The 122,429-nt window shown below is 45.6% G+C and overlaps 1 protein-coding gene and 1 long non-coding RNA gene across 2 annotated transcripts; both read right to left on the reverse strand.

The window, feature by feature from the left end:
• Positions 1 to 45,062: 45,062 nt before the first annotated feature.
• Positions 45,063 to 107,532, reverse strand: IDO2 (indoleamine 2,3-dioxygenase 2). The gene is made up of 10 exons (XM_073653738.1): positions 107,334 to 107,532; positions 99,606 to 99,701; positions 88,086 to 88,205; positions 81,370 to 81,488; positions 80,011 to 80,025; positions 76,865 to 76,964; positions 70,626 to 70,743; positions 69,865 to 69,916; positions 46,058 to 46,206; positions 45,063 to 45,811 (listed from the first exon to the last, which is right to left on the reverse strand). Exons 1-10 carry the CDS (start codon positions 107,442 to 107,444, stop codon positions 45,447 to 45,449), a joined length of 1,245 nt encoding a protein of 414 aa, XP_073509839.1. The 5' UTR covers positions 107,445 to 107,532; the 3' UTR covers positions 45,063 to 45,446.
• Positions 101,834 to 107,213, reverse strand: LOC141165278 (uncharacterized). The gene is made up of 3 exons (XR_012251135.1): positions 107,182 to 107,213; positions 102,274 to 102,478; positions 101,834 to 101,918 (listed from the first exon to the last, which is right to left on the reverse strand). It is a non-coding gene; the product is annotated as an uncharacterized lncRNA (long non-coding RNA).
• Positions 107,533 to 122,429: the final 14,897 nt, after the last annotated feature.

Below are 122,429 nucleotides of genomic sequence, written 5' to 3' on the forward strand. Positions count from 1 at the left end.
TTTATGTTCTTTGTTGTGCGTTTGTCTTTTACTGCTACAAATTCTGCTAGGAGGTGTCCAACTTTATCCCAGTCCCTAGTTCTTGTAGGGATCCCTCCCTTGCATCTATAGGTCTTCGTACAGACTAGCCGAGGACTTTAGCGGGTCTGATCGCAGGATCAGGTTCCCCGTTACATCGTAGGGATCTAGCTTAGTTCTATTGTAGGGACAGATCTCCTTTCTTTCCTTAGTGCTTGTAGCAGATCATAACAGGCACGGGGAGGGGTAAGTATTGTGCCGGGGCCCTGAGCAAGCGGGGGGTAGCGGGCGCTGACACCGGCACCACACCGCTCACGGGTCCCATAGCGCCGATGGTGAGTGGGCCCTCCCACCTGCTCAGGGCCCTGGCACCTGCACGGGTGCACCGGGTGCTGACGCCGGACCTGATTACACCTACTACATATTGGGATAGGGTCTTGGAGATGGGAATACCCCTTTAAGTTCTGACTTTGCATGCGCCGCTCCTTGCTGCTATAACTACACTGCTGAAGAATTGGAAATATTTCCATCTTTCTTTCCATTGACTCCCATTATATACCATAACATGTTTATGAGTACAGCGTGTTACACATGTCATGGAGACAGTACAAATCTACACGTCCTTCCGCTCAGACCCTCAGGTAATTCTTTGAATGAAAAGAACAAGAACAATTTGATAGACAGGAATTCGGTCCCGCGTGGTAGCTCTGGTAATGAAAGCCTTGCTCAGATCACAGTGCCGTGTGGCTGGGGAATGCACATCACCGGGAGATTATAGGGACGAGCTGAATGGGAAGTTTCTACTCACCCGGAATCCTGATTTGAATGCAGGTTTGTATCTGAATCCAGCTGAACACAGGATATTACTTGTAGTTTATTGCATATTTTGTTACATGAGGTAAGCCTGGAAAATACCAGTGGTAATGTCTTCTGGGACTATCTCCACAACACAGGTTTTATATTCAATATCGCTAGAATTATTCTTTTTAGAATTTGGAGAATAAGGATATGTTCACATGTAGCGAAAACGCTGAAGAATTTTTGTCTCCAGATTGGAAAATCCAATACACTTTACATTACTCGTAATGTGCAGATGTTTAGAAATCTCATGAAAGTGCCTAAACTCAGGACGCTATACAAACAGTTACAAAACAAAGCCAAAACCTGACAATTTGGACAACCACTCCATTCCAGACACAGAAGCATCTAACTGTGTCATCAATCTCTCAGATTATACACCAAACAAAGCGGAGCTGACCGTGCTTTCTAGAGGATTCTCATTTTGTCCTACTAAGGCCCTAGATAAAACGGAACTCTGTAGTGATATGGAAAATTATTTCAGGAGACTGCGCCTGAGGGAATACTTCAATGCTACAGAAGATTCAGAACCCACCCTAACTGAAGGAAAAGGGATTTTGACAACCAAGAAGAGGTCAGATTGGACACCTCCACCTGGACGAAACCCTCATTTGGATACATATATAGACTCCTTCAGACATGTGATAAAATCCACCATCTTAGACACAAACAGGAGACAAACATCAGTGCCCAGGAGAGAAAGGCCATACAATCTTTGAAAACCAACAAAGAAATCATCATTAAACCTGCTGACAAGGGTGGTGCAATAGTGATGATGAACACATCAGACTACATGAAGGAAGCAAACAGACAACTGGTGGACATGCGCTACTACAAAAAACTGGAGTCTGACCCTACACAGGACTATTACAAGGAACTAAACAAGTTGGTATCGTGTCTGCCTGATGAATCCATAAGAGCCGATGACCTGATACCAGAGAGTCCAAGAATAGGGACATTCTATATGCTCCCCAAAATCCACAAATCTGGAAATCCAGGAAGACCAATTATTTCATGTGTGGGCACCCTTACTGAGCAAGTTTCTGGATGGGTAGAGTGTGTTCTTAAACCCCTGGTAAAAGAGTACACCCAGCTACATTCAGGACACGACAGACCTACTGAATAAACTAGCAGCAGTAGGTCCTCTACCAGAAGGAACCATCCTGGCCACCATGGATGTGGAATCTTTGTATTCTAATATCCCACACAAGGATGGATTAAATGCCTGCAAAATCTTCATGGAAAATACAGGAATTGATGCTGATTCTGTGGTCAAACTTACAGAATTCATCCTCCCCCACAATTACTTTGAATTTGATAACAACATTTATCTACAGGAAACTGGTACAGCGATGGGAAGTAAAATGGCTCCACAGTACGCAAATCTTTTCATGGCCAAGCTTGAAAGTGACTTTTTGTCCTCATGCCCCATCAGGCCTCTGGCCTACTATCGTTTCATTGACAATATTTTAATCATCTGGACGGGGTCTGAGCAACAGCTGAAGACGTTCCATGAACACTCTAATCAATTTCATCCCACCATCAACCTAACACTCAACTACTCCTGTACTGAAATTAACTTTTTGGACACCATCATCAAGCTACAGAGCAATGAAATAGAGACATCCTTGTACCGGAAACCAATCGACTGTCCTACATACCTTAAATGGGACAGTTTCCATCCAAAACACATAAAAAACTCTATTGTTTACAGCCAAGCCATCAGATACAATCAGATATGTTCCAACCAGATGGATAGAGACAAACACCTTGATGGCCTCAGAAAGACTTTTTTGAAACAAGGCTACCATCCAAGCACAATTGAGAACCAGATTACAAGAGCCACCAGAATTTCGAGGAATCATCTCCTACATTACAAAACTAAACAAGAAAGCAACCGGGTGCCTCTAGTAGTCACCTACAATCCAAATCTGGAGGCGCTAGGAAGAGCTGCACGGAAACTACAACCCTTACTACAAAAAGATGCCCGATTACAATCCATATTTCCAGACCCCCCACTTCTGTGTTTCAGGCAGCCCCCAAATCTAAGAAGCATCATTGTCAGAAGCTCCCTGTCATCTCCACCAGCTACAGGTACCTTTCCTTGCAACCAGAAAAAATGTAAAACCTGTCCATGTATAACGACTAGTGTTGAGCGATACCTTCCGATATCGGGAAATATCGGATCGGATTGGATCGGACCAATACCGAAAAATTATCGGATATCGCCGATTCCGATACCGGAAACCAATGCAAGTCAATGGGACAGAAATATCGGAATGAAAATAAACCCTTTCTTTCCTTGTAGGTTAATTCTACATGAAGGAAAACAACTAAGAATAATGTAGAATGTATTGGGGGAGGTGGGGGAGACAATAAAGGCATAGAGGTTTAGCCCAATCAAATGGAATAGCAGGAATTAATATTTTTTTTAAGACGTTCTGAGTTACGGAAATATTGACTATGTTAAGTATTTTTATATTTTGTCAGATATTTATGTTTCACTACTTCCATGCTCTTCACCTTCTTTTTTACTTCTCCCACACTTTGTCCTTCATCATCCTCAGCATCTTTTTCATCCTCTTCTTCTTCACCTTCTTCATCTTCGTATTATTCTTTTTTTTTACATTCTTCATATTCTACTTCTTCATCTTCTTCATATTCTTCTTCTTCATCATATTCTTATTTGTGACAGGCATTCCTGTAGTTGTTATCTAGTTGGACATTACACCTTTCGTTCTGCCCGTCACAAAAGATTTACAACAGGATTTGTCCGCGTTCAGTTTGGCCTGCAGCAGCAGGTCTTTTCCAGGGGCACCACGAGGAGGAACGGACTCACCCCCATACACTGCTTAGTCATCTTCTGCTTATAATTTAGATATTATCTTTTGCTCTGATTTTTAGTCTTATGCTTAATGTTCTTCCGCTTTTTGTTCTGCAGCTTCTTGTATTTCTGCTTCTTGGTTTTCTGTCTCTTGTTCTTCTGTATCTTGGTGCTTGTCTTCTCTTCTTTGTCCTCGTGGTCAACTTCTTCAGGGTCATCTTCTTGGTCTTCTTCGGGGTGGTCTTCAGGGTCGTCGTCTTCGGGGGTCCTCGTCTTCGGGGTCTTCGTCTTCTTCGGGTTGGTCTTCTGGGTCCTCGTCTTCGGGGTCCTCGTCTTCTTCGGGGTGGTCTTCAGGGTCCTCGTCTTCTTCGGGGTGGTCTTCAGGGTCCTCGTCTTCAGGGTCGTTGTCTTCGGGGTCCTCGTCTTCTTAGGGTTGGTCTTCAGGGTCCTCGTCTTCAGGGTCCTCGTCAGGGAGATCCAGAGTGATTACCAAGAACCATTTCAAAAAGCTTGAACTTGGAAATGTAGCAGAAGGTACAAGAAAGCTGAGGAACTACCGAGAACCAGCTGACGGTACTGGAACCCAGATGGGTAGCAGAAGGTACAAGAGCCAATGGAACTGCCGAAGACCAGCTGACGGTACTGGAACTCGGTTACTAAGCAGGAGGTACCTGTGCCAGAAAGCACTACCAAGGACCAGCAGACGTTGGTGGAACTTGGATACCGAGAAGGAGGCACCTAATCCAAAGGCACTGCCGAGAACCAGCTGACGGTACTGGAACCCGGATGGGTAACAGAAGGTCCCCATGTAAAAAAAAGTTCAAGGCCGCGAGCCGGCCGCAGTTACCAAAACCCACAGTCCTACAGGGGGTGCTTGTCCTATTGGCACTATGGAACCAGCCTTCATTGCCAGATCCCACAGCCCACATAGGAGTCACCTAAACTGCAGGCACCATAGAGTCGGCTAACCCGACCGCAACACGACAGGACAACGCATTGGAGGCAAAGTGTCGTTGACACTACCCGGAAACAGCTGGCGTGCTGGAACCAGGCTGGGCAGGAGGGAGTACCCGTGCCAAAGACACTGCCGAGAACCAGCTGACGGTACTGGAACCTGGATGGGTAGTAGAAGGTACAAGAGCCAATGGAACTGCCGAAGACCAGCTGACGGTACTGGAACTCGGTTACTAAGCAGGAGGTACCTGTGCCAGAAAGCACTACCAAGGACCAGCAGACGTTGGTGGAACTTGGATACCGAGAAGGAGGCACCTAATCCAAAGGCACTGCCGAGAACCAGCTGACGGTACTGGAACCCGGATGGGTAGCAGAAGGTACCCATGTAAAAAAAAGTTCAAGGCCGCGAGCCGGCCGCAGTTACCAAAACCCACAGTCCTACAGGGGGTGCTTGTCCTATTGGCACTATGGAACCAGCCTTCATTGCCTGATCCCGCAGCCCACATAGGAGTCACCTAAACTGCAGGCACCATAGAGTCGGCTAACCCGACCGCAACACGACAGGACAACGCATTGGAGGCAAAGTGACGTTGACACTACCCGGAAACAGCTGGCGTGCTGGAACCAGGCTGGGCAGGAGGGAGTACCCGTGCCAAAGTCACTGCCGAGAACCAGCTGACGGTACTGGAACCCGGATGGGTAGTAGAAGGTACAAGAGCAAATGGAACTACCGAGGACCAGCTGACGGTACTGGAACCCGGATGGGTAGCAGAAGGTACAAGAGCCAATGGAACTGCCGAAGACCAGCTGACGGTACTGGAACTCGGTTACTAAGCAGGAGGTACCTGTGCCAGAAAGCACTACCAAGGACCAGCAGACGTTGGTGGAACTTGGATACCGAGAAGGAGGCACCTAATCCAAAGGCACTGCCGAGAACCAGCTGACGGTACTGGAACCCGGATGGGTAGCAGAAGGTACCCATGTAAAAAAAAGTTCAAGGCCGCGAGCCGGCCGCAGTTACCAAAACCCACAGTCCTACAGGGGGTGCTTGTCCTATAGGCACTATGGAACCAGCCTTCATTGCCAGATCCCACAGCCCACATAGGAGTCACCTAAACTGCAGGCACCATAGAGTCGGCTAACCCGACCGCAACACGACAGGACAACGCATTGGAGGCAAAGTGACGTTGACACTACCCGGAAACAGCTGGCGTGCTGGAACCAGGCTGGGCAGGAGGGAGTACCCGTACCAAAGACACTGACGAGAACCAGCTGACGGTACTGGAACCCGGATGGGTAGTAGAAGGTACAAGAGCCAATGGAACTGCCGAAGACCAGCTGACGGTACTGGAACTCGGTTACTAAGCAGGAGGTACCTGTGCCAGAAAGCACTACCAAGGACCAGCAGACGTTGGTGGAACTTGGATACCGAGAAGGAGGCACCTAATCCAAAGGCACTGCCGAGAACCAGCTGACGGTACTGGAACCCGGATGGGTAGCAGAAGGTACCCATGTAAAAAAAAGTTCAAGGCCACGAGCCGGCCGCAGTTACCAAAACCAACAGTCCTACAGGGGGTGCTTGTCCTATTGGCACTATGGAACCAGCCTTCATTGCCAGATCCCGCAGCCCACATAGGAGTCACCTAAACTGCAGGCACCATAGAGTCGGCTAACCCGACCGCAACACGACAGGACAACGCATTGGAGGCAAAGTGACGTTGACACTACCCGGAAACAGCTGGCGTGCTGGAACCAGGCTGGGCAGGAGGGAGTACCCGTGCCAAAGTCACTGCCGAGAACCAGCTGACGGTACTGGAACCCGGATGGGTAGTAGAAGGTACAAGAGCAAATTGAACTACCGAGGACCAGCTGACGGTATTGGAACCCGGATGGGTAGCAGAAGGTACAAGAGCCAATGGAACTGCCGAAGACCAGCTGACGGTACTGGAACTCGGTTACTAAGCAGGAGGTACCTGTGCCAGAAAGCACTACCAAGAACCAGCAGACGTTGGTGGAACTTGGATACCGAGAAGGAGGCACCTAATCCAAAGGCACTGCCGAGAGCCAGCTGACGGTACTGGAACCCGGATGGGTAGTAGAAGGTACAAGAGCAAATGGAACTACCGAGAGCCAGCTGGCGGTGCTGGAACCCAGGGTAAATACTAAAAACAGAGTGGAGCCAGAGGTGTAATTGGAGCAAGTTTTAAATCAGTAGTACAGTGGATGTGGACAAAGCAGGAGAATTTGCCGGACACACAGCAGGGGAACAGCTGACGTTACTGAACCCCAATAACACTGGAGCAAGCGTTGACTGTGCAGACGGCACTTCTGAGCAGCAACTAGCGGTATTGGAGCCCAGGGTAAATACTAAAAACAGAGGAGCCAGAGGTGTATTTGGAGGAGGTTTTAAATCAGTAGTACAGTGGATGTGGACAGAGCAGGAGAAATTGCCGTCCGCACAGCAGGGGAACAGCTGACGTTACTGAACCCCAATAGCACGGCAGCAAGTGTTGACTGTGCAGACGGCACTTCCGAGCGCCAACTGGCGGTGTTGGAGCTCAGGGATAATACTGAAAACAGAGGAGCCAGAGGTGTAATTGGAGCAACTTTAAAATCTGTAGTAGTGAGAATGTGGACAGAGCAGGAGAAATTGCCGTCCGCACAGCAGGGGAACAGCTGACGTTACCGAACCCCAATGACATGGCAGCAAGTGTTGACTGTGCAGACGGCACTTCCGAGCGCCAACTGGCGGTGTTGGAGCTCAGGGATAATACTGAAAACAGAGGAGCCAGAGGTGTAATTGGAGCAACTTTAAAATCTGTAGTAGTGAGAATGTGGACAGAGCAGGAGAAATTGCCGTCCGCACAGCCGGGGAACAGCTGACGTTACTGAACCCCAATGACACGGCAGCAAGTGTTGACTGTGCAGACGGCACTTCCGAGCGCCAACTGGCGGTGTTGGAGCTCAGGGATTACAGTTCAGGTGGTAGAAACATGAACAGAACAGGAGACCTGGATACTTTTGGCAACAATTATTTATTCTGGAAGAGGACTGGCAAATTCATGAGAGATCCAGGCCTTGTTCATTTTGAGAAAAGTAAGCCGGTCAACGTTATCGGAGGATAGTCGCATGCGACGGTCTGTTAGTACACCACCTGCGGCACTAAAGACGCGTTCCGATAATACACTAGCAGCAGGGCAAGCTAGCACCTCCAATGCATACTGACTTAGCTCTGGCCATGTATCTAGCTTACAGACCCAAAACTTGAAGGGAGAAGAGCCGTCTGGGAGTACACTAAGAGGGCAAGACATGTAGTCTGTCACCATCTGACGGAAACGTTGCCTCCTGCTGACTGGAGCCGTCTGTGATGGTGTAGACATTTGTGGCGGCGGGGACACAAAACTTTGCCACATTTCGGCCATACTGGTCTTGCCTTGTGCTGAGGCGCTGCTTCTGCTCCCTCTTTGTGCAGAGCTTCCTCCACTGCCTCGACGCACTGAGCTGCTTTGTAAAGCACTAGCAGCACTGCTCTCGGTTGGAATGGAGAACATGATGGAATGCACTAGTGCGTCTTGGTACTCCCGCATTTTACGCTCCCGGTTCAACGGTGTTATGAGGCTTTGTAAGTTGTCCCGGTAGCGAGGATCTAGGAGGGTGGACACCCAATAATCAGCCGTGTTGAGAATGTGGGCGATGCGGCGGTCGTTTCTCAGGCACTGCAGCATGAAATCAACCATGTGCTGCAGACTGCCAACTGGCCAAGAAACGCTGTCCCCTGCTTGAGGCGTGATCTCTGCCTGCTCTGCATCACCCCACCCTCGCTCTAGATACTGACTACTAGAGCATTGTGTACCTCCCTCCTCTGGACAGATGTCTTCCTCATCCATTGACTCCTCCTCATCCTCCTCACAAAGTGTCCCCTGCCTAGGCCTTTGTGAGGAACCACGTTGCGCAGACTGTAGAGAAGCAGATGGCATTTGTGACTCCTCATCCTGCACCTCTTCCAAAACCTCGTCCCTTAGTGCTTGCAGTGTTTTTTCAAGCAGGCAGATAAGGGGGATAGTCATGCTGACTAGTGCATCATCTGCACTCGCCATCCGCGTGGAATAATCGAAGGCACGCAAAACGTGGCAAATGTCCTTCATAGAGGCCCACTCAGTGGTGGTGAAGTGTGAACGGCGCGCACTGCGACTTGTTTGCCCCTGCTGCAGCTGGTACTCCATTACTGCTGCCTGCTGCTCACACAACCTCTCCAACATATGTAACGTTGAATTCCACCTGGTGGGTAGGTCACATATGATGCGATGTTCCGGAAGACGTAATCGGCGCTGCAGAGCTGCAATGCGTGATCTTGCATTGCTGGAACGCCGCAAGTGAGCGCACTCTATTCGGACCTTGTGAAGCAGTGCATCAAGATCCGGATAGTCCCTCAAAAAACTCTGCACGACCAAGTTGAGCACATGTGCCAGACATGGGATGTGAGTGAGGTTGCCTAGGCCCAGAGCTGCCACCAGATTTCGGCCATTGTCACACACTACCATGCCTGGCTGGAGATTCGCTGGCACAAACCACACGTCGCTCTGCTGCTTGATGGCATTCCTGAGCTCCTGCGCTGTGTGGCTTCGATTCCCCAAAGAAATTAATTTTAATACGGCCTGTTGACGTTTGGCCACGGCTGTGCTCATATCGGTCATCATAACAGGTAACCGTTCACGGGTCGATGTGGAGGTAGACCGTGACGGCTCCTGCAGCGCTGATTCAGAGGAACTGGAGTATGAGGAGGAGTCAATGTGTACAGACTGGATTCCTGCAATCCTTGGAGTTGGCAGAACACGTACAGCGCCACTCTCAAGATCTGTACCCGGCTCCTCAACATTTACCCAATGGGCAGTGAGGGAAAGGTATCGTCCCTGTCCATGCTTACTGGTCCACGCATCGGTGGTCAGGTGGACCTTGCCACTGACGGCGTTTTGTAGCGCATGTTTAATTTTTCCCTCCACATGATGTTGCAGGGCAGGGATGGCTTGCGTGCTGAAATAAAATCGGCTGGGCACGTTGTATTGTGGGACTGCCAATGCCATAAAGTTACGGAATGTGTCAGTCTCCACCAGCCTGAATGATAGCATTTCAAGGGCCAGTAGTTTAGCAATGCCAGCATTCAGAGCCTGTGCTCGGGGGTGGTTTGCCGAGTATGGGCGCCTTTTCTCCCATGCCTGTGCTAACGATGGCTGTAGACTGGCCTGGGAGTGTGAGGATGACTGGGAAAGTGGTGCTGTGGGTGGAATTACACTGTGTCTCTGTACAACAGTGCCAGAGATTCTTCCATGGCGATCCTGTGAGGAAGCCGAACCAGCTGTGTGTGAGCTGGAGGAAGAGGCTACAACACGAGCTGAAGAGGTGGTAGGTGGCGCTGTAGGTTGGCCTAGGTCTTCAGTGTGTTTTTGTAACTCCACCACGTGCTTGGTCCGCACATGTTTCCCCATATTTGTGGTATTGAGGTTGCTGACACTTTTCCCTCTTTTCACCTTCTGATTACACAGCTTGCATTTGACAAAGCAAACGTCATCTGCAACTGTGTCAAAAAAGGACCAGGCACTGCAAGTCTTGGGAGCGCCCGCTTTGGATTTTGGAAGAGCCATGCTCCTAATGGGTGCCGAAGTGGAGGCTACAGGCAACCAAGTCTGCCCCCTCCCTCTCCCTCCTTTTTGGGCTGTTCGGGGAATCTCTTCCTCAGAGCTGCTCCCACCACCTTCCTGTCCCTCACGCCATGATGGGTCAAGGACCTCATCATCTACACCACCCTCTTCAAACAACTGCTTCTCCTGGGTAGTCTCGACAGCACAGTACGCACCAGAAAGTGGCACCTGAGTCTCATCATCAGATGCGTACTGAGGTGTGCTGCTGACCATAGGCACTGGCCCACCCGCCTCTTCAGATTCAGAGAGACAAAACGGTTGCGCATCACTGCATACTACCTCTTCTTCAAATTCTCGAATTCTGCTTGGCTGGCCCCCTCTTTCCAAGCCAAGAGATTCAGAGAACAGAAGTAGAGATGGCTCCTGTCCAGGGCTCTCTGACTGCCTGGGAAATTTGGCAGGTGGTGAAGAGACAGATGGGTGCTCTTCAGTGCTCAGGACCTGAGAGGATCTGGAACTAATTGAAGTCGATGCGTTAGCTGCCATCCATCCGACAACGGCTTCAATTTGGTCCTCCCGCAGCAGTGGGGTACGGCTAGCTCCTACAAAGCTGCGCATAAAGGACTGTTCCCTGGTAAAACTGGGGGATGCTGAGTCACTGGTGCCCGCAGCAGGCACAGAATCCCCACGTCCTCTCCCTGCAGGCACAGAATCCTCATGTCCTCTCCCTGCAGAAACTCCACGCCCACGCCCACGCCCACGACCACATGCCTTACTCCCTGCCTTCTTCATCTTGGTAGACTGATAAAGATAGGCAGAAAAGTACTAAGGGCTTAGTGTGCTTATTCCTGAACAGCTGCTAACAGGTATAAGAAACACTAATTTTATAAAGTGTGGACTAGACTTTAATATGGGCTAATGTGGCCTACACAACTGTAAAGTGGAGTGTTTGGTGAACTTTATTTAGGTTTTTTTTGTCACAAAAAGACACTGGATGTGCCTAAAGATGTAATAACGATAGTATCACAAACTTTTTGTAGCTATTACAATGTAGGAAGGTAACCTACAATGCAATAGATGAGGCTGCAAAAAATAGGCTAATACTAATCTGGCTGGGGCTGCAGGGCCCAATGCTGCAGAAAGGCTCCTCTAACTACTCCTATATAGTGTGTTTGGAACCAATTTAGCTGAATACGGATGGAACCACCACACTAATAGGAGATATCAGGAAAAATTATGAATTGGCAAAAAAGGACAATGTATGAGGCAGTGACACACACTGAGTGCACTACAACCAGACGTGGTTGAAGCACACACTGCAGGGTGAGCTGCACTCACACACCAGACCTTGCAGACAGCGGTGAACAGTACAGATGCAGAGCACTGTGCACTAGCGCTGCAAGACCAAAAAAATTTCTCTATCTACTCCTATATAGTGTGTTTGGAACAAATTTAGCTGAATACGGATGGAACCACCACACTAATAGGAGATATCAGGAAAAATTATGAATTGGCAAAAAAGGACAATGTATGAGGCAGTGACACACACTGAGTGCACTACAACAAGACGTGGTTGAAGCACACACTACAGGGTGAGCTGCACTCACACACACAGACCTTGCAGACAGCGGTGAACAGTACAGATGCAGAGCACTGTGCACTAGCACTGCAAGACCAAAAAAATTTCTCTATCTACTCCTATATAGTGTGTTTGGAACAAATTTAGCTGAATACGGATGGAACCACCACACTAATAGGAGATATCAGGAAAAATTATGAATTGGCAAAAAAGGACAATGTATGAGGCAGTGACACACACTGAGTGCACTATAACCAGACGTGGCTGAAGCACACACTACAGGGTGAGCTGCACTCACACACAGAGACCTTGCAGAAAGCGGTGAACAGCACAGAGAACTGTGCACTAGCGCTGCAAGACCAAAAAAATTTCTCTATCTACTCCTATATAGTGTGTTTGGAACAAATTTAGCTGAATACGGATGGAACCACCACACTAATAGGAGATATCAGGAAAAATTATGAATTGGCAAAAAAGGACAATGTATGAGGCAGTGACGCACACTGAGTGCACTACAACCAGACGTGGTTGAAGCACACACTACAGGGTGAGCTGCACTCACACACAGAGACCTCGCAGAAAGCGGTGAACAGCACAGAGAACTGTGCACTAGCGCTGCAAGACCAAAAAAATTTCTCTATCTACTCCTATATAGTGTGTTTGGAACAAATTTAGCTGAATACGGATGGAACCACCACACTAATAGGAGATATCAGGAAAAATTATGAATTGGCAAAAAAGGACAATGTATGAGGCAGTGACGCACACTGAGTGCACTACAACCAGACGTGGTTGAAGCACACACTACAGGGTGAGCTGCACTCACACACAGAGACCTCGCAGAAAGCGGTGAACAGCACAGAGAACTGTGCACTAGCACTGCAAGGCACAGCGATTTATGAAGTAGCTTGGGTAAAGCAGAATAGACCAAATAGGTAGCTAAAACTGTCCCTCAGAACAACAGCGTCCTATCCCTAACTGAATTCACAGCAGAGTGAGCTCAAAATGGCGGCGGCGGCTTTTATAGTGCATCATGACATCATTTCAGCAGTCAATCACAGCCATGCCATTAGTTAAGATGCCTACATGCCTAACAGGATGTGCCCACACTTCTTAGGATCCTCATTGGCTGAATAAAATGAAAATGGCTCATTGCATTATGGGAACTTCCGATTCCGGTATACAATATTGCAAAAGTATCGGAATTAAGTATCGGAATTCCGATACCGCGAATATCGGCTGATACCCAATATTTCAGTATCGGAATGCTCAACACTAATAACGACCACAGACAAGATAAAGATCCCCAATTCACATCAGGACGTATAAGGTACGTTCAGCTGTATCACATCTAATGTAGTGTACTTAATTACATGTACCAAATGTCCAGCTGGGGGTCTTTATGTAGGGGAGACAGGGCAAAAACTTAGAACAAGGATGAATCATCATCGCCACACAATAAAAGAAAAAAGAATAGATCTACCTGTAGCCAAACATTTTTGTTCCCCTGATCACAGCATAAAAGATATGAAATTACTAGTATTAAAAGGTAACTTCAAATCTCAGAGAGAAAGGAGAATCTCAGAATATAAACTGATGATGACCTTTAACACTTTCAGAGCAGGAATGCATGTGTTGCATGGATTTATGTCATTCTACATCAACTAAGGAATGTGCTCCTCAGACTCTCAGACCTGTGAGGTCATCACAACACTGGACACAGGACAATAAAACCTTCACACTCCTTATCTATTAACTGCTAAAATATTTATAGCCAGAACTGTTTATTTCTTCCATAAAAACTCTGCTTTTCATCACCTGTCTTACCTATTGCATTTTTTTTTCTTGTGTCTTATTGTGTATAAATATGTGACTCTTCAGATTTTGTGTTATACTATGCCTGACGAAGAGACCTGAGTAGTCTCGAAAGCTTGCAACTTGTTACCATCTTTTCAGTTAGCCATTAAAAGGTATCAACCACTGAGGACTCTCAAATCTAAATATTTTTCTATCTACTGGCTAACACGGTACAAGAATATATATTTTCCCTATATAAAAAAAAAAGGTATATTTCTCCCTATTTGCACTGCGAATTTGAGGCTCACTTGTCTTATCTGCCACCTATCTGCACAAAAATCTGCAGCAAAATCAGCCTGCGTTATTTTGCAACAGATTTGACCCTTTGCCTTGCCAAAAAGTTAACAGAATCAATCAGTGAGCTTTTCTGACGGGTGAGTTTTAACTGTCTTTTTCTGATCTTCCCTCAGCCGATTTATGATCACAGACTACATCAAAGTTAAATGTACAGGGGAAAAAAAAGGCTGAAAAAAGCCAAACGGTGCAACATTTTTATTGAAACTCAATTGCAAAAATCATTTCTCACCCCAAATACTTGCGATTAAGTAAAAAGAAAAATAGTTCCCCAACAGGACCCAAATCATTCTGATGTACGCCATTTTTTCACGTGAGGATTCCCATCTCCAAGATCCTATTCCAACATGTAGTAGGTGTAACAATAATAATGTTATCAAATACCTCCAATTAGAAATGTAGTATAGTTCTTGTGATTCGCTACCCCATGTGCAGGGCATTGCAGTAGCTTAAGTATTCATGGTTACGACCACTGATATAGCGATAGTTAGTTGTTAGTGGTCGTAACCTAAGCTACTGCAATGCCCTGCAGATGGGGTAAGCGACATAGCGAATCAGAAGAACTATACTACATTTCTAATTAGAGGTATTTGATAATATTATTATTATTATACCTACTACATATTGGGATAGGATCTTGGAGATGGGAATACCAATTTAAGGGCAGGTGCAGATGACCGATTTCTCTCCATCCGAGAAAATCTGTCCAATTATGCTAATCACACTCTAAGCAGAGTTTCATCAAAGTTTGATCAGAGAGGGATCCAATTTATTTTGGAGGTGGAGAGAAAAAAAAAATCTCCATTATGTCAGTCTGTGAAAATCGTGCAGGGCACTCGGACCCATATACATGAATGGTGACAATTGCAACTAGGGCATGCTGCGATTTTTTTCCTTGGACCACTTGGTCCTAGTTAAAAATCGGACATGTGCGCAGCCCCATAGAATAACATGGGTATGAGTGCGGTCCATCAAAACCACGGATAGCACATGTCCGATTAAAACAGTCATGAGCACGAGAACAGGACGTCTTGTCCTCAGAACGGTCTGTCCCCCTGCGTCACTAGAAACCTGTGTTATACCTTATATATACTGTAGCTTCATTCTGAGCATTAGTTGTGTACGTGCATATATACTCCTATGCATTCAGCAGTACGTTGCTCATTGTTGAGTGGGTCACTCTGGGTACTGTTGAGTGACAGGCGTCTACTGGCAGCTGCGTGCTCAGGAAGGGCAGACCGGGGCTCCAGCAGACAGACCTTGGACAGATCAAGCTTCCTGTATTGTAGTCGGAGACTCCAAGCCTTGAAGAAGAAGGAGGTGGTGGGGAGTAGACTGTAAACAGATACTTCTGCATTTATCGCCTTTAGTACTGTGTGTTCCAAAATACAGATAATAGTGCGCTGAATGGCGGGTCAAAGGGGACAGCCGGCTCATTGTTGTACATCTATATGGAGACAGTTCACTTAAATATTAGAAGTCTTGTGGAGGCAGGATGCCCTGATGGACAGAAGGTCACTTATTACAAGACTGCGATTATCCTTAGGAAAGAGTTTTTTACTCGTTGATCCATGCAAAGATTTCTAACTAGAACCGAGCAGAAATAGCTGACATTTTAAGTCCAAGGAAATACAGAAATATATTGATCCCAATTCAACAAAAGCTTTTACGACAGAATTCTGGCATAAAAAGCTTCAAAAAATGTTGTAACTTTTGGCATTCTCACGCCATTTTCGTCCAGATCCAACAAAGTAGGTGTAGCTGGGACAGGATGTGTCATTGGTCATGGTGAACATGGTGGCATTCGCTATGCCACAAATCTTACTCCAGCAGGCACTGAAGTAAGATTTGTGGCAAGCTGCACACACCACTCCACCACTCGTTAGACGCTCCAATCCTTGGACTGGCCATCGACTACCCTGACCTGAGCACAGGGCTGCCACCAGGAATTTTAGGGCTCCATACTGACAACAATAGCTGACAACTTCCTTGTAATAGCTCCAAAGATGTCAGATTGTGAGGACAGCGCCTGTGTATGGCGCCCTCTTCAGGTCACCCACAGACTTTTAATTGGATACAGTTCTGGGCACTGCCTTGGCCATTCCGAAACCATTCTTTTGTTGATTTGGAGGTATGCTTAGGGTCGTTATGCTGAAATGTAAAATTCCTTTTCATCTTCATTTTTTTAACAGAGGCCTGAAGATTTTCTTGCAAAATTCACTGATATTTTGAACTGTAATAAGTTCCAAATATGCTCTGGATGCAGAGCTATGTAGAGTAACAGTGGAGCTGGATATATGTTGGAAAGCATATGGAACAGTGGAGCCGGATATATGCTGGACAGGACATGGAACAATTGTGACATGCAGAAGTAGCGCTGTTGCTTTAAAAGCATCCAGCAACTATTAGTGTTATGGATCCGGGTGGTGGAACCTCTGTGCTGCGGTGCAAGGAGGGACCAGAGGGGCGTAACTAGGTACCAACTCGGACTGACCAAGGTCGCACGGCGACTCAATCGACTCTGTGAACCAGGGAAGGACCGAGCAGAGGGACCAGGTGCTACTCTGGACCAGTCCTTGTATGAGAGCAGGTGACTCCCACGGGTCAGAAGGCAGGGACTGACCGGTATAGCAGATGAGCACGGCAGGCAGGCTGACGGGTGATCCGGGAAGACGGACTAGTAGACACCACGGGTAGCTGGCAGAAGCCTCCAGGTAGGCTGGCTGGTAGGCACGGCAGGTAACTGGTACGTTCTCTGGGGAGGCAGGCAAGCCTGGCCCATAGACAGACTGGCGGGTTAGGACCGTAGGCAGACCTTCGGGCTGGAGAGTGTACTTGGCAGGCGGACACAGGTAGACAGGCTGGCGGACTGGACTGGTAGTCAGGCTGGCGGACTGGACTGGTAGTCAGGCTGGCAGCGGGACCTGAGGGCTGAAGCAGAGTTTAGCACACAGAGCTACAACCTTGCACGGGCACCTCCATTTTGGAGGAGGTACCTTTTATATGAGAGGTCCTCCGGCCATTGGCTGGGGACTCCTTAGGATGGCGCGCACGGCCCCTTTAAGAGGGGGGGAACGCGCGCGCAACCTAAGCACAGTGCTCGTGAAGCTGTGGGGCCCGGAGCACGGCGGTAAGTGCGACGGCATCTCTGCTTGTCAGGGGGCAGAGACGCCGATGCTACAGTACCCCCCCCCCTTTACGCCCCCTCTTCTTTAGGTCCGAAAAAAAATTTTTAAGAAGAAGCGGGGCGTGGATGTTCTCCCTGGGTTCCCAAGTTCTCTCCTCTGGGCCAAACCCCTTCCAATCCACCAGAAAAAAGGTTTTTCCTCTTACCCTCTTGGTGGCCACAATGTTCTCTACCTCATAGACGTCCTCAGCGGAGACCGGAGCTGGGGTGGTACCAGGATCGTCGGAAAAAGAATTAAGAACAACTGGTTTGAGGAGAGATACGTGGAAGGAGTTGGGAATCCGTAAGGTGGCCGGGAGTTTGAACTTGTAGGCCACTGAATTGATTTGCTTGAGGACTTCAAATGGACCGATGAACCGTGGACCCAACTTATAGGAGGGTATTTTGAGACGAACATGTTTGGAAGAGAGCCAAACCTTGTCTCCCGGACGGAATTGAGGCGGATCCAGACGTCTCTTATCAGCATGTCTCTTCATCCGCTCGGAGGATTGAAGAAGTGCGGATCTAGTGTCCTCCCAAATGGTGGAAAAGTCGCTGACCTGAGACTCCGCGGCAGCATTGTCCACTGAAGCGGAGGCGGGAAACGGAATCCGGGGTTGTTGACTGTGGACCACAAAGAACAGGGACTTGGAAGAAGATTCGCTCTCATGGTTATTATAGGAGAACTCAGCCCATGGTAGGAGCTCTACCCAATCGGTGTGGTGAGTGTTGAGGAAGTGCCGGAGGAAGCTGGTAAGGATCTGGTTGATACGTTCCACTTGGCCATTGGACTGAGGATGATAATCAGAGGAGAAATCCAGAGAGACATCCAGCAGCTTACACGTAGCTCTCCAGAAGCGCGAAGTGAACTGGACCCCTCGATCAGACACAATGTGAAGGGGTGGGCCGTGGGCACGAAAGATGTGATGGATGAAGTCCTTAGCCAGCACAGATGCAGACGGGAGACCAGGCAGAGGGATAAAGTGGGCCATTTTAGAAAAGCGATCAGCGACCACCCAAATGACAGTACAACTGGCAGAAACAGGGAGATCAGTAATAAAGTCCATAGCAATGTGTTGCCACGGGGCAGCGGGTACGGGAAGAGGCAGGAGACGGCCGGCTGGAAGACGTCTGGGAACCTTGTTGCGGGCACAGGATGAACAGGCCGAGACGAAGTCTACAACATCCTTGCGCAGGGCAGGCCACCAGTAGTCCCGGGTAATGAGCAGGAAGGTCCTCCGCTGGCCAGCATGGTTGGCTAGTTTAGATAAATGACCCCAGTGAAGAACCTTCCTACAATCCGGAACCGCTACAAACGTCTTACCGGGTGGGAGACGAGACAGGTCCAAGGGAGCCACATTCATCACTTTGGAGGGATGGATGACATGCATAGGCTCCTCCTCTTGATCGGAAGACAGGAAGGATCGGAACAAAGCGTCGGCCTTAACGTTCTTGTCCGCAGGGCGCTAATGTAGGGTAAAGTTGAAACGGGCGAAGAACAAAGACCACCGGGCCTGACGCGGATTGAGTCTTTGGGCATTTTGTAGATATGCCAGGTTTTTGTGGTCAGTATAGATGACCACCAGGTGCAGAGCCCCCTCTAGTAGGTAACGCCACTCCTCCAGCGCCAATTTGATGGCTAGCAGTTCACGGTCTCCTATGGAATAGTTGCGCTCGGACGAGGAGAAGAGCTTGGAGAAGAAGCCGCAGGTTACCATTCTCCCGGACGGAGACTTCTGGGTGAGCACCGCTCCGGCTCCGGAAGAGGAAGCATCAACCTCCAGAAAGAACTGTTTGTTGCAATCCGGACAGTGCTGCATCGGGGCAGAAGAGAAGGCTTGTTTTAAGGAGAGGAAGGCCTCCTCCGCTTCGGACGTCCATTCCTTAGGATTAGCACCCTTATGGGTGAGCGCAGAGATGGGTGCAGTCAGGGAAGAGAAATGCGGGATGAAGAGGCAGTAATCGTTAGCGAAGCCCAGGAATCGTTAAATTGCCTTCAACCCCTCTGGTCGGGGCCACTTTAAGATCGCAGAGACCTTCTCGGGGTCCATCCGTAGACCAGTCTTAGAGATAATATAGCCCAGGAACGGAAGAGAGGTCTGCTCGAAGAGGCATTTCTCAAATTTTGCGTATACGTGATTCTGCCTGGGCCTAAGCAGGACCTGACGAACATCCCTTCGGTGTGTGGGTAGATCCAGAGAGAAGACAAAGATTTCGTCCAGGTACACCACCACGCATGAATATAAGAGGTCACGGAAGATGTCGTTAACTAGTTCTTGGAAGATGGCTGGAGCATTACAGAGGCCGAAGGGCATCACACGGTATTCATAGTGGCTGTCCCGGGTATTGATTGCTGTCTTCCACTGCTCTCCTTGGCGGATCCGGACCAAGTTATACGCCCCACGAAGATCGAGCTGGAGAAGATCTTCGCGCCTTTAAGGCGGTCGAACAGCTCTGAGATGAGTGGCAGGGGGTATTTATTTTTGATAGTAATCTAGTTAAGTCCCCTTTAATCGATACAGGGGCGTAGTGAGCCGTCTTTCTTTTTTACGAAGAAGAATCCAGCTCCAGCCGTGGAGGTAGATTTCTGGATGAATCCCCTAGCCAGATTTTCTTCAATGTACTCCGACATGGCCCGGGTTTCGGCCAGCGACAAGGGGTAGATACGCCCACGGGGTGGAGTGGCACCGGGTACCAGGTCGATAGGGCAATCATATGGCCTATGAGGTGGCAGTGTCTCTGCCTCCTTATTGTCGAAGACATCTGCATAGGACCAGTAAGGTGCCGGTAGACTAGGTAAATTAGCCGGAGTAGACGGAGGTCGAACCGGGCGAACCGGAACCAGGCAGGTCTCATGGCAATCCTGCCCCCAACGGAGCACCTCACCGGATCGCCAATTCAGAACGGGTTCATGTCTCTGTAGCCAGGGTAGACCAAGCAAAAGGGGGTGAGAGAATCCGAATAGCACATGGAAGGAGATCCGCTCCGAGTGCAGCATTCCCACCTGAAGGGTTACAGGCTCTGTGATGAGCAAGATGATCACCGGAAGGAGTCTTCCATCCACGGAAGCGACTGCCAATCAGGGGTGGATTAAGAGTAGCAAGGGCCCCGGGCAGTTTAGAAGGCGCGGGCCTCCCCCCACCCACACACACACACACACACACACACACCTGATGTATCACATGTCACATGATCCCCTGTGATAGATCATGTGATAGTTCACGTGAAATTAATTTGGCACAATATTAATTATAATATTTTTTTTTAGGCTGTGTGCCCACTATGCGTTTTTTAAGCGTTTCCGCAACGGCAATTCCGCTGCAGAAACGTTTAAAAAACACTTGGTAGAAAGTCTGCCATGTTCTCCAATGATAATCCGCATGTGCTGTGCGCATGCTGCGGAAATTTCCGCTGCAGATTATCATTGCGGAAAAATGCGCAGCATTACCAATTATTTTGCGGAAGTGCGGCGTTTTCGCCGCCATTGACTTGCATTGGAACGCATGGAATCCGCATCACTGCATCTGTACATGCGGATTCCATGCATTTCAATGTGCGGATGGTACCCGGGTCTGGGGGAGAGGAGACTCTCCTCCGGACCCGGGTACCATAGAATCTGTAAAAAAAGAATAAAATAATAAATAAATATTATATTTACCTTCTGATGGCCCCCGGTGTCTTTATCCGATGCGTCCTGGCTTGCCGGCAGCTCGCGATGGTCTGAAAAGGAGGTAATTATATATTTATTTTTTATTTTTTACCCTTCTTTTACGGTCACACTATATAAATCCATGCCGGTTGCATGGATTTATATAGTGTGACCAAGTTGTCAAGCACTTTTCCAAGTGATGCTAAAATCGCTTGGAAAGCGCTTGTCAACCCGCATGCAGAAATGCATGTGAAGAACGCTTCACTTCTGCTTGTCCCTGGCAGGAAAAACACATGTAAAATCCGCAAGCGTTTTTTCTGCCAGGGAGATGCAGAAATGCTCAAAAAAAATCCGGAGCATTTCTGCATCGTGGGCACATAGCCTTACATTAATTGTATGACTCAATATTGAGCACACGTAGCCATCTATACACAGCGGGAGGCTGCACGTAGCCATCTATACACAGCAGGAGGCCGCAGGTAGCCATCTATACACAGCAGGAGGCCGCACGTAGCCATCTATACACAGCGGGAGGCCGCACGTAGCCATCTACACACAGCAGGAGGCCGCACGTAGCCATCTATACACAGCAGGAGGCCGCACGTAGCCATCTATACACAGCGGAAGGGCGCATGTAGCCATCCATACACAGCAGGAGGCTGCATGGCGCCATCTATACACAGCGGGAGGCCGCACGTAGCCATCTATACACAGCGGGAGGCCGCACGGCGCCATCTACACACAGCAGGAGGCCACATGTAGCCATCTATACACAGCAGGAGGCCGCACGTAGCCATCTATATATAGCGGGAGGCCGCACGGCGCCGTCTATACACAGCGGGAGGCCGCACGTAGCCATCTATATACAGCGGGAGGCCGCACGTAGCCATCAATATAAAGCAGGAGGCCGCACGTAGCCATCTATACACAGCAGGAGGCTGCACTTAGCCATCTATACACAGCAGGAGGCCGCACGGTGCCATCTATACACAGCGGGAGGCCGCACAGTGCCATTTATACACAGCGGGAGGCCGCACGCAGCCATGTATACACAGCGGGAGGCCGCACGTAGCTATCTATACACATCGGGAGGCCACACGTAGCCATCTATACACAGCGGGAGGCGGCACGGCGCCATCTACACACAGAAGTAGGCCACATGTAGCCATCTATACACAGCAGGAGGCCGCACGTAGCCATCTATATATAGCGGGAGGCCGCACGGCGCCATCTATACATAGCAGGAGGCCGCACGTAGCCATCTGTATACAGCGGGAGGCCGCACATAGCCATCAATATAAAGGGGGAGGCCGCATGTAGCCATCTATACACAGCAGGAGGCCGCACGGCACCATCTATACACAGCAGGAGGCTGCATGTAGCCATCTATACACAGCAGGAGGCCGCACGGCACCATCTATACACAGCGGGAGGCCGCACGGTGCCATCTATACACAGCGGGAGGCCGCACGGTGCCCCCCCAGAGTCAGCGGGAGGCCGCACGCAGTCACGCACACACAAACATATACAGACATATACATACACGCATAAACACATTTGAAACACAAAAATACATATAAACAGACATCACACAATGATATCTGCCTGCACACACACACACACACACACTCAATCACGCACACACACACTCAATCACGCACACACACACTCACACACACACTCACCATCCCCGGGCTCCAGCCCTCCTGCTTCTCTCCGGTGCAGCAGTGCAGGCCCGGATGCGCACTGCGTAACGTCACAGCTAGGAGACACAGCCGCGCACAGGGCCGTGTCTCCTAGCAGTGATGCGGCTGGGCCAGCACAGGGAAGTTAACAGCTGCAGTGCTGGCACGGCCGAAGAAGAAGTAGCGGCCGTGCGCTGCTGCTGGGGGAGCGGTCCGGGGGGCCCCCCGCCACTGTCTGCCGGTATGTGCCGCGGCGCCGCACATATAATGAGGGCAATCTGGCCATAGATACCCTGGAGCCTCAGGCCCCATGGAGGCCCGGGCAGTAGCCCAGATTGCCCTCATTATAATCCGCCTATGCTGCCAATGGTTCAGCCAAAGGTTTGGTGGGAATCTGATACTTCTCTGCAAGGGACAGAGAAATGAGATTCCCAGCGGCTCTGGAATCCAGGTGAGCGGTTTCGAAGAAACGGTTCTCTCCACAGGAAATAGAAACGGATAGAGTCAAGAATGGAGAGGATTTACTCTTGCCTAGGACGACCTCTCCGAGCGGTCCTAGACACTGGAGTTTCCCGGCTTCACCGGGCAGGAACGGATCAGATGCTCCTTACTACCACAGTAGAAACAGTTCCCCTCGGCACGGCGAGTTTCTTGGCGAGACTTGACCATCTTGGTCTGGTCGATCTGCATAGGTTCGGGCGAGCGTGCCCCCGGGGAGTTGCAGGTTGGGAGGCAGGTTTCTGGAGAACAGGAGCAAGACGAGGAAATCTTCTCTCTCGGGTAGTCTCCTTAGCTCGTTCCAGGAAACGGATGTCAATCCGGGTAGCTAGTGACACCAGGTCATCCAGGGTGGTAGGAATGTCCCGTCCGGCAAGCTTGTCCTTGATCGGTCCAGAAAGACCCTCCCAGAAGGTGGACACCAGGGCCTCGTTGTTCCAGGCAAGCTCAGAAGCGAGGGTACGGAACTGTATGGCATACTGGCCCACGGTGAGACTCCCTTGGCGGAGTCGGAGCAAAGAGGAGGCAGTAGAAGTCCTTCGTCCGGGCTCATCGAAGACCTTCCGGAAGGCAGTGAGGAAAGCCGGAAGGTCAGACACCAGGGAATCCCCTCTCTCCCATAGAGGGTTTAGCCATGCCAATGCTTCCCCAGAGAGGTGAGACATGATGAACGCCACCTTGGCCCGGTCAGAGGGAATTTGATGTGCCAGTAGTTCAAAGTGCAGCATGCACTGGTTCAGAAAACCCCGACATAAGACGGGGTCCCCCCCAAAACGAGGAGGCGCAGAGAGCCGGGGTCCTGAGCTGGATGCCGTGGCACTGGTAGGCAGAGGCGCCGCCGGAGCGGGTGTCGCTTGGCTCGAGGCGGACAGCGTGTCCGGGCGAGAGTTGACAGACCGCAGGTAGGTCAGGATGGTTTCCTGTTGGGATCTCTGATGAGAAACCTCCTGGTACAGGTCAGCAAGCGAAGGAGCCTGGGGGCCACTGCGTTCCATGGCCCGTGCAAACTATTAAGGATCCGGGTGGTGGAACCTCTGTGCTGCGGTGCAAGGAGGGACCAGAGGGGCGTAACTAGGTATCAACTCGGACTGACGAAGGTCGCACGGCGGCTCAATCGACTCTGTGAACCAGGGAAGGACCAAGCAGAGGGACCAGGTGCTACTCTGGACCAGTCCTTGTATGAGAGCAGGTGACTCCCATGGGTCAGAAGGCAGGGACTGACCGGTATAGCAGATGAGCACGGCAGGCAGGCTGACGGGTGATCCGGGAAGACGGACTAGTAGACACCACGGGTAGCTGGCAGAAGCCTCCGGGTAGGCTGGCTGGTAGGCACGGCAGGTAACTGGTACGTCCTCCGGGTAGGCAGGCAAGCCTGGCCCATAGACAGACTGGCGGGTTAGGACCGTAGGCAGACCGTCGGGCTGGAGAGTGTACTTGGCAGGCGGACACAGGTAGACAGGCTAGCGGACTGAACTGGTAGTCAGGCTGGCGGACTCGACTGGTAGTCAGGCTGGCGGAATGGACTGGTAGTCAGGCTGGCGGACTGGACTGGTAGTCAGGCTGGCAGTGGGATCTGAGGGCTGAAGCAGAGTTTAGCACACAGAGCTACAACCTTGCGCGGGCACCTCCATTTTGGAGGAGGTGCCTTTTATATGAGAGGTCCTCCGGCCATTGGCCGGGGACTCCTTAGCACGGTGCACGCGGCCCCTTTAAGAGGGAGGGAGCGCGCGCGCGCCCTAAGCACAGTGCTCATGAAGCTGCGCGCGCCGGCAGCAGCAGGAGGGCAGGAGGACACGGGGCTCGGAGCGCAGCGGTAAGGGGGACAGCGTCTCTGCCTGTCAGGGGGCAGAGACGCCGATGCTAGAATTAGAAGTAACACAAGCACAGTAGACAGGAAGTGTTGTGCTCCAGAAGCATCCAGCAACTAGAGGGGTTAACACAGTCACAGGAGACAGGGAGTGTTTTAGTAGAGCCCCAGGGGGATTGTGGGAAAGTTGTTTACTGTCTGGCTGGAGCCGAAGAGAAAGGTGGTGTGTGATCAGTATCTCACAGAAGCGCCCCTGCAAGTGAAAAGGATTCAAGTCAAGAGTGAAGCTAAGCACAGGTCAGGTAGAGTTCCTGAACTAGCAGTGCAGAGTTTTGTCAGGCAGAAAAATAAGTACTGGAAGAAATGGTGCCACAGGGATCATCTCCCTCAGGAAACCCCCCCCCCCCCTCCATCTCACTGTGCTGTAAAGAATGCTGTGTTCATTAATGTGCCTTTGCATTAGAACTGTGCTGTCCTGTACTACTGGGAAGACTGTGAACTGCTGTGCTGCTAAGGAAACTGTACTGTTTGTCACTAGAGCCTGTTGCTTATAACTTGCACTGGCTGTGCGGCTTCTTATTAAATGCTACTGTTCTACCGTTTATGAGGACTCTTGTCAAGTGTGTCTGGTCAGCAAGTGAAACAATCTACGTGTCTGTGCCTGAGGGTCAATACCCCTGTGTGCCTGAGAGAAGCAGCAGCACATGGTCTATGGTCACCCTGAGTGACGGTTCCACCAGGATTCCAAAGAATTCATGTAACCTGTCTCGCCTCTATCTGAACCTAGCGGCGTGCGTGTAACACAATGGAGCCGAATATATGCTGGACGGCATATGGAACATTGGAGCCAGATATATTCTGGACGGCACATGGAACAGTAGAGCCGGATATATGCTGGACGGCACATGGAACAGTGGAGCCAGATATATGCTGGATGGCACATGGAACAGTGGAGCCGGATATATGCTGGACGGCACATGGAATAGTAGAGCAGGATATATGCTGAACAGCACATGTAACAGTGGAGCCGGATATATGCTGGATAGCACATGGAACAGTGGAGCCAGATATATGTTCCAGAACTAAACACTTCAAATAGATCACTCTGTTTGTAATGACTCTATATAATATATGACTTCCACTTTTTTTTGTATTGAAGAACTGAAATTAACTTTTTGATGATATTCTAATTTAGTGAGATGCATCTGTAGTATGATGGCCCCATACTACATTCCCCCCGCCCTGAATGATGCCCAAGAGTTCCACCACCAAACAGATCATGATGTCCCGACAAAATAATGTTGCCCACACTGTACATTCCCCTCACACACTATGATGCCCCACAGTTTCCACCCACAGTATTGTGACGCTGAGTCACTACTCACAGACAAGCCATAAGGCAGTATAGTCAGGAGGTCCGAGCCCCGATATAAGGAGGGCTCGTAGTACAGAAGGGCAATACAAAAGCGTAGTCAAGTAACAGTCCGGTGGTTTACAGTAGCCAGATGGACCCCTAACCCTTAGAAATAACATGCTGAAAATGACTCAATTAGTTCTATGGATGAGTTTTCTGGGCATGCTCTGTGATTTGTGCAGAGGTTGCTGTGCTGGGTGGGGGAACGTGACCATCATCTGTGATTACAGATGAGCAGATCGCTTCACATGACTTCAATCCATGGTCTAGGTCAGTAATCTCTGACTGTCGACAGGAGCTGCGCAATTTTCCTTACCCAATGGGATCTCAGGCTCAGCTTATGATTAGCCGGTCTGGCAGATGTCAAGTGAGCACCGCATGCCATAAAGATGATGTCTGCTAACCCAGCTAATCATAAGATAAACCTTGGATCCAAGAGGGTAAAGAAATCCGCACAGCTTCTGTTTACAGTCAGAGATTGCTGACCTGAACCATGGACCAGGGACACGCTAAGTAATCTGCTCGTCTATACCTGCGATATCTGTACCTAGGCAATACCCTTCATTGAAATCATGCTTATGATAAAAAAGAGATAAATGAGATAACTATAAACAAGTATAATAAGTAATCACTGAAAAATGATCTCTTCAGAACAGGAAGTGTCAGCCTAATATTAGTCTTAATGGCCAGAGTTCAAATTGCAAGATTTTAGGGTATTTTTATTAATATACAGTACAGACCAAAAGTTTGGTCACACCTTCTCATTTAAAGATTTTTCTGTATTTTCATGACTATGAAAATTGTACATTCACACTGAAGGCATCAAAACTATGAATTAACACATGTGGAATTATATACTTAACAAAAAAGTGTGAAACAACTGAAAATATGTCTTATATTCTAGGTTCTTCAAAGTAGCCACCTTTTGCTTTGATGACTGCTTTGCACACTCTTGGCATTCTCTTGATGAGCATCAAGAGGTAGTCACCGGAAATGGTCTTCCAACAATCTTGAAGGAGTTCCCAGAGATGCTTAGCACTTGTTGGCCCTTTTGCCTTCACTCTGCGGTCCAGCTCACCCCAAACCATCTCGATTGGGTTCAGGTCTGGTGACTATGGAGGCCAGGTCATCTGGCGTAGCACCCCATCACTCTCCTTCTTGGTCAAATAGCCCTTACACAGCCTGGAGGTGTGTTTGGGGTCATTATCCTGTTGAAAAATAAATGATGGTCCAACTAAACGCAAACCGGATGGAATAGCATGCCTCTGCAAGATGCTGTGGTATCCATGCTGGTTCAGTATGCCTTCAATTTTGAATAAATCCCCAACAGTGTCACCAGCAAAGCACCCCCACACCATCACACCTCCTCCTTCATGCTGCACGGTGGGAACTAGGCATGTAGAGTCCATCCGTTCACCTTTTCTGTGTCGCACAAAGACACGGTGGTTGGAACCAAAGATCTCAAATTTGGACTCATCAGACCAAAGCACAGATTTCCACTGGTCTAATGTCCATTCCTTGTGTTCTTTAGCCCAAACAAGTCTCTTCTGCTTGTTGCCTGTCCTTAGCAGTGGTTTCCTAGCAGTTATTTTACCATTAAGGCCGGCTGCACAAAGTCTCCTCTTAACAGTTGTTGTAGAGATGTGTCTGCTGCTAGAACTCTGTGTGGCATTGATCTGGTCTCTAATCTGAGCTGCTGTTAACCTGCGATTTCTGAGGCTGGTGACTCGGATAAACTTATCCTCAGAAGCAGAGGTGACTCTTGGTCTTCCTTTCCTGGGGCGGTCCTCATGTGAGCCAGTTTCTTTGTAGCGCTTGGTGGTTTTTGCAACTGCACTTGGGGACACTTTCAAAGTTTGCCCAATTTTTCGGACTGATTGACCTTCATTTCTTAAAGTAATGATGGCCACTCGTTTTTCTTTTTTTCTTGCCATAATACAAATTCTAACAGTCTATTCAAAAGAACTATCAGTTGTGTATCCACCAGACTTCTGCACAACACAACTGATGGTCCCAGCCCCATTTATAAGGCAAGAAATCCCACTTATTAAACCTGACAGGGCACACCTGTGAAGTGAAAACCATTTCCGGTGACTACCTCTTGAAGCTCATCAAGAGAATGCCAAGAGTGTGCAAAGCAGTCATCAAAGCAAAAGGTGGCTACTTTGAAGAACCTAGAATATAAGACATATTTTCAGTTGTTTCACACTTTTTTGTTAAGTATATAATTCCACATGTGTTAATTCATAGTTTTGATGCCCTCAGTGTGAATGTACAATTTTCAAAGTAATGAAAATACAGAAAAATCTTTAAATGAGAAGGTGTGTCCAAACTTTTGGTCTGTACTGTATATAGAGACATGGAAAATGGAAAAAAAAAGTCATTTTCTCTCCACATTCTCTTTAAATACTAGACGTTGCCTTCTGCACACCAGAGAATATAAAAATGTGTGTGATTGTATTTTACGACATACAGCATGAAGGACCCTATAAAGCACGTAGCTCAGTCTCCACAATAAAGTGATAGCTTGCATGTCCCATTGTCACTCTCCATTCACTGCCCTCGATTTCTTAGAATTAGTCCCCCCATCGGGACTTTGTATCTGTCTCTGTCACGTAGTTTGTGTCCTATTCTGACTATTCAGGGATCTCTACTATCCTGGGTTGACTTGTAGGGAAATAACAATCAGAAGATGGTGACGATAGACTTGGCGGGGGTACGTCTAACACAACAGAACTGTTTTGAGCAGCACTGGCAATCACAGGCACTGCCAGCTATGTTTCAGTGAAGAACATCATTTCTATTACGTGCCATGCTTATAAACATTTTCCTTCACATAATAACAAACTATTAGCTAGAAGACACGTTTCCAACCCGTCTGTTATCTGGAGCACCTGATCCCGTCATATAACGCTGGTGTGGATGGGTTGGGTGCCAATGTAAAATCCCCAAAAGGTCCCCCAACTATGATAGGTCTTTAATAGTATTGGTCTTTTCATAGGGGCCAAAGAGATACTAAGCTCCATCAACTGTGTAGTGGCTGCTGCTGAGCACTATAGATACCCTCCTCTTCTCGCTATACAATGCCACTACTGGACAAACCATCTGCAGATTTAGTCTCCAGTATTATCTCTATGCTGACATCCAATTATACAAATCTTCTCCTGACATCACCTCCGCATTACTACAAAATACCAGTGATTGTCCGCTGTCTCTAACATTATGTCCTCCCTGTATCTAAATCTGAATCTTTCCAAAACTGAGCTTCTTGTGTTTCCACCCTCTACTAGACTAGCTAAGTTCAATATTGCAATTTCTGTTTGTTGTACTATGGTAACTTCAAGCAGCATGTCCGTGGTGTTGGGGTTATACTTGAATCAGATCTTTTCTTCACTTCGTATATTGGATCACTCGCTCATTCATGTCACCTGCACCTTAAAACATCTCAAGAATTCGACTTTTTCTTACATTTGACTCTCCAAAAACTCTTACTATTGCTCTGATTCATTCTCATCTGGACTACTGCAACTCTCTACTAATTGTTCTCACTAAACTCTCCACTCTCCAATCTATCCTGAATGCAGTATTTCAGTCCAGCTGCTACATCGATGCCTCCATCCTGTGCCAGTCATTGCACTAGTTGCCCATCCGCTGCAGAGTAGAATATAAACTTATCACTCTCACTCACAAAGCTCTCCACAGTTTTGCACCACCCTACATTTCCTCCCTCTTCTTTGTCTACCCACTCCAGTCTCCAAGACTTCTCTTGTGCTGCACCAGTTGTCTGGAATGCACTTCCCAAGACAATCGAGTTAATTCCCGATATCACCATAGTAATTAACTATTCCCTGTTCTCCCTTCCTAACTTTTCCTCAGAATATGGTCCCTCCTGTTATCTGTTTCCTCATCCTCCATGCACTCAATATAATTTTGAACCTATACCTATACAGATACTATCTGATAACCAGTTCATGCAGCATTATTTGAATGCCCCCTTTATTATAATCATGGCTGGACCAGTCATTACAAGAACATTTTTACATTTTGTCTACCCCATTTCCTCATAGATTGTAAGCTTGGGAACAAGGCAATCATTCATCTTGGTATTTGTTGAATTATGTGTTACTCTGCAATGTCTTATATTGTCTGTTGTCATGTTCCCTTTGATTTGTAAAGTGTTGTGGAATATGTTGATGTCGCTATAGAAATACTTTTTTATTATCAACTCCTATTCATTTGAATAGGGGCGGATTGGTAGTACCCACCGCAGCCACTACACAGTTGACAGAACTGTGCTGTTCAGCTCCGCAACTGCTAACATCTGACCTCTAACAGCACTGTAAATAGCCGATCACGGGGGTGTTGGGCCCTCACCAATCTGATATTGATGACTTATCTTGAGGATAGATCATCAATATAAAAGTGTTGGAACAATCATTTAGCTGTAATAGGACCAATGAGACTAAATAGCATGGAAATGTGCTAGTATGCCTGGCAATTTGTTTTATGAATTGATAGAGGTTATGGTAGTGTGATACCAGTGCCTATCCAGAGACAATGTGACAAGTAGTGCTGTTGCTTCAAAAGCATCCTGCAACTGTTACAAATAACACAAGCACAGGAGACAGGAAGTGTTGTGCTTCAGAAGCATCCTGCAACTAGAGGGGTTAACACAGTCACAGGAAAAGGGGAGTGTTTTAGCAGAGCCCCAGGGGGATTGTGGGGAACTTGTTATTGTAGTCTGGCTGAAGCTGAAGAGAAAGGTGGTGTGTTACCTGTATCTGACAGAAAGCAACTTAACAGGATTCAGATCAGGAGAGAAACTAAACACAGGTCAGATAAACTCCCGGAACTAACCTTCAGAATTGTTCCACCGACTCATTAACCTCTCACAGAAAAATAATGAATCACCCCAAAGTTTCTTGTTCAGAGCAATTGAACTGAAGGATAGACTGTTGTTTGCATCCAGAGATGTAGAAGCGAGAGAGAAATTTGATGCTGGACTAGTCCAGAAGAAGTTCTTGATATCATTGGGAACAGGGTTTAATCAGCAAAGACATCAAGTTGCAGCTGAAACAGTACCTAGAAGATCCTGTCATTCAGGACGAAGTTCTAATTGGAAAAATGAATGAGGCAGCAAGTTTATAGTCAGAGAACTCTGCTCCTAAAATCACCAAAATGAGTCAGCTGAAGTTGGAGACCCCTGGTGGCCAGTCCGAAGATTATCATGGAGACCCTCCAGTGCCACCTCTGAGAGGGAACCTTAAATCACCAACAAAAGAGAGGACCGCCAGCGCTGACTGGGAGGAAGTAATAGGAGAACTGCGAGCCGAGTTGATTGAGGTGAAAAGTTGATTTGCTCCAGGCCAGAACCTGTATCCCTCAGACCCAGGACTGGATTCCAAAACAGAAGATATCCAGCTTGTGAAGCGTGCCGTTCATCAAATCAGAGTACGGTGTGTGTCCACTGTCTAAGATGTGGTGAGGAAGCACATTATGCCAAGGAATGGCAATAGTCAAAGTCGATTGGGGTTGAAAGAAAGTAGGTTACCAGTGTGGGGCTACGGGTAACCGCGACATGGAGGAGGCCCCAGAAGCAAATCCAAATCTCACCAAACCCCAGAACGGCGCATGAGGTAAAACGGCTGCGTCAGTACTATCCCCAAGTGCGTTCCCGTCTACAACAGCTGCAAGAGAGACAAGGGCATCAGTTACTTAATGCCCGGTGCGGAGGTCAAACTATGTACTCCTGGAAGGAGGATTCCTCGGTCAGTAAAGATAGCCTCATCAGCCTCAATCAATCGGTGAAGGTGCTTTATACAGTGCCAGCTAGATGGACTCCTGGTAAAAGAACTGTGGAACACAGGAGCCCAAGTGAGCCTTTTAAATGGAGAATAGAGAAGGCGCTAGCTGCCACATACCTGCCTTCGGTAGCTAAAAGAACTCTTAGGACCAGTGGAATTCCACGGCAAAGCTGTCAACCAGACCGAAATCCCTTTCATAGGCTGGGTAGAAGTGACTTTCCAACTGAGGGCCACAAAGAACAGCAACACCATTGAGCTTTTGGTACCTTTTCTCGTGACCAGTGATCAGAACGTGGCAGAGGATCCTATCGCGGTATATCCAGCCAGTGTGAGACCAGCCCAGGGGTCTACCGTGAATTCAGTCTCCCCATCAAGGAACAGGAGTTACCCAAGGGAGGAAATTGCACGATCCACCTCGGGGTCCTGGGATCCCCCAGAACCCCTGGAACACTTGTGTGCTGAAGATCTAGCGATAGCAAAACAGATGCTGAGAGAAGAATGTCGTGCATTCTCCAAAGTTGACTCTGATATAGGCTGTATCCCATCGTTGCATTTGAAAATCAATTTGAAAGACACGACCCCAGTAACCAGAAGTTACATGTCTGTGCCGAAACCATTCCACGTGAAGTGAAAGAGTATTTACAAGATCTAATCAACAGAGGTTGGGTCCAAAAGTAGAAGTCATCTTATTCCTCTCCTATTGTCTGTGTTAGGAAGAAAGACGGTACGTTGAGACTCTGCTGTGATTCGTCCCTCACAAAAGTTCAGGCAAGTGAACCATAGTGGAACAGAATTCCAGTAAAGAGTGAAGCTGGGCAAAGGTCAGAACCCTCTTGTACTGCCAGTTGAGAAAGTCTATCATCGGGCAAGAAGATAAGGACTGGAAGGAATTGTGTCACAGGCATCATCTCCCTCAGCAACCCCCCCCCATCCATCTCACTGTGCTATAAAGAAATAAAGAATGCTGTGTACTACTGTGCCTTTGTGAAGAAGCTGTTTGATGTTGAATAAGGGAAAGCCTGTTGCTGTACAGGATTTGATCAGTACTGACCGTGCTTCTACATTAAATTCTACTGTTCACCTTTTCATGAGGGCTCTGTCAAGTGTGTCTGTCCAGTAAGTAAATACATCTTATGCCTCAGAAAGCTGCAATGTATGGTGGCCCTGAGTAACGGTTCTACCAGGATTCCAAGAAGTCATGAGACCTGTCTCACCCCTATCTAAACCTAGCGGCATGCACATAACATATGTTAATAGATATGTACAAATAGACACATGCATACATACAGGATAACATATCTCATCCGATGAAATCTGGATGTCCCCAGCAAAATATAGTTTGCTAAAGGCTTTGGTAATTCCTGTTTTTTTGGCCTGTATTATAATGCAATGATAGCCAGGCTTGATAGCAAGGCCTGTAATTCCCTTCTAGGCCTGTTTTTTTCTGTTGCCATCAGTCCTGATGTTGGGCTGATTTGTTTCTGGTTTTAAAAAGCAGATAATTTGGAGGAAAACTGTCTGAAGAGCTGGAAGTGGTCTGTCTAAGGCTGTGTGCCCACGATGCGTTTTTTAAGCGTTTCCGCAGCGGCAAAAACGCTGCAGAAACGCTTAAAAAACGCATGGTAGAAGGCCTGCCATGTTCCCCAATGATAATCCGCATGTGCTGTGCACATGCTGCGGAAATTTCCGCTGCGGATTATCATTGCGGAAAAAACGCAGCACTACCAATTATTTTGCGGAAGTACTGCGTTTTCGCCGCCATTGACTTGCATTAGATCGCATGTATTCCGCTTCACTAGATAAGCACATGCGGAATACATGTGTTCAATGTGCGGTTAAAAAAAAAGAATAAAATAAAAAATTAATATGATACTTACCTTCTGGCGGCCCACGGTGTGCTCGTCCTCCCTTGCCGGCAAATCGCGATGGACTGAAGGACCTGCGCTGACGTCATAGTCATGTGACGGGTCACGCGACGCTGACGTCGGCAGGTTCTTCAGTGTAGTGTACCACGATCTGCCGGCAGTCAGCACCGAGCGAAGCAAGACTGCGGGGGCCATCGGAAGGTAAGTATAGATTTATTTTTTGACATTCTCTCGGTCACAGTATATAAATCCATGCCGGTTGCATGGATTTATATAGTGTGACCAAGTTGACAAGCACTTTCCAAGTGATGCTAAAATCGCTTGGAAAGCGCTGGTCAACCCGCATGCGGAAATGCATGTGAAGAACGCTTCACATCCGCATGTCCCTGGCAGGAAAAACGCATGTACAATTCGCATGTAAAATCCGCATGCGTTTTTTCTGCCAGGGAGATGCAGAAACGCTCAGAAAAAATCCGGAGCATTTCGGCATCGTGGGCACATAGCCTAAGAGAGTCTGTGCCTGTGGATTGATAGTCTCCAGTTAGTACTGACGTTAGGTAACACATATTTTTTGTTTCTTTTAGAGTGGTAGGTAGTAAGCCACGTGTTCAGTCCGGGAAGCTGAAGTCTAGTTAGTGCTCAGCCGAGTAGGGGTAAAATGGGTTGTCCACTACTCAGACAACCTCTTCTCAATCCTAATGTTTTCCCCCAGTAAAATAATAGCACCTACACTGCCCCCCGGTGTCCGCGCCGTTCCAGCAGTGTCAACTTTAGCTCTCCCAGGGTTCACATGACATTGTCACGCAATCCCTGTAGACTATCAGTGCTTGCTTCATTCTTCTCTCCTTCAGACAAATCAAGACATCTGGTAGAAGTGAGAGCAGCCGCAGTTCTCACTTCCTCTGGATGTCAATTATATCTGTAGCAGAGGAGTGAAGCCAGCGCTGATTGGCCGCAGGGATCGCGTGACATTATTATGGGAGAGCCAGTGTCGACACCGCTGGAACAGCGTCGTCACCGGAGGTGAGTATAGGTGTTATTATTCTACTGGGGGAAACAGTGTTTCAGAAGGGGTTTTCTGAGTGTGGACAACCCCTTAATTTATGTTTTGTGCCTGAATGTAAAGACATTTACATTTGTTTAGTAAACCAACAATAAAGAACAGGAGAAGCCATGTTTGAACCGAACTTCTGTGTCTTGATCCCATTTTGCTTACCGCCTGAATACTTGGCATTCATTGGGCACAGCCTTCATATCCTGCTTTACTGTAAAGATCAAACAGAAAAATAAACTTTCTACTGTAGCCTGAGGAGAAACATAAAAGCGACATCAATGAGCAAAAGCAAATGCCCAGTCTTTCCTAATGCCACACAAATTACATTCTAGTTGGATTCTTTTTTCTTTTTTTTGGGTCACAGACAAATATGTGGCAATGTCTGGATGCCTGACGCTTTCCCTTACTGTAAACCAAGGATCGAAGGTTTGAAGTCTGTCTTCTAAGGATTATGTAACAGCCATGTTGCAAAAAAGACAGGATATGTTTGTGGGTTTTCCTCGTTTGTAGAGGTGATCGTTGAGTTTCATTAGTATAGTGCGAAATTCCATGTATGGGAGAAAAGATCTGCTTCCCACCTGGCAAAAAAATAAATGTCAAACCTGGGATTTGCACCAAGATTGGAAGCCAGATCAGCTGTGATATCTTTTAAAAGATAGAGATCTGACAGACGGACCTGGAATAAAGCCCCTCTAATCAATAAATATCAGTCAATCATCTCTCCTGACTCCCCCATAAACATGATTGTTTAGGGGAGTCAGGAAAGATAGCAGATTATCTCCTGAATAACCCAACTCTTATCTCCCCAGACATCATCAGTCGGGAGAGAGCCGAGAGGCCTCCATAAACATGAAACTGGGCCAATCATGCCACTATCAGTGGGTTCAGACGAATTTAGTGTAATGTGTATACGGGCCTTCAATAGGACCGGTCATCAGATTTTGCTTTTATTTTATTCCCTCTGCTCCCCTTAGTACAGTCATGGACGAAAGTGTTGGCGCCCTTGAAACTGTTCCTGAAAATGAAGTATTTCTCCCAGAAAATGATTGCAATTACACATGTTTTGTTATACACATTTCCTTCTTTTGTGTGTATTGGAACAACACAAAAAAACAGAGGAAAAAAAGGCAAATTGAACATAATTTCACACAAAACTCAAAAAAATAGGCTAGACAAAATTGTTGACACCCTGCACTTAATATTTGGTAGCACACCCTTTGGAATAAATAATTGAATCAATTACTTCTATGAAGCATGGGATTTTCACAGAAGGATGTGAACTAGCTTTTAAGCAGCTCGCAGCTGTCTGCTTAACCTGTGCTGGCTATCAAAAATAGAGGGGACTCCATGTCTTTTTTTTTATTATTATTTTTTTTACATGGTTCACCAGCCAATCACACCCATGCCAATACTTGACATGGTTGTGATGGGGCTGGAAGTGCCCACACAGGAAAAGCTTGTTGATTGGCTGCACTGTAGCCTTTCAACAAGCTTTATTTGGGCTCTTGAACCCAAAGAGTAACACATACTTGTGACTAGATAAGGAGTTTCAGCAGAAATACATTACATAATCAGTAAGAAATAGAAATGGGACATAGAGGCAGAAAGTCTTCTATTCTTCTAGACAAATTGATGGATGGACATTAGCTCTGGGATAAGAAGACCTGTTTGTCGTCGCGTGATGGCTGCTGATAGGTCGCTTACTGTGAAGAGTATTCATTTTGGGATGAGGAGAAGTCACGTAACCCAGGCCAGGATTTGAAATGGGAGTTAGGCTGGGATTTGTACCAGGCCATAAGCATTATTCCACGGATGACTTGGAAAAGCTGCATCACCCAATAATTTCTAGATTTTGTGGATAGTTTCGTAGGTTTTAAGTTTGAAGGTAGACTTAAGTTAATCGAGTTCAACCTATAGCCTCACATGTTGATCCAGAGGAAGGCAAAAACCTCATGAGGCAGACACTAATAGCTCCATATTAGAGGAAAAATTCCTTCCCGACTCCACATACGGCAGTCAGACTAGTTCCCTGGATCAACGCCCCATCACAGAATCTAGTACCCATACCCAGGGCTGCCACTAGAAATTTCAGGGCCCCATACTGGCAAAATTTTTGGGCCCCCTTGAGACTCCACCCATGCTCCACCCCAGCTTCTCACCCATCCCTCGAACCTTCCACAGTCCCACCGCCAACTCTTGGAAAACTCCACTTCTGCACCACGTCCTCACCAATCACACATTAACAGTTCATATTGAACACCAGATCACATACATAGCCAGCAGCTTTTTTTTTGGCCAAAAGATTTTTTAAGCCGTCATCACAACAAGGAGACTCTTCTGGCCGGGCCCTACTCTATTCTAACCTATTAAACATTTCTTAAAATATCCAGTACTCTTTTTAGGTATATTTTTATTTATTTTTCTTTAATGGAATGTGTCACATACAATTTTTAAAATGGCCAATAATGCCACATACAGTGGTGGCCAAAAGTATTGGCACCCCTGCAATTCTGTCAGATAATACTCAGTTTCTTCCTGAAAATGATTCCAATCACAAATTCTTTGGTATTATTATCTTCATTTAATTTGCTTGCAAGGAAAAAACACAAAAGAGAATGAAGCAAAAATCAAATCATTGATCATTTCACACAAAACTCCAAAAATGGGCCAGACAAAAGTATTGGCACCCTCAGCCTAATACTTGGTTGCACAACCTTTAGCCAAAATAACTGCGAACAACCGCTTCCGGTAACCATCAATGAGTTTCTTACAATGCTCTGCTGGAATTGTAGACCATTCTTCTTTGGCAAACTGCTCCAGGTCCCTGATATTTGAAGGGTGCCTTCTCCAAACTGCCATTTTGAGATCTCTCCACAGGTGTTCTATGGGATTCAGGTCTGGACTCATTGCTGGCCACCTTAGAAGTCTCCAGTGCTTTCTCTCAAACCATTTTATAGTGCTTTTGGAAGTGTGTTTTGGGTCATTGTCCTGCTGGAAGACCCATGACCTCTGAGGGAGACCCAGCTTTCTCACACTGCGCCCTACATTATGCTGCAAAATTTGTTGGTAGTCTTCAGACTTCATAATGCCATACACACGGTCAAGCAGTCCAGTGCCAGAGGCAGCAAAGCAACCCCAAAACATCAGGGAACCTCCGCCATGTTTGAATGTAGGGACCGTGTTCTTTTCTTTGAATGCCTCTTTTTTTTTTCCTGTACACTCTATGTTGATGCTTTTTGCCAAAAAGCTCTACTTTTGTCTCATCTGACCAGAGAAGATTCTTCAAAAACATTTTAGGTTTTCTCAGGTAAGTTTTGGCAAACTCCAGCCTGGCTTTTTTATGTCTCGGGGTAAGAAGTGGGGTCTTCCTGGGTATCCTACCATACAATCCCTTTTCATTCAGACGCCGACGGATAGTACGGGTTGACACTGTTGTACCCTCGGACTGCAGGGCAGCTTGAACTTGTTTGGATGTTAGTCGAGGTTCTTTATCCACCATCCGCACAATCTTGCGTTGAAATCTCTCGTCAATTTTTCTTTTCCATCCACATCTAGGGAGGTTAGCCACAGTGCCATGGGCTTTAAACTTCTTGATGACACTGCGCACGGAAGACACAGGAACATTCAGGTCTTTGGAGATGGACTTGTAGCCTTGCGATTGCTCATGCTTCCTCACAATTTGGTTTCTCAAGTCCTCGGACAGTTCTTTGGTCTTCTATCTTTTCTCCATGCTCAATGTGGTACACACAAGGACACAGGACAGAGGTTGAGTCAACTTTAATCCATGTTAACTGGCTGCAAGTGTGATTTAGTTATTGCCAACACCTGTTAGGTGCCACAGGTAAGTTACAGGTGCTGTTAATTACACGAATTAGAGAAGCATCACATGATTTTTCAAACAGTGCCAATACTTTTGTCCACCCCTTTTTTTAGGTTTGGTGTGGAATTATATCCAATTTGGCTTTAGGACAATTTTTTTTGTGTTTTTTCATTGAAGACAAATTAAATGAAGAGAATAAGACCAAAGAATTTGTGATTGCAATCATTTTCAGGAAGAAACTGAGTATTATCTGACAGAATTGCAGGGGTGCCAATACTTTTGGCCACCACTGTACAAGGAACAAATACCGTCACTCCATGACCAGACCACATATTGCCACCACATAGTGATCGAATAATACCACCTACAAGGAATAAAGACTAGACCACATATTACCACCAGTGACTGAATAATACCACATAAAAGAAACAAATACCTCCACACTGTGACTAGACCACATATTGCCACCACATTGTGACCGAATACTACAATACTCATCATTAATAAAAAAAACACAATACTAATATTACCATAAGTGCCATTATTCACAGGAGCTCTGTACATAGCATACAGTCTATAGTGTCAGTGTACAGGTAATACAGTGATCACCAGTGACATTATACACAAGAGCTCTGTATATAGTATATAGGGTATAGTATCAGAGTACAGGTAACACACTGACTTACCAGTGACGTCTCTAATTGAAGTCCTTCATCTTCGCTTTTCTCCTTCATCCAGCGCAGACCGCCATCACTTCTTCCAGCCAGAACTCGTCTCTGCATAAAATAGCACAGTTATCTAGCGCACATTCCCCAACTTCTACACTACGCAGATGAATACAGATGTGCACCCACCATTAATATATAATTAGTTATTATACAACACACCATTACAAATATAAATTGTAATCCACCACTGTGCCCCCACTAACTGTAAAAAGCCACTTTCCCCACCTAATATATAAATTAATTAGAACCTGCACTCTTTTCCCCAATTCATTACCAGTCACACTCCTGCATCCTCAATGCCCCCCATTCTCCCGATTCATTATATTTACATGCCCCCTCCACCCCAATTCATTTTGTCATGTCCTCTCTCTCTCCCACCCCAAGTTCATCATCATTTAATCTCCCAACCCCCAATTCATCATCATTTGTTGTCCCCCACCCTCAATTCATTATCATTTGCTCTCCCCCTACACCGTAAAGTCATCATTTGCTCTTCCCACCCCACCTTCAATTCATCATTTGCTGTCCCCCATCCCCCACCCTCAAGTCATCATTATTTGCGCTCCCCCACCCTCAATTAATTATTTGCTCTCCCCACTCCCACTTCATCATGTGCTCTCTCCACCCCCCACTCTCAATTCCTCATTAGCTCTCCTTACCTCCACTCCCAATTCATCATTAGCTCTCCCTTCCCCCACTCCCAATTCATTATTTGTTCTCCCCACGCCCCACTCCCAATTCATCATGTTTTCTTCCCACCCCCCACTCCCAGTTCATCATGTGCTCTCCCCACCCCCTATTCCCAGTTCATCATAAGCTCTCCCCACCTCCCCACTCCCAGTTCATCATTAGCTCCCCCCCACTCCCAAGTTCATCATTAGCTCCCCCACACTCCCAGTTCATCATTAGCTCTCCCCCCTTCTTCCAGTTCATCATTAGCTCTCCCCCACTCCCATTTTATCAAGTACTGTCCCCCAAGACCATTTAATTCTATAAAAAAATTAGGTTTTCATACTTACCTCTTATACGTTCCCTGTATGTCCACTTCTGACCTGGCAGCATTCTTGCGCTGGATGCCGGTGAGCACGTGATGACGTCATCGCGTATGGCCATCTCCAGTGTGTCACTGAAGGGGAGGAGGGACTCCCCTGGAGCTGCACGGCCGTTCAGTTTTGACAGCCGTGCAGCTCCAAGGCTTCCTGCGTGGAGGAGGCAGCTGCGGCACGCAGGCAGACAGCGGCGGCACGCAGGCAGACAACGGCGGCACGCAGGCACACGGCAGCAGCACGCAGGCACACAGTGGTGGCACATGATACCCCGGAGCCTGGTAAGCAGAATCACAAGAGCAAGGGGGCCCCGGACCGGGCCCTTGTTCTTTATCGCTGTTCTCAGGGCCCCATACAACAGTAAGGGCAGTAATGCCCTGATGGCGGCCCTGCCCATACCCTGTAATATTATATTTTTGGACGTCATCCAGACCTTTCTTGAATTTTATTAGTGAATAAACCATTACAACATCATGTGGCAAAGAGTTCCATAGTCTCACTGCTCTTATAGTAGAGAACCCATAGTCTCACTGCTCTTACGGTAAATAATCTGCCTCTGTGATTATTATGAAACCTTCTTTCCTCAAGACGTAGAAGATGCCCCCTTGTCCCTGTCGCAGACCTAAGTGTTAAAAAAATCATTAGAAAGATCTCTGTACTGTCCCCTCGTACATTTGTCCATTGTAATAAGACCAGCTCTAAGCCTTCGTTTTTTCCAAACTGAATAAACCCAGTGATAACCTGTCTTGGTATTGCAGTTCACCAATTCCCTTAGTCACTTTGGTTGCTCTTCTCTGCACCCGCTCTAGAAATGTAATTGACATGTATATTTCATTTGTTTTAGATGTAGACTATGTTTTTAATTTATAATAATAAAATGAAGTCTGGTGTAATCGTAGTAATCTCTTTAGTAATCTTGGAACCTTTGCAAATTAGGATAAATTATTCTGCACAACATCCAGAATGAGGAAACCAAGAACAGCCTGAAGCTACAAGACATCGCTGCACCAATGAGACATGCCATTCATGCTTCCTGGAAAGACACACAAACATCAGCGCATTTCATGATCACTTCCACATGGTGACATTCACAATAAACTGGCTATGGTGACCTATGATGTACACAGATCTATTGGAAATTGCAGTTATTTCTTCTAAAACACCCCCGCTTATGGGAAGGAGACATTCCAACGCTCAACTATTATTAGCGCAAACACCTAAAACTTTACCAAAATCCGGAATTGACGTGGAAAGAAAGCATATTATCTCTCATAATCGCATGGGACAGAAATAGCTGCAGGTTACACAAAGTATATACATAAACTACAGGCCTGAAAAATGATGTTAATAGACAGAGGTGTAAACTATGGACGTGTATATACAACCTGTCAGGAGGGGACACGAAACGCCATTCCTAATCCAAAGTCGTCCAAACTATTGAATTCTGTGAAATGTCACCTCATATTGTCCCATGCTGGGTGTATGACACTGGAGGACTAGATTAGAGGGATAAAATTAAAGGACTTGTCTCATGTCCATTTGGTTGCCCCAATTTTGAAATTGAGCCAGCCTGGCGATCAGTTGATCACAATCCTTCTAATGCCCCAACCATCTGAAAAAGGTGCAGCCATCTACACATTTTCCCCACAATAGGCACTAAAGGAGAAATATTATTTGAACGAATGACCAATCATGTAATGTGTTAACAGTTCATATCTGCCAGAGCACAGACAACTGATACTTATCAGCACTTCAGTCACAAGAAGAGGTCCTGAGTATGGGGTCCCTATTGGGAGGATCCAACAGCTGCAGGCTTGTGCAGTTGGAAACCATGTTGAGCAATTGGCACTACAGTATGTCTTTTATTAAAGATTGGTAAAACTGCATTGTGTGACCTTTTTAATTAGCATGCGTCAGGTGTCTGTCTTTCTGTAATCCTCCAGGTTGTGATGATGCAAATAATGATTTTTGTAAGTCTCAAGTAAAACAATGCATTCTCCCCAAATGTCTGAGTGATTCTGCTGAAAGTTGAGATTTGCAACAGTCCCAAATATGAAATAATGTATAGAATGAATTACTCCAAAGGTTCTTTCCACCCGTTATCATAAAAAATGCACTCAAGTTGGTATGGGCCCAATTGCACAAGGGGCCCCATGATCTACCTCTATGGTATACTGTATATACCTCCTTGTGCCAGTAAATTACTCTGCAACCAATGTCACTACTGTATATGACACAGCTGTAGCTATAGTCTATGCCAGTGTCATAATCGCTACCATGTGACATTGTTTTTTTTTTTTTTACACAATATCACCCCAACATGTTATATTTATCCTGGACCAAGTGATATTATATGGCCTCATGCTCAAAGTTATTGAAGTGGAACAAAACGTTCAGCTCTTTATTAGCATATGCAAAAAGTTTGTCTTGCAGAGCTCAGTTATTTCTTTGTTATAATTGTACCACTGAGACACCGTGGGAGCCGGCTGGGAACATTTTCTACATTGGGCCTCAGGCTACAATCCAAATGCTCCTACTTCACAAACTGTGTGGTCAACAATCTCTTTATCATCTTACATATTCAACTCATTCACAGATATTGTATTAGGGCCCAGGAGCTACCTTACCTTCATTTTGTATTAGAATGCTTACAAGAAATGGAAAAATTGTCTTTCTAGCAGGTGTAGACCTACATTTGTAAGGTTAGAACTACAAAGTTCCCCACTAGATTGAAAACAGTCTTCAAAGGCCAAAAGTGGCAAAGGAGGCCAAAATGTTGCCCTTTGCAAAGAGCAACATAGACGTCAAAGTCCAAAAATGGAGCAATGACCCTAGAGTTGATCACATCACATCCGCCTGTGATAATGAGCCTGTCCGGGATAAGTAAAACATGGCTATTTTCTCAGAGAAGCAGAACCTCGCCGGCAGATTATTGCAGCCTGGCATGAGCGGCCTACAACAAGCAAACTGTAGACAACTTGTGTTTTTTGGAAAGCAAGAGCCATGTTTTTATCAAACCTGGTAACTTTTAGTGATGCCTCTTTGAGAGTAGCGTAAATTTCATTCCATAGCCCCACTTTCCAGGCCGCTCCCCATCCACACTCCACATCCCACCCCCTGAATATGCTTTTGGACGCTAGGGCTCTATCTGATGACAGAGAATTCCCACGTTTTGTTCAAAAGCTCTAGCTTCCTGGAGGCTTAGTTCCATGCACAGAAGATTTGCCAACTCTTCTAGGGGTCTCGGAAATCTTCTCTCAGCCTGGCTTAAGAATTGTGAGAATTGGCATTTATGATTTTTCTGATTCAGGAAAACACTGTTGTAACCAAGTCCTGGACTCACAATTCTCCTTAATAGTATGCATTATGTGAATTTTTCTCCAAGTCAATCTATACTTGCACGATGCGTACTAGACCACAATATAAATATCATGCATGAAAATGATCTTGCTGCGGAATGCACGGTTCTTCTTCTTGAAACATGGAAGGAAATGCTGTTTGAGAAACTCAACATACATTATGGAGTTCATCTTTACCCCTTCAGGGATCCTAAAAGGGCCGACAATCTCTCTCCCCATGATTCCAGCCCAAAACATTACTCCACCTCCTCCTTGTTAGCGCCGTAGCCGTGTTTGCATGGGTTGTCCATCAACCAGCCATCCTCCACTCCATCCATCTGGACCATCGAGATCATTTCATGCATGATAATGCCCCGTCTCATGCTGCACACAACACATCTGCATCTCTGGCTGCTATGGGCATAAAAGGGGACAAACTTATGGTGTGGCACCCATGCTCCCCTGACCTCAACCCCATTGAGAACCTCTGGAGCATCATCAAAAGGAGTGTCTATGATGGCGGGAGGCAGTTCACATCTAAGCAACAGCTCTGGGAGGGTATTCTGTCCTCATGCAAAACAATTGAAGCAGAAACCATCCAAAACCTGACAAATTCAATTTACGAGAGAGTTCAGAAGCTCCTTTCGAACAAGCGGTCCTATGTGAAAATGTAACATCACCTAGAATAAAGTTTTGAGTTGAAAACTGTTTGATTTCAGTTTGTAATAACCTGCTAATGCTTATAATTTCAAAAATGACCATTTTTTTGTTCTTTATTAAAATGAAAAGGTTGAAAACTCTGCTGTGCATAATAATTTGGAACATGCATTTTGAGTGCAGTTTGAGTTTTTTATTTTTTAATAAAATATACTGTTATCATAGGCAGTTTGTACAAAAACCTTTCAATTGTACTCTAATAGTTATTTGACTGGAAAATTACAATGACTGCAATTCATATAGGTAATTTGGGAAAATCTGAGAAAATATTATTTGCATAATAATTTGGAACACAGTGTAATGTGGCTCAGCTCTACTGCCTTTCATCATTAGCCTCCAAACATTATGGAGCTCTTGGACTGCAGGTTCCCCATATATAGCCTTCATTGCTTGTTGGTCTTTACATATACTCTAGCAAAATGGCAAAAAAGAAACAAACAATAGCCAGAAAGAAAAGAGAAATGTAAATTTATTATATTACAAGGATTATACTAAAAGACTGATAATTTAAAGGTAATTGTGTATGGCAGTTTTTCATTGGACAACTAATATGGATGTATGTAGCGTTTGATCTATAGAGATGATGAACACTTGTTAAAAAAAAAAGACGTTCCTCTTGGAACAGACAGGAGACTTAAGATCATGGTGCACCGTTAAACCTGTAAAACCCTGGTCTCCTAGTAATGAAAGACCCTGAAGGTGGAGCTCTAATCATAATCCAACCAAGAGTGGAGTTATCCTTTAATGTTTCTAGATATTGTGAGATGTCTGAAAAACAGATCTTTCATGGTTTGTGAGCACCTCTGAAGGAAGAGAATCATGGAGGAGAATGACATCAATGGTCCCCTGAAGTACAGTGCCTGAGCAGTCCCTCCTTGCAGGTGTCGCGAACACTCTTTAAAAAGGTCATAGCTTGTGACCCACCAGTGCCCCTCTCCTGCTGGTCTTGCCCCTGATTCTCCTCCTCATTCTTCTTCATCCTGGCCCGGACACCGGCTGCACTGACATATTTAGAGACAATGCGGATATGCAGGGAGCGGTGCTCTGTGAGTGCAGAGATACACTGATTGAAAGTTGACAGCAGAGTTGGGTCTTCAGATCTGATAATGAACTCGGACAACATGGGGGCCTCTCGAACCCAATTAATAAAATTATTGTGAGCAGGAGGCATATAACTGCGCATCTTTAGGAGAAAATCAGCTGCAGGAGAAAAAGAACATAAGACAATATTGGTCAGTACAAGCGCTGCATGTTGCCCACTACTTTAGAAATAAGAAATATTTTTCTCATTTTTTGCAAGTGTCCCTCTATTTCACCCAATATCAAATTAAGAGAAAAAAATGAATAAAAATTAAATATGCATTCAAGGCAAATAGTGCCCTTCCTAGTGTCTTATTCTAAAACATCAGCCTCCAAAGTAGATGCTATACCGGGCCTCTGACTTACCACTTTGAGGTTGGTGCTGAATTCCTAAAAGTTCATCAAAGGCATGGTACACCGAGCTCTGAGCAGCACTTCCCCCTGAGAAATAGAGGGGTTCATCTGATACACCTTCATAAAGCAGACCCTCCGGCATGTTCGGGTTATCCTTCCAGCTGCAAGTAAATGCAAAATATAAACCCAATGTCATAAATCTCATTTACGTGAAAAACTGTGTTAAAACTGCGCTGCCATCGGAAGGATAAGGAGGAGACAGGAGTCCGAGTACGCGTTTCGAAGTTTCAAGCGTCTTCATCAGGACAAACCACTATGGTGAAGAACTTTGAAAAGCGTTGACTAATAAACCGAATACTTGGATTCCTGTCTCCTCATCATCCTTCAGATGGCAGCACAGCTGTAACCCATTTGATTCCAGTTATTCATGTTTCCAACACTATGGGTCTGCAGCAGTCTAAGCTTTTTCAGTGGTTGTGAGCACACAACCCGACCAGGTGAGCATGATTGTCCATATTTTCCCTACTTAATATCCGGATAAGACCACATTGTGCTTTTTGTCCTTCCAGTTTTTTCCACTATAAATCCCATTTAAAAATATTACATGTCTACAATATGGCACACTGACAGAATTGGAGAATTGGGACTTTTTTCTCTTAGTTTAACCTTACCCTTAGTTTTAACTCTAACACTACTGGTAATCTGGAATTCCTCCATTGCTGCTTCAGTGCTAGCTATGGATGGTAATGGACTCAAGAAGTCAAAGCGGAGGAACACAACTGCTTCAATCAAATCCCAAGATATGCACTACATTTTAAAGTGTTATTGGGACAAAAAAAAAGTAGAAAAACGAAAACATTGTAGGAAAATGAAACACTATCAAAAGTTCAAGAATATTACAATCCTGCTTACTTTTTGTAGTTTTGCCAATATCTGTTTGCTTTTTGGTCTTTGAAAATCCCTTTAAAATGATTTAGTATAGGAAGCCCCCTTTCAAGAAATTTCTGAAGGTCTCAATATATTTACCTTACAGAATTCTCTATATCCCCACCCTGGTCTTTGCATATTTAGACTATGCTCACATTTTCATTTGTATTTCAGTTTTTCTGTTCAGGAAATAAAATGTTCAGTTACAGGACCCATTAGCTTTAATTTTTCTTTTCTAAAATTTTCTTTTTCATTTCTAAATTTTTAGTTTTCTTTTCTAAAATGTCTCCTGTTCGCATCTGTTCCACTGTTCCATCTTCTATCCATTTTTTAGATGATCAAGAAAATTTGGTCTGGGCGATTTTTGTTTTTTTTGTCCAAAAAAAAAGATGGATAGCCGACAGATTAGGCACTTTTGTTTTTATTTAAAATGATAATCTAAGGAAAATGGATCATAACAAATGGTCATCCGCTATTCTTTCTGTGTAACTGATCAATTTTTAAGCATTGCACATAGAACAAAAGAGGTGGTCAGATGCAAACAAATATCAAAGCAGATACCAAAATTTAAGGTTTTTAACAGATTTGCTCAGAAACAGAAATTTTGGTTTCCGTTTGCATCCATATTTGTTCCTATCTATTTTTATATTCAGCTGGATCCCATGCAAATGGATGTCAAACGCTACTGCGAACATAGTCTGATTCATGTCCGCAACAATTGAAGAAGTGACATCGCTATGGACAGAATACCTCTGCTGCAGCCATTATTGGCGAAACACATGGACAAAATAAGAGGATGGACATTGGAAATCAGTTGTAGGAGTGAAATTAAGGTATGTATATTTTAATTTTTTTTAATTTTTTTTGTCCCCATGATGATTTTAAATTTTCACAACCACCCCTTCAAATTTGAAACGGAGTAAATTATTGCATTAGCAATGTGTTTAGGAGTGAAATCATGGCATGCCCATCTCAGCCGACATTATTGATCAATTTTTTTTAGTTGAAAAACCTCCTTAAACTCCAGCTCACAGCATGCAAAAATTCATCTCAAATTCCTTTTAAACGTTATATGAGCCCATCCAACCCGTGTCTGATAAACTTCCCAATACGTTCACAAGTTGAACTCTGACCATTGTGCAATATCATATGAGTCTGAGTTCTAGGAAAACATAATATACTAAGCTAAAGTGAAAAAACACAACTATTCTAGGAAATGGAAACAATGGTGAACAATTGCCCTAAAAATCACAGATTGGACTCTAATGGGGCTTGGTTTTCATTTATGGCCTTCTACATACCGCTAGAGTTTCTTTTGAGGTTACATTTTTTTTTAGGTCCCCTGGGAACATTTAGGAAGTTTCTAAAGATAATATTTTCCGGGGAGCTTGGGAGTTAGAGGAGGTAGCTAAAAATATCTTGACAAACAAAAGTCATTAAACTGAAGCCAAGGGCAAAGAGGCCGGATAGAGCAACAGAAAGGGGATGGGGCTGAATAATAAAGGGATAGACATGTTAGAAGGAGGACTGGATCCATCCTGGACAGGTACTGAGTAGCTCATGAAGCTCAGTTACTGTTACATATCACAATCCATTTTTACCCCTTCTCTACACTCAGTTCAGTGCGCATCACCACTGTAGCTAATCGCTGAGGTCAACAGCTTTTGCCGTCCACCTCAGGACAGCCGCTGAGCTCAGTGATTAGTTACAGCAGCAGGGGCATAGCTATAAAAAGTGAAGGGTTTTCAATTACACCTGGGCCATGGAGCTTAAGGGGGCCCAAAGGGTGCTTTTGACCCATATCAAAAGACTATTACTATTAAACACTTCCATTAGTGGGTGTCCCTGTTTAAGCTTTTGTATTGGGCCCCATGAACCTCAAATTACGCCACTGTACAGAAGTGCTGCGCACTGTCGATGTGACGTCACCACTGCAGCCAAAGCACAGAGACTTGATGGCGGCAGGTAGCTGGCCAATCACCCCAGAAGGGCGAGAACCTGCTATGTTTGTTATTTTAGGTAATTTAGAGCATTTGGGGTTCACTTTCTTTAAATTAAGACCTGACTTATCTGATACTGGCTGGTGGCTAAGGACTTAATGCTTGACAACCCCATAGAAACAGTTATGTCTATTGTAAATGTGTACCCCCAGCACCCAGTCTGCCTGATGTAATTAGATTGGCACTGTGGGGATATAGGAAAAGCCATTTGGCAGTGATAATGCCAGACTATTTCCCGCTATTAATCAGATTTTTCTAGAAATTATTTTAGTTGTAAAGCATCTTTTATTACAGCTCTTAGAAAACTCTACCAATCAACGACAATACTTATATGTACTGTGAGACAATGAAGGGAATCATATGAAAGGGCCGGTATGTATCCCCAAGAATGTGCTTAGAAGCATACTGAACCACCTGAGTGCATTGTAATCACAGCCACGACTGTGGTTACCATGAAAAATAATAGTAAGTTTGCACTGGGTAAAGTTATTTGACCAAGTCAGTTTTGGAACACCTGTCTTGGGCTTTTCATTTTTGGAGAGATCTGTAGGATGGTAGTGGGACAGATCTGTCCCTCCAATCTGGGTCTTACATCTGGCCCATGGCCACGGTTTTCATTTAAACCTGCAGTTAAGGTTTGTGTGTGTCAGTTTATGTTTGAGATTTCACATTCAGCAGAGCTGAAGGTGCTGTGGACGTATGCCGGACTGTATGAAGCTAATACAGGCCAGAGCCAGTGACGTGGGCAACCACAATAGCACCCGACAACCTTACAGGGGTGCAAGTGGCAGCGGCACTGGACTTTATTTACCTGTTTCCGGCTGCGATTCAGAGGTGAGCAAATTTCATGTGTGTAGTATTGGACAATAATGGACGTTTTTGTTTAACTTGCCTGGGTCACTGACTGACTAAATTCACTGGCGGAAACGCCGCTGCCTTACAGTACATATATTATTTACCATGGTTAATAGAACCGACCGGGAGCATCCTGGTCATTACTGAAGGAGCAGGTGATCTAGAGCATGAACCCCAAACCTACACTTAATTCCTGAACTTATGGAAAGGCAACTGCACCCTGATTTATTTTTTTCAGTATTGGAGCATCAGTGCCATAAAAGACTATGGAGTATTTTGGCATTAAAAGGTTTGAGAATTTAAAAAAAAGGCTTATATAAGCTACAATTAGCAACTATTTACTCTCTTTTAGGGCTCATTCAGACCTCTGATTTTCACTTCCATGAAAAACATGGATAGCACTCGTACCTGTGATAGTCTATGGCGCCACTCACATGTTCGTGATTTATGGGGCCCTCTCAAAAAATTGCAGAGACATGTCCAATTTTGATCAGAGGGTCGGATCAAAATAGTCAGTACAAGTCAATGGGTCCATGAACAAAATCAGACCATACTCGGATGACATCCAGATGTGGTCTGATTTTCATGGACTGTCAGAATGGAGAAGGTAGAGGAACTCTTTTTTTATTTTTATTTCTCCACATATGAGAAAAAAGGATGACACTTGGACTACAATGAAAGTCTGATTGGAATAATCAGTTCATTTTTCTCGTACGTGGAAAATACAGACATCTGAATGAGCCCTTAGGAGGTGGCAGGAATTTGGTGGATGGCAGCATGACCAACAATGGTCAAGATGAAGTAAAGTATATTATATTTAAAGAAATGGCCCAAAAGGCAACTCAAAGTTACACATACAGTAGCATGGGGGTTACCTGATTCAAATTTTTTTATTCTTCTTGTCTTATTGAGATGAAACAAGCATTTTCCCAATTTACATTTATTAAAAAATTTTTTTTACCCAGGCCGAGTACAACTGTAGATTAGAACAGCCCCTAAATGTGACGTCAGTAATGACATTCTGTTCGAGACGGCACAAGACATAGTGAGTGATTCTAACAGAACATCATCAGAAGTAGGACACATCTGAGGGCAAGAATGAGAAAAGGAAGGATAGTGACAGAGGAAAAAGTAATTTAAGAATTGTTTATCTGTCAGGATGGATTATCTTTGCTATTGAAAACCCCTAAAAGTCAACTGAAGAAGCACCAAATTAATTAAAAGGCGTAGACATCTTGGTAAATTTGTTGTGTCTCACTCTGGTGACCTTTTGGTTACGAAACACCAGTATCAGTAAATCTCTATGTGGGAAATCATAATGCTATTCTGGATCTGTAATACAATTGATCCAAATCCGACACATAATTTAGTAGAGAACACATTATAGGTCACGGCCCCAGTATCAGTATTTGGTCAGCATTCGGTCAGTATTATTTCTCAGGAGTGGGAGCCAAAACCAGGAGTGGGTGATAAATGTAGAATTGGTGACTTGTTTCTATTATACCTTTTCTCTGATTGTTCCTCACCTGGTTTTGTCTCCTGAGGAAAAAATACTGACCGAATACTGATAGTGGTGCCGTGGCCATAAAGTTTATTCTGCGTATATGACACGTCTCCGCTTTCACCCAAGATGAGTAATGGGAATCCTGCTCTGGGAACCTATGATTATGTAATGCATGCATTGTATTTTTCCAACCACCAGGGTAACTTTATGGATTTTTTTATAATTCGATAAAGAAAAACAGCTACGTTTTTTACAGCTAGTGAAAGCGAAGGATTGTTCTGAACGTCTGAATATTTTTAACATCCAATTAAAATTCAGGATATATATTAGTCCGGAGTTCATGACATGAAGCTGGCCCAATCATTAAATGTCTATTTTAGTCTCTAGATCCTGAAAATCCAGATGTACTATCCGGAGCTTAAGACTCGATACAGGTGCTATGGAGAGCACCTCAACCCCTTCTGTAGAGAGGAAGATGGATTTGGAACCACGAGTGGGAAAGGTAATGGATCTTGGCAATACTGCGGGACGGGAAATCCCTGGGGCTGAAGGAACATTAAGCTTAGGGATAGTCCAGGCAGAGCAGAAAGTAAAGCAGGAAATGTACTGTATTACTGAAACAAGAAATGGAGGGTGCTGTGCCCGATAATGCGTGTTACAAACGGTTGTACTTGAACTGTCCAGTAAACCGGGTGTCCCCTGATCTGTGTCCAGCTGTTCCTGAACATGGAGAACTGAAGACAGCGGAGGCCTTCGGCTTACAAGGGAGTGTAACGCACCCTACACGCACACTGGGGCTGGGACACGATTTTTCTTGCAAAGTGCCAGGGAGTCATGGAGCAGCAACTTGACCGTGGCTACCGCCATCTGGCACCTTACAGCTGCAGAAAATAAGAGGCATCAACAGCAGCGGCAGAGACTGGAGCACTGGACCCGAGGAAGGTTAGTAAAGCACAGACACAAATTTAAAAAAAAAAACTACGCCTGGGGACAAGGGTTTTCTGAAATCAGAAAATTTCTTTACATCTTGACACAATTTAGGTCGCTCCTTTGTTCCTTAAGTAATCGCCTAAAACTGTCCAAATTGTTCTAATGCAAGTTAGCACAAGCCATATGGAAAATGAGAATACAGATACATTTGTAAAAAAAAAAGCCAAAAGAACATTACTTGCATTTCGAAAAGTTATGAAAGCAGAATAAGGTAGAAAAGAAGTGACAACTGTTAGAACATTAGATTTAGTGGAGGGAGTAGATGACCACATACTCAAAGAAATTCTGAGGCCTCACAACCCCGAGGACTTTACTATGCAATACGCAACCTTAAAAGAATCTATTAAAATTTTATAAAATCTAAATTAAATAAAGGACGAAATAAAACCAGACATTGGCGTCCAGATGCAGCTAATTCCTGGGAACTAAAATGCATGTTGTAAACCAAAACCACAACTTCAAAAGCTTCTAATTAACAATGAATGAAAATCTTAACCTTTCTGAATATGTGAACCCTGGAAAAAATCTAACCAACATGTTTATTTATTTGTGGTCAAACGAGAATGAAAAAATTAAAATTAAAATAATCACATTACCCTGCACAATAGGGATCATACAAGACACTGAGTATTGTGCCAGAAAGTAACTGTGCCAGCCACACACACTTAGTATGGACGACCAAGGAAAGGCTCCAACCGAGGGCTTAGAGTAAGGAAGGCTTTGGGGTGAAGGAGCAACCAACATAATGGTGCCTTGGTGGCCACGGAAAGTCAAACTCATTAGGTAACTGTTGGCCAAACTCATTCACATAAAATTTGGGTGAACCCCCCACTTTTGTCAGGGTCGTCCAACCAACTGATGTGTATGGGGTCACCTGTGCCCTGTGGCTGCCATATTTGGGGTGTGTAAGTGTCGTGGTCTGACACTTACACAACAGCAAATAAAAATGGCTTCCCCTAGTAGTTCAGTTAAAAAGTCATAAAAAAAACTTACAGCATTTAGTTTTTTACATTTTGAAATTAACTTTTTAACAATAAGTCCAAGCATTTACAAAAACTAAAATTTGGTGACATATTCCCTTTAAGTATGAGAGGAAGCAGGCTGGGTATGAAATGGAGCAGAACAGTGGAAAATTGAAGACTTTAGGGTGTGAGGGGAGAAGGTAGAAATGGGGTTTAGGTAAGGATGATCGGGCAAGAAGGACACCAATCTTTTGGGACTTTCAGCAGAAACTTTACCTACTAGCCATAGGCTGTGTGAAGTAATGACCAAAGCGAGAGTCTCGCCATCTACACAGCAGGGTACCCCATAAATAGAGGGGTAGTACCTCTTGGTTTAAATTGGTTAACTGGAGAGGGGGAATTCACAATGTTTAGCAAGTGCACATCTAATTACATCATTGGCACGTTGGTGGCACCATTCTGCTCAATATATACGTATACCATGAACTACGGTGCGTTTATACAAAGCAGGCAGAACTTTGTAAGCCGGGCATCTTGCAGGGGTTAGAAGAGGGTGATTCAGCAATGAAGCTTTGAAGATTTCTGATCTGATTATCATGATGATGCATGCGTAGGGTAATTTATAGAAATATGTTATTTGGATACAAATAATTCACAAAAACTTTGATGCCAATCATTCCTATGCCAACCACTGTAGACCAATCTTTACACCCAACCATGACCACAATTTAGTGTTTTAAAGCACGCACCATGATCTACCCTCCAAGTATATTAATATTGGTGGCATAGTACGTGTATTTTTTTGCATCTATACTGTCAAAAATTCAGGTAAATATCTACTGTATTTTTATTTTTAGTGCACCTCAAATAATCCACTTATTGTAATAAAAAAACAAAACCAGTTAGTGCATTTATTGTGCAGGATGTTGTGGGCAAGCTGGGCTCTGGGGGACATTTGTGGTTGTCATTGGGGCACCTGTTGCAGGAATTGTAACTGATATGAGGCATCTCAAGAGCGGACACAGACAGAAAAGGGCCCCTGGGTGAGAACAATATATGGGCACTTTGCAACCCAATAACTCATCATAATGCACAATTCCACCTGCTTTGGAGGTAGATGTGGCCCCAATAATAATAATAATACCTCTTGGGCCCCTGTGCAGTTGCACTGGTTGCACCAATGATATGTCCACCCCTGGGGAATCTGATACAGGCTCTCTGAATGTTAGAGAGGGGTAGCAGGCATTCCAAGGGGAAATATGTGGTAGGTGCTACATGGTGACAACTGAGAGAGTAACAGGGGTATTTGGACAGGTGCTTGGGAAATTTATGGCATCTACCTGAAAATGTTGGAGCAAAGAATGTCAAAGGAAACATGCAAACTGGCCTGGGCATGCGCATACAAAAGTGTTTCCCACTGTTATTTTGGTCCATTATACAGTATGTGGTTGGAATAGACTTCATCGCATAAAAGATTGTAACATCAGAATCCAATAAAACTAAAAAGTTGAAATCCCATTGCAAATCTGGAGTTTGGTGTGAAGACTACTAAACTTTTAATTTTTCATTGAAATAAACTAAATACAAACTAAAAATAAAGCAGAGATAATCCTCAAATTACCATGAAGACAATTTGTGGGAATTACAAGGCTTATTATATAATGTAACCACAGCCCCTATCACGTCTTACGACTAATGAATACATGTGAGTGGAAGGATTTGGAAGCCTCATACATAGAGCCTGATATGGATAATCCCCATTATCTATCATTGTGCAACGTAGTGCACTATTCTTATTTTTTGTTTATTGGAGTTTAACCACAGAAAGACAAACGAGTATTCAGTGGAACCAAGAAAATCTCTTGAATGGAATATGGACGTGTTTGATCAAGTGCCAGTAGATCCCACAGGCGGCTCCTTATGGTGGGAACATTAATTTAATGAAGAATTACACAGATCCCACAAAAATTAAACACGTGCCTGTGCAAAGTCAGGTTCTCCACTGCGGGAGGCGCTCTTTGAAGAAAATCTAATTTCACTTTTATATATTACTGTAATGCAACACCAAGAGGGAAAAGTCGTGAAATTATAGACATCACAGGACAGATAAACATGTTATTGATATGCAAATCATGAAGAAATGGAAACCAAATTTTTGAAATATTTCAATTTATTCAGTATCAAGTATGAGTGCCACGTGCAGAAATACATGTACTTACATGCCTTGGCTGCTGTTAATGAGGTCTACAAACTCATCTCTGGCTGTCAGAGAAAAATTACAATCCATAAAACAGCTCCAGGTGTGGCGCCCTGCTGCGCATTGGTGCCACAGATCCCAGAGGGGTGCATGGACGGACTCTCCACAAGAGGACCTCATAGCATTCATACACCTCCACCCTACCCACCTCAGACCACCAGAGGGAGCCTGGATAGGGATATATATACTGGAGGGTGGAGTTAGGCAGCTCAGTCTAGAGTCTGGAGTCTGTGAGAAGGTCAGTCTGTTGAGAGGAGCTCCTGTAGAAGCTAGCCTGCAGTGGAGCTCAGTCAGTTCAGTCCAGATTCAGAGAGCTCGAGTTAGTGAGCCTAGGGCGTGCCGACGCCAAAAGAGTGGTGAAGAGTAGCGAGGCCTACTGCCCGTGTGAAGCCTAGGGGGCAGAGGAGCATTACCCGCTCACCCCAAGAACATAAACCGGACACCGGGTCCGCGTCTACAGGGATTCCTTACACCCAGCAGAAACAACCGGAACCCCTGGCGAACTATATATCCCAGGAACACCAAAAGCTGATTACGTACCAGGGTCAGGAGTCACGGAGGCCCCAGAGACCAGGGAGTGTGAACTCCAACAGAAGGCCCTACCACCAGGTCAGCAGGTGCAAGACAGAGACCAAGTTAGGCCTAGCTCCAGGCAGGTCAGAAACTTATCAAGGAAAGGCAAGGAACAGGAGGCCCCACACCCGCTCACTGGGGAGAGTCCTGATATGCACCCTTCACCATAAAGTGCTCTGGATCGTGCCAGAAACACCACCAGTAAAGGTACTGAAGTGAACTCCCGTGTGCGTGCCTGTTCTTCCTCTGACCCGGCTGGGTCCCCTCCGTCCTGCATCCCTAAACTTACGCTGCCCTGAGGCCCCGCTCCACCTGTGGGGAGCCGCACCAACTAAGCTGCCTAAACACCGGCCTCAGAGGACTGTCGCAGCGCTGGTGATCCTCACCAGACACCACAGGTGGCGTCACGAACATCCCTATCCCATACAACTTTCCCCCTTCTTTTAAGAGTGACCCCAGGGTACGGGCCTGGGAGCCGACCACCGCGACATCCCCCCAGACCCAGGCAACAAGGCCCGGGCGCCGAGTCGTCTCCATCCCCTGGGCGCGTCATCTCTTCCTGGCGTCACGAACCCGTTGCCACCGGGTACTGTGCGCCTTTAATCAGAACTGTGTATTTAACTGTGGCGAAGATCGCCGCCATTGTTCTGCCGCCGAGCGGGAAGAAGGGCGTAACTGCGGAAAACTGAGAGGCGTACCTGCTGAAGCGTGCGAAGCCCTGGACACGCCCCACGCCTCGACGTCAAACCAGGAAGCGCCAGGTCCTGGAAGGAGCCCCGGTGAGCGCTCTGACGTAGGACGCAAGTGACGCAAGGTCCTGAAGGAAGACCGTCACCTGCGGAGCTGCGGCCTACCGGAAGAAAAGAAGGTAGGCCACGGTTCGCTAGGGGGCGCCAGAATGTCCGAAGAACAGCACAATGCCGGAGTACCGGTTAACAACCCCGATGATCAAACCGCGCCCGGCGCCGAGCAGGCCGGAGGAGCCGCTCCACCAGCAGGGCATGTAACCCCTGTCATACCGATGGCCCTACCGTACATCCCTGGAGCGAAGTGGCTCCCCCAGTACAGCGGCAAACCAGATACCCTGTCTGGATTCAAAAGGATAATATGCGGTATACTGGACATGTACTCTATGACAGGCAAGCAAAGAGCCGCTGTTGTATTGGGACAATTGACTGGTGCTGCGGAGCGAGAAGTAGAAACCTGGTCGGCCGCAGACCAGGAGTCAGTGTCCGCAATCTTTAAAAAGTTACAGACTGTCTTTGAGAATCGTACTGAGACAGACCTCCGGATGAGGTTCTACAACTGCTCTCAGCAACCAGAGGACAGTGTTCGGGACTATGCCTGGCGTTTACAAGGGGCCCTGCGAGCTCTGAAACAGGTTAGTCCAACCAGCATCAATGATGAAATTAGAATGCTGAAGGAACAGTTTATCCGGGGACTGAGGTCTCAAGAGGAGAGCAGGACTGTGTGTTGGTGGTCCCTGGATCATCCAGATGCCACCTTTGACACCCTTAAGGACATGGCTATAAAAGGGCTGCAGCCCCTGGAAACAACTGCTATCCAATGTTACCAGGGTGGGGCCACCCCAGTGCCCGCAGCGTCTACCTTTTCCCCGGTGGCTGCTGAAGCCAAGGTGCAAGCAAAGTCCCCTAGGGAGCTGGACAGCCTGCGCTCTGAAGTGCGTCAGTTAAGCAAAGCCCTGACTACTGTACTGAGTGCCCTGCAGCTGCGGACGGAGCCCAAGGAGGAAGGAAGGATCCTGCTAGCTGACAGCCCTGAGGATGTCCCCTGGATGAGAAGGAGGAGGAGGACAACGCCACCCCCTGGGAGGACCAGCGACCAACGCCGCCCGCCGAAGGACCCTGTCTGCCAACGCTGCCACAAGACAGGTCACGCCGTCCGGAGCTGTCCTTTAAACGAACAAACCCTGGGGCCGAGGGCCGACACCCAGGAGTAGACCACTCAGGCCCATCAAACTGGTACCGCAGGTTCGTGGGAGGAAGACCTTTCCTGTCCATCGTGCTGGACGGCATCGCGACACCTGCTCTGCTGGACACAGGATCTCAGGTAACCATCATGTCTGATGTCCTCTACAAAAGGTTCTGGTCCATAGACGAACTTCACCCACCAGATCCAAATCTTTCCGTGTATGCCTCAAACGGCCTCCCCCTTAACCTAGTCAGGGTTAAGGATGTGGCAGTAAAGGTGGGAAGAGTGGAACTGAAGGACCAGGGACTAATTGTAGTAGAGACTAATCCTGATGATACAGACTTGTATATGGTACTTGGCACAAATATTGTTAGTAACTGTTTGGGAGAAGTGTTGTTCTTGCTCCAACAGATAGCTGACACTGCCAGACCAGGGCAGAGGAGGGAACTCGAGAAAGAGATCCGAGCCCTTATGTACCAGCAATAGGTAATGCTAACAGGCGGTGAAATTGGTAATGTACGGGTGACAGACCCAGTACCCATTGTGATTCCCCCGATGAGTGAAATGCTGACTTGGTGTAGAGCAGCAATAGGTCTCAAAGGACGGAGCTACCAGGCGGTAGTAGAGCCCCTTAGCTCGGAGCATAGACCTACACTCTTAACTGCCAGAGGGGTAGTGGATGTACGCAATGGGAGGGTGCCCGTCCATCTTCTGAACTATGGGGAGGACGAGGTTAGATTACCATGCTACGCCACTGTTGCCAAATTGTACACAGTAAATAACAACTCCATACACACGGCGGAGTCCTTAACCTCACCAGACGAAATAGAGGATAATGACCCGGCAACCCAGGTGGAGAATTGGTGTCAACAGCTCCATGTTGGGACAGACACCACCCCTGTCCATCAAAAACAGGGGGTACACTGGGTGGTTCAGGAATACGCGCAGGTATTCAGTAATTACCCACTTGACTTTGGGAGGATTAAAGGGGTACAACACCATATCCCCACAGGTGACCATCCACCCATCAAAGAAAGTTACAGGTCTATACCACCAGCACACTACCAGAAGGCGAAGGAGATGTTGCACGACATGAAGAAGGCAGGGGTAGTAAGGGATAGTTGTAGTCCCTGGGCACCTCCCCTAGTTCTAGTCAGGAAAAATGACGGAAGCATGAGAATGTGTGAAGATTACAGACAAGTAAATCGCATTACACATAAAGATGCATACCCTTTACCACGTATAGAGGAATCCCTGGCTGCCTTAAAGTCTGCAAATTACTTCTCCACCCTTGACCTCACTAGTGGGTACTGGCAAGTAGCTGTTGCTGAGGAGGATCGGGAGAAGACGGCCTTCACTACCCCGATGGGACTCTGCGAGTTCAACAGTATGCCGTTAGGACTCTGCAACGCCCCCAGAATGTTCCAGAGATTGATGGAGTGCGGCCTGGGACACCGCAACTTCGAGACTGTACTACTATACCTGGACGACGTGATAGGGTACTCCAAAACGTATGAGGACCACATGAAGCATCTGGCGGAGGTTTTTGAGTCGCTGTCCCGGTATGGGATGAAGCTGAAGCCCTCAAAGTGCCACCTGCTCAAGCGAAAGGTACAGTACCTGGGGCACATCGTTAATCCAGAGGGAGTAGCACCAGACCCGGAGAAGGTCACTGCCAACCAGAAATGGCCGGAGCCGAAGAGCCTCAAGAAGGTACGTCAGTTCCTGGGACTAGTCGGGTATTACCGGAGGTTTGTGAAGGACTATACCAAGAAAGCGGCGCCTCTGCAAGACCTCCTGGTAGGACAGTCCCCCAGAGGCAGAAATCCCCCGTTCCAGTGGGGTAAGGAGCAAGCTGAATCCTTTAAGGTAATGAAGGAGATCCTGACCAGCGAAGAGATCCTAGCCTACCCTGACTACAGCCAACCGTTCCTGCTGTACACTGATGCCAGCAACGAAGGATTAGGAGCTGTACTGAGTCAGAAGCAGGATGGCCGACAGAAGGTGATCGCCTATGCAAGCAGGAAGCTCCGCCCGACCGAGAGGAACCCAGAGAAATATAGCAGCTTCAAGTTGGAGTTCCTGGCCCTGGTCTGGGCCATCACCGAGTGGTTCAAGCACTACCTAGCCTCCAGTAAGTTCACTGCCTTCACTGATAATAACCCCTTGACTCATCTGGAAACAGCCAAGTTAGAAGCCATGGAACAACGATGGATGGCTCAGCTGTCAAACTACCAGTTCACCATTAAGTACCGGGCAGGCCGCAAGAACGGCAATGCAAATGCCCTGTCCAGGATGCCTCACCAGTCGGACACGGAAGAAGAAGTGGATGATCTGGAGGAGATTGAACTACCTGCCTTTCATCGGAATGGAATGGTCCACGAGCAACGAGCCTCCAGGAAGCATCGCGGTAAGACGTTAAACCCCCTGCCTCAACACAGCTGGAAGGAGACCCAGGACAGCGACCCGGTTGTCAGCCATATCAAAGAGCTGATAACCCAAGAAGGTTCCTCCCTGGAGAAGGACGCGTCTCTACAAGTCAAGCAGCTGTGGAATGAGAAGAGCCGGCTGTTCATCTATAGAGAGAAGCTGTGCCGAAGGTACGTCAACCCCAAAACCCATGAGATGGTATGGCAGATAGTGGTGCCCAAGACAGACATCCAGATAGTGTTGGAAGCCTACCACGATCAGGCGGGGCACTTTGGCTGGAAGAAGCTAGAAACCCTGCTGAAGTGTTGGTTTTATTGGATAGGAATGCGCAGTTCCATTGAGAGGTGGTGCTGGAATTGTGGACCCTGTAGCCTCAGAAGAAGACTACAGCAGCCAGAAGGTACCCCTGCAACCCATCAAGACAACTCGACCTTTGGAGATCGTGACCCTGGATCATGTCAAGCTGTCACCCAGCAGGTCAGGATATTCCTATGCCCCGACCATGGTGGATCACTACTCCCGGTTCCTGGTGGTCGCCCCCGTCAAGGATCTGACGGCAGAGACAGCAGCGAGGACATTTCAGGCGTACTTCTGCAGGCCCCATGGATACCCGGAGCAGGTGCTGACGGATCAAGGCCCAGCCTTTGAAGCCGAACTGTTCAAGGAGTTCTGCCATATGTACGGGTGTAAAAAGATCCGGACTACACCGTACCACCCCCAAACCAACGGTCTCTGTGAAAAGATGAATAACATCGTCATCGACCTGCTGAAGACCTTACCACTAGAGGAGAGAAATCAGTGGCCAGACCTACTACCTAACCTGGTAGATCTGTACAACCACATACCTGTGAGTCCCACCAATTGTACTCCAGCATATCTCATGCGAGCAAGACCCGGGAAGTTGCCCATGGACCTGGAGCTTGGTGTAGTAGAACCAGAAGCAGATGTGTCCACTGAGGACTGGGACACGACCAGACAGGAGCAGTACAGAAGAGTACAGGCCTGTCTCGAAGACAGTCTCACTCAGGTAAGGGACAAGCAGGAAGCCCACTACAATAAAAGTGCGCCCGCAGAACCCTTCACACCAGGAGAAGTGGTGTTAAAGAGGAAAAGGAGAAACCACAAACTTGATGACCAGTGGGAGAGAGAACCCTACACTGTGTTAAATTCAAGATTTGAAAATAAGAAGACCTGTTTGATTAGCAAAGATGGAGAAATAACGACTGCAACGGTATCTAGAGACCATCTGAAGTTGTGTCCAGACCTGATAAAGCCCCAAGAAGAAGTGCCTCTCACCGAACCGGAGGAGCCTAAAGAAGCAGTACTCCATACTGACTTAGGAGATTTCCCGGCAGATTGGCCTCAACTAGGAGGAGCAGTAATAATACCTGTGATCCACTTCATTCAACAGCCAGAAGACCCTCCACAGCAAGTAGAATCTGTAAGTGCTTCAGAAGAGCCTGCTCAAGAAGAATCCCCGGAAGAAGGATCCCCAGTTGGAGCAGAGCAAGAGGGCCCAGCCAATGGTATACTTGCCAGTCCTGTAGAGAGGTTAAGGCAACCCTGCAGTCCCCCAACACTTAGAACTGACAGAATGGGGGGTAGTGCAAACACTAGTGCCTCACGCATCCCAGTACCACGTAGGTCGACACGTAGCACACGAGGTCAGACCCTGTCAGATACAGAGAATAGAGAAGGAAACTCTGACAATGTAGATAGTTGCCCCTGGGGTATTGTCTTGTGTATTTTCATGTATGTGTATCTTGATATGTGCTTTGCCTTACTAATGGACAATTTAAGTGATATGGACACTTCCCTTGTTATCTCTAGTTACCCGTAAGGGTACATAAAGAACTTTGTGGCTGAGGACTGTGTGCAGCCCAAAAACTGTTTGCTGTAAATAATTGCACTCCCTGGAGTGCCCCTTTAGGTGACCTCAGAACAAAAACCTGTCTGGCGTGGCAGAAGTGGAGGTCCAACTCAGGATCCCCATGCCCTGCAGCCACCCCAGGGCCTACGTTGAGGGTTTGCTTTGGACAGATCCCTCAAGCTACCTTATACTTTACCTGTGAGATGGACACCCTGTCAGGGGACCTCACCGGAACAGACTTAAATTCTGAGGTTGCTTATTGTATGTATGTATATATTTATTATTTATAATGTTTTATTATGCAACGTTCAAGCAAAGTGCCTCCCATAAAGGGAAGAGTTATTGTTGTTACCTGTTATAAAAATTACTTCAGTCCGGGAGTACTGAGCTTTGCTAGGGGGGAATGTGGCGCCCTGCTGCGCATTGGTGCCACAGATCCCAGAGGGGTGCATGGACGGACTTCTCCACAAGAGGCCCTCATAGCATTCACACACCTCCACCCTACCACCTCAGACCACCAGAGGGAGCCCGGATAGGAATATATATACTGGAGGGTGGAGTTAGGCAGCTCAGTGTAGAGTCTGGAGTCTGTGAGAAGGTCAGTCTGTTGAGAGGAGCTCCTGCAGAAGCTAGCCTGCAGTGGAGCTCAGTCAGTTCAGTCCAGATTCAGAGAGCTCGAGTTAGTGAGCCTAGGGCGTGCCGATGCCAAAAGAGCGGTGAAGAGTAGCGAGGCCTACTGCCCGTGTGAAGCCTAGTGAGGGCCCCGAGTGTGGCCAAAGGCGAGTGGAAAGAGAGTAACATAGGGGGCAGAGGAGCTTTACCCGCTCACCCCAAGAACATAAATCGGACACCGGGTCCGCGTCTGCAGGGATTCCTTACACCCAGCAGAAACAACCGGAACCCCTGGCGAACTATATATCCCAGGAACACCAAAAGCTGATCACGTACCAGGGTCAGGAGTCACGGAGGCCCCAGAGACCAGGGAGTGTGAACTCCAACAGAAGGCCCTACCACCAGGTCAGCAGGTGCAAGACAGAGACCAAGTTAGGCCTAGCTCCAGGCAGGTCAGAAACTTATCAAGGAAAGGCAAGGAACAGGAGGCCCCACACCCGCTCACTGGGGAGAGTCCTGATATGCACCCTTCACCATAAAGTGCCCTGGATCGTGCCAGAAACACCACCAGTAAAGGTACTGAAGTGAACTCCCGTGTGCGTGCCTGTTCTTCCTCTGACCCGGCTGGGTCCCCTCCGTCCTGCATCCCTAAACTTACGCTGCCCTGAGGCCCCGCTCCACCTGTGGGGAGCCGCACCAACTAAGCTGCCTAAACACCGGCCTCAGAGGACTGTCGCAGCGCTGGTGATCCTCACCAGACACCACAGGTGGCATCACGAACATCCCTATCCCATACAACTTTCCCCCTTCTTTTAAGAGTGACCCCAGGGTACTGGCCCGGGAGCCGACCACCGCGACATCCCCCCAGACCTAGGCAACAAGGCCCGGGCGCCGAGTCGTTCCCATCCCCTGGGCTCGTCACAGGGAGGGGACATATATCCCCCTCACATTCAACATATGGGATTAATTATAGCTGGGGAAGAGAGAAATAATTAACACTTCAACCACCATTGAAGTTGGACTCCACATTGAACATATAGGATTAATCATACCTGAGGAAGAAAGAAACTAATTATAACTGGGGAAGTGAGAGAGAGCAGACACGTCAACTTCAATTTAAGTAGGAGTCTCCTGCAGTGACCAAGTAATTACAACTGGAGATTTCCTCTGGGAAAAAAAACACCAAGACTGAGATCTCTTTATACAGAGGCGGGTACTCTTCCCAGGCATAAGCTTCCTCTTATCAAAGCACGGCTCCCAGACCCTTTGGAGCCAGTGGTCAGTGATGAATATTGGGGATTGCATTGTTCCGATATTTATGGGAAATATATTTTCAGCGTCAAAGCAAAGGGACAAATATAACGCAAACTCATTCACTCACATCACCGTTAGGCCATTCTAACCTGGCCAACTTAATAACGGCCCGATGGATGACGCTGTCCAGGCCATGTTTCATATCTACCGCCTGGGACCTCCAGTGGCGAAGATATCCTTTAAGTTGGGGATCTCATAAAATTCTGAAAGACCAAGCACATTTCACAACCAGCCCCCCCATGAGCTCAACAAGGGGAGCAATGTGGGCGTAACCTTGATCTAATAAAAAGCAGAATTTAGGTTTGGCCAATTATCAGTCCTGAAAGGTACAGCTTGCTGTAGTTCTGTTTGTTTTCCTAAGGAGTACATCCCTCGCTAAACATTTCCGTGACACAGGTTTAGTAATCTTCTTTTGTTATCCCTTTTACACTGACGAACAAAAGGGTAAAAATGTTTTGAACTTTTGACTTCCAGGCTCCATATCTCACCATCAACTACTGCTTCAAACGTCAGACTAACATCATTTTATAGACAATCATCTTGGCTATCTCATACATAAATTAGTCTTTCAACTATTTAGCATATGATTAGTAATTGAGATTCTTGTCATGTCACTGCATTGTTACTGTTTTGCTCCTAAAAATCTAAATATAATTTTTTGTTATTTTGGAAATCCATCTTTGGCTTTCAACACTGCCTGAATCCTTCTGGGCAAGCTCTCGATCAGATACAAATATGTCTCAACCAAACTCTGCTCTCAGCTCTCTCCTACACATTCCCAAAATTGGTGCATACTTGTCGACTCACTTGGGTATGTATACAGCTTTTTCTTCAACTCTACCCACAGGTGTTTGATTGGGTTGAGGTGTGGGGACTGTGGGGGCCAATCCTGCACCTCTACTTCATGGTCATTAAACCATTTCTTCACCAATATCGACGTATGCTTTGGGTCGTTGTCCTGCTGGAAACGATGTCATCCTTTTCATACCGATTGTACTCAAGTGTACGATACTTGATGTAAGATACTCACATTTAGCCTTTGGCTGTGAAACAACCCCATATCATCAGGCTTTCTCCACCAACTTGACAGTTCCTTCAATTTCTCGATCTGTTAGTACCTTTTTTCATTGTTTCTTCTAGACAAATTTGCACCCATCAGAGCCTAGTCTCTTGACTTTCATCTCATCGCTCCAACTTACCCATTTTTAATCTTCTACTGTCCACTTTTCGTACTTTTTGCAAACTCGAGCCGATGCTATTGACGATATTGAAGTCGAAGCTTCTTCACCTTTTTTCGCGCCACCATTCCAGACTTGTGTAACGTGCGTCACACAGTCCTTGCATGGACATATATGATCTCACTATTACGAAGCATACGAGCCACCTTCACTGTCATGTTTGTCACGCCAGAACTGATGGACCTTGTGATGAGCTGACTTGTTGACTCCGATGTTTTGCCTAGACGTCCAACTCTTGGCTTATGAATTGATGGACGGACTTCATTTCATATTCTTCCAACAGTCATGGCGCTCACATGATGCAGTTTTCACAATTTTCTTGGCTGAGAGACCGCTATCAAAGAGCTGGATGATGCTGTTTCTCTTCTCAGGAAATCTTCTTCATGGCTGCTCCTCAATTTGAACCAGTGACCTTTCGCTTGGGAATCAACCTAATAACACACTGAGCTATTAGGGAATGTGAGAACAGGTTGAAATTTGTAATATACAGGAACAAAAAGATTTTTCCACCTCCAGGAGTAAAACAGTAACAATGCAGTGACATTACAAGAATCTGCATAACTAATTATATGCTAAATAGTTGTAAGTCAAATTTATGTATGATATAGCCAAGATGGAAGTCTATAAAATAATGGTAGTCTCACATTCGAAGCAGTTGCGGATGGTGAGATATGGAGCCTGAAAATCAAAAGTTCAAACTTTTGTTACCCTTTTGCTTGTCAGTGTAAAAGCGGAATTCATCACTGATGAACAGAATCCTCCATTCCAGCCTTCATTGCTCCCTTCAAGCCTCTAGTTTACATCTGGAAATCACATGGGCAATATCATGAAGATGTCTTGAAGAGGGAATGTGACATCAGTCGTACGCCAGGGATTATGGTTTGGGGTAGCATAATGTACGGTAGCCGGACCCTCTATTCTTTATTCCAGGAACATTAAGAGCTCGGCATTACATTGATTTGGTCATGGGACCAGTGGTACTGCCATTTCTCTAAAGTGTCCCAGGAGCTGTTTTTCAACACGAAAATTCCAGGCCGCATATCGCTCATGCTACGGTGAACAACCTGCATGGCCTAAACGTGCGACCATGCCCTACAGTGTCTCCCATCGAGAACATCTGTGACGTCACTGGTCGGCTATTGCAAAGGGAGCTGCCAGCAGTGGATCTTGATGATTTCCCTAAGAGCATTCAGCGTGGCAGAACATTCCCCAGACAACCATTAATAACCTCATTGATAGCAGCCAAGATGTGTAAGTGTGGAGATTTCTGCATCTGGTGCTCATACTCGATATTGAATAAATTGAGATGTTAAGAATTTTTTTCACCATTTGTACATAATTACCATGTCTGTCCATCCTGCGATTTCCATAATTTCATGACCTTTCCTTCTTGGTGTTACAGTTACAATGTTGAGGAGTATAGTACTATGGACATGTTTTTACTGTAAGAGTTTATAATAGATCAAACTTTTTTTTAAACTTGGGCCATACAGCAATGTAAAAGCAAGAACCTACAGTTAACTAATCCCATGATAGAAACCCGTACTAATTGTTTAACCTAAGGTTTAACATGAGAATGAAGAAGTAGGACCAGTGCAGAACATTAGATTTACTGTAATTCTGAGATGTCATTACTTTCTTAGTAACTGATAATAAAGGATGAGTAACTCAGGAACCCAGAGGTCTTCAGAATGGATTCCCAATATCTAAATAAAACATTTAAGATGCTGACCTATAATCTCTGGCTGTCCCATGGAGTGATTTGTCTATGAGTAACTATAATGGGGAATATTCCACATTTTACCAGGAAGTAGAGAAATTCCATATATAGAACTGGAGGGGATAGAGTTCAATACTCGGACAGTAAATAGTTGAAATTCTAAGAAACAATGGATGGCATTCTTGCGTATTCTCACAGATGAAAACTATGTAAAAAAAGATAAAGGAAGTAATAAAAACAGAAAAAAAGGATAAAACAAAAACTGCCGTCTATATATTTCCCTCTATTATTTCCAAATATATGAATAGTGAAAAGTAAGGGCCATAATGGATCAAGTCTGGACAGGGCTTGGTAATTAAGGAAAGGGTAATCAGTTGGGGTGGAGGGCTAGAAGTATGAGAATAGTTATGGGAGAATTTTAGTGGAGCAGAAGAGGGGATTAAAGGGAACCTGTCATTAGATTCATGCTGCGCAAACCACTGGCAGTATCAAGCAGAGCTTGCCTGCACAATAGGGAGAGACCTGTCAATCATCTGGAGCAAGAGCGGGGAGAAGCCGTGCCTGCACTGTACTAGTCAGGTCTCTCCCTTTAGTCATTGATTGTTTTTTCAAACTATGTTTTAGATCAGATTCATGCTTTCTGTGGTTCGGACAGCTTGAATCTATTTTCAGGTTCCCTTTAATAGAAGGGAGTATTACAGTGAAGAGGTGGAGCTCGCTTACTCCTGCCATTTAGGCCTCAACCTGTAAAAGGCATGACTTTCCTTGATTTTGGTTGATGGTGTGAGGGCTTTAGGTACTGATCATCAGATATGACAGATGGTGATGAAGAGGTCATGTATGGCTCTTATTGAGGTGGTTGAGGTCCATCAAAAGCATGGTCACACCTCTTCTGTAGGTGCTATGACAAATGGATGTGTCATTCCCTCCAGATATTGCAGCTTCCACCACTACTCAATGACTAGACTTATTCCCTTAGGGTAGTGCTGGAGAACAAGTTCGGAAATGTATCCAGTACCTTGGGATAGACTTGACATTCCAGCGTAAACCAACTGGAGGGGTCAGTTATTTTGGTTTTGAGGTATGAGGACATCCAAGATCTCCTCAGCTCAACAGAACTTCTCGATTGTTTGGAATGTTATTTATGTTCGTTATGATAATGATTTTCTGTTATTCATTTTAAAGAGGCTGTGGCCATTAAATTTCCCAATGTCACACATTTTGTGTTTTATATATGGTATGGTCAATGTAAGATGGTGTACAGCAGGCCTGGTACATCTGCCCTGCCTAGTCATATATTTTCCAGTCAAAAACATTAGTAATAAAATTTTTGTAAAATATAAGGCTGTATTTCTCATGCCTCTAAGGCTGTGTGCCCACGATGCGTTTTTGGTGCGTATTTTGGTGCGTATTTGCAGCGCGTAAACGCTCCAGAAACGCATTGCATACGTTATCCCATGACTTCCTATGACATTCTGCAAGTTCTGTGCACATGGTCAGGATTTTTTCTGCGCAGATTTTACTCGCAGAAAAAATACGGACATGACCAATTCTTGTGCGTTTCTGCATGCGTATTTGCCTATACAATGCATTGGAAAAACGCATGCAAATACGCGTCAAAAACGCATGCGTTTTTCTGCCAAGGAGATGCAGAAATGCTCAGGAAAATTTCTGCTTCATTTCTGCATCGTGGGCACTAAGCCTAAAAAGATAGAAATAATTGGCCGACTTTGGTTTTAGCTAGTGGACAAACGACAATTGCCCAGGGACTTAACATTATCAAGTGGTCTTCACTACTTATGCCTGTCTGACTTTCCCAAATTCTATTGTTCACCTTTTCCTCTGTTTGGCTTGAAAAATGCCCCAAGTGGCCAAAAAGTCGGCCTTTCTTGATTTTTAATGATCTGGCAATATTGTGGAGACTTGCATCAAGATTCTACAGACCATGGAGAGGTGCATGGGAGTAGACATCTCTCCCAGATTCTCCATTCTCAAAACAAGAGTTTCGTAGATTTTAGTAACTTTGGGAGAATAACTTGACTCGGGTGGAATTGGTAGTTAGTTTAAAGTTGCTACTACCAAGCGGTATGAATACAATGGAAGTGACCAACAGACCTCCATTAGTCTTGGTATGAAAAACAGTAAATCACAATATTCCCATTGACAAAAGAACTGAGTTGCTCTCGATGGTGATGTCATTGGTGGACCAGCCTAAATCAAACTATTAGGAGTCTGAGTTATTGACATGTAGGCCTAGCCTGATAGGGCTCCTCAGTGTCTATGGGTATTTTCAGGGTATTTTAAATAGTGTGTTGGGAAAAGGGCACTGCAGTTGTACATCCTATGGGTTGGTGCTCGTATGCTTATGTGGCACTTACGTGACCACCCCAGTCCACACAAAACTCAGGTTTTTGGACTTCCACATTCTAAGGAAAAAACAAACATTCCTGACCTAACCCTCCATAAGTTTCCATTCTTTGGGGAGGATGTTTCCCTTGCCAAAGTAGTTTCCTTCTGGTCAAGAGTCACCATACAAACCAAAGAAGTCATGACCGTTGTGGGTTTTGTGGTTTTCCTTATGTCCGAGTTATGAATTCTTTATCAGAGTGGGCAGTATTTTATATATTTTACTTACCCTGACAGGAATATGCGGATTGTGTTGTAATACACATCAGAGTCCACGTAATCTAAAGGAAAGCAAATTGTAAATTTTGGTGCAAACACAGAAGATCAGGGAACGGGCATACATGGAATTAAAGGGCTTGTTCCCTTTCAGATAATGTTGGACCCCGGCTGCAGTTTGATAAAAATAACAAGCCATGTTGTACTCATCTTCACCAGGTCCAGCGCTGAGTCTCCACCACTTCTCCTGGTGCCTGGTATTGGCTGTGGCGCTGACATCACATGAACAGATCGGCAGCCGATCAGTGAGATCAGCGTCTCTGAAGGGGGCGTTGCGTCTACAGGGGCAGAGCCACTGAGCTCATGACAATGCGATATCAGCGCTGCAGCCAATGCTGACTCATAGGTGGACCTGGGAAAGGTGGTTTGATATTTTTTAACAAACAGCAGCCAGGGATGAATGTTATCTGAAAGGGAACAACTCCTTTAAGACCCCATAGACATTAGACCAGTCTGTCAAATCCAATAATACCAATTAGATCGGCCACCAGCCTAATGTTTTTGGGGGCCTCCTGACTCTCACCCGACTGATGATGTTAGGAGAGAGAAGGATCCGGCATGTTAGATTTCCAACGGTCGATCCCTTTGAGATAAATCAGCTGCTCTCAGAGAACACAGGATAGGCAGTAAATGGTACATAGAGGAACCGGAGAGATAACTGAGGATCAGGGAAGGAGTTTGGGAGGAATAAAATAAGTACACCTACTCACTGACCGTACATGAGTTGCAGAGCTGCACTCATCTTGATTATGGATTGCTGCAGGTCTTGCAGTGTTGGAAGAAGCGTCTTTCTGTCTTCCTCTTGTACGGCTCTCACTATTCTGATGATAGACTGCCCAGAAGGTAAGATACAGAATACAGTCATTGCATCTTACTCAGCGCTGCTCAGTTCTTTGGACTTAAAGAGGTTGTCCACCACTTTTATCTATCCTTAGGATAGGTCATCAATGTCTGACCGGCCAGGGTCCGACATTCAGCACCCCTGCAGTTCAGCTGCCATTGGCGGCGGTGGCGGCCGCCGGCCAGCAGCACTCATTTACCGAGCTGCTCCGTCTACTTGTAGTGGCCGGGGCTTGGTACTGCACATCTGCCTGCTATTCAAATCAATAGGAGGCGGATGTGCAGTAACCTGCGGTGGCCACTACAAGTAGACGGAGCAGCTCGGCAAGTGAGTACATCCGGCCGGCGGCCGCCGAAACCTATGACAGCTGATCCATGCTGGGTGTCGGAACCCAGCCGATCAGACATTAATGACCTATCCTAAAGACAGGTCAACAATGTAAAAGTAGTGGACAACCTCTTTAACTATTTTGGAAAACACAGTAACATTAATATCTAACAACTCTGGAGCATATTTTCACAGTACCCTGTGTTGTTCCTCCTTAAATGTATTACAAAATGGGCGCTACTAACTGGGGGGAGTCTCCACATACTCTGACAGTGACAGTGTCCAATCAGAGCTGACAATACCATTCTTCAGGGACACACCCCTTTGAAAAGGGAGAATGGTAACACCATGAGGAATAGCAAAAAATAATGTTCCAGAATTGTTACTTCATAGTGTACAAAAACAGGGCTGTCGGATCCTCTTTAAGTCTAGTCATTTAGTTTGTGTGTGAGACGAGTTCCCCTTTATTTCTATACGCCCTTCTGAAAACATGTCAACACTTTTAGTAAGTACCCTCCTGTTTTCGAAACTTGCCCCTCAGATGTTATCTTACATGACATGATTTCCATACTCAGGGGTGTCGCTGGGAGGAGGCAGATTGGGCATGTGCCTCAGGCGTAAATGTCCCGAGGATGTATTGGTATGGGACAAGGCCCAGCAGTGGTTAGTGTGCCACTCCTTGCTGGTGGGCATAGCACGTCAGGTTCATAGTTTTGGGAGCTGGAGCAGATGGGCCCCCGCTTAGTGGGGCCGCTCGCTATCTATTTCAAGTGGTTATTTATTTAAATAAAAGTGGCGCACTCTGCAATTTAACTAAAGGAAATGTCATAGTTATCAACAGTTCCAAATATTCCGGGACTGTGCTGAATATTTGGCGACTTTACCAGCAGGTTTGGGCATGTTCCAATTTGGAAAGGTGTTAAAGGGGTTATCCAGTCACAAGCTGCGAGTCTGCAGTCAGTCTATGTGACTGCAGACTTGTGAATCCTCACATTGAGCACACTGCGCGCTGTGAGGATTCTCTGGTGATGGCACCGGTAATGTGACCACAAGTATGTGATATACATATGCCCGGCCACATTCCAACTACATGGGCATGGCTTTGGCTGGAAACAGTCTAGTCCAGTGTTTCCCAAACTCCAGTCCTCACGGCCCCCAACAGATCATGTTTTCAGGATCTCCTTAGTATTGGACAGGTGAGAGAACCTGTGGCAGTTTCTGATGGCTTCATAATAAATCCATCACCGGTAAAATACTAAGGAAATCCTGAAAACAATCTATTCGGGGCCCATAAGACTGGAGTTTGGGAAACACTGGTCTAGTGGGAATCTGGCCGGAAGTATACATATCACACACTAGCGGTCACGTGAACGCCTGACACTGGAGAATCCTCACAGCACACAGTGCGCACAATGTGAGGATTCACAAGTCTGCAGTGACTGTAGACTTGTATTCCAAGGCCAGAAAACTCCTTTTAGGTCTAGATTTGGGCATTCACATGGTAGCACTTAAAGAGAACCTGTCATTACGACTTTATACCCCTAAACTAATGGCGCGTATATAAAGGTGTTTTAATGTGGATTTAATCCTCATCTTTCTTGTACAAATCCGTTTTGCTGTTATAGAGAAATCCATAGTTGAAATGGTATGCTAATGAGTTGCAAGTGCAGTGGGTGGGACAATGCACTTGCATCCCTCGCTAATTTAGTGATGGCTTTTTGGGAATTTGAGTGTCTTTATTCTTTGTCTAATCCTTTTGCTGGCAGCATTGAGTGGTATGGCAGATACATCAATGACGTCCTATTTATTTGGGGGGGTCATGTGTCTGCCATACCACTCTTTATTCAATACATCAATGGAAATAATCATGGTTTGAATTTCACTTTTTCTTCACATCCGAATGTAATTTCCATTTTGGATCAGGTAGTCCAGGGCAGGTTATTTCTACTTCTACTTATATTAAACCTATAACGGGGAATACTATTTTACATGCCCATAGCAGCCACCCCAGCCATACTATAAGGTCCATCCCTGTAAGGGAATTTAATAGAATTAAACGCAACTGCAGTAATGCTGATAATTTGGAACAGGAAATTGTGAGATCTAGACACAGACTTTCTAGAAGAGGATATGCCCCCCGTCTATTGGATCGGGCAGAAGGAATTGTACAAAATAAAAATAGATCAGAATTGATCAAACAAAGGGAACCTAATATTTCCAGGAATGCCAAACCAGTAATTTCGGTGTCCTATAGCTTGCAATTTCATTCTATAAGGAGTATTATTCATAAATTTATTCCAATTTTATATGAGGACCCGATATTGACTTCCATTTTAGAATCAGGATGTGCGGTGGTACCTAAAAAAAATCTGCCAATATTGGCAATATAATTTCTCCTACTTTTTTTCAGGTCAAAAATACACAAGGACACTTGGTTATCATGTAAAGGTTTCTTTAGGTGTGGGGGAAAGAATTGTCGTACTTGCAAACATGCATTATGTGACATGCAGAAGTAGTGCTGTTGCAGAGTGTGACATGCAGAAGTAGTGCTGTTGCTTCAAAAGCATTCAGCAACTATTAGAAGTAACACAAGCACAGGAGACAGAAAGTGTTGTGCTCCAGAAGCATCCAGCAACTAGAGGGGTTAACACAGTCACAGGCGACAGGGAGTGTTTTAGCAGAGCCCCAGGGGGATTGTGGGGAACTTGATATTGTAGTCTGGCTGAAGCTGAAGAGAAAGGTGGTGTGTTATCTGGATCTGACAGAAGGCAACTGAACAGGATTTAGATCAGGAGAGAAACTAAACACAAGTCAGATCAACTCCCTGAACTAACAGTGCAGAGTATTAATCGGGTAGGAAGATAAGGACTGGAAGGAATTGTGTCACAGGGATCATCTCCCTCATCAAACCCTCCCCCCCTCCATCTTCATGTAGGATAAAGAATGCTGTGCACTATTGTGTCCTTGTGAAGGAAAAGCCTGTGGTTGCGTATGCATAGAAGTGTGCTGCTAAGAGATTTAATCTATGCTGAATTATGCTACTGAAGAGACTGTAATACTGTGCCTTGTGAAGAAACTACTGTATTGTTACTGGAGCCGGTTGCTCAAGAAACTCAGACTGTACTGTAATGAAGATTGTTGCTGTAATATCCCTTAATTGCACTGGCCGTGCTTCACATTAAATTCCACAGTTAAACTGTTCAAAAAGACTCTTGTCAGATGTGTCTGGTCAGCAACTGAATCTATCGTGTGCCTGAGAGAAGCTGCAGTCTATGGTCGCCCTGAGTAACGGTTCCCCCAGGATTCCAAAGAATTCATAAAACCCGTCTCGCCCCTATCTGAACCTAGCGGCGTGCGTGTAACAAATTACCCACTAATAATTTTTTCAACCATGATAACTCTACTGTTTTTTCTATCAAACAGTTTATAAATTGTAACACACAAAATGTGGTGTATGCTATTGTTTGCACTGTGTGTAACAAAATGTACATAGGGTCGACAGCAAGGAAGCTTAAAGTTCGTATTTCAGAACACATCACTGATATTATTAGCTCCACTTCAGACAGCCGTAGCGTTTCACATGCATCCAGGCATTTCATTTCATTACATCACAAGCAGACTTCTCATTTTCAGGTTTTTGGTTTGGAAGTAGTTAGGAAGCCTCCAAGAGGAGGTGATCATGTCACAATGTTACGTACAAGGGAAGCATTTTGGGTTTTTAATTTGGGGACTTGTGCTCCAAATGGATTAAACATTAGAAAAGAAATCATGTATCACTATAATTGACTAGGTTTTTCTTGTTATGTTTTTAGGATATTCGTGCTAGTTTCAGTGTTCACACTTGGTTTTTAACTGTTTGCACGTTGGTGTTATTTTCTGTATGTGATTTAACATGCTGGTATTCACCTGTTGGGTCATTGAAGGTAATGATTTTTGTTTTTTTTGTCAGCATGTTATTTAAATGGTGTGTTAGCATTAGTCTAGAAGCTTTGAAAAAGATGGCCTCTGAGCGATCGAAACGCGTTGCTAAAATGTCCTAGTAACAGCTATTCAATTGCATCTGTACCTCAATTCTATTTATTCATTCCTTCATTTTTGGATGGAGTAATTTTTATGAATTGTTTCTAATAAAGTTGCTATTTTAAAATTTTCCTGTTTCCTCGGATCCTGGAGCTGGATACCTCTTTGTTTTCTCCTGATACTCTCCCTATTCCTGGCCCTCTGCCTGCCTCCTGTCCCAGACTGACAGGTCACTCATGTTTCAGGCAGCGGACGGGGAATATGGATAGAGACAGGAGAGCTGTAAGTGCATTGTCCCACCCACTGCACTTGCACCTCATTAGCATACAATTTCAACTATGGATTTTGCTAATACAGCAAAACTGGATTAGTACCAGGAAGGTACAGATCTACTCAGCATTAACGCACCTTTACATATGTGTCTTTACTTTGGGGTATAAAATCCTGAACACAGGTTCCCTTTACAGAGTAACCATCGTTGAATTATTTTTTTCTTAAATCAATAGAACATGTGGAAATAAGAAACTTTGTAATATATTTTATTAGAGAAATCTGCTTCTTTCTCCATGAGGACTGATCTTTCAGTCTCAAAATTCTCAAATTTATGAGTAAAAGCTGTCTTCAGTAAATACAGACTTTCCCATTACTGAGATATGTGACAGTTGGTGCTTATAAAGTTCTGTGGAGAACTGTAACTGTCATTTTAGGAGAACTTACAACAAGAACGTCTGTGTCTGTCTCTATCTCCTCCCTTTTCCATAGAACTTTAAAAGCACCAACTGTCATATCCTATCTCAGAAATGGTCAAATTTGTTTTCGCTGAACAACGATTTTACCCATGAATTGAGAGTGACAGATCAATCCAGAAGGAAAAATAAGCAGATTACACCGATAAGATATTTAGCAAAATTGCTTATTTTTATATGTACTATTGATTTATGACAAATTAAAATGACAGTTATGCTTTAAGCATCCCTATTTTATTAAAGGGGTTGTTTGGATTCTCTTATGCTGGTGCCAGTAGCGGGCAGTCATGTGACCACAAGTATGTGATTTGCATACTTCCGGGCACATTCCAACTAGACAAGTCCATCCTCGCTCAATACACTTGCATTGATCAAGGCATGTCTAGTCGGCATGTGACCACATATATGCAAATCACATAATTGAGGTCACGTATCCGCCACACCTGGCATCAGTACTGTAGAATCCTCGCAGTGCACACAATGTGAGGATTCACAAATCTGCAATCACATAGAGAGACTGCAGACTTGTAGTCTAGGACCAGACAACCCCTTCAAGCAAGATGCTGGCAAGTATGACATGTGTGGATGTATTTATTTATGGGAAAGGGGGTCATCTTTTGAGGTCAGTGTGCACTTTCTGTACTTTTTGCTGTATTTATGTGATCCTTGATTTTACATCAGACCCATCAGTACATGCATTTCCTACCAGCCATATCTTGGGTACAAGACCCGGCACCACTACGGTATTAGCATGAGGAGTACGGTAAAGACGATGACACATCGCGCAGACTCATGTGTAATACAAACAGTGGTTTTCTCATGTCGCACTGTTTAGCGCTTTGTCCTTATAACAGATGATAGACGCTGATTATCTCCCTGCAGCCTGAGAAAAACACACACACAACACAGATAAATGGTATCCAGGCAGCCCACACGTCATCTACGTCATCACAAGATTTTCCCAAGATCTGTTTACTGCAGAATCCCCTCCTTACAGTAGATACGACATTTGTACTCACTTTTACAGCTGGAATTGCAGCCACCTCCACAAGTAATGTGACGAGAACAAAGCCCTGCAGACTGTCACCTCCTGGGACGGACACTATGGTGGACAGGTTCCTATGGTCAGGAGAGAGGAGGTCAGCAGGTTGCTCTAGATATCCCTTTCGGCTCCGGGCCCTATGACAGCTGCAGATCATGGGACACAGTAGTCTGGTACTGTTCACACAGCACAAGCTGGGCAGAAACATCTACACTATATGGAGGAAAGTATTGGGACACCTACACGTTACACCTACAGGAGCTTTTATAACCCCCAATTCTAAATCCATAGGAATTAATATGGAGTTCCCCACCACCTCTCTCCCCCACTTTGCAGCTATACCTGTTCCTTCTTTTCTGGGAAGGGTTTCTACAGAATTTTGGAGGTTTCTGTGGGAGTTTTTGCCCATTCATCCAGAAGAGCATTTGTGAGGTCAGACACTGAGGGCCGGGGTCACAATCTCTGTTCTAGTTCATCCAAAAGGTGCTGGATGGAGTCGAGGTCCAGGCTCTGTGCGGCCGGTCATGTTCTTCCACACCAAACTCACCCAACCATGTTTTTATGAACCTCGATTTATGCACTGGGTACAATGATGGTTAACAAAAAAGGGCCTTCCCCAAACTGTTTCCATAAATTTGGAAGCTATAATAGTCCAAAATCTCTTGTATGTTGAAGGATTAAGATTTCCCTTTTCTGGAACTAAGAGGCCCAGGTCAAACCCTGAAGTACAACCCCATAGCATTATCCCTCCTCCACCAAAGTACAGGTGGCGCAATGCAGTCAGGCGGGTAATGTCCTCTCCTCCTGACATTCACCAAATCCAGAGTCATTCATTAGAGACCAGATAGAGAAGTGTGATACCTCACTGCACAGAACACGTTTCCACTGATCCTGAGTCCAGAGGCAGCTTTACACCACTGTATCCAATGCTTGGCATTGTGCTTGGTGATGTAAGGCTGCATTCAGCTGCTTGGTCATGAAGCTCACGGCAAGAGCACAGTTTTTATGCTGATGTTAAAGAAGCACTCCCATCAAACATTTTACCCTCTTAATATATTGCAATCGTCATACTATATAGCACTGTGTACTCACAATTGCTCATTTTGCCCTTCTATCCAGTTAATTCTTCTCTTTTCCATTCGGCTATGATTAAAAACTGACCAGCTAAAAAATCCTTCTAAGCTCTTTGTAGAAACAGGAGGTTAATTTTCCCTGTATGAGTCATCACTGCAAAAGTCCCTGGCAGGAGGAGGTGGGAGCAGCTGGATCAGGAGTTGAAGAGGAGAATGATAAATGCAGGGACAAGAAACTTCCTGTTTCTACGTAGAGCAGAGAAAACAGAACAATTAACTGGGTAGAAAGTCAAAATGTGCAATTATAAGTGCACAGTGCTATATAAATATGATGACTGCAATATATTAAGAGGAGAAAAACTTTCAAAGGAGGAGGAGGAGGGCTTTTCTGCCCTCTGCTCCTCAGCACTCGGCCCCCCCGTTTTGTAACGTTACGGGGTCTCCACTTCGTGGCTGAGTTGCTGCGTTTCCTTCCACTTCTCAATAATATCACTCACAGGTGATGGGGGAAGATTTAGGAGGAAGAAATGTCATGATCTGACTTGCTACCGCCTCAATGAAAAATCTGAATATTTATGATTAAGTTGCGTGTCCCGATACTTTTCTCCATACAGTGTAACCTTTTATCTAAATAGATTAAATACATAATTACATAATTTTTTCTTGTACTGATTCCAAGTTAGGCTGTGTTCACACGATGCGTATTTCATGCGTTTCCGCGGCGTTTTTGCAGTTGCGTAAACGCCGCGGAAACGCATGAAAAACGCATGGTAGAAGGGAAGCAATGTTCCCCAATGGAAATCCGCATGTGCTGTGCCCATGATGCGGATTTTTCCGCAGCGTTAACGCTGCGGTCAAAAATCCGCAGCATGTCAATTAATTTTGCGGAAACGCGGCGATTTCGCCGCCATTGACTTGCATTAGAACGCGCCAATTCCGCAAGACAGCATCTGTACTTGCGTAATTGGTGCGTTCTAATGTGCGGATGGTACCCGGGTGTGGAGGAGAGGAGAGTCTCATCCACACCCAGGTACCATTAAAAAAGCTGTAAAAAGAAGAATAAAATAAAAAATAATGTATTCTTACCTTCTGTCGGCCCGCGCAGCGCTCCCGCTTGGTTCCCGGCACTTTGCAGTGAGTTGTAGGACCTGCGGTGACGTCAGAGTCATGTGACGGGTCACGTGACGCTGACGTCGGCAGGTCTTTCAATTCAAAGTTGCCGGCAGCCGGGAGAACAGATTGAGCAGGACAGCGCGGGCCATCGGAGGTAAGTATATACACGCTCTCGGTTCACACTGTATAAATCCATGCTGTTTGCATGGATTTATATAGTGTGACCTAGTTATCAAGCACTTTCCAGGTGATGCTAACATCGCCTGGAAAGCGCTTGTCAATCTGCATGCGGAAACGCATGTGAATCTGCATGTGGATCCGCATGTATTCTGCAGGAAAAACGCATGCACAATCTGCATGCGTTTTTTCTGCCAGGGAGATGCAGAAATGATGCAGAAATTTTCTGCTTCATTTCTGCATCGTGTGCACATACCCTTACAGTATGTATTTTACTCCAGAGCTGTATTCACAATTCAGTTTGTTTTTACTGGAAATAGTCCACAAATTGTGTTGACGTTGACAGACAGGTGACAGCTTTTGTTACATATCATCGCCCCCTTGTTCTCAAGCACGGACTGATTACAGGTGGTCTAGTGATGATTTATGAAGGTGTCCCGCTCATAGTGACCAGTGACATGTAAATAATGCCCGAGACCGGCACCTAACATTACCTATGAGAACTACATGTGCTTTTCAGATGAGTCCATTGCAAATCAAACTCTTGAACCCATATAATTGCATTGTCCTGCAGAGCAGCACTCCTCCCACAATGCACCCTTAATGAGCCGTCCATCCACATAGCTTACAACTTATCATTACACAGTTTCTATTGGCATTTCTGTCGTACACATTCCTTTCCATGCGTACCCCAGTGTGAGGCCCGGCACCCCCTAATTAACATCAAAGAGAACACTAAAAGTTATGGAGTTTCACTTACTCTATTGTCAGAGGTCTGAGCAAGAATCCCCGGGAGCCGAGAAAGGAAGGAAACAAACAATCAGTACGGAGAGAAGGTTGCCAAAGGCTATCCCAGCCCATAAAGAGATTTCCATCTACCCAAAATGTATTGTGTGCGCTATAACAATAGAATATATCTTCTCTATTCATAGCGTCAGTACACATTTTATTGTTATTAACCCCTTCCAGGAATATCGAGCCCATGATATTATTGGAGTAAACAACAGCTGCAGACTTATGCTTGAGGGACTGTGTTGCGTAGACAGATGGCGATGTGTTAATAGAGTTTGTTGAAAGGCGTCTGTCACCCCCCAAAATGTAGTCTACATTAGCCGCACAGTGATATAGGGGAGTCAGCCCCTGTACAAATCATACTAGCACTGTACATTGTAGGGATGCAGTAAATGAGAAAAACTTTTAATGACAATGGAAATGAGGGGGCTTTGGTGTACCCTTGGTGTGGCCAAGGGTTCAGTCCATCGTTATGCCCCCTTAATTAGCATTTTAGGACTTTCTTGACTTTTGATAAATAGCTCTCGCTTGTCCAGAGCGAGCGCTGCCTAAACTCAGCACACGTGCCTATACGTGTGCGCTGACACTGCCTGAGCCCAGTTGTATACACACAGTGTCCGTGTGGATGCCCATACAATGTGAGCCGGCGTGTTCTCCTCTGTGGCACCTCTTTGAAGCCGCTAGCTCGCTACACTTCTGGATGTATCAATATAGCGACCGGCTTCAGAAAGGAGCCACGGAGGAGAGCACACCTGCCCACACCGAGTGAGCGCCCGCACTGACATTGTGTGCGGGTGACCGGGCTCAGGCAATGTCAGAGCACATGCGCAGACACGCGGGCTAAAGTCAGGCAGGGCTCGCTCTGAGCATGCGAGCACTAGCAATGAGCAGTCCGGGAGGTCACAAAATACAATTTAAGGAGGCATAACGGTGCACTGAGACTTTGGCCACGACAAGGGAACACTAAAGCACCCTCATTTGCATTTGAGTTAAAAGTAAATTTCTCAGGTTCAGTACCACTAAAATGTACAGTGCTCGTACCATTTTTTATAGGGGCTCGATCCCCTATATCAGTGTACTGCTTGTTTAATATACATTTTGGGGGGTGACAGACTCCCTTTAATTCTGTATTTTGTGACCTCTTTGGTTTGTGTGACATTTCTTTAATGTGTCCTCCATGTTGATGATAATGCATATAGTGGTAACTGTGGATCCCAAATAAAACAGTTAATTCTCCCACATAGTCTAAGCATTGAATCATTCTGCTGAAAGCTGAAATCTGCAACAGTCCTGTCCATATAGACACTAAAATCAGAGCTTCACTTACCCCGTGGGATCCTTCCGTTTCCAGTTAGCCAAAACAAAGTCCGCATGGACCATGATCAGCGGCAGCCCAAGGGTCTGGGATACTTGATGATATGGCACGGCCAGGTTACGAGGCAGCACCTGAGTCATCGGAAAGGGGTTTCAATACAATGCAAGCCTTAAAGGTACGTCCCCAAATGTCGTATCCACTGCAGAATTTCCACACATGAAAAACCACAACAAAATCATTGCAGAATTTTAGATTTCCTTGTAGAAAAGGGGCACACAATTTGTTTCCACACGTTTTTCCCCTAGCATTACAATATTGAAAATGCTACTACTATATATGTATATATGTAACAAAAATTACTCATGGGAATTAATAGCATGTCCAACAAATGATATGCATAAAATGATCAGTGTGGTATACGACACATTTAACATGCTCTTATTATGGTAGGACTTATGAATATGTCAGGACAAGGACTTGGGGAGAGGGGGAGGGTTTGAGCCGTTCACGCTGGTAACATGGAGGAATCCGTTGCTGTGATTAGATACCAGTGGGTGCCGTACCTGCTGGTGATTGCAGCAGATAGAGAGGAAAACAATGGTAGTTTCCGGCACAGCCGACTGGATAGAAAATATATAAGTTTATTGAATCAAGTTAAAAGTTCATTAAAAGTCATGGACGTCAATAAAGAGTTCACAAGGAAAAGAAAAAATGATGATCAAAAGCCCCAGGTAATAGTCAAAATGCAAAAGATTATTATTATTAGAAAACTCAGGGTAGGGGGAAAAGGGGAAGATGCACACAGATGTGAAGAAGCAAGGACCTACAAGGCAGGAGCCTGGGCATATTGATATACAATGTATCATGCAGTAAATGATGGTAGTACATAGATATAATTATTTGATCCCTTGCTGTTTTAAGTAATTTTGCCCTCTGACAAAGACATGAAAAGTCTATCATTTTAAGGGTAGGCTAATTTTAACATTGAGCGATAGAATATCCAAACAAAATCAAGAAAATCACATTGTATAAATTAGATAAATTTGTTTGCATTTTGCAGTGAGAAATAAGTATTTGATCCCCTACAAACCATTATGAGTTCTGGCTCCTACAGACCAGTTAGACGCTCCTAATAAACTCATTACCTGCATTATAGACAGCTGTCTTACATAGTCACCTGTATAAAAGACTCCTGTCCACAGACTCAATTAATCAGTCAGATTCTAACCTCTACAACATGGGCAAGACCAAAGAGCTTTCTAAGGAGGTCAGGGACAAGATCATAGACCTGCACAAAGCTGGAATGGGCTACAAAACCATAAGTAAGACGCTGGGAAAGAAGGAGACAACTGTTGGTGCAATTTAGTAAGAAAATGGAAGAAATACAAAATGACTGTCAATCGACATCGATCTGGGGCACCATGCAAAATCTCACCTCGTGGGGTATCCTTGATCATGAGGAAGGTGAGAGATCAGCCTAAAACCACACAGGGGGAATTTGTTAATGATCTCAAGGCAGCTGGGACCACAGTCACCAAGAAAACCATTGGTAACACATTACGCGTTAAAGGTTTAAAATCCTGTAGTGCCTGCAAGGCCCCCCTGCTCAAGAAGGCACATGTGCAGGCCCGTCTGAAGTTTGCCAGTGAAGACCTGGATGATTCTGTGAGTTATTGGGAGAAGGTGCTGTGATCAGATGAGACAAAAATTGAGCTCTTTGGCATTAACTCAACTCGCCGTGTTTGGAGGAAGAGAAATGCTGCCTATGACCTAAAGAACACCATCCCCACTGTCAAGCATGGAGGCGGAAACATTATGCTTTGGGGGTGTTTCTCTGCTAAGGGCACAGGACTACTTCACTGCATCAATGGGAGAATGGATGGAGCCATGTACCGTAAAATCCTGAGTGACAACCTCCTTCCCTCCACCAGGACATTAAAAATGGGTCGTGGCTGGGTCTTCCAGCAAGACAGTGACCCAAAACATACAGCCAAGGCAACAAAGGAGTGGCTAAAAAAGAAGCACAGTAAGGTCATGGAGTGGCCTAGCCAGTCTCCAGACCTTAATCTCATAGAAAACTTATGGAGGTAGTTGAAGCTCCAAGTTGCCAAGCAACAGCCTCAAAATCTGAATGATTTAGAGATGATCTGCAAAGAGGAGTGGACCAAAATTCCTCCTGACATGTGCGCAAACCTCATCATCAACTACAAAAAACGTCTGACTGCGGTGCTTGCCAACAAGGGTTTTGCCACCAGGTATTAAGTGTTGTTTGCCAGAGGAATCAAATACTTATTTCTCACTGCAAAATGCAAATAAATTTATACAATGTGCTTTTCTTGATTTTTTTGGGGATATTCTATCTCTTAATGTTAAAATTAACCTACCCTTAAAATTCATGTCTTTGTCAGTGGGCAAGGGATCAAATAATTATTTTCTTCACTGTATGTATATGCAGATAGTGAAAATGAAAGTAAACTATTGCATTACCTAAGCATAACACCGAATGAATGCAGGGTCTCCTAGGTAGATGTGCGTCCACCCCGATGCGCATTTCAGACCAGCTTTTGTCAGGGGGCGGGTATATATGTATCAGATTTTTTTTACCAGTAAATTGGCAGCGGTAAGGCCATGTGGGAAAGTGCCCTAGATACCCTCACATTTGGCTACAAGTTTCAGTCCCTCAATGGACATATTCTTTAAAAAGACACCCTCCCCCTCCCCGAGAAGGCAAGTTTACAATGCAAATTGGTGTGGTCATCATAAAGAGGTTTTATAGAATATTGTGTAAAATTTCATTACTGTTTAGTCTGTTCCAGTTACACTATGCTGGTCATGTAGTAAAGCACTGTTATCGTCCCATGGACCCCAAATATGACAAACTTAGCTCTGCTACATTTTTATGTTCCACCAAGTATGCCTTTTTAACACTTTCTTGTTTTGACCTTATGGGCCTTTCACATTGCTTTTTTTGCTACGTTTTGTGGCCACGTCAGGGCTTACATCTAAAACCCCTCCCCCCTTCCCCGCACAAAGCGGGATTTGGTTGTATAGGGTCATCAACTATAATGGTTCAGACGGAGTCACAGTTTGCTCTGTCGTGCATCATTTTCGTTCGTCTATGCTAATTGTAGACAGACAGTAGACTACATCTATCTGTCCACCTCCAATAGACATATACGGCCGAAAACAATGCACGTCTTGTGGGGGGTATGGACGTGAGCCCCGACGGGGCGGTTGAACGTAGGAGAAAACCCTGCGTGAAAGGGCCATTAGATGCAAGGCCTGTGGTAGTGTTGGGGTATGTTCACACTAGGTCCCCGATTCCACAAGTTATTCATGCTTGACAAGGAGGCGCATGTTCACACAGCATGAATCAGATGACAAAGTTCACTTTTATTTGGTTTCCTAGATGCAACAATAACATTAACAATCTGAGATTGGTTATAACTTTTGTATAACGGCTCGCTATTGAGTAAAGTTACAGAATTACAATCATGTACTAAAGTCCATCGGCTATTCCTGCTCAATCTGTGAGTGGATTATGGCCTCTCCTCGTGAAACTCCAAGAGATAAAGGTTTTCTCCAGCATCACAGAGGTGATTTGCCTGTGACTAATACTGTAGGAATGACTGTACCTACATTGTAATTACTGACATCACAGACTCCTATTGTACCTGCGCTAGCCTTCTTAGCCATATGACCTCCCCTACCTGCCTCCCTTTACAGCAGCCATACCCAATATTTCCCATACCTGACCAAACACAGGTCTCTTTGGTTCTCACAATTCTGTACGTTTTGCAGTAGAGGGGCAGATAAGCCAGAGAGGACAAGGCTGGCAAGTATGGTGCCACTGGGACGCCAATAAGCTACTTTAATTTGCCTGGGCATTAAATCCCAGAAGCTATCCCAAACTTTTAATTTCAGCTATTTCAGCTGGATGTTCATCCGAAGGCGCATTCAGCTGAAATGCATTATAGCGCAGAGACCCGCCGGGTCCCTACACTGCAATACATACTGCCAACCAATCAGAGGCCGAAAGCTGACGTTGGCGTGCAAGTCACTGGTGGCGCATGGTAGTGACATCATGCACTGCCCGTCGCTTGCATGCTGAATATAGCTGCCGGCTTCTGCACCAGCTATGGAAGAGGACGCTGCGTGTCGTGAGAGCAGAGGAAGGTAAGTAGAATCGTTTCTTTTTTTCTTAGATTGGTTGGAGAAGAGCTGCAGAAAAGGGATATTATTACTGGAAGAAGCCCATGAGGGGGGACATTATACCACGATGGGGGACATAAGAGTATATTACTGGAAGAAGCCCATGAGGGGGACATTACACTGTGTTCCAAATTATTACGCAAATAATATTTTCTCAGATTTTCCCAAATTACCTATATGAATTGCAGTCATTGTAATTTTCTAGTCAAATAACTATTAGAGTACAATTGAAAGGTTTTTGTACAAACTGCCTATGATAACAGTATATTTAAAAAAAAATAAAAAACTCAAACTGCACTCAAAATGCATGTTCCAAATTATTATGCACAGCAGAGTTTTCAACCTTTTCATTTTAGCAAAAAAATGGTCATTTTTGAAATTATAAGCATTAGCAGGTTATTACAAACTGAAATCAAACAGTTTTCAACTCAAAACTTTATTCTAGGTGATGTTACATTTTCACATAGGACCCCTTGTTCGAAAGGAGCTTCTGAACTCTCTCGTCCATTGAATTTGTCAGGTTTTGGATGGTTTCTGCTTTAATTGTTTTGCATGAGGACAGAATACCCTCCCAGAGCTGTTGCTTAGATGTGAACTGCCTCCCGCCATCATAGACACTCCTTTTGATGATGCTCCAGAGGTTCTCAATGGGGTTGAGGTCAGGGGAGCATGGGTGCCACACCATAAGTTTGTCCCCTTTTATGCCCATAGCAGCCAGAGATGCAGATGTGTTATGTTCAGCATGAGACGGGGCATTGTCATGCATGAAATGATCTCGATGGTCCAGATGGATGGAGTGGAGGATGGCTGGTTGATGGACACCCATGCAAACACGGCTACGGCGCTAACAAGGAGGAGGTGGAGTAATGTTTTGGGCTGGAATCATGGGGAGAGAGATTGTCGGCCCCTTTAGGATCCCTGAAGGGGTAAAGATGAACTCCATAATGTATGTGGATTTTCTCAAACAGCACTTCCTTCCATGGTTCAAGAAGAAGAACCGTGCATTCCGCAGCAAGATCATTTTCATGCATGATAATGCCCCGTCTCATGCTGCACATAACACATCTGCATCTCTGGCTGCTATGGGCATAAAAGGGGACAAACTTATGGTGTGGCACCCATGCTCCCCTGACCTCAACCCCATTGAGAACCTCTGGAGCATCATCAAAAGGAGTGTCTATGATGGCAGGAGGCAGTTCACATCTAAGCAACAGCTGTGGGAGGGTATTCTGTCCTCATGCAAAACAATTGAAGCAGAAACCATCCAAAATCTGACAAATTCAATGGACGAGAGAGTTCAGAAGCTCCTTTCGAACAAGGGGTCCTATGTGCAAATGTAACATCACCTAGAATAAAGTTTTGAGTTGAAAACTGTTTGATTTCAGTTTGTAATAACCTGCTAATGCTTATAATTTCAAAAATGACCATTTTTTTGTTCTTTATTAAAATGAAAAGGTGGAAAACTCTGCTGTGCATAATAATTTGGAACATGCATTTTGAGTGCAGTTTGAGTTTTTTATTTTTTTAAAAATATACTGTTATCATAGGCAGTTTGTACAAAAACCTTTCAGTTGTACTCTAATAGTTATTTGACTGGAAAATTACAATGACTGCAATTCATATAGGTAATTTGGGAAAATCTGAGAAAATATTATTTGCATAATAATTTGGAACACAGTGTATACCAGGATGGAGGACATATATTACTGTAAGGGGCCCAGGATGGGGACATTATACAAGGATTGGGAACATATATTACTGGAAGGAGCCTAAGATGGGGACATTAGACCAGGATGGGGGACATATATTACTGGAAGGGGCCCAGGATGGGGATATTAGACCAGGAAAGGGAGACATTATACCAGGAAGGGGCCCAAGATGGAGACATTATTACTGGAAGGGGCTCAGGATGGGGGATTTTATACCAGGAAAAGGCCCAGGATTGAGAACATTACACCTGGAAGGATGGAGGATATTATTACAAGAAGGGGACAGGATCGAGAACATGACATTATTACAGGAAAGGGGCACAGGATGAGGGACATTATTACAGGAAGGGGCCAGGATCAGGGACATAATTACAAGATGGGGACATTGTTACATGGGGGGCGAACATGTATGTTTTCACAGGATCTGGAACGCTACAAGGGCCCATACATCTGACAAACATGCAGGTGGGGGCCCAGGTCCAAATTTTACATCGGGGTCCTTTAGACTCTAGTTATGCCACTGATGCTAGATATCCCTGGCACTCCTTAACCGATATATAAAAAGAGTCAGGTGGGCTCATATGTAATGCCCAAAAGGCTTACACAGTATTTAAAAAAAATAGGACCACAGGACCAAACACACTGTGGCTGGCAATACACGGGAACAAAGTCTGGCTGGTAATGAAATTCTTATCTGGGGCATTTATGGAAGATAACAGGTCACACCATAAATGTCAGAAAGATGAGGTCACAAAACTTCAATTTCCAGGCCATTAAATGGGAGATATTCTCTATTGTCATTCTCACCTTAACTCCCCCAGTCTCTCCGTTCTGCCATACATAACCCATGACTATATGACTGAGGATCACACGGGCCAAGCGGAAGTGTCTGTGCCCCTTGAGGTGCTGTATGCCAAGTTCTGGCATCTAGAGAAAAAGACAAAATGCTGGTTTGTATCATGTAAAGCTGCAGTAACTGAATGGTACAACATAGAGCAACACAGAGCGCGGTAATCACGGAGCAGTGAAATGTGTACTGTCCTTATATCTCCATTATAATCATCAGAGAAACAGTGACAGTTTGTAATGTGATCCTGCCCTCTGGTGGTGAAACTTACTACAGTACTTCTACATATTTTTGGATTCCGAAAGGCTAAGTGCCCACGATGCAGAAATGCTGCATATTTTCCGCTTCACCCTGACAGGAAAAAAGCATGCGGATTGTACATGCGGATTGTACATGCCGATTGTACATGCGGATTGTACATGCGGATTGTACATGCGGATTGTACATGCGGATTGTACATGCGTTTTTCCTGCCAGGGACATGCGGACGTGAAGCGTTCTTCACATGCATTTCCGCATGCGGGTTGACAAGCGCTTTCCAAGCGATTTTAGCATCACTTAGAAAAGTGCTTGACAACTTGGTCACACTATATAAATCCATGCAACCGACATGGATTTATATAGTGTGACCAAGTAATAGTTAAAAAAAAAAAGAATAAGACTGGTAAAAAATAAAGATTATACTTACCTTCCGATGGCCCCTGGTGTTTTCTCCGCTACGTCCGGTCTGTGGTATGGGTCGAGATGGTGTGAAAGGACCTGCCATGACGTCATTTAGTCATGTGACAGGTCACGCAACCGCTGACGTCGGCGGTCGCGTGACCTGTCACATGACTAAATGACGTTATGGCAGGTCCTTTCACACCATCGCGACCCATACAACAGACCGGACACATCGCTGAGGAGACCGGGGGACATCGGAAGGTAAGTATAATCTTTACTAGATGGTGGCCCGATTCTAACGCATCAGGTATTCTAGAATATGTATGCGTCCGACCGGGCGCGACTAATCAGCGAAGCAGTGTTTAAATGGGTTGTGCACTACTTTAAATTAACCCCCCAATGTATCCCCCCGGGGCCCCTAATGAATTTTGGAGGACCGGGGAGCGAGGCCGCCGGTCGGGGTACTTCTGCTGCGAGCAGCCGGGAGATGACCGTCTAGCACAGGGTGAGCGTGTGAGGGAGATGACCGGCTAGCACAGGGTGAGCGTGTGACGGTGAGCGTGGGAGCATGTGAGGGTGAGGGTGGGAGCGGGTGAGAGTGTGAGGGTGACGTGGGAGCGGGTGAGCGTATGAGGGTGAGCGTCCGAGGGTGAGCGTCCGAGGGTGAGCGTCCGAGGGTGAGCGTCCGAGGGTGAGCCTGAGCGTCCGAGCGTGAGCGTCCGAGCGTGAGCGTCAGAGCCTGAGCGTCAGAGCGTGAACGTCTGAGCGTGAACGTCTGAGCGTGAACGTCCGAGCGTGAACTTACGAGCGTGAGCGTCAGAGCGTCCGAGCGTGAACTTCCAAGCGTGAGCGTCAGAGCGTCCGAGCGTGAGCGTCAGAGCGTCTGAGCGTGAGCGTCCGAGCGTGAGCGTCAGAGAGTGAGCGTCAGAGAGTGAGCGTCAGAGAGTGAGCGTCAGAGCGTGAGCCTGAGCGTCAGAGTCAGAGCGTGAGCGTCCGAGCGTGAGCGTCCGAGCGTGAGCGTCAGAGTGTGAGCGTCTGAGCGTGAGTGTCTGAGCGTGAGCGTCTGAGGGTGTGAGGGTGAGCGGGTGAGGGTGAGCGTGTGAGGGTGAGCCGCTAACGGCCGCCATCTTGTTCTGAAATCCCGCGTCGCTGATTGGCCGCGGCCTGACCAATCAGCGACGTGGGATTTCCTGGACAGACAGACAGACAGACGGGATAAGACAATTATATATATTAGATTTTTTATTTTAAATTCTTTTTTTTTACAGGTTCTATGGTACCCGAGTCTGGAGGAGAGTCTCCTCTTCTCCAGACCCGGGTACCATCCGCACATAGAATCGCATAATATCCGTGTGTGCAAATGTGCTGACACTGATAATATGCGTTTCAATGCAAGTCAATGGCGGCAATTACGCTGCGTGTCCTCAAAATTAATGGACATGCTGCGTATTTTTCCGCAATGATAATCCGCAGCGGAAATTTCCGCAGCATGTGCACAGCACATGCGGATTATCATTGGGGACCATGGTGCACGTATTACCAAGCGTTTTCTCTGCGGAAATTCCGCTGTAAAAACGCTTGAAAAACGCATAGTGGGCACGCAGCCAGACTCTACCCTAAAAAAGTTTTTCAAGTCTCTCCCCAGTGCGTCTTCAATTTCTTTTTAAAGAGTTACTCCAAAAATTGAAAGTTATTGCCTATTAATAGGGTCTGCAGCTGGGACTGTGACGAGGATTATGCAACGAGACTGTGACCATCACGCCAGAATCTTTAAGAACTTCTTCAGGTGGACATTGGGGTATGCTTGGGATGATTGCCATGTTAGAAGCTCCAATGATGCCCTGAGCTTCCTCCCAGACAGCATCACGTTTTCTCATATAATTTCCCTATAGAAGATCGAAACGTTGCTTGTCTTCCCTGTATTGGTGATGGAAGAATATAGTTGTTTTTTGTTTTTTTTACAGTGAATGCTGTTTACAACCTCACCTGTCATTTTGATCTATACTTGTCAATAATTACAATTTTGCTGAGACAGTCCCTCTGAGGGGATTGGACTTAGTAAAACCTTGCCCAAAAGTGGGTGTTTCACCTCTGTTCCTAGTTGCTTTAGGGTCTTCCCTTCTGTCCTGGCTCAAAGTGGTTGTAAAAGGATTGACCTGCTGTCACCTTTGTAGATTCAGTGCAAGCTACCATAGTGGTTGCACCAGTGATTGGCTGCAGAAGTCAGGTGACTAGAACTGCATGTGATCAAAGGAACATCCAATTACTTGCTGCTCTGATCACCTGACCGCTGCAGCTAACCACAAGTCTCAGTCCTTTCACAGAAGAGGAAAGGTGGCGTTATTGCTTATTTTATAGTGTAGGCCATTGGAGTGGCCTCCACTGGATCCAGCAGGGATGACCACAATAAGTATACAGTCATATGAAAAAGTTTGGGCACCTCTATTATTCTTAAGCTTAATGTTTTCTAAAAATTGGTGTTTTTGCAACAGCTATTTCAGTTTGGTATATGTAATAACTGTTGGACACAGTAATGTTTCTGCCTTGAAATGAGGTTTATTGTACTAACAGAAAATGTGCAATCTGCATTCAAACAAAATTTGACAGGTGCATAAGTATGGGCACCCTTATCATTTTCTTGTTTTAAATACTCCTACCTACTTTTTACTGACTTACTAAAGCACTTTTTTTGGTTTTGTAACCTCATTGAGCTTTGAACTTCATAGCCAGGTGTATGCAATCATGAGAAAAGCTACTTAAAGTGGCCACTTACAAGTTGTTCTCCTGTTTGAAGCTCCACTGAAGAGTGCCATCATGGGCTCCTCAAAACAACTGTCAAATGATCTGAAAACAAAGATTATTCAACATAGTTGTTCAGGGGAAGGATACAAAAAGCTGTCTCAGAGATTTAACCTGTCAGTTTCCACTGTGAGGAACATAGTAAGGAAATGGAAGAACACAGGGACAGTTCTTGTTAAGGCCAGAAGTGGCAGGCCAAGAAAAACTTCAGAAAGGCAGAGAAGAAGAATGGTGAGATCAGTCAAGGACAATCCTCAGACCACCTCCAGAGAGCTGCAGCATCAACTTGCTGCAGATGGTGTCACTGTGCATCGGTCAACTATACAACGCACTTTGCACAAGGAGAAGCTGTATGGGAGAGTGATGCGAAAGAAGCCGTTTCTGCAAGCACGCCACAAACAGAGTCGGCTGAGGTATGCAAAAGCACATTTGGAGAAGCCAATTTCTTTTTGGAAGAAGGTCCTATGGACTGATGAAACCAAGATTGAGTTGTTTGGTCATACAAAAAGGCGTTATGCATGGTGGCAAAGAAACACAGCATTCCAAGAAAAACACTTTAAAATTTGGTGGAGGTTCCATCATGCTTTGGGGCTGTGTGGCCAATGCCGGCACCGGGAATCTTGTTAAAGTTGAGGGACGCATGGATTCCACTCAGTATCAGCAGATTCTTGACAATAATTTTCAAGAATCAGTGATAAAGTTGAAGTTACGCAGGGGATGGATCTTTCAGCAAGACAATGATCCAAAACACGGCTCCAAATCTACTCAGGCATTCATGCAGAGGAACAATTACAATGTTCTGGAATGGCCATCCCAGTCCCCAGACCTGAATATCATTGAACATCTGTGGGATCATTTGAAGAGGGCTGTCCATGCTCGGCGACCATCAAACTTAACTGAACTGGAATTGTTTTGTAAAGAGGAATGGTCAAAAATACCTTCATCCAGGATCCAGGAACTCATTAAAAGCTACAGGAAGCGACTAGAGGCTGTTATTTTTGCAAAAGGAGGATCTACTAAATATTAATGTCACTTTTCTGGTGAGGTGCCCATACTTATGCACCTGTCAAATTTTGTTTGAATACAGATTGCACATTTTCTGTTAGTACAATAAACCTCATTTCAAGGAAGAAACATTACTGTGTCCAACAGTTATTACATATACCAAACTGAAATAGCTGTTGCAAAAACACCAATTTTTATAAAACATTAAGCTTAAGATTAATAGGGGTGCCCAAACTTTTTCATATGACTGTAGCTCAGATCCTTTTGATTTTTTTTTTGTTTTTTTTTTAAAGTCATCATTGCTTAAATGTCCCAATTTTTGAGCTGTAATTTTTGGTAAGTATGGAACAGATTTTTGGCTTTGTCGTACTGAGGCAATCTCTTTGAACTGTGTCTTCCAGTCTAGATTATATAGTGTATGTTATATACAGATGTAGCAAAGGTTATCATGACTCACAAGTCACAACACATCATCTTAATAATTTGTCAAAGAAGGTTATGTCTCTTAAAGTAATTAAGATAACCTAACTCTGCACAAACCATTGACCGGTGTCAAGTTGGGTGTCGAATTACACTTGCCATGATATGACAGTGCTGTATTATCTTTGCTAAGGCAACCTTTGCTAGATCGGTTTGTGGAATTTATATATATAATCATAGCCGAAAGTGTTGGCACCCATGAAATTGTTCCAGAAAATGAAGTATTTCTTCCAGAAAATGATTGTTAGTACACGTGTTTATTTCCTTTGTGATTATTGGAACAACACAAAAAAAATGGAGAAAAAAAGGCAAATTGGACATAATTTCACACAAAACCTCAAAAATGGGCAGGACAAAATTGTTGGCACACTTAATTTAATATTTGGTTGCACCCCCTCTGGAATAAATAACTGCAATCAATCGCTTTCTATAACCATCAACAAGCTTCTTACTCCTCTCAACTGGAATTTTGGACCACTCTTCTTTTGCAAACTTCTCCAGGTCTCTCATACTTGAAGACGCCTTCTCCCAACAGCAATTTTAAGATCTCTCCACAGGTGTTCAATGGGGTTTAGATCCGGAGTCATTGCTGCCACTTCAGAACTCTTCAGCATTTTTTTCCATCCATTTCTGGGTGCTTCTTGAAGTATGTTTGGGGTCGTTGTTCTGCTGGAAGACCCATGACCTAGGATGCAAACCCAGCTTTCTGACACTGGGCACTACATTGTGACCAAAAATCCTTTGGTAATCTTCAGATTTCATGATACCTTGCACACAGTCAAGGAGCCCAGTGCCAGAAGCAGCAAAACAACCCCAAAAACTCTTTGAACCTCCACCATATTGGACTATAGGTACTGTGTTCTTTTTTTGTAGGCATCATTCCATTTTTGGTAAACAGTAGAATGATGGGTTTTACCAAAAAGATCTATCTTGGCCTCATTTGTCCACAGGACTCTTTCCCAGAAGGATTTTGGCTTACTCACGTACATTTCGGCAAACTGCAGTCTAGCTTTTTTATGTCTGTGTCAGCAGTGGGGTCTTCCTTGGTCTCCTGTCATAGCATTTAATTTAATTCAAACGTCAACGAATAGTTAGCGCTGACACTGATGAAGCCTGAGCCTGCAGGACAGCTTGAATTTCTTTGGAACGTGATTGGAGCTGCTTATCCACCTTCCGGACTATCCTGCATTGTAAGCTATCAGCTATTTTTCTCTACCGTCCACGTCCAGGGAGATTAGCTACAGTGCCATGGCTGTAAACTTCTTGCTGTAGACTATAAGATGCACCGGACCATAAGACGCACCTTGGTTTTAGAGGGGGGAAAATAGGGAAAAAAATTAAGCAAAAAAATGTGGTCATGATGCACTATTATGGGGGGGGGGGGTCTGCTGTTGACACTGTTATAGGGGTAATGTACCCCACTTCTATACCAATATCCCCCATCCAGGCATATATAGGTCCACATCCTGGTATATATGCCCCCCCATCCTGATATATATATGATCCCCATCCTGGTATATATGGCACCCCATCCAGGTATACATGGCCCCCATCCTAATCCTGGTATGCATAGCCCCCTCATCTCCATCCTGGTATATATGGCCCCCTCCTTCCCATCCTGGTATATATAGCCCCCTCATTCCAATCCTGGTATACATGGCCCCCTCATCTTCATTCTGGTATACATGGCCCCCTCATCTCCACCCTGGTATAAATGGCCTCCTCATCTCCTTTCTGGTATATATGGCCCCCTTATCCCCATCCTGGTATATATGGCCCTCTCATCCCCATCCTGGTATGCATGGCCCCCACATACTCACCCTTGTATGCTTGGCCCCCACATACTCACCCTTGTATGCATGGCCCCCTCATCCCCATCCTGGTATATATGTCCCCCAAAATCATATATATATATGATCCCCATCCAGGTATATATGATGCCCATCCTGGTATACATGGCACCCCATCCTGGTATACATGGCACCCAATCCAGGTATACATGGCCCCCATCCCAATCCTGGTATACATGGCCCCCTCATCCCCATCCTGGTATGCATGGTCCCCTCATCCCCATCCTGCTATATATGGCCCCCTCATCCCCATCCTGCTATATATGGCCTCCTCATCCTCATCCTGGTATAAATGGCCCCCTCATACCCATCCTACTATGCATGGCCCCCTAATCCCCATCCTGATATATATGGCCCCCTCATCCCCATCTTGATATACATGGCCCCCAATACGCTGCACACATAAAAAAATAAAAGATTCGACTCACCTTCCTTCTCTTTGCTCCAGCGCTGCATCCTGTTCTGCTGCCAGTAGGTGATTTCAGCCTGTAAGCAGCACATAACGTCACTGCCATGCGCCTTTACACACTGAAGTCAGCTGCAGGAATATTCACTTCTCTCCATGCCATTTTCTTTAATAGCCGGTACACTGTTAGCCGCAGCCACAGCTCCTGCAGCGGCTGGGCGATCACATGTACCCTCTGTTAAAGAGATTGAATATTCACTCCTCTCCACACCCATGGGCGTGGAGAGGAGTGAATATTCATTCTCTTTAACAGCGGGCACATGTGATAGCTGCAGCAGCCGGCTACTGCCTGTGACCCGATCCTCCGCCGCTGCTGCTCCCACTCCACCATCCACAGCCGGATTATGCATTATCCCAACCAGGGGGTGTTGCTAGGTCAGAAAAGATCAGGGGCTCAGGCCCTGGGGCTTATGTTTTGTAGACCACCACCCCCGCCAAACAAAAATGTAATACCACAGATAGCACAGTGAAAATTCTGAGTACAGATAATGTAGTAGATGTTATCTGCAGTCATATGTAATGCCACAGTTAACAGTGATTATGCTTGTCAACAGAACCAAAGTAAAGTGCAAAGATACACGCAACATGTTGGAAAAAAGTGCGTTACTTGGAAATCAAGTCCATATCCTACTGTCCATATACTGTAATTAAGCATTGTGTTGACAAAAACTGAATGTCATATCAGAGACCACTTGCTCACCTGCATTCTGAAATAATTATACCATGTTCATACGCAGCGTTTTTTTCAGCAGACAAAATCTGCTCTTTTGGCAGTAAAAAAACCCGCCAGTTTTCAGATTTTTTGCAATATTTTTTGGTGCGGATAGCTTGTGATTTCCCTACAGTACATATTTAATAAAATTCGTTTTTTTCATCAAAACACTGGAAAAAACGCTTAATTGCAGTTTTGAACTCTGATTACTTTCTATGGGTGAAAAAGCGCTGCAAAAACACAAAGAATTGATGCTGCAGATTTTTTTAAAATGTTGTAGTTTTCCAATTTAGTTAGGAAAGAAATAACAGCATATGCATGAGATTTCTGAAGTCTCATAGCTTTTGCTAGTACTGTAAAAAGCAACTTTTAAAGGGAATCTGTCTCCCCCCGGGACTTATTTGACCTCTAATATGGGCATACAGGTGATAGAAATGTAAATCTTTACATACCTGTATGCCTCGTATTAGAGGTCTTGTTGCTGTGAAATGTCTTTTTATTCAGTCAAGTTTCTGATGCTTGGAAACTTCAATGAATAAAAAGACATTTCACAGCAACAAGACCTCTAATACGAGGCATACAGGTATGTAAAGATTTACATTTCTATCACCTGTATGCCCATATTAGAGGTCAAATAAGTCCCAGGGGGGAGACAGATTCCCTTTAATAATGAGCAGAATAAATTTCAGCCTATTGGTTCGGCCTCCACAGCAGTCATGGTCTCTCATGTGGCCCCTTGGAAAAATTTATCTCACACCCCTGCTCTATTTTATATAGCGCTCTGTTATACATAGTGTTGTACATAAGAAATTTTTCCCTGTCGTTTTCCATGTACAGATCTGCACCAAAGCATCTCTGAGTTAGTCACATGACCCATCACATGATCTATCAAAGGGGATCATGTGACATATCAAGTGATACAACGGGTACCTGGGGAGGGTCCACCCCTACTAAACTGACCGGGACCCTGGCTACTCTTAATCTTCCCCTGCATCGTACACACGCACGTCATACACACATCGGGCACGCCATCACACGAACATCATATACACAGCAGGCACGCCATCACACGGACATCATATACACAGCAGGCACGCCATCACACGGACATCATATACACAGCAGGCACGCCATCACACGGACATCATACACACACCGGGCACGTCATCACAGGCCATCATACACACACCAGGCACGCCATCACATGGACATCATATACACAGCAGGCACGCCATCACACAAACATCATACACACACCGGGCACGCCATCACACGGACATCATATACACAGCAGGCATGCCATGACACGGACATCATACACACATCGGGCACGCCATGACACGGACATCATACACACATCGGGCACGCCATGACACGGACATCATACACACATCGGGCACGCCATCACACGGACATCATATACACAGCAGGCACGCCATCACATGGACATCATATACACAGCAGGCACGCCATCACACGGACATCATATACACAGCAGGCACGCCATTACACGGACATCATATACACAGCAGGCACGCCATCACATGGACATCATATACACAGCAGGCACGCCATCACATGGACATCATATACACAACAGGCACGCCATCACACGGACATCATATACACAGCAGGCACGCCATCACACGGATATCATATACACAGCAGGCACGCCATCACACAGACATCATATACACAGCAGGCACGCCATCACATGGATATCATATACACAGCAGGCACGCCATCACACGGACATCATACACACACCGGGCACATCATCACAGGCCATCATACACACGCCGGGCACACCATCACATGGACGTCATATACACAGCAGGCACGCCATCACACAGACATCATGCACACACCGAGCACGTCATCACAGGCCATCATACACACGCCGGGTACGCCATCACATGGACGTCATATACACAGCAGGCACGCCATCACACGGACATCATGCACACACCGGGCACGTCATCACAGGCCATCATACACACGCCGGGTACGCCATCACATGGACGTCATATACACAGCAGGCACGCCATCACACGGACATCATGCACACACCGGCACATCATCACAAGCCATCATACACACACCGGGCACGCCATCACACGGACATCATATACACAGCGGGCACGCCATCACACGGATATCATACACACACCGGGCACGCCATCACACGGACATCATACACACACCGGGCACGCCATCACACGGACATATCTGCATAAACTCACACATAATATACACATCACAGACATGGGATCTGCACATATACACATTATACATGTATTTACACATTATTCATACACATGACATGTATATACTCACTTCTTCTTCATCATGTATTCAGTGGCAGTGGTGGAGACCTGGTGTTGGAAATCAGCAGGCAGAGGATGGGCTGTACACAGGAGAGCTGTCAGTCCTGCAGTGTCCCTGCTAAATCCCCTTCCCCTCCCCCATCGTCCCGATTGCTGAGCTGCTGGTGACATTACACAGGAGCTCCTTCCTCATCCTGTAATAACAGCAGCCACAGATGGAGAGGCTGCATGTCTCCCCTCTCCTCAGGGCCACAGCTTGTTGTAATCCACAGGCTTGGCCCCGCCCCCTGTCCCCTCACCTCCTCAGGATGCGCAGTCGCTCTGCACTGTAGGATTCCTCTGCTGTAACTGATGCAGGGAGAGGAAAGAGGAGCTACAAGGGGTCACACAGCAGCACCGCGCAGGGCTGTGTCAGAAAGCCTGCCTGTCTGCAAAAAAAAACGTCAACTAGAGACTCAGGGCAGTGCACTTATGATCCAGGGCCCAAGGCCCGGATCTAAGTGCCTAGCGACACCCCTGATCCAGATTATAAGACGCAACCCCCACTTTCCTCCAAAATTTTGGAGGAAAAAAGTGAGTGTTATAGTCCGAGAAATACGGTATGTTGCGCACCATGGACAAAGGAACATTAAGATCTCTGGAGATGGACTTGTAACCTTGAGATTGTTGATATTTTTCAACAATTTTGGTTCTCAAGTCCTCAGACAGTTCTCTTCTCCTCTTTCTGTTCTCCATGCTTAGTGTGGCACACACAGACACGCAATGCAAAGATTGAGTCAACTTCTCCCCTTTCTATCAGGTTTCAGGTGTGATTTTCATATTGTCCACACCTGTTACGTGCCACAGGTCAGTTTGAACAAGCATCACATGCTTGAAACAAAGCTGTTTACCCACGTTTTTGGAAAGGTGCCAACAATTTTGTCAGGTCCATTTTTGGGGTTTTGTGTGAAATTATGTCCAATTTGCCTTTTATTCTCTTTTTTGTGTTGTTCCAATTCACACAAAGGAAATAAACATGTGTATACCAAAACATGTCTAATTGCAATCATTTTCTGAGACAATTTCAAAGGTGAAAACACTTTCGGGCATTAGTGTATATATGGGTGTTATATTTGTTCTATGCTTGTTGTTTAGATAGTTAAACATTAATCCATAAAAATCTTGAAATACCACACTCACCTTGCTGACTTCATCCCGAAGTTTCTTTGTTTCAATAAGTTCAGCTAAATGTTCTGCTATGTCCATCCAGGGTTTGTAGTATTCAGAGAGTTTAACCTATGTTTAAAAAATGGAGAAATATACAATTAAAATCCATACTCCCTAACCAATAGGAGTGTCTCAAATTTGGGGACCTATGTTGACAGAAAAATTAAAAAAAAAGTTTTAGCCCTTGGAAGAATAGGAGGAGGAAAAAAATGAAAGCACAAAAATTAAAAAAAAAAATCGCCTAGCTCTTAAAGGGAATTTGTCAGCAGGATTTCACACCCCAAACTGTTTATTTGCGCATGTAACTCTTTCAAAGACAAGCCGAGCAATACATTTACATGGCCAGTTCCTTCCTCCATTACTGTTAAATCAGAGTTTGAATTGATATGTAAATGAGGCTGAAGAGCTATTGTAGGTCTGAAGCCTTTGTCACTCAAGCTCTATTCCCGCCCAGCTGTTCAATGTGAACAACCTACCAAGTGGTATGTTCACATTGAAAGTCAATTAATTATCTTGTATTGTTAAGAGGGTTAAAGCTTGTAGACCGGCACTATTCATTCTCAGGAATTTCAGGGCTGAAATTCCCAGCACCCCAGAATCTGCCTCAGTTTGGGGTCACACTCTAGTTGAGAGCTCTTTTTTCTGTTCTGTTGCAAGAACATAAAAAAAAAGAAAAGCAGAATTCCTGCAAGAAACAGATCTTCTTCACCAGGTGGACCTCATGGACTATAAAGGGGTCCATTTGGTTTCCATTTGGATGTCTGGGATTTTAACGGTGATATAGGATCTAACAATTTATGGGAGATTATTTTTCGGATTTAAACTCAGATAATCAATGTTGGATTTAAGGAGTATTCCCATATCCAAGCTCCTATCCCAATATGTAGTAGGTGTAATAATAATAATAATAATAATAATATTTGCATATACCTCCAATTAGAAATGTAGTATAGTTCTTTTGACAAGCTATGTCGCTTACCCCATGTGCAGGGCATAGCTTAAGTATCCATGGCTGTAACCACTAGCAACTAGTTTGCTAATTAACTGTCATATGAGTGGTTATAACCATGGATATCGAAGATATTGTAATGCCCTGCACATGGGGTAAGCGACATAGCGAATTAGAACTATACTACAATTACTGTTTTTACTTCAAAGGGTAACATTTCTCCTTGCGTAGAGTGACATGTTAAGCATGTCACAGTGAGGAGACTTTTAAAGCCGCAATGCTCCTCTGGGAAATATGCAAATTGTCTCTTCAGAGAGGAAGAGGACCAGAACTCTAGTGCCAATGTAAGAGGGTGACTGGGATGGTCATAGGCCCCTTTCCCTTTTTGTGAATGTATTGTTCTACTCTGTTTATATATGAATATGTAAATGTTTATTGTCTAATGTTAGTTACAGGGACAGTATATGTTAGGAGTGAATGTTATATTAGATTAGGAATTGGGTACAGTGCAGTGGTGGGCACAATAGTTTAGGATAGAAATAGTTAATATATTTAGTAATAGCTCCAGTGTAGAAGGAGCTGGGGTACTAACGGAGTAGTTTGCCCAGCAACCAACAGAGACGGTTGATGATTGGTCCAGTTGAAAAGGGGGGAGGAGTTTGGGCCATAGAGATTCCTGTCAGGAATCAGTTCAGTCAGAGCAGTTGTTGCTGTTGGTAACGTTAAAGTATGTGCTGGAGGAATACTGAGGAGAAGCTCAGGGCCCTTAGGGCCAAGGTCAATAAGGATAGCAAGAGTTAGGCAGCTTGGGGAACGTTGAAGCGGTAAACTCTGAGGAAAATTCCCGAAACGTCCGAGGCCTCGCCCACGACTACCTCGCTGGGGCACCTTACTTTTGGCGTAGTCGGCAGGATTCAGAGTCCTCACATATGAAGAGCGGAGGAACCCCTGAAACAGTTAATTTGACCGTTAGAAGTTTCAAAATGGCGGCCGTCGAAGATTTTAAAATGGTGGATGGTGCAGAGGCTGATGATAGCTCTGCCCATCGTGGGCGGTCTGCCAGAAAAACGAAGCGAACCTTTGACTGGAGAGGGCGCTGGCCTGAACCTAGGGCGCAGCCCCTTATGGTCAATGCCCGCCCATCGTGGATGCGGCGAAAGAAGAAACCTCTTAGTTTTACAGATCCCTGAAGAACAAGGAGTGACCCCGCCCATAGAAGGGAGGAGTCCTGAACCATATACTCACATACAGAGTAGCACGGCGCCATTGCGGACACGGTCACGGAAGAACATGGAGCACTGTAGTTTTCGTTACCGTGGCGGTGCTGGCCGCGTTATCTGGAAATGGGAGAAAGAAGATATAACCACAGGACATGGAGGAACCAGAGGAAGAATCAGCGTTTGAAGCTTCCCCATACCTCTTGGTGCTTTGTATGACCGGCGACCAGGAGCTAGGAGGTCTGACCGGAACAGCCGAGAACCGAAAGCGGCTGCGACACCGTCATCTCCAAGTCCTGCGGTAAAGCAACGACTGGAGAGGACCCGAAGCAGTGAAACGGTCGGAACATCCACGGACCGTGGACAAGGAGCGGAGGTAACGGAACCCTGCGGTGCTGGACCGGTGAGTAGAGCGCGGTCCCAGACCCGGTCACAACAGCCTCGCTTTGGAGAAGCGTCTCCCCATCCCACTGACCTGAAGTATGAAGAGGGGGAAGGCCCCTTCCCGTCCCTGGGGGAGGAGGAGTTGTTGGCGGCTGTCATCCAGAAAAAGAAGCAGAGAGAGAAGGAGGTGTGGTCGGAGCTTCGTCATCCGGGAGGCGGAGCTTTGGCCGGTCAGTAAATCAGCGATCGGCTCGTCTACACCGATCCAAGCCGGGGGTATGGTTTCATCAGAGCATCTGAGACGGGAGAACGTATTTATGTGAATGCGAGCTCCATCCGGTACCAGCGACCCCTATGCGAGGGAGATCGAGTGTCCTTCATCAGAGAGCCTGGACTGAGAGGTCCTTATGCGCTAGCGGTCTCCTTGTTGCCGGAGGACAAACCGGAAGGGGACATCCGGCAAGGAAGTGTACGGCTAGAAACCACGGCCATGCCACAGCAGCTGGCGACGCGGCCCAACTCAGAATCAGCAGAAGAGGCGGCTGCCACCTTTGATAAAAGCAGCCCCAATTAAGGGCCTAAATATTCAGGACATTGAAATGGTTGTGCTGGTTGCACTATAAAAAAAAAGGAACAGTTCCGCGTTCCCCGTGGACAGGAGTCCCTGAAGAGTCTGAGGGTTACTGAAGTGGCCAAAAATGCGGTCACTGTTGTAGAGACTGTTCCGCGTCTCTTAAAGGGCAAGCAGCACTAATGGCACCGAGAAGGGATCGGTGCTGGCCGGACGGCTGAAAGATCAGGGAGTTTATTGTTTTACGCCCATCCAAGTTCTTGTGCTTGTTGCGTATTCCCCTGATGGATTACAGGACTACAACCCTGAAAAGGGTTAAAAGAGCAAAGGTTATTCCTGTCAGGAAACAGTTCAGTCGGAGCAGTTGTTGCTGTTAGTAACGTTAAAGTATGTGCTGGAGGAAGACTGAGGAGAAGCTCAGGGCCCTGGGGGCTGAAGGTCAATAAGGATACCGACGGTCGATGATAGCAAGAGCTAGGCAGCTTGGGGAACGTTGAAGCGGTAAACTCTGAGGAAAATTCCCGAAATGTCCGAGGCCTGTAGAAGGACTGATGGAGACAGCCTTCACAACTCCCAAAGAGGGGAGAGCGGACGGGGACATACCTGAGCTGAGTAGCACCGTGTTCTGGAAAAGCTGCGGTACGGGGGAAAAACTAACTCTGCAAATAGGACCGAAAGGGACGGAAGAGAGGATGACAAATGTAATTGTGATGTGCAAAGGAACGGTATCTGTGACCAGAACTGCAACAAAAGGAGTTTAGTAAAGTTGTTTTTTATAAAAAAGAAACTGAGCATGAAAGTGATTATTTGCCTGCAACAACTGAACTCCTGAAGAAAACAGAGATTTCCCGGGAAACTGTAAGTGTTTCACATTACATGCACGGCCACACATCAGAGGGAGGACACGAATTGTCTGTAAGGTGTCAAAGCGAGCAGGGGCCACAACTTGCCCAGGACTACCTCGCTGGGGCACCTTACACCATCTACAGGAAGTAGCAATCCTAAAAGTCAATAGTGACCCTTTAACGGGCGTTATCACATGGCTTATATCCTAAGTCATGTGATATGGCCCGTTAAAGGGTCACTATTGACTTTTAGGATTGCTACTTCCTGTAGGTAGCACTAGAGTTCTAGTCCTCTTCCTCTCTGAAGAGATCATTTGTTTTTACTTCGGCATTCAACGATATAGGAGTAACAAAACAAATCTCCAAATAAGAGACACAGTCACATATAAAAGCAAACAAGGTAACCACATGGCTGTGTTACAACAGTGACTCCTCCATACATCATTCCAGTGTTTCATGCTGACTTCTGTCCTCTCTGCTTTAGGGTTGTCAAGGCTATAAATCCAGAAGTACCTTATCGATGTGTGTTCTTTGGAGCTGATGTCAACCAGCTTTCCTGAATAGATGCCCTCAGCTCCAGCCCCATCGTGAAGGATGCAGCGACAGCAGCAGTTAGGACTTTTTGGCAAATCACAACAGTACAGTCGTGGGCAAAAATTGAGACTGACATAAATTTTGGTTTTCATAAAGTTTGGTGTTTCAGGGAAAATAACTTTGCAGGATGTAGAGAGATTCGATTACAGAGCACCGGGGTAAACCTATTTTCTCTGATGAAGCCTCCTTCAGATTGTTTCAGACATCTGGAATAATGACTGTCCAGAGATGTAAAGGTGAGCACTAGCATGAGTCCTATGTCATGCCTACAGTAAAGCCTCCTAAGAATATTCATGTGTTGGCTTTTCATCCATGTGTAAGGGGTGTAGACTGTACTGTAGCGTTCATGCCCCTGAAAACACCAATCGCGTCATGTGAATAATGTAATGCGTCTTTTATATATTGTATCATATGATGTGTAAACTATGTCCTGCAGTTTTGAAATATATTAGGTAATAATGTGATATAATGTGAATTATCATATAAAGGTGATATGTATAGTGTATAAATAATGTATAATGTTGGTAGTGGACAGCGCAGCATAAGTTTAGGGTAAGATAGAGTGTGATAGGGTACTATGCTTAGTGCATACTGTTATAAGATGCATAATGTTAATAAGGGAAATCTGCCCAACAATAAGCTTCAGGGACAGATATAGTTAAGTTTTGGGACTAGCCCACAGAAGGGAGGGTTTAGTGATAGGGACAGGACTGTACTTCCTGGTTAAAGTTCGTTAGCTGGAGTGATAAGGTCAAGTTCAAGGTGCATTGGGCTGATTGTCAAAGTGAGTACATATTGTTCTGGGTGGTACAAGGCCTTGCAAAAATTCACTGCGGACATTCCTGCAATGTCCGGAGCTCAAGGCTCGATGCTATGGCGAGCAACTCAACCTCTTCTGCACAGAGGAAGATGGACGTGGAACCGCGTGTGGGAAAGGTAACAGATCTCCGGTGTACTATGGAACTGGACTGGGAATTCCTGGGGCTGAGAGGATCAGTGAACGTAGGGATAGTCCAGGAGAACAGATAGAAATGCTGGAGATGTACTGTACTATGGAAACAAGACATGGAGAGTGTTGTGCCCGATACTGTGCATTACAATCTGATGCACTTGAACGGTCACGTAAGCTTCAGTGTGTTAAAATAAACTGGGTGTCCCCTGATTTATGTGCAGCAGCTCCTGAAGTTGAAGACCTGGAGACGGCTGAGGCCTGCAAGCGAATGTAACGCAGCCCACACGCAGCAGCACATTGGGACTGGGACACGATTTTCCTGTAAAGTGCCAGGGTGACATGGAGCAGCAGCTCGCCGAGGACTATCGCCCTCTCGCATCTTAAACATGGAGGGGGCTCACTCACAATTTTGCCTAATAAAACTGTCATGAATAAAGAATGGGATCTACTCATCCTCCAAGAGCAATTTCCCCTAACAATCGAGAGCAATTTGGTGATAAACAGTGCTTTTTCCAGCATGATGGAGACCATGTCACAAGGCAAAAGTTATAACTAAGTGGCTCGATGAAGAATACATTGAAATTTTGGGTCCACGGCCAGGAAATTTTCTCAGATCTAACTCTAACCCCAAGCCCTGATGAGACAAGAATGGGTTGTCATCAGTCAGGATTTGGTCCAGAAGCAGATACCCAGTTGCCCGGGGCTAAGTGCAAGAAGCTTTGAAAATATGGATTGATACTGTAAATATTGAGTCTTTGCATAAAATTGATGTATTTGTCTATTAAAAATTTATGAATTTATAAAATGCTGACAATTGTACTTCAATAACCATAGAAACATGTGACGAAAAGATCTAAAAACACTGACGCAGCAAAATTTGTGTCAGTCTCAAAACTTTAGGCCACGACTATTCACCACATAACCAGGCAGCACGTGCTTCTCTCTGCTTATTGCGGAAAGAGCCATCACTTAAATAAGGTCCGTGACTGGTTTATATACCTTTGAGAGCCATATTCAACTGTGAGAGGTGGGCGCAGGCCACATCCAGGCCCCCCACACACTAGGGACACTCAGAGCGCACCATTACCGGGTATGATGACAGTGAAAGCTTCCCCACAGAAAGCACAGAGACCTCGTGCCTGTATAGGCAGAAAAATTACATCCAAGGGCTCCCACTTTACCCTACATTTGGTATTGTTGTATCAAGCACTCTCACCGCTATCGCATTCAGCTTCAAGCTCCCATCCATCTAACAGTCATGTCTCCCGCCTACCATATTTATTTCTCTGCCCCTTCCCTCCTGCAAGTATTTATCTAGATCTTTTGTTTTGGGCATCTAGAGACCTTCTTTTCATAGCTAGATGCTAGACCAGGTGCTAATGCACCAAGCTGGCAGACAGCCGCGAGCCACATATCTTAGGTCTATGGGCCACATGTGGCTCCTGAGCCACACGTTGGGGACACCTTGTCTAGAAGATGACGGCTCTGGCCTTAGATTGTTTCTATCCTCTTGACAATACAGGAGGCATAAATACTAATCCATCCGGGGTCACATCTGCTCGGGGTTTGTATGTTTCCTTTTCCTTTAAAATTGGATTTCTCACGCACACAAAAAAAATAGTAGTAGTAGGCCAGCTAAGCTATGGAGGTACAAAAAGGATATTGTTTACCCCACTGGGGCCAAAGACTAATGTGAGTGACCAGAGGAGCGACTGTAGGTGGTCCAGAAGTCCAGGTGCATAAGAGAAAAATTACAAATGGGGTATTTTCATAGCATAGCTCAATGGATGGGGGAAAAAATCCCCAACACATACATGGTGTTTATTTCCACACTGTATTTTTCCAATTCAGAAATACTTTTCAGACTTTTCTATATTTGTTGCAGATTTCGAATGTGTAATTCACAGTCAAGTTCCACATTGAAAATTTCACTACAAATTCTCAGCAATTATTTAAAAATCTTCCCAACATTAATTGCGCTTATGTTTTTTTTTTGCGTTGTAAATTAGTAATATTTTATAAAATGTATGAACTCACCCTAAGGCGACCCATAGACTTCTCTGCCACATAAGAAAACACTAGAATTCTAAAAAACACACAGTAAAGGAGTGTAATCTGTGTACGGCGCTGCAGAATGTGTTGTTGCTATAATATATAATAATAGGATATAATGAGTGCTTATATCTCACCTGGGGGTCTTGTAGTATGAATCCATATTCCTCAGAGACATAGCAGTTTTCCAGGTTTACCTCCTCCATTTTCATTTCTTCAGTCTTTACCCCTATAGTGCTCCTGCTCATTTGTGATCGTCGCACCCCCCACCCGTCCTTTTAAGAGAGTGTTTGATGACTCTGTGGGGCAGAGTCTGAAACCAGCAAATCCACCTGACCTAAAAGGGATTCGGCAATGTGGAGTATCTCCAGATGGGTAAATATTAATTCAGGCAAATAACAAGGACATTTAGATTTAGGAGACTACGAAACAGAGAAAGGAGGAAACAAGCTCATGATGACTTACTGTAGGAGGCTACTTTCACACCACTTTTGAGCCTCCTTTCCTGACTCCGTTTGGAGTTTGCAGTTTAAGTCCTGGAACCAGGATTCAGACAAAACCCTGACAAAGCCATTGAGTACAACAAGGGGATAAGGACTACAAAGTCTGAAAATCTGGACTCCTTTTGACCTCTTTCTCTGTCTTTTAAGACTGATACAATAGCTAAGTCGAGTACACTATTGTGTCCAGCTTATCGACAAATGAAATGTCCAACGGACTGCACCGTTGCATACTTTGTACTCGGTTTGCCTCATTGAAATCTACAAATTCAACAAAGGAACAGCTGAAACCTTAAAAAAAGAAAATCTCCAAAGGAATTAGGAAAGAAGACACCCCCACGGGCTCAGGAGCTTTGCCCGCTCCATACAGGGCAGATGCCGGTTGTAATACATAGCCGGCATCTGTCCCTGAAAGCTGTAATCTGTGCTAGCCACAATCATTGCCGTTTAGCTATTTAAAGGGAACCTGTCATGAAATAAAAACGTTATTAACCTGCAGATATGCAGTTAATCTGGAGATTAAGACCGTTTCCAAACAATAGTGTAATACACAAAACTATTCCGATGTTGGCGATTTTTTTTTCCTATATTACATTTGGATTGAAATCCTGACGCTCAGAGCCAGAACGTGACAATCCATAGGTTTTATAGCAGGAGGGAAATTGTACATAGCCGATAACCTAACTTTGAAGTCAGATATAGGAAACTGTACTCAGATGTTATCCGAGTGCAGTCCGATGATTTCCACGCACTCATTGACTTGCAATCCGAATATCAGATCAAACTTTGGGCATGTTGTGACTTTTTTGTAGGACAGTCTCTGTCCGAGGAAAAAAAAAAAAATCAGAAGGACATACACATGGCCCCAAAGAATAACTTCAAAACGACGGATAGCACTCATTCGATTATTATGGTGATCTGCACGAGCCCATAGTTTTATTAAAATCCCAGTTTTACTTATTTTCTGCTTAATCTGTACATTGCAGACATTGGCAATGACGGGTATACAGATCGGCTCTGATCTTGTATGTTTATTACATTCTCACTAACCTTTCTGTTGTGTAATTTTGTCTGCTCGTCCTGGACTCTGATCGCTGCTGCCAAATATCCAGAAAACTATGTTTAACTCTTCCATCTCACTACTATCATAATGTGTCCTGTTTTATAAAAAACTCTCCCCTTACTGATCAGCTATACTTTTATCAGCAGTGTTCATACAAATCACATATCCCTTTAAATAGTTTTTTTTCTTACTCTAATTAGCGTCTTAAAGAGAATCAGGTAAATGCTGCCCTGTCTGATGGAAGCATAAAGAAGTGATGGACACTCAGAATCCAGCACTGGGACACTTAACGGGGTTGTTGAAATAGATTCTTATAAAATCCCACTTTATCAGCTGCAGCACTAAAGTCTTATGTACGGCATTGTGGCATTGCGGAGACCGGGATATTCAACCCTGCCCACCAACCACTAATTGACAGCTCTCTCGTTATCCACAGAATAGCAAGCTGTCAATCAGTGGTTGGCCGCGTTGGGGTAATTACATGAGTCATTTAGGCCAGATCTGGACTAGAATAAGATAGGAGAAAAGTTCAGACCAGAGGTCATGGACATCCCCAATATGTTCCGTCATACCTTGAACAGGCCACACCAACGAGCTGTTGTGCCGGAAGGCGCTCTTGTCTATGACCTCTCGTGTTGGGAGATTTATCTGATGGCTGTTTTTTTTTTTCTGTGCCCTGGAAATAGAGAGAAACAAGTAGCGCCGCAGTTTTATTGCCTTGTAGGAAGCATTGCCATATTAAGACTGAGCTTCTCGTTACACACTTGTAGAGGTACTGCATTCATACCTACATGAAAACCTGCCAAAGGGTGAATGCAGATATTCATGACACACAACCAATGGGACAAAGCACCATGAAGTCTTCCAAATGAAAAGCGTTAAAGGAAAAGAAAGAAAAAAAAGTCACTCTTAACTTTATGTCCATTTCACTAAGTATGAGAATTTCCTTGGGGTTTTCATTCTCCCCAATAAAGCCGAGCATACATATCTACAGCAGAAAAAGTTCCTCAACCGGCCAAGGGCGGTTGACGTTATATTTATTGATGATTCTTGTTCTTTGTTTTGAAGGAAATCCTTATTTCATTAGACAATTCCATGAAAAAGTGACCTTTAAACAAGCGTTAAACTTCCAGCTAGAGTGCACTATAGAGATACCAAAGTCTTATCTAAATCTTCTAATCATGTCAGCAAATACCCTTTACAATGGCCAATGATATGGCTTAATGGTAAACTGAGCAAAAACTAAACAGACCTTTCAACCTCATAAAAAATGTTATACTATAAAGCCCCCCTCCCGGCAGTACCAGCCGACCATCTAATGCAGAGGTCTCAAACACGCAGCCCCCGAGGCTGCTTTATACGGCCCGCAGGCACCACAGAGTCAGACCCCTTGACGATCCCAACCTGGTCCAGGAGGAGCCGCCGACAGCCAGAGGCCAGCAGCTGACACTTGCGTGCCGGCGATGCTGCGTATGACGTCATTGCCATGCGCATATATCAGCTGCTGGACTCTGATTGGCCGGCGTCTGGCATTGGTAATGCTGTGCTGGGAGACTGTCTCTGTGCGGCAATGCAGCGCAATAGGGGACATAGCCACAACATAGGGACCTGGATGGGGACATAGCCACAATATGGGGACCTGGATGGGGGACATTACTACAAGATGGGAACATTACTCCATGATGGGCACCAGGATGGGGCATTACTACAAGATGGGGACCAGGATGGGGCACATTACTACAAGATGGGGACCGGGATGGGGCACATTACTACAAGATGGGGACCGGGATGGGCACATTACTACAAGCTGAGGACCAGGATGGGCACATTACTACAAGATGAGGACCAGGATGGGGCACATTACTACAAGATGGGGACCAGGATGGGGCACATTACTACAAGATGGGGACCGGGATGGGCACATTACTACAAGCTGAGGACCAGGATGGGGCACATTACTACAAGCTGAGGACCAGGATGGGGCACATTACTACAAGATGAGGACCAGGATGGGGCACATTACTACAAAATGAGGACCAGGAAGGAGAACATTACTGTGTGTCACCCAGGGGGATATAGGGGACTCGGTACCCGGGCCTTTTACCTTGCTTAGGATGTCACGACAGTCGGCTCCTGGGCCCGTACTCTGGGGTCCTTCTTGAAAAAGGGGATTTTTAGTGTTTGGTTTGTTTCGTGACGCCACCTGTGGTTTCCGGTAATGGTTACCGGCGCTGCTGCAGACCTCCGGGGATGATGAAATGACAGCTGGGATGTTTCTGCTCCCCACAGGCGGAGCGAGCCCCCGGGGCAGTGTAGTATAGATGATGGTGATGCTGGGGCTTGTGGTGCAGGAGAGATGGCGCAGCTGAAATAACTGACTGAGGTAGTTCAGTGCAGTCATCCGAGTTTTACTCACAGTTCTGTTCAAGTTTCTCGTGTACACTGTACGGGTGTCAGCCTCCCGCGTCGCACTGCGTCTACCTGATAAGGGGTCCAGCACTTTCTCAAGTATATCAGGAGCACTTGACGGAACCCCACTTTCTTTATGTTCCTTACTAGACCGACTTCTCACGCTGGGTCTTCTCCCTCCTGCCCTGCGCTTTCCCACACTCAGTCCCGATCGGGTGCTCTGTAGTCCCTCTGGGCAACCTGGAGTTCCCGGACCTACTTGATGCCCTTCACGGTGACTAGGGTGAGACTGTGGCAACTGCACCATGGAAGTGCAGAAGCCTCCGGTTTTCCAGCCAAGACCTGGAGTAACACAGCTGGTCCAGGGACCGGTTCCCTTCTTGCGGCCTGATCCCTCTGACACTTGGCAGATTTGGGTGTACAGGTGCCGTCCTGCACTCACCGTACCCCCTGGGATCCCTTCTGTCGACGGAGCCTTCCACCTCTGCTCCCCTCCTGGGCCTCTTATTACTAGGCCCCTTATGGAGCAGAGCTCCTGAAGAGACTCTGCTCCCCTCCTTGCTACTCACTCTCTGTCCTCTGCACTGCTGTCTTCATAAGATGGCTTCCCTTTATATACACCTATAAAAGTGCTCCCCTAAACTGCTTCCACCACCCGCACCCACTACTGGTTCCCCCTCTCTTTGGTTCCCCCTCTCCAGCCAGGGACAGGGCTCAGCAGGAACACAGTGCATTTTGCCCTTCCAGCCGGCCTGGAGTAGTGTAGTGTTGAATGTGGGTGTCGGGGTTCCGGGCAGCACTCCCTCCTTACTTGAGTGAAGGAGACACCACACCTCTGGGTGAGGTGCAGTACCTCTGTGGCGACTGAACCCTCAGGGGCGCCACAACTGCAAGATGTTTGCCAGAATTGCTATATGGTGCTAATTGTAAGACAATATTAATTTATGTGGCCAATTGGGGGAAGCAAAATTGTAAAAGATAAAAAAATAAAGCATGAAAAATATTTTGGCACTAAAAATGCTGTTTTATATATAAACTAAAAGTAAACACAAAAATGTGCACGTTTATTATCACCACATCCATTACAACCCAAGCTATAAAAAAATAAAATAAACACGGCAAAAATGTTCAAAAGGTGTATACAAAAAAAATGGTATCACTAAAAATATCACTTTTTTTCCATTTGCGGCCCATATACCCAGCCGAGTTTGAGACCCCCGATCTAATGTGTATGAGAAGGATGGCTGGGGAGAGAAGGATAGAGCATGTGACATTTATACATTGAATCCTTTTATTCCCATGAAAAATAAGTAATCGGCAGAGTGGACTATCTGAGAGCACCATATAAAATACATGAACGCCTAATTTACAGTATGTCACTTTCTGATGATACATTCCCTTTAAACCCATAAAGAGAATCTTCAAGTAGGATCAACCCTTTTAAGTCATTTATATGCGCACACAGGTCATAGAAAGTTGAAAAAAGTAATACCTTGATATCTGTGATCCGATGTCTTATTCCAGAGAAATCCACATTTTTCTTAATATGTAATCAAGCAGCTGAGATCTATGGGCCGAACATAGATCTCCCTGAGACTTCCTCCAGATCTTTTTGTAAATGAAATGGGGAGTTACCAGTGTGATATGTAATAGCTGACACTTTGTAATGTCTGATCCCATTGCAGAGCTGTGTGTGATTATGAGAGCAGACTGTCAATCATTACATGTCTCACACTGGTAACACCCCCTTTAATTAATCTCTGGAGGTACAGTCTAGTTCAATTTAGACCTGCAAGAAGTAAAAAGAAAAATCTTGCCCTACAAGCGCTGCCCATAGGTTCTCACCTATGACACAGGTGCTAAATTAAATGACAGAAAAGTGACTTTTTAGGGCCCTTGTTCCTTAATCCTATTCAGACAACCCAAATTCAAAAGGCCAGGAGCCTTCTGAATTGCGGACCTGACAGTCCTGACAGTAAACTAAATGACCAAAAAGAAATTGGGTAGCAGAGGACAACCTTGGGAAAGGTCTGTCTAGATACTATGGGAGATGTCTGGGGGCATCTACCTCGATGAATGGGAGTTCTGGACTCAAACTAGAGAATCCTAAGCAAACCGGCATTCAAAATACACATTGCAAGCTGGAAAATAGAGCATCCTGCCCTAATAAGAAAAGATCAAGATTCCTTTGGAATGTGGAAGAGCCCAGATGTTTGCCCTAACCAGTGACCAGTCAACTAACGGGGACAGCTCTTTTGTAGGCAGTAGGCTACTTGGGAGAGGCTTAGAGGCCTAAGATCTCCACACACTCTGGAGGTACAGGCAAGGTATCAGAAATGGATCTTCTGAATGACCTGCCTTAACCCCCAAATGAGACAGACTTGGACAGCACTCCCATTGGAGGTGAAAGTATGGAACCACTGCAACCCAGATCTTAAGGACTGTAGGTGAAAAGGACTAGGATAAGATAGATCACCCTACTCAGGAAGCATCCACTCTGGTGTATCCTGATCACTGGTCTCCTATTGGCTGAAGAAGCCTAGATGAGTGTAAGCCATCTGCATCCTACACTGGAAAAAGATTTGCGGGGTAAGTCAGTAATCCCTGAATCTAGAATTCTAGGAATTGTTCCTACTAAAGACTGGAATCAATCAAAAAGGGAGCCCTTGTCCTTTAGCAGAAAGGCTGGAGCAGGGCAACTTGGACTGCTTAAGGGATGCACTAAACCAAGAGGTCTCTTCCTGAGCAAAAATACTGTCTGAAAGTTGAAAAAGTGTACAGAAGTCCTGCAACTTCGCCAAACTGAAAGATCCTTGTTAATATGTCTGAGTCACCTAGGATGGGATTAGAGATCTGTAGTTCACCTGAAACACCCCCCAAGGCTCGAGGAGCCTAAATTAGCTGGACAAGCTCTCCTAGGATGAGTCCAAGGTACCCCCTGGTCTGTGCAACATGCCAAACTAACAGTATCATTTAGCCTGACTGGCTCCTCCCTGACAAGTCATTTGCCCTGGGAAGTAGTCAGGGTCCCCTCAGGACATGCTAACTTCAGCCGAGAAGTCCGAGTCTGATGGTGTGACTCCTCAAGGGAAGAGATCAGAGTGCTGTCCAATCTATTACAATATGTTACGGATCCGGGTGGTGGAACCTCTGTGCCGAGGTGCAAGGAGGGACCCAGAGGGGCGTGACTAAGTATCAACTCAGACCGACCATGGTAGTATGGCGGCTAACGACTCCATGACCAGGGAGGGACCGAGCAGAGGGACCAGGTGCTACTCTGGGGACGACCTGGTAAAAGAGCAGGTGGCTCCCACGGGTCAACAGACTGGGACTGACCGGTATAGCGGATGGACACAACAGGCAGGCAGAAGTCTCTGGATAGTTGACAGGTGGTCACGGCACGTGACGGCAGGGCAGGTAGAAGTCTCTAGGTTAGCAGGCGGGTGGTCACGTCAAGTGACAGCAGGAGCCTCCAGGTAGGCTACGGTAGGTGACGGCCAAGCAGGCTGAAGTCTCTAGGTTAGCAGGCAGGTGGTCACGGCAAGTGACAGCAGGAGCCTCCAGGTAGGCTACGGTAAGTGACGGCCAAGCAGGCTGAAGTCTCTAGGTTAGCAGGCGGGTGGTCACAGCAAGTGACAGCAGGAGCCTCCAGGTAGGCTATCAGGCAACAGGCAGGTAACAAGCGAGTGCTCCCAGGTGAGCGGGCTAGCAGACACGGCAGGTAACAGGCAGGTACTGCTTCCTGGTAAGCAGGCGGACTTGCCCATAGACAGACTGGCGGGTAGAACGGAAGGCAGACTGTCGGGCTGGAGAGTAGACAGACTGGCGGACTGGAACAGTAGTCAAGCTGGCAACTGGACCTGAGGGCTGAAGCAGAGGTAAGTATGCTGTGCAACAACTTTTGCTCGGGCACCTCCATTTTGGAGGAGGTGCGTTATATATGGGAGGACCCTCGGCTATTGGCCGGGGACTCCTTAGGACGGCGCGCGCGGCCCCTTTAAGAGAGAGGAAGCGCGCGCGCCCTAAGCACAGTGCCTGGGAAGCTGCGCGCGCCGGCAGCAGCAGGAAGAGGAGCGCAGGAGGACGACGCCGCGCGGGGAGGTGAGAGGGACGGCGTCTCTGCCTGGCAGGGGGCAGAGACGCCGATGCTACAGAATACCTATTGCGAGGGATCTCAGTTGAACCGGCTAAGGTAAATGGAAAGAGCACCTCCTCCTGGTCTGTTTCAATGCCATGTACCTCGCTTGTGCGATAAAACCTACAAATGGGAGAAGACTCTGGATAAAAATCAGACTCACTGAGTACAGTCAGGTTCACTGGAGGAGCTCTGCCTGATAATCCAACCCGCTGGGAGAGAGCAGATAGAGGACCCTGAGTTATCTGACAGGGCCAAAGGAACTAACGGTCCAACACCTAGTGAAGTGTTCCCACTGTCCTCTGCATTGGTACCCAACACTGCTCCTAAGCAAGAACACAGCATAGTAGCCCTCAACATGGGGGCCTAGACAGGACACTGTGACTCACCTGAACAGTACACCCTTCTGAGCACCATCTGCTTGTAAATATGACCAACTGTGGAAATAGAGCACAGTAAGGTACAACTAGAGCTGTTTGGGTCATCTGCATGACCTTCTTTCTTCAAGCAGTCTCTGCTGGGGGTTCAGAGCCACTGAGGAAGGAGATTGGAGGGCCAGAAGATCTCTAAATATGAGGTGCTCTCTATAGATAGAACCCCTAGCAGGTCTGACTCACCCAGTAAAGAGGAGGAGTGCTATCTGAATCACTTCTGTGACACACCTCCTTACCTGCTGTGGAAGGTGGTCTACCTAGTGTCAGAGTTGTAGGTTCACCTGTGGAATCAGCATGGATGTGAGGCCTAACCTGGAGTGTTTGACTCCCTCAGAAAGGCGGTCTGAATAACCTCTGGGTATGCAGGGTCCTCTACGGGATTCGCCCAGCTGATGCAAGGCTATAGCCTATTTAGAGGTAGAGTGCGCAGTGACGGTGATGCAAGAAGTGTAAATCGCTACGGATTGAACCTCTGAAAAGCCTGCGCCTACCAAAGAGTAACCAGGGCAGTCTGGCCAACCTGATCCAAGGCTGTTTGGACAGCCTCCGCCCTAGGCCATGCTGGTGCTGTCCCACTAGTGAGTATGACACTGGGCCGTGGTCATAGTACTAAGTGTGGTAACACCTGCCACCAAGTCGTAGGATACAGAAGAACCAAAGGCAAGAATCATGCAGTGAGAAAGGCACCTCCTCATAACCAGGCTGGGGGGGGTCCCCTGAGCAGCAATCAGCGTAGAAGGAAGAAGGTACAAGCAGAGCGATATGCTAAGAGGCTTGGTCCGAGGGAAACCTGACCTTGTTCGAGATGGAAGCAGACAAGGGCAGGCTGGATAGCAGAGATTTCGCAGTCCTTCCTAGACCCCAACTTTATGAGGGCCAGAGAAGTCACAGAGACTACTAAGAACAGACTATAAGATTGAACACCTGATGTGACAAACATACACACCACCATGCAGGAGCTCAATCTCCACCCCAACAGCTACACTCACCCTTAATGGCACGGAAAGGAGCCCTTCCCCACTCATACCCCCAACCCAGGTGCAAACACCCGAAAATCTGAGGGTGAGGAAAAAGGTGGAGGAGAGGATGGAAGGAGGCGGAGAGGACACTGAAAAAAACACTGGGAGGTGCGCAGGGCTAAATTGGGGGTAACAGAGTACCTGCTAGGGCTCAGACGCAGCAAAAGGAGACGCTGTCACACCGAGGAAAGACCCCTGGGAAGCCAGCGCAACGCAGGTCTGCGGCAACAGACCTACTTAACTAATCTGTCTTGAAGTTTGATTCTGTGGCTAGAAATCAGGTATTCCAGACTTCGTCTTCTGCTCCATGCAAACATGTGCGCTATCGTGGGCGGGCAGGAGACTACGAGGCTAAAATACCACCTCCCCCGTACTCATTTAGTACATTTAGGGCCAAAAGCAGACTATCAAAGGGGACTCTTCCAATGAGTGAATGTTCTTCATTGTATCCATCGAAGCAAAATCCCAGGATTTATCGTCATCCCTGCCTAGATCTATCAATGTCTGTATCCACCTAATATTCACAGTGGTGGACATCTCAGGCAAATGGCCCATTTGATGCGAGTGGATAGAAAGGATTATGTAGCTAAGCCGGGCTGCCAAGATTTTAGTCAGCATTTTATAATTCGCATCAAGCAAGGAGATTGGCCTCTACAAGGCGGACTCTATTGGATTCTTATCAGGCTTCAAAATTACAATAATGGACGCATTATAAAAGGAAGCAAAAAGTTGACAGTCCTCTAAGGCATATTTTAGGGCGATGAGCAAAATCGGAGATAGAGTTTCTTCACACCTCCTATAAAACTGGACTGGAAGCTGATCAGATCCAGACGAGTTATTCAGTGCCATATCAGGAACTGCCAATTGTAATTTGCTAATGATAAAAGTAGCTTCTAGCTTGTCTACATCCTCTTGGGACAGTTTAGGAAATGTATTATTTGACAGATATTCAAGCAATTTATCTACAGTTTTATTGGTAGTAGTTGCATACAAAGTAGAATAATAGTTTGGAAACCTGGAAGTGATAGCTACCGCTGCTGTAATTATGGGACAGTCAGCGTCTTCTATTTTAAGAACTGAGTTAGAAGAGTTATTTTGTCTAATAAAAAGGGCCAAGAGGTGACAAGACTGATTGCCCAGTGCTAAGTATATTTGTTTAGTAAAAAAAAAAAGTTCAAGTTTTAACTTAAGGCTCAGCACAAGTCTATGTAACCCCTGAGTACCCAGACAATTGTGGTTATTGGGGTGAGACCTGAATATATTGCTGCTCAGCTTCCCTGACCTGAAATTCCTGAGACGCTTTCTCTTGAGCTGTTGCTGCTTAATAAGGGATAGAGGATCTCAGTGCTTTGAAGTACTATGCTGATATTATTTGTTTTCTTTATTTCATCCACGGAGTAGTATCACTAATGTAGGTTTTCTGCCTGTAGTAAAATGCTTACTTGTGTCTCGCCAAGTTTGTACAGGGTACCACCGAACACACGTATGAATTAACAGCGAGACACCTCTAGAGTATGAAGCGTGCTAAGAGTGTCAGACCCATGAGACAGACATCTAGGTGTTTCCTGAAGACAGACAAGAAGTGGAGTGGAACTCCTTATTTGAGAGAATTGACCTCGTCAAAACCTCCTACAGCCCAAGACAGACATTTGGTGGTGAAACCACCAGTTCAATACCACCCTCTCCTAATCCTAATCGCTCTCCGATTATCTGTATCTAGATACACGGACATCTCTAGCAATGAACAGTGGGAAGAGCAGAAGCAGTCTTCATACAGAGGTAAGCATTAGAGATGAGCGAGCACTAAAATGCTGAGATGCTCGTTACTCGAACCAAGCAATTCCTAATACTCGGATGCTCGTTTCGAGGAATGAGTATAATGGAAGTCAATGGGAAATCCGAGCATTTTACTGGCAGACGCTACAAGGGAGGTCTGGGGGGCAGTGAAAATGTTGAAATGGATGGAAAACATTCTGAATGGAAGGAGAACAGCATGGGGAAGATCCCTGGATGCATCTCTGACTCTCAGATCACTGCTGAGAACAATGGTGTCACACCGCACATTTAAAAAAATAATAATTTAAGTAAATCAAAAATAAATATTTTCTAAAAAAAAAATTGGAAATTTCAGTGTAATTTATGAAGGAAGCAAGAACTGCCAAAAATTAGATGGAAGAGGGACTCAGATACACCCTGTATTAGACATAAAGGAGGGCCTTATACACAATTATGTTCAAATTGTCATATAGTCCTAGACTCAAAGGCTATGCACTACTGTAAGTGCAAAGCCTGCCAAAAATTACAAGCAGGGTCACCCTTGAAGGCACCAACTATAGTGCCTCATTCAAATATTAAGTGTAGCTGTGGTACTCCTACACTCATAAAGGCTCTGCACACAGTGCAAATCCAGAAAAAAATTATAAGGAGGGTCATCCATACACCCTTGAAGGCAACAACTGACGGGTCTCATTCAAATATTTTGAAAATGTAGTTGATGTACTCCTACACTCATAAAGACTTTGCACAAAGTGCAAAGCCAGGAAAAAATTATAAGGAGGGTAATACAGTGATCCATAGACCCTTGAAGGCAACAACTGGCAGGCCTCATTGAAATATTTTGAAAGTATAGTTGCTGTACTCCTACACTCATGAAGACTTTGCACAAAGTGCAAAGCCAAGAAAAAACTATAAGGAGGGAAATACAGTAATCCTCTTCAGGTGTCTGCTTCTTCTTCCTCGGGAGGCTAGGGGGGACTTCCTCCACCTGATTCCTAGAGCCCGATTACCAGGTGCTCGGGCTGTAAGTGACCCGGCTTTGGGTAGTGCCGGAGAACCCTGAAATGTAGAAATGGGCGATAGCTCCCTGTGTCACCTGCACCATCGCCTGCTCCCACATAGGAAGTGGCGAACTCTAACAGTCCGATCTCTTGGGGGGGCCTCTCCCAGGCCCGTTCATTTCGCAAGAAGGGTTCATCCTACTCCCTTCTTTCTCGGATCACACCCACCTCATACCAGTGATGTCACCCCTTCATTTTGAGGAACATGACCCTGATTCCAGCCGTCAGCTCTTGCAGCCTTCGGGGCAAGTGTTCCACCTCTACGGCCCGCTGATTGAACAGGATGTGATAACGGGTCCCAAACTCTTCTATGGACTCCCATCTTGGCTACCGGTCGTACGTAAGGACCTACCCCACAAGATGGCAACTGTTGGTACCTTGTGCCACTCACCAGTTGCTGGATCCTGTATCTGCCATCTACAGTCCGCAAGAACCCCAGCGGTGAAGGCTGCGGCCTGGGTTCGGGCCTTGGTGGTTCTGGGAAAGCGGCAGGTCCCGGACCACAGGCTCCTGCCACCTCCGCTGTCGCGCCACCCTGGTCTGGCTCCAAAATCCCTCTGATCACTCCCTTGGGAGTGTTGTGGGATTCTGCCATCTTTGTCGCCTTGTTGCCCACTAAGCACGTTACACTAATTGAATCCAGAAAAAAAAATTAACACTTTTTTGGAGCGTTCTATACCACCGTAATTTAACACTAAGCACGTTAAACTGTATGGATGACGCTATAGAAAATTTTTTCACCCCCCAAAAAAACAAAGAATGTGGTCAACTGCTGCAGCTATATATTTAGCAACGGACTGCAAAGCCCTAAGCCCTGCCTAGAGACTGTATTCAGCCACTCTTCCTGCTCTTGCAACTGTTTCTCCGCTAAATGCAGAATTTATCTGATACAAACAGCAAAGCACAAGATTAGCTCTTAGGACTGTTAGTATGATGGCTCAGCATCAGCACCAGTATCACCACTAGAGGACTCTTATTTGTTAAACTGTACACACACAGGCCTGGACAACTCCTCTCTCCCTCCAATCACAACTTACAACTGTCCTTCAGCTATGCAATGGCGTCAGTGTGCTGAGCGTGGCGGCGCCAGTCCTTTTATAACCTCTGATGAGGTAAATCGGCCAGCCAATCACAGTAATGCAACTACCAAGATGGCTATGGCATTACAGTGACTGGCAGGCAATCCCCGCATGTTTATTGGCTGTGTAACAAGCCCAAACATGCGGGGCGGGGATTCGAGCTTCAAATCCGAGCCCCAGCCAATGCTCGTCGAGTGCCGAGCTCATAAGAGAACCCAGATCCTCGAGTGATCTCCGAGTATCACCGAGCACGTTCACTCATCCCTGGTAAGCACCCATCCTCTTACCACTACTCTCCTCAGTATGTTCAATTCCACAGTCCATATACTAGAAATGCCTACGGTCTGTGTATCTTTTCTTCTTAAATATTCAAGACAACAGAGGTAAGAGCAGGAGTGGATGAGGGAAAGGGTAAATATAAAGGCACATTATGTATCCCTCAGCGGCACAAAGAACAACACTCCCTGGAGAAGGGACGTCAGCACTATTTTTTTTTTAATTTTCAGATTTGGAAATTAGGGTGATTTTTAACTTGCGTCGTTTTTTTTTTATTATTTCCATCTTAACTGAATTTTACATATTTTCAAGGGAACTTGAACCTGCAATCATTTGTACTGAAGTATTGCGGCATATAATTAAAAATACACTGGTCAACAAAAAAAATTAAACAAAAGATTTTCTTTCACAAAACCATAATTAACTGGATTTAAATATATTTTTCGTGCTGAATTTGAATATGCTTTCATATTTTTTTCCCCATCAGGCAGGGTCTTTTGGGAAACATATTTCAAGTTTTACGGAAATACTAAAAAAATTTAACGCTGGTATACAGTGATTTTGGTGCCAACGATGTATGAACTGTTTTATATTAAGCTTATGGTGCTAATTATGAATATGACTTTGGTTTTGCCAGATTGGCTCTAGTTTAATAGTTAATTAATTACAGTAGAATTCTGGCTTCAGAAAGTCGCTTGTAAGCCCACAAATTGAAATACAAAATACCGCATTTTTCTAATTATAAGACGCACCAGACCATAAGAATCACTCCAGGTTTAGAGGAGGAGAATAATACTTTTTAACGTGTCATCAGAATCATGCATGACAGGTGAGTCTTATAGTCCGAATGTAGCTTACCGGGGGGTCGGTGGCGATTGAGTGGGGTCACAGGACGCAGGGTCACATTAACATAATTTGACAGCAGGAGTGGGGCGAGGCTGCGGGCCCTGGGCTAGGAGGAGGGGGTGTCCCGGCAGTGCAAGGCAGGAGCGGAGTCCCCGCTGTGCACATTGACCTCACGGTGGGCTTCAGGAAAATGGCGCCGGTTGTCGGTGCATGTGCAGATTGAGATCTCGGCATCGACCCTGCTCCACCGCTGCCTCCCCCAGTAAGCTACATTCGGACTATAAGAAGCACCCCAATTTTCCTCCCAAAATTGGGGGTGGGTGAGAGAGCGTGTGTCTTATAGCACGAAAAATATGGTTATTATAGGGGATATTTCATTACCTAAGAAACTGTTAAAAAGTCAAAAGACAGACCAGAAGCTATTGCCTTTGTTATCAGACACAAGTCACTTTGGGGGGAATGCATTATTTTCATGGATGAATTATCTCAAAACTTGAACAAATTCAGCAAAAAGTAATGAGATTTTTAATTCAGCTCCTTCAAAATACCCTAAATCCATTCAAAAAACCTTGCCACCTGAAAAAAAAATTGTTTTGTAGACCTGTGAAAGACCCTATTTTTCAGACTATAAGATG

The sequence above is a fragment of the Phyllobates terribilis genome, unplaced genomic scaffold, assembly GCF_046119375.1.
Source record: "Phyllobates terribilis strain yellow unplaced genomic scaffold, ASM4611937v1 Scaffold_11__3_contigs__length_659146591, whole genome shotgun sequence".
Classification (NCBI taxonomy): Eukaryota; Metazoa; Chordata; class Amphibia; order Anura; family Dendrobatidae; genus Phyllobates; species Phyllobates terribilis.

What these genes read in the sequence shown, in the direction of transcription:
- IDO2 (XM_073653738.1), bottom strand. Translation starts at nt 107,444, where the DNA reads ATGAGCAGGAGCACTATAGGGGTAAAGACTGAAGAAATGAAAATGGAG. An exon ending in GAGAGACTGGGGGAGTTAAG is followed by an intron (nt 81,489 to 88,085) that starts GTGAGAATGACA and finishes CCGATGACTCAG; the next exon opens with GTGCTGCCTCGTAACCTGGC. An exon ending in TCAGCACCAACCTCAAAGTG is followed by an intron (nt 45,812 to 46,057) that starts GTAAGTCAGAGG and finishes TTTCTCCTGCAG; the next exon opens with CTGATTTTCTCCTAAAGATG.